The sequence below is a fragment of the Hesperophylax consimilis genome, chromosome 17 (genome assembly GCF_061612785.1).
Source record: "Hesperophylax consimilis isolate HC1 chromosome 17, BYU_Hcon_1.0, whole genome shotgun sequence".
Taxonomy (NCBI): domain Eukaryota; kingdom Metazoa; phylum Arthropoda; class Insecta; order Trichoptera; family Limnephilidae; genus Hesperophylax; species Hesperophylax consimilis.
In genome coordinates, this window is record NC_142852.1 from 1,035,026 (window position 1) to 1,157,046 (window position 122,021).

Genomic DNA, 122,021 nt, shown 5'->3' on the forward strand with positions numbered 1-122,021 from the left:
ATGGTTATGTTCAAGGTGTTGCCATTTTTTGACGATGCCTTGATTTGACATTTTTGCCGGTACTAACCGGCAAAAATATTATTTCTTAAATAATGTAATAGTTATTAAACTTAGAAAACATAAGATATAGAAATAAAAATAAAATTACTTATTAGATAAGTAATAACAGAAGGTAGGTACAGAGCTGGTTGTAAATTGTTCAAAGACAGAGATGGCAATATTGTATGAAATGGGTACTTAAATAAAATGCAACAACAATAAACGCATACTAATAAAATCAATAATTTACACTCCGGGACACAATATAAATATTTCGTAGCTCACAAAATAATTTTAGAGGTTATGTAAAAAATATTTTACATAGTTCTTTTTTAATATTATATTGTTACAACTTTACTTAAGGGAGTTTAATATTAACACTATGCATGTAAAAGAAAAGGAGGAACGAGAAAAAAAAGTTAAAAGTTGGGACATATCAGTATTGTGTTCATATTTTTCAAATTAATTATTAATTAATTGATTAATTCCCTTTAGGGTCAAAACACGATTCATTCAATCAAATTACAAAACTCAAGGCCATTGAAAAAAAAGTTGCTTGCAAAGACAATATAATTGCACTCAGACGTTCATTATTTAGCACAAAAAACTCTTTTCCAGAACTCATCTTCTCAAGAAGAAACTCTGACAAAGTGGAAACTTTTAATCGATACGAAGAAACCCAAAATTACTTTAAGTTTGAATTTCTTTATAAAAGGAACAAGAAATTTGAATAAATTAATGAAACAATTAAGCAGATTTGCAAACGTGATTGTGCTTATCTACGACAGTCGAATATTGACATTTTTCTGCTTATCTTGAATAGAAAATTGAAAAAAAACTCATGGAAACATGTTTAAATATTTTTAATTTCACCAAAACAATAAGATACAACAGGAAAATCATAAATCAATAACATGAATATGGTTAATATATAATGAGAATACATTTATACATTTTGGAGTTCATGGAATATAGAAAATAGTATTTTCTTTATTCATTGGTGGACGCAGACATATATGCCAAGAAAGCGTTCGCAGGAGCATTTTTTAACGAGCTATTTATCGTCATTTGCTTTGGTTGCGAAATAAATCACCAACTGACGCCTAATTTACGTCAAAATAAATAATATTATGGCAACTTTAAAAAATAACTTCAAACTTGAACATACGTAGGTCGAGTAGAATATATGTATGTATAGCCGGTACATTACATGGCATTATATTTTTATCAGGAAAAACTGTAAAAGCAATATTTGATACGAGATGATATTACATTACGTATTATTTTATTTTTATTCTTTATATTGGCTTTCACCCATTAAGAGTGATCTTGGCCATACATTACAACATTTTTCTTATTAATAAATACAACAAATTACAGGATAAAATTGATTACACAACATAACATAACGTAACATAAATAAACCAAACATAACATAACATAAACATAACATAACATACAACATAAACGGTACAGAGCTGGTAACAGTAGGTTATTACAAAATTATAAAAATAGGAACCTGTGTACAATATAAGTGGGCGCTTTTCGTTATTTAACCAAAGATTTTTCTAAAATTAGTAGCGTTTTTTTAAACAGAATTATGAAATTGGCAATCTTATAAACAAACACAGCATATGGGAGTAAACAAATTTGATTATAAAACATAAAGATAAACATAACACAAACATACCATGAACATAACATAAACGTATCACAACATAACATGTACATAACATGAACATAACATATCATAAACATAAACCTACCACAAACATAAGATGAGTGTAATATAAACATAACATAACAAAAACAATATAGAGCTGTATTGGTTTACGATCATATCATTTTAAAATCATAAATAAACCACCTTTGAACGAGTTATTACATTTCAGGGTTACCACTCTAAAATCTTCAGTTAAAGAAAGTCACTACGCAAGAACTTTTATTTATAAATAAAATAGGCTATAATATATTTTAAGATGCTTAAAAATAAATAGAAGATTACCACCGCTATCTTCATTAATACAAGACGTGCTGTAGGAAATGAACTGACAGAAAGAACTGTTACCGGACTTCTGGGACTGACTTTAGCAGGGTTTACTGTGAATTTTGCAACCGCCAGAGTTCACGCGACGGATGAAATTATTAATTTTATGTTTTTATTAAAAGTTGTAAAATTCAACCAGAGTCACATCCGAAATCGTGAACCTAAAAATCCCTGGATAGAGAATTAGTGAGGGGAAATTTTCTGGCAGCCATCTTGTAAGCCTAACTTTTGAACTGATTTGTACGAAAAGTGGTGCGTATTGAACTATTATTGTATTGTGTTTGTTAATGGAGTTATAGCGGCTTGTGGAGTATTTGATGAGACAAGGAATGGGATATGTCATTAACAAATGTAATTAATTTACATCTTCCTCGTCAAATAATACTTCCGTCCAGGGCTTATTAGGTCCATGTCCGAAATTACTAATAATTTATTCAAATAATTATGTAGGCAAATTTTATCTCGTAATGGTAACACCAGCGATGACAACCGTGCAGCAGTGATGGCATGTCTAGGGAGAAGTCCCCAGATCTGGGGGATTTTGCATTTAAAAGGAGAAAGGTGGTTTTTTGAAAATGTAAGAACTGGAGGATTTTCAGGATGAGGATTTTGTGTAATCGTGTGTTTTGTTTAGTGGCCATCTGTAAACGATAGGTTAAAGGCTGATAGAAAGAAACGTGGAATGTCTGGAATGGTTTGAGTTTATAAAATAAGCTTAGGAGATATACATATACCATCTTGGGCTTTTCTATAGGTCTTTTTAAAATATAAAATTTCTTGTTACATTATATTGATGTATCTCATTAGGTTTAGCCAGCGTTTGCAATATAAGCGCCCGAAAATATTTTGTTTACGACTTGATTACAAAAAATCAACTTTTCTCTACTTTGTATAAATATCACCCCATGTAGCCGGGCACCCCTGCTATGTCACGATGCGGTGCAAGACGGCGGGTCGAGAGAGACTAGCTGGAGAGGTCAAAGGGTCTCTCCAAACTGGCATTTCCCGATCTGGGCGCATCCGCTAACATTATTTTTAACAAATTATCTTCCCCCCACTCGTTGATAGCTGTTGCGTCGAATGTGGGGAGTTTTTATGAAATCTGGGGAGTTTTGGCGTAAAATCTGGGGAGATTTATTTTTTCGGCATAGCATCACTGCCGTGCCGTCATCTTGTTTGGGTATCTCGCCGAATCAAACTCGACTCAAGGATAAACCATTTAATTTGTAATCCAGTTAGCAAACTAAGTAACTTGTAACAAGCCACTAGCCAAGTTACAACGCGCAACGACATAATACTACATATCTTTACAGCAGACGGATTAAACAACATAACACGTTATTGTTTCAACTTAAGTTCGCGATATTGTCGGAAAAATATGTTTTCTTTATTGAATTGTTGTTATTTCCTCAAATGGAGTGGTATTCACTGAGCGGTGGGCATTGGTGACAGCCTAAGCACACGTAAGTAATTAGTCGCCTTATTAGTTGTTTATTTTGTCGTATTTGGCCATCGGTGGAGTTGAGACACTGTATTTATTTATGTCGTATTCGCCGGCTTATGTCAGATTCATTACAGTCCTGTCACCCTCTGCTTGCTTCATTTACGTTCAAACACACAATGCAAATAGACTAATGGAGTCTAGTTTTGATGGGTACGGCTCTCGGCTCTCGACTAACAAACCGAAGGTCTTTGGTTCAAATCCCGGCGTGCGTTATCAAATTTTATTTGTGTTATTTCACGATTTATTCATTTCAAAATAAAACACAGTACACGTTCCAGAAGATACTCTCAGTATCGCCCTGGTGTAAGACCACCGTTCAGAATTCACCTTCCTCTGGCTCCAGACGTTTGGGAATATTGAGAGGAAACTCAACGACAATATGCCGCACCAGCGCCTCTAGCGGCCAGCGTTGTTGACATTGAAAGGAATATGAAGGCCAATATGCCGCACCAGCGCCTCTAGCGGCCAGCGTTGTTGACATTGAGTGGAATGTCAAGGACAATATGCCGCACCAGCGCCTCTAGCGGCCAGCGTTGTTGACATTGAGTGGAATGTCAAGGACAATATGCCGCACCAGCGCCTCTAGCGGCCAGCGTTGTTGACATTGAAAGGAATATCAAGGTCAATATGCCGCACCAGCGCCTCTAGCGGCCAGCGTTGTTGACATTGAAAGGCATTTCAACGTCAACATGCCGCACCAGCGCCTCTGGTGGCCAGCGTTGTTGACATTGAAAGGCATTTCAACGTCAACATGCCGCACCAGCGCCTCTGGTGGCCAGCGTTGTTGACATTGAAAGGCATTTCAACGTCAACATGCCGCACCAGCGCCTCTGGTGGCCAGCGTTGTTGACATTGAAAGGCATTTCAACGTCAACATGCCGCACCAGCGCCTCTGGTGGCCAGCGTTGTTGACATTGAAAGGCATTTCAACGTCAATATGCCGCACCAGCGCCTCTAGCGGCCAGCGTTGTTGACTTGGCCACTTTTTCACTTGAGTTATGTCCATATTATTAATGTTAAGTTGCACTGAGAATCATCGGGAAACAATTGGAATATTGTATTATTTAAAATAATTAGCGTGTATTTACAAATGAATATTATCCCTCTGCCATATTCCCGCTAATCCAAATTAATGGAATATTTCTGAATGTAAACTAAAACTAAAGACACTTTTGTATTACACACATTACTGGCACCTCATTTGTTTGTGTTACTAATTACAAATCTTCTGTGGTTAATCTATCTTATATCTTTATATGTAAATATTCAGCATGCGTATGTTTGCACTCGCTAAACTCAAAAAGTAGTTGACTGATATTGCTGAAACTTTCAAAGTTTGTTCTTATTAATGCACGGAGTTTTTAGAGAGAAGGTGGAGTGTTAGAAGAAGTCCGGGATGCCCGGGGAATACTTAACGTAATACCTCTGCATCGGAAAGAGATACTGTGTGGAATTAAAGTCGATGTTATTTCATTATTTTTTTTTTTTATATGAACTCCACACAGGAGGCCCTGATGAAAGTAATTTCCCTCAGGGCCTATGTCATCTTTGGGGATGCTGTGTGGAGGGTCTTTTTGTGGAGAGGAAGGAGTGAACATGGGTCTTGAAGAGTCCCATGTTGTAGGAGGGAGGAAACACAGAGGCCGGCAGTTCGTTCCACAGCCGAGCTGTTGAACTTAAGAACGAATCGTAGAAGCGACCCGTTCTCATGTGACAAATGTCAACCGTGTACAAATGTTGGGCGCGTGTTTGGCGTGTATCCCGACTACGCACCGGTGCCGAAGGGATCAATGACGCTAGTTCCTCAGAGCATCTTCCATTGTAATACCGATAGAACAAGGACAGCATACCTACCTGACGCCTGTGCTCTAAAGATTGCAGTCCGTTTGTTAAGATTGGGGAATCTATCAAACGGACCGCCCATTTTTGCACAGAGTCAAGGGTTTTTTTCCAGGTATTTAGGGGCTCCGGACCAGAGATGGCTGCCAAATTCGACAGTAGGGCGCACTTGCGATTTGTACAGGGTCAGCAGTTGTGTACTATTAAAGTATCTGCGGGCCCTGTACAGTACGCCCAGCTTCTGAGAGGCCAACTTTACTCTGGCTTCAATGGAGCCCCCGTACCTGAGCTGGTCACTTATAGTTACATGAATGTAATTTTTGAACAGTAACATTGTGGTATACAGTAGTGAATGGTGAAAGAAGTCGGAGACGCCTGGGAAAGACATTAGTAATAGCGAAGCGTTGCGGGTCCACTAGTATTTGAATATAACGCATGGTGTTTTCTCTTTCTAACACGGTTTAGATCATATTCTCACCGTTACAGAAGGGGCGACCTTCTGTTAGTGGTAGCACGCGACCTTATGAATTCTGATTTAGTGCATTATCAACATGGACCCACAGAATGACAGAATGGCCATGGAAACAAATACATCAGTCTGACTTATGTGTTTATTATCTGACTTGTTAGTTACATTGTCAGTCTTTCCGTGTGTTGCAGTAATGAGCGACCCAGAGTCCTCTGGCCGGAGAGAGCGCCAGTCTGCCGCCGAGGACAGCGTCGCCAGCGCGGCAGCAGTCGTCGCCAGCGCGCCACCGCCGCAGTTGACACCGGCTACCGGTGGCGTCAAGAAACGCGAAAACTTCTCCTTCGTCCTTATGGACTCTGCCACACCCAAGTCCCAGCATCAGGTAAATTATTCTAGCGGTTCTGCGGTGCGTGGAGAACCGAGGACACCACCGACGTTAATCCTCAAATGATTTGTTTGTTCTTTTAAATTTTTTATTTCACCTCACCATATTTGTTTTTTAACCCCCACAGAAAGCCTTGAAGAAGATAACTTCCCCCAGATGATTTACTGCATTCGACATTTGGCTGTTGACACTCTTTATAACTAATTCTTTTACTGAGCCAGAGTTAATCCAGTTGTTTGGTTCCTCTAGCTTGATAGGAGAGTAGCATTGGGAAGAGCCAAATTGTGCATTTGAGTGCTGGGCCACAATTTCAGCTCAACAGTTGATCAATAGGATTGGGAACAACGGCCGTTAGTGCTAGATAACCCAACCCATCGGTGTACTTGGCTTGGCGTTCCAGTCTATGTATGCCAAGGATTACTGAATTTGATACTCGAACACCTGCCAATTATATGTTAGGTTTTTAAGGTCACTTTATTAAAGAAACACTGGTACAATTACATGTTGATTAAGCACTTTTAAATTTGTACCCGGTTTTAAAGGATGGCTACGTCCGCTGCTAGTTCTCTGACCAACTGCTTTGTTCCGCGCACTAAATACAAGAGGTCATTCTTAACCTTTGGAACACCAGACCCTTTTTGAGGGAAATCAAAAAAGAACTGTAAAGTGTTTCAAGTTCAAGCGATTTTGTAAAAAATTTTATGCACTCTAATGGCATACATTGAGTGATTTTGTGCTTTCAACGAGTAAACACAACGGTGGATTATAGAAGTTGTATTGTCAACATATTTTTGTTTATTTCGTGCTTTCAGGAAGTTGAAGATCAACGACGTTCGGCCAATTTCGATCGCGATTCGGCCGCCCAGTCCAAGGCGAACCTGCGGCACTCTGGCCGCGAGGGTCGCGAGAGTCGCGAGAGTCGCGAGAGCCGCCCTCGTTCCGTCTGCGACCCGCAGCGGGGCCTCGTCTTCCGCTTCGAGGAGTCGGACGGCTGGGGCGATGACATGGCAGCGTCGCAGCACAGGAACACCGATGAACCCCGTCCCAAGGTACGGAGCATGCCATGTTGTTTTGAATCATCTTCTTCAGGAAGGACCACAAATTTCTGTATGCCATTTTTTTTACACTCCAAGAAACAATTTCCTTCAGGGCCTCGTCATGTTTGGGGATGCTGTGAGGTGGTTTTTTTATCTTATTTTTATTTTTTTATATTAACTCCACACAGGAGGCCCCGAAGAAAATAATTTCCCTCAGGGCCTATGTCATCTTTGGGGATGCTGTATGAAGGGTCTTTTTGTGGAGAGGAAGGAGTGAACATGGGTCTTGAATAGTCCCATGTTGTAGGAGGGAGGAAACACAGAGGCCGGCAGTTCGTTCCACAGCCGAGCTGTTGAACTTAAGAACGAATCGTAGAAGCGACCCGTTCTCATGTGACAAATGTCAACCGTGTACAAATGTTGGGCGCGCGTTTGGCGTGTATCCCGACTACGCACCGGTGCCGAAGGGATCAATGACGCTAGTTCCTCAGAGCATCTTCCATTGTAATACCGATAGAACAAGGACAGCATACCTACCTGACGCCTGTGCTCTAAAGATTGCAGTCCGTTTGTTAAGATTGGGGAATCTATCAAACGGACCGCCCGTTTCTGCACAGAGTCAAGGGTTTTTTTCAGTATATTTAGGGTGACGGGTGGGTGGGAATCTAGCGTCAGTGCGTCCCTCCCACTGCGGTGCAAGAGGGTCGAAAGAGTCCTGCTGGCGAGGGTCTCCCTCTCCAGTTGATGGGCAGAAGCTTCCAGCGTCAAGACCTGGACACACCTCACCCTATCCAATGAATGGTTCCCGGGGCGGCGGTACCGGTGCCCTCACAAATGGAAGAACCTTGATGCCTTTTTAAGCTACATTACTTTTCCTTTGAACCGTCTCGGTGGTGCCGTTTAAAACCATTCATTCATTTTAGTATTAACAGTTTTGGTGTTTAATGTGGCAGGGACCTTCTCAGCGCATGTCCACGGGACTCCAAGTCACCCTGGCACAGCCGGCCACAGCCAGCGTCGCCACTTCCACGCCACTGGCCACCAACTATACCTCAGGTAACATCTGTCATTATACTAATTCTCCCTTATGTGTCTGTCTGTAACTTTCGTTCGATAAAATCTAGAACACGAATTTGTCTTTTTTCTTCATTAATTCGCTCTACATGCCTTAAACATCTAAGCTTCCCTTTCTTAATCTTGCTCATTATGCTTGCATCAGCTTTGTGAATCTCTGCATTTTTTCACACAATCATATATGGTTTTACCACACATACGCCTCAGGGATCTCATTTATTATTTTATGCTTCCGATTTTGTTGTCCGGGTTAAATCTTCCCCAAAGGAAAAACTTAACCCTTCCACTCACTTTTCCACAAATGATCAGCTAGTCAATCAACACTATGTAAGTGCATTATATAGTAAAATAAATACAAAACAATACAAGAACAACAACACGTCAAATCACCAGATATCAAATGGGAAAAAAAATTCACCGTCTCCAGATATTTTCATATCAGAGGGTTCGGCTCGGTAGAACTTCTAACAGGGCCTATAAATCCTACTGATCCCTCAACATAAATATTTAAAAAATCTTTTGTTATCCTACATGTATTCAAAATGACCGACTTTTGCATCTTTATATATAAATTTTTTGATAGATCTAATACGCCTAAATTTTTAATTAGAGAGCTAGGTATAATGCCAGTAGCCGAAATAACGAATGGTAATATTTTTATGGTCTGAGAATGCCAAATTCTTTTTATTTAATTTCCTAATATTATTATTATTATTATTATAATGTGCAGAGCAGGCAGCATTCTGCTGATGCGCTCATATCTGATTTCACAACAAGTTTGCCAGTAATTGAGTTGTTTTAAGTTTGAACTAAGTCCTTTCTTCTCTCCAAATGTGAATCCAATAGAGCTTTGAATTGATTTATATTTGTTGCATCGATGACATGTTGTGGGAGTTTGTTCCAAGCATCCACTACTCTATTTGCAAGGAAGTGTTTTCTACGATTAGATTTGTTGGATGCTAGGGCAACTGTAATGTCCAGATAAAGTCTCGATCAAGTCACCCCTTTCTCTTCTTTCTTGTAAGGTTGGTAATCTTAGTTCCTTGAGTCTATCTTCGTATCGTAGATCTTTCAGAGCTCTTGGTATTTTGTCTCTGTACTCTCTCTAACAGATTTATATCCTTTGCGAAGTAAGGACTCCATATTTGGAAAGCATATTCCAGGAGAGGTCGCACATATGTTTTATATATTTTTAACATCATGTCCGGCGTTAGGTTTTATTTAGGTTATTTGCACAGCATTCAGTCTACTTTCATCCTTTCTCTGCCAGTTCCGTACATCAGGGTAGGTATCAGCATTCCATTGTGGACTGCTAGCTTCGCTTCTTAAAATAGTCGGGGACACCTCAGGAAGGCAACACAAAACCATAGATTAAACCAAATACTTGTAAATGTAACAAAATCACTATATGCAATTAACTCTAGAACTCGAATTTGTCTTGAATTTAAATTGTGTTATTTTCAAAGTTGGAACTGATGTATGAAAAAGTCAGAGTAGATATCTACCTATGATGTAATATTGCACGCGTCTGCGCTAGTTTCTCAGTAAAGTAAGCAAGCAGGGGTAGGCGGAGAGGATAGACTGTTGTGTAGCCGAGCTGTGGAGGTCAAGAACGGCTTGCACAGTACGCCCAGCTATATACGCCCAGCTATATACGCCCAGCTATATACGCCCAGCTATATACGCCCGGGATTGCTTTCAAATCAGTATTGATTTACAACATGTAGGAGATTTATGTTCTGTGTCTTACGCAGGTGGAATATACAGGAAAAACAGGTGTTTTTAAGCCTTGGGTAAATAAAGACAGAACCTTGGTTTTGATAGCATGAGTGAATATACATAAATAACGCAATCATTTAGTTATACAGTAGAAGCCCGATGCGTATGTCAGTTCCATCACTTTGTTATTCTGCTCTACGTACATGTCCTTGTATAGTCTATTTAGCACAGATAGATCATTCCTCTGCCAAGCATCAGGGTTGGTATCAGCATTAAGTGTATGTTATTGTTGTTGCAGATGCCCACTGGACTATCCAGCTTGTATAGTCTATTTAGCACAGATAGATCATTCCTCTGCCAAGCATCAGGGTTGGTATCAGCATTAAGTGTATGTTATTGTTGTTGCAGATGCCCACTGGACTATCCAGCTTGTATAGTCTATTTAGCACAGATAGATCATTCCTCTGCCAAGCATCAGGGTTGGTATCAGCATTAAGTGTATGTTATTGTTGTTGCAGATGCCCACTGGACTATCCAGCTTGTATAGTCTATTTAGCACAGATAGATTATTCCTCTGCCAAGCATCAGGGTTGGTATCAGCATTAAGTGTATGTTATTGTTGTTGCAGATGCCCACTGGACTATCCAGCTTGTATAGTCTATTTAGCACAGATAGATCATTCCTCTGCCAAGCATCAGGGTTGGTATCAGCATTAAGTGTATGTTATTGTTGTTGCAGATGCCCACTGGACTATCCAGCTTGTATAGTCTATTTAGCACAGATAGATCATTCCTCTGCCAAGCATCAGGGTTGGTATCAGCATTAAGTGTATGTTATTGTTGTTGCAGATGCCCACTGGACTATCCAGCTTGTATAGTCTATTTAGCACAGATAGATCATTCCTCTGCCAAGCATCAGGGTTGGTATCAGCATTAAGTGTATGTTATTGTTGTTGCAGATGCCCACTGGACTATCCAGCTTGTATAGTCTATTTAGCACAGATAGATCATTCCTCTGCCAAGCATCAGGGTTGGTATCAGCATTAAGTGTATGTTATTGTTGTTGCAGATGCCCACTGGACTATCCAGCTTGTATAGTCTATTTAGCACAGATAGATTATTCCTCTGCCAAGCATCAGGGTTGGTATCAGCATTAAGTGTATGTTATTGTTGTTGCAGATGCCCACTGGACTATCCAGCTTGTATAGTCTATTTAGCACAGATAGATCATTCCTCTGCCAAGCATCAGGGTTGGTATCAGCATTAAGTGTATGTTATTGTTGTTGCAGATGCCCACTGGACTATCCAGCTTGTATAGTCTATTTCGCACAGATAGATCATTCCTCTGCCAAGCATCAGGGTTGGTATCAGCATTAAGTGTATGTTATTGTTGTTGCAGATGCCCACTGGACTATCCAGCTTGTATAGTCTATTTAGCACAGATAGATCATTCCTCTGCCAAGCATCAGGGTTGGTATCAGCATTAAGTGTATGTTATTGTTGTTGCAGATGCCCACTGGACTATCCAGCTTGTATAGTCTATTTAGCACAGATAGATCATTCCTCTGCCAAGCATCAGGGTTGGTATCAGCATTAAGTGTATGTTATTGTTGTTGCAGATGGCCACTGGACTATCCAGCTTGTATAGTCTATTTAGCACAGATAGATCATTCCTCTGCCAAGCATCAGGGTTGGTATCAGCATTAAGTGTATGTTATTGTTGTTGCAGATGCCCACTGGACTATCCAGCTTGTATAGTCTATTTAGCACAGATAGATCATTCCTCTGCCAAGCATCAGGGTTGGTATCAGCATTAAGTGTATGTTATTGTTGTTGCAGATGCCCACTGGACTATCCAGCTTGTATAGTCTATTTAGCACAGATAGATCATTCCTCTGCCAAGCATCAGGGTTGGTATCAGCATTAAGTGTATGTTATTGTTGTTGCAGATGCCCACTGGACTATCCAGCTTGTATAGTCTATTTAGCACAGATAGATCATTCCTCTGCCAAGCATCAGGGTTGGTATCAGCATTAAGTGTATGTTATTGTTGTTGCAGATGCCCACTGGACTATCCAGCTTGTATAGTCTATTTAGCACAGATAGATCATTCCTCTGCCAAGCATCAGGGTTGGTATCAGCATTAAGTGTATGTTATTGTTGTTGCAGATGCCCACTGGACTATCCAGCTTGTATAGTCTATTTAGCACAGATAGATCATTCCTCTGCCAAGCATCAGGGTTGGTATCAGCATTAAGTGTATGTTATTGTTGTTGCAGATGCCCACTGGACTATCCAGCTTGTATAGTCTATTTAGCACAGATAGATCATTCCTCTGCCAAGCATCAGGGTTGGTATCAGCATTAAGTGTATGTTATTGTTGTTGCAGATGCCCACTGGACTATCCAGCTTGTATAGTCTATTTAGCACAGATAGATCATTCCTCTGCCAAGCATCAGGGTTGGTATCAGCATTAAGTGTATGTTATTGTTGTTGCAGATGCCCACTGGACTATCCAGCTTGTATAGTCTATTTAGCACAGATAGATCATTCCTCTGCCAAGCATCAGGGTTGGTATCAGCATTAAGTGTATGTTATTGTTGTTGCAGATGCCCACTGGACTATCCAGCTTGTATAGTCTATTTAGCACAGATAGATCATTCCGCTGCCAAGCATCAGGGTTGGTATCAGCATTAAGTGTATGTTATTGTTGTTGCAGATGCCCACTGGACTATCCAGCTTGTATAGTCTATTTAGCACAGATAGATCATTCCGCTGCCAAGCATCAGGGTTGGTATCAGCATTAAGTGTATGTTATTGTTGTTGCAGATGCCCACTGGACTATCCAGCTTGTATAGTCTATTTAGCACAGATAGATCATTCCTCTGCCAAGCATCAGGGTTGGTATCAGCATTAAGTGTATGTTATTGTTGTTGCAGATGCCCACTGGACTATCCAGCTTGTATAGTCTATTTAGCACAGATAGATCATTCCTCTGCCAAGCATCAGGGTTGGTATCAGCATTAAGTGTATGTTATTGTTGTTGCAGATGCCCACTGGACTATCCAGCTTGTATAGTCTATTTAGCACAGATAGATCATTCCTCTGCCAAGCATCAGGGTTGGTATCAGCATTAAGTGTATGTTATTGTTGTTGCAGATGCCCACTGGACTATCCAGCTTGTATAGTCTATTTAGCACAGATAGATCATTCCTCTGCCAAGCATCAGGGTTGGTATCAGCATTAAGTGTATGTTATTGTTGTTGCAGATGCCCACTGGACTATCCAGCTTGTATAGTCTATTTAGCACAGATAGATCATTCCTCTGCCAAGCATCAGGGTTGGTATCAGCATTAAGTGTATGTTATTGTTGTTGCAGATGCCCACTGGACTATCCAGCTTGTATAGTCTATTTAGCACAGATAGATCATTCCTCTGCCAAGCATCAGGGTTGGTATCAGCATTAAGTGTATGTTATTGTTGTTGCAGATGCCCACTGGACTATCCAGCTTGTATAGTCTATTTAGCACAGATAGATCATTCCTCTGCCAAGCATCAGGGTTGGTATCAGCATTAACTGTATGTTATTGTTGTTGCAGATGCCCACTGGACTATCCAGCTTGTATAGTCTATTTAGCACAGATAGATCATTCCTCTGCCAAGCATCAGGGTTGGTATCAGCATTAAGTGTATGTTATTGTTGTTGCAGATGCCCACTGGACTATCCAGCTTGTATAGTCTATTTAGCACAGATAGATCATTCCTCTGCCAAGCATCAGGGTTGGTATCAGCATTAAGTGTATGTTATTGTTGTTGCAGATGCCCACTGGACTATCCAGCTTGTATAGTCTATTTAGCACAGATAGATCATTCCTCTGCCAAGCATCAGGGTTGGTATCAGCATTAAGTGTATGTTATTGTTGTTGCAGATGCCCACTGGACTATCCAGCTTGTATAGTCTATTTAGCACAGATAGATCATTCCTCTGCCAAGCATCAGGGTTGGTATCAGCATTAAGTGTATGTTATTGTTGTTGCAGATGCCCACTGGACTATCCAGCTTGTATAGTCTATTTAGCACAGATAGATCATTCCTCTGCCAAGCATCAGGGTTGGTATCAGCATTAAGTGTATGTTATTGTTGTTGCAGATGCCCACTGGACTATCCAGCTTGTATAGTCTATTTAGCACAGATAGATCATTCCTCTGCCAAGCATCAGGGTTGGTATCAGCATTAAGTGTATGTTATTGTTGTTGCAGATGCCCACTGGACTATCCAGCTTGTATAGTCTATTTAGCACAGATAGATCATTCCTCTGCCAAGCATCAGGGTTGGTATCAGCATTAAGTGTATGTTATTGTTGTTGCAGATGCCCACTGGACTATCCAGCTTGTATAGTCTATTTAGCACAGATAGATCATTCCTCTGCCAAGCATCAGGGTTGGTATCAGCATTAAGTGTATGTTATTGTTGTTGCAGATGCCCACTGGACTATCCAGCTTGTATAGTCTATTTAGCACAGATAGATCATTCCTCTGCCAAGCATCAGGGTTGGTATCAGCATTAAGTGTATGTTATTGTTGTTGCAGATGCCCACTGGACTATCCAGCTTGTATAGTCTATTTAGCACAGATAGATCATTCCTCTGCCAAGCATCAGGGTTGGTATCAGCATTAAGTGTATGTTATTGTTGTTGCAGATGCCCACTGGACTATCCAGCTTGTATAGTCTATTTAGCACAGATAGATCATTCCTCTGCCAAGCATCAGGGTTGGTATCAGCATTAAGTGTATGTTATTGTTGTTGCAGATGCCCACTGGACTATCCAGCTTGTATAGTCTATTTAGCACAGATAGATCATTCCTCTGCCAAGCATCAGGGTTGGTATCAGCATTAAGTGTATGTTATTGTTGTTGCAGATGCCCACTGGACTATCCAGCTTGTATAGTCTATTTAGCACAGATAGATCATTCCTCTGCCAAGCATCAGGGTTGGTATCAGCATTAAGTGTATGTTATTGTTGTTGCAGATGCCCACTGGACTATCCAGCTTGTATAGTCTATTTAGCACAGATAGATCATTCCTCTGCCAAGCATCAGGGTTGGTATCAGCATTAAGTGTATGTTATTGTTGTTGCAGATGCCCACTGGACTATCCAGCTTGTATAGTCTATTTAGCACAGATAGATCATTCCTCTGCCAAGCATCAGGGTTGGTATCAGCATTAAGTGTATGTTATTGTTGTTGCAGATGGCCACTGGACTATCCAGCTTGTATAGTCTATTTAGCACAGATAGATCATTCCTCTGCCAAGCATCAGGGTTGGTATCAGCATTAAGTGTATGTTATTGTTGTTGCAGATGCCCACTGGACTATCCAGCTTGTATAGTCTATTTAGCACAGATAGATCATTCCTCTGCCAAGCATCAGGGTTGGTATCAGCATTAAGTGTATGTTATTGTTGTTGCAGATGCCCACTGGACTATCCAGCTTGTATAGTCTATTTAGCACAGATAGATCATTCCTCTGCCAAGCATCAGGGTTGGTATCAGCATTAAGTGTATGTTATTGTTGTTGCAGATGCCCACTGGACTATCCAGCTTGTATAGTCTATTTAGCACAGATAGATCATTCCTCTGCCAAGCATCAGGGTTGGTATCAGCATTAAGTGTATGTTATTGTTGTTGCAGATGCCCACTGGACTATCCAGCTTGTATAGTCTATTTAGCACAGATAGATCATTCCTCTGCCAAGCATCAGGGTTGGTATCAGCATTAAGTGTATGTTATTGTTGTTGCAGATGGCCACTGGACTATCCAGCTTGTATAGTCTATTTAGCACAGATAGATCATTCCTCTGCCAAGCATCAGGGTTGGTATCAGCATTAAGTGTATGTTATTGTTGTTGCAGATGCCCACTGGACTATCCAGCTTGTATAGTCTATTTAGCACAGATAGATCATTCCTCTGCCAAGCATCAGGGTTGGTATCAGCATTAAGTGTATGTTATTGTTGTTGCAGATGCCCACTGGACTATCCAGCTTGTATAGTCTATTTAGCACAGATAGATCATTCCTCTGCCAAGCATCAGGGTTGGTATCAGCATTAAGTGTATGTTATTGTTGTTGCAGATGCCCACTGGACTATCCAGCTTGTATAGTCTATTTAGCACAGATAGATCATTCCTCTGCCAAGCATCAGGGTTGGTATCAGCATTAAGTGTATGTTATTGTTGTTGCAGATGGCCACTGGACTATCCAGCTTGTATAGTCTATTTAGCACAGATAGATCATTCCTCTGCCAAGCATCAGGGTTGGTATCAGCATTAAGTGTATGTTATTGTTGTTGCAGATGCCCACTGGACTATCCAGCTTGTATAGTCTATTTAGCACAGATAGATCATTCCTCTGCCAAGCATCAGGGTTGGTATCAGCATTAAGTGTATGTTATTGTTGTTGCAGATGCCCACTGGACTATCCAGCTTGTATAGTCTATTTAGCACAGATAGATCATTCCTCTGCCAAGCATCAGGGTTGGTATCAGCATTAAGTGTATGTTATTGTTGTTGCAGATGGCCACTGGACTATCCAGCTTGTATAGTCTATTTAGCACAGATAGATCATTCCTCTGCCAAGCATCAGGGTTGGTATCAGCATTAAGTGTATGTTATTGTTGTTGCAGATGCCCACTGGACTATCCAGCTTGTATAGTCTATTTAGCACAGATAGATCATTCCTCTGCCAAGCATCAGGGTTGGTATCAGCATTAAGTGTATGTTATTGTTGTTGCAGATGCCCACTGGACTATCCAGCTTGTATAGTCTATTTAGCACAGATAGATCATTCCTCTGCCAAGCATCAGGGTTGGTATCAGCATTAAGTGTATGTTATTGTTGTTGCAGATGCCCACTGGACTATCCAGCTTGTATAGTCTATTTAGCACAGATAGATCATTCCTCTGCCAAGCATCAGGGTTGGTATCAGCATTAAGTGTATGTTATTGTTGTTGCAGATGCCCACTGGACTATCCAGCTTGTATAGTCTATTTAGCACAGATAGATCATTCCTCTGCCAAGCATCAGGGTTGGTATCAGCATTAAGTGTATGTTATTGTTGTTGCAGATGCCCACTGGACTATCCAGCTTGTATAGTCTATTTAGCACAGATAGATCATTCCTCTGCCAAGCATCAGGGTTGGTATCAGCATTAAGTGTATGTTATTGTTGTTGCAGATGGCCACTGGACTATCCAGCTTGTATAGTCTATTTAGCACAGATAGATCATTCCTCTGCCAAGCATCAGGGTTGGTATCAGCATTAAGTGTATGTTATTGTTGTTGCAGATGCCCACTGGACTATCCAGCTTGTATAGTCTATTTAGCACAGATAGATCATTCCTCTGCCAAGCATCAGGGTTGGTATCAGCATTAAGTGTATGTTATTGTTGTTGCAGATGCCCACTGGACTATCCAGCTTGTATAGTCTATTTAGCACAGATAGATCATTCCTCTGCCAAGCATCAGGGTTGGTATCAGCATTAAGTGTATGTTATTGTTGTTGCAGATGCCCACTGGACTATCCAGCTTGTATAGTCTATTTAGCACAGATAGATCATTCCTCTGCCAAGCATCAGGGTTGGTATCAGCATTAAGTGTATGTTATTGTTGTTGCAGATGCCCACTGGACTATCCAGCTTGTATAGTCTATTTAGCACAGATAGATCATTCCTCTGCCAAGCATCAGGGTTGGTATCAGCATTAAGTGTATGTTATTGTTGTTGCAGATGCCCACTGGACTATCCAGCTTGTATAGTCTATTTAGCACAGATAGATCATTCCTCTGCCAAGCATCAGGGTTGGTATCAGCATTAAGTGTATGTTATTGTTGTTGCAGATGCCCACTGGACTATCCAGCTTGTATAGTCTATTTAGCACAGATAGATCATTCCTCTGCCAAGCATCAGGGTTGGTATCAGCATTAAGTGTATGTTATTGTTGTTGCAGATGCCCACTGGACTATCCAGCTTGTATAGTCTATTTAGCACAGATAGATCATTCCTCTGCCAAGCATCAGGGTTGGTATCAGCATTAAGTGTTTGTTATTGTTGTTGCAGATGCCCACTGGACTATCCAGCTTGTATAGTCTATTTAGCACAGATAGATCATTCCTCTGCCAAGCATCAGGGTTGGTATCAGCATTAAGTGTATGTTATTGTTGTTGCAGATGCCCACTGGACTATCCAGCTTGTATAGTCTATTTAGCACAGATAGATCATTCCTCTGCCAAGCATCAGGGTTGGTATCAGCATTAAGTGTTTGTTATTGTTGTTGCAGATGCCCACTGGACTATCCAGCTTGTATAGTCTATTTAGCACAGATAGATCATTCCTCTGCCAAGCATCAGGGTTGGTATCAGCATTAAGTGTATGTTATTGTTGTTGCAGATGCCCACTGGACTATCCAGCTTGTATAGTCTATTTAGCACAGATAGATCATTCCTCTGCCAAGCATCAGGGTTGGTATCAGCATTAAGTGTATGTTATTGTTGTTGCAGATGGCCACTGGACTATCCAGCTTGTATAGTCTATTTAGCACAGATAGATCATTCCTCTGCCAAGCATCAGGGTTGGTATCAGCATTAAGTGTATGTTATTGTTGTTGCAGATGCCCACTGGACTATCCAGCTTGTATAGTCTATTTAGCACAGATAGATCATTCCTCTGCCAAGCATCAGGGTTGGTATCAGCATTAAGTGTATGTTATTGTTGTTGCAGATGCCCACTGGACTATCCAGCTTGTATAGTCTATTTAGCACAGATAGATCATTCCTCTGCCAAGCATCAGGGTTGGTATCAGCATTAAGTGTATGTTATTGTTGTTGCAGATGCCCACTGGACTATCCAGCTTGTATAGTCTATTTAGCACAGATAGATCATTCCTCTGCCAAGCATCAGGGTTGGTATCAGCATTAAGTGTATGTTATTGTTGTTGCAGATGCCCACTGGACTATCCAGCTTGTATAGTCTATTTAGCACAGATAGATCATTCCTCTGCCAAGCATCAGGGTTGGTATCAGCATTAAGTGTATGTTATTGTTGTTGCAGATGCCCACTGGACTATCCAGCTTGTATAGTCTATTTAGCACAGATAGATCATTCCTCTGCCAAGCATCAGGGTTGGTATCAGCATTAAGTGTATGTTATTGTTGTTGCAGATGCCCACTGGACTATCCAGCTTGTATAGTCTATTTAGCACAGATAGATCATTCCTCTGCCAAGCATCAGGGTTGGTATCAGCATTAAGTGTATGTTATTGTTGTTGCAGATGCCCACTGGACTATCCAGCTTGTATAGTCTATTTAGCACAGATAGATCATTCCTCTGCCAAGCATCAGGGTTGGTATCAGCATTAAGTGTTTGTTATTGTTGTTGCAGATGCCCACTGGACTATCCAGCTTGTATAGTCTATTTAGCACAGATAGATCATTCCTCTGCCAAGCATCAGGGTTGGTATCAGCATTAAGTGTATGTTATTGTTGTTGCAGATGCCCACTGGACTATCCAGCTTGTATAGTCTATTTAGCACAGATAGATCATTCCTCTGCCAAGCATCAGGGTTGGTATCAGCATTAAGTGTATGTTATTGTTGTTGCAGATGCCCACTGGACTATCCAGCTTGTATAGTCTATTTAGCACAGATAGATCATTCCTCTGCCAAGCATCAGGGTTGGTATCAGCATTAAGTGTTTGTTATTGTTGTTGCAGATGCCCACTGGACTATCCAGCTTGTATAGTCTATTTAGCACAGATAGATCATTCCTCTGCCAAGCATCAGGGTTGGTATCAGCATTAAGTGTATGTTATTGTTGTTGCAGATGCCCACTGGACTATCCAGCTTGTATAGTCTATTTAGCACAGATAGATCATTCCTCTGCCAAGCATCAGGGTTGGTATCAGCATTAAGTGTATGTTATTGTTGTTGCAGATGCCCACTGGACTATCCAGCTTGTATAGTCTATTTAGCACAGATAGATCATTCCTCTGCCAAGCATCAGGGTTGGTATCAGCATTAAGTGTATGTTATTGTTGTTGCAGATGCCCACTGGACTATCCAGCTTGTATAGTCTATTTAGCACAGATAGATCATTCCTCTGCCAAGCATCAGGGTTGGTATCAGCATTAAGTGTATGTTATTGTTGTTGCAGATGCCCACTGGACTATCCAGCTTGTATAGTCTATTTAGCACAGATAGATCATTCCTCTGCCAAGCATCAGGGTTGGTATCAGCATTAAGTGTATGTTATTGTTGTTGCAGATGCCCACTGGACTATCCAGCTTGTATAGTCTATTTAGCACAGATAGATCATTCCTCTGCCAAGCATCAGGGTTGGTATCAGCATTAAGTGTTTGTTATTGTTGTTGCAGATGCCCACTGGACTATCCAGCTTGTATAGTCTATTTAGCACAGATAGATCATTCCTCTGCCAAGCATCAGGGTTGGTATCAGCATTAAGTGTATGTTATTGTTGTTGCAGATGCCCACTGGACTATCCAGCTTGTATAGTCTATTTAGCACAGATAGATCATTCCTCTGCCAAGCATCAGGGTTGGTATCAGCATTAAGTGTATGTTATTGTTGTTGCAGATGCCCACTGGACTATCCAGCTTGTATAGTCTATTTAGCACAGATAGATCATTCCTCTGCCAAGCATCAGGGTTGGTATCAGCATTAAGTGTATGTTATTGTTGTTGCAGATGCCCACTGGACTATCCAGCTTGTATAGTCTATTTAGCACAGACAGATCATTCCTCTGCCAAGCATCAGGGTTGGTATCAGCATTAAGTGTATGTTATTGTTGTTGCAGATGCCCACTGGACTATCCAGCTTGTATAGTCTATTTAGCACAGATAGATCATTCCTCTGCCAAGCATCAGGGTTGGTATCAGCATTAAGTGTATGTTATTGTTGTTGCAGATGCCCACTGGACTATCCAGCTTGTATAGTCTATTTAGCACAGATAGATCATTCCTCTGCCAAGCATCAGGGTTGGTATCAGCATTAAGTGTATGTTATTGTTGTTGCAGATGCCCACTGGACTATCCAGCTTGTATAGTCTATTTAGCACAGATAGATCATTCCTCTGCCAAGCATCAGGGTTGGTATCAGCATTAAGTGTATGTTATTGTTGTTGCAGATGCCCACTGGACTATCCAGCTTGTATAGTCTATTTAGCACAGATAGATCATTCCTCTGCCAAGCATCAGGGTTGGTATCAGCATTAAGTGTATGTTATTGTTGTTGCAGATGCCCACTGGACTATCCAGCTTGTATAGTCTATTTAGCACAGATAGATCATTCCTCTGCCAAGCATCAGGGTTGGTATCAGCATTAAGTGTATGTTATTGTTGTTGCAGATGCCCACTGGACTATCCAGCAGCCCAGCGCTCCGCACTCTCCCGGAGCTCTCAGCTGGCACGGAGAGGCGCCCACTTCTAGCGATAAGGTACATACTGCTCTTGTGTATGCTATCTGCTCTTGTGTAATATTGCTTCTCTATCGTAACATGCACTTAATCATTTGTAGTCTTCCGAGACGGGCACCGGCGCCATCGCCCCAGTGCGACTTTCGCGCAAGGAGTCGTACAAGGCGCAGAGGCAAAACTACCGGCGCGAAAAGAAAAAGGCCACCTCTGCTCTGCTGTCCACCCTGGAGGACCCCGCCGTGCTCATACTGGCCGACTGGCTCAAGGTTCGTTATACAGACTGCTATAATACTTATTATGTATATTATTATGGTGATGATCCAAAGCATGATGTGTGTCCGTCTGTTGTAGGTGCGCGGTTCCTTGAAATCCTGGACCAAGCTGTGGTGCGTACTCAAGCCCGGTTTACTGCTTCTGTACAAAAGTCCAAAAGCCAAGGTAAGCCAATTCTGATTTATCTATAGGCTCTTCTTGAGGAGAGAGACCCGTGTTGTGTGGAGGAGGGAGGAAACACAGAGGCCGGCAGATGGTAGAAGCCAAGGACAGTGTACCTACCTAACAAATCCCTGGGAAATGTATCATACGGAGAGTGGCAGCAGTTGGGACCTATAGTACGCCCAGCATCGCTCACCTGACTCTGTTTGGATGGAGCACAATGTTTTGTATATTTTCTTCCTATTTCAGAGTAACCACTGGGTGGGGACCGTGCTGCTCAGTGCCTGCCAGGTCATCGAACGTCCAAGTAAAAAGGACGGGTTCTGCTTCAAACTCTACAACCCGTTGGAGCAGACCATCTGGGCTCCCAGAGGGCCCCACAACGAGACCATAGGTAATACTACCTCCACCTCCGACTCCAGTGGAATACTGCCAATATCAACAACTCTCCTTTCAATGGCGGCAAATTGAATTTATTTAGTACTCGGTGGCGGTTTTTTGCACTCAATTTGTATTTTTATCAAAATTGATACAAATGTATCAACAAACAGGTTCTGCGAGTGCAGATTCCTGATGTAATAAAAACAGTGAAATTCTCTTAAGAAGTTTTCCAGGGAAACTTCTAAGTGGGATCCAAATTTGTAGTAGTATTGTATCTACACATATTATTTTGTGGTAGTATTGTATCTACACATAGTATTTTGTGGTAGTATTGTATCTACACATAGTATTTTGTGGTAGTATTGTATCTACACATAGTATTTTGTGGTAGTATTGTATCTACACATAGTATTTTGTGGTAGTATTGTATCTACACATAGTATTTTGTGGTAGTATTGTATCTACACATAGTATTTTGTGGTAGTATTGTATCTACACATAGTATTTTGTGGTAGTATTTTATCTACACATAGTATTTTGTGGTAGTATTGTATCTACACATAGTATTTTGTGGTAGTATTGTATCTACACATAGTATTTTGTGGTAGTATTGTATCTACACATAGCATTTTGTGGTAGTATTGTATCTACACATATGTAGTATTTTGTAGTAGGATTGTATCTACACATAGTATTTTTATTTCCTTTTGACATGTGCACCGATTCATTGTTACGCGGATGACAGTACAGTTCATGATAGCTTTTTGTTTGACAAGCCCCCAAAGGGCACCCAAACTCCAACGGCTCGGAGGGCTTTGAAGCAGAGAATGGACGGTTATCTCGAGAGTATTTCCTCCTGGGGTAAAAATAATCTCGTCGAATTTAAGGTTTCAAAGACCCAATCCTGTCTGATTACGTCTAAAAGGGATCCAAATGATAATCTAGTCTCCTTCAACGGAAGCAATCTTCCGAACAGGCCTTCCATTGATATGCTTGGTGTAACTATAAGTGACCAGCTCAGGTACGGGGGCTCCATCGAAGCCAGAGTAAAGTTGGCCTCTCAGAAGCTGGGCGTACTGTACAGGGCCCGCAGATACTTTAATAGTACACAACTGCTGACCCTGTACAAATCGCAAGTGCGCCCTACTGTCGAATTTGGCAGCCATCTCTGGTCCGGAGCCCCTAAATACCTGAAAAAAACCCTTGACTCTGTGCAGAAACGGGCGGTCCGTTTGATAGATTCCCCAATCTTAACAAACGGACTGCAATCTTTAGAGCACAGGCGTCAGGTAGGTATGCTGTCCTTGTTCTATCGGTATTACAATGGAAGATGCTCTGAGGAACTAGCGTCATTGATCCCTTCGGCACCGGTGCGTAGTCGGGATACACGCCAAACGCGCGCCCAACATTTGTACACGGTTGACATTTGTCACATGAGAACGGGTCGCTTCTACGATTCGTTCTTAAGTTCAACAGCTCGGCTGTGGAACGAACTGCCGGCCTCTGTGTTTCCTCCCTCCTACAACATGGGACTCTTCAAGACCCATGTTCACTCCTACCCTCCACACAGCATCCCCAAAGATGACATTGGCCCTGAGGGAAATTATTTTCTTCAGGGCCTCCTGTGTGGAGTTAATATATAAAAAAAATTTAAAAAAGATTGTATCTACACATAGTATTTTGTAGTAGTATTGTATCTACACATAGCATTTTGTCTATTTGTAAAAATCTCCATTGACAAAATACACTAGGTAGGCAGGTACACACGTGTCGCGCGATGTTTGGGATTGCCGAGTGTTATCCGGTGAGCATAACGTCACAGGTCGACACGCCATTCAAATCGTAATTTATTACGCAGTCCAAATTCATTGTTTATTGAATCTGTTTGATGTTAGTTTTCACACTTTTAATGGTATGTTTCTAATTACGGTTGGAAAAGGTCCAAACTGCTTAGTTTATTCCAAATTTATGTAAAGGTAATGGTTTACACTTGCTATACACCGTCTCTTTTCTACGCATTGGCTTTCTATATGAACTGAGGGAGAAAGAAAGACTTACTTTGGTTTATTTTAGCAAGTGGTTTTATAAGAACCTCGACTTTATCCGATCAACACTGCATGTAATTGTAAACATACACTTAGCGATAAAGGTCATTGCAGGTAGTAAAACAAATAAAATTAGGCACAAGTTACGAGAGCCTGTATTATGTACAACTGCCTTACTGACATCATTTACAGAGAGCCTTTATTACTGCTGTGTTATAAAGTTTAGAGATCGGGGCCTCATAATAGTGCGCCAGTTGCTATGTTACAAGTGCGCCAAGCTGGAAGCCAGTTGCTAGGTTATAAAAGGCCCCGTCATGGGTGACGGTTTGCTATGTTATAACACGGGAGGTCCTCAAGGGAAGGCACGTGCTTACTGGTATCGAACCAGGGGCACTTGTGTAGCTCAGTAATCGGAGGCGATGAGATCCTTTTGTCTGCAAGGAGTGGGGCACTTCTTTGTTCTCCTCGAGCTCTCCACGGTCAGCACAGATAAGGTTACATATATCACAAGCCAGGATGTGGTAATGTACATCCTAACCATAATAACAGTATCGATCTCTCTCTTTTCTCTCAACTTGTACCGAGATTTATTGGTGTGAAATTTCTGAAAGGTGTGTAAACAAATATCTCATGTGTTGCACAATATTAAATAAGGGAATCTGAAATTAAAGAATAGTGTGGATGCTAAGAACAAAATTTATTGAGGTTATTTATCAAAGTACTTTAACATCTATTAAATTACATTATTATCAAGTTAACCTGTCCGGTGGTATGACCGTACAGGTACGGTGAGAAAAAAAATCCTCGTAAGGAGTATGACCGTACCCGTACGGTTGCGCCTAAAATTAATTAACTATTGAATTTCTTCCGGAAAACCGATAGTTACTGCTATCTAGGGACAATTTGTCATAACTTGCAAAAGTTTTTATCGATTTAGGTACATTACCAACGGAGTTATTCACAATTAAAATATTCCGTGACGTCACCGTCTGGCAGTTGGTGGTTAACAACATTTTTATTGCGAGCGACGTCTTTTGTGAAGTGAAATTTGTGGTTTTTGTTTGTTTTTGCACTGAATAACCTAATCATCTTGCATTAAAAATTACCTCACGTGTTTGGATGTGAATATTTATTACATATAACAGTACCGACAGTGTTTGTTTTCAGTTTGAATACAGTTTTTGACAGTTTGAACAAAATTCAATAGTGAATCTTAGTGTTATGAACTATTTGAAATATTATTCGTTATACTGTATACACACTATGAGCGGGAATGGTATTTTTCCTCGCGGCCGACTGGTGCTTATCGGCGGGACGGGTAAAAATATCCTTTACGCCGGCTCCACTTCAAAGGCGAGGAAGGTAAAGTTACCCCATTATTTCCCGTGACTATTTAATCTAAACGCTTGAAGACATTACAAACTACACACACACGTAACAAAAAAAAGATAAGCCGTTGTTTCTTTTATGTACACACTTACTTTTGCGCAGCTCAATGAGAGATTGCGCGTAATAATTAGGCAATTTTATCGTGTTAAATTTCAAAGATTGTTTGTTAGTTGAACTGGGAATATGAGTACCTATTATATTTTTATGACGTCTTATAAATTCATTGGACCTTTACTCTTATGAGATAATCCCGAGGATGTTATGACAATAATCATTTCCTGAATGAGAGATAACACAAAAATTGTTTAGCAATTTTAGGTTCTTCATAATTTGGACAGTGTTTTACTGTGATTTGACTTTGTGATTCGTATTGATAACTAGTTCAATTTATATATTTTACTTTTATAAAAAAAATGTTTAACCCTTTGAATGAACAAGACATTGCTGACATTTTAATCGAAAGTGAAGATGAAGATGTTTACGAGGATCTTCATGATTTGCCAATACATTCAGATAGCTCATCCGACGAATCTGATGGGGATGAAACTTTCCCTAGTTGTTCAACATCCAAAAAGAGAAAAGTTGATCATCGTAAATGGGATCAGGGTAAGTTTACGCCCATTATTCATGAATTCGATTCAACTAACTCAGGTATAAGAGCAAATATTCCCGTTAGTGAAAATTCATTGGAAATAGACTTTTTTGAGTTATTCTTCACACTTGATATAGTAAAAATAATTGTCAGCGAAACAAATAAATACGCTGCAAAAATTTCTTTAGACATTTCTCTGAAGTCTAAAATGATGAAGTGGAAAGACACCACGGAGGCTGAAATATATACATTTTTAGTCACGATTATGCTTATGGGACTTGTGGGAAAAAACTCGCTGAAGAAATACTGGACAAATAATCCAATAATTGAAACACCTTTTTTCAAAGTATTATTTCCGCAAGATAGATTTTTTATTTTGCTCCGAGCTCTTCATTTTTCTGATAACGATACTGCGACAACCGATAAATTATATAAAATAAGAAATCTTCTGGAACCATTGAAGACCATTTTCAAATCAACTTTTTACCCATATCAAAATCTGTGCATAGATGAGAGTCTCTTGTTGTGGAAGGGAAGACTTTCATTCAAAATTTATATTCCCTCAAAACGACATAGATTTGGGATTAAATTGTTTGTACACTGTGATGCACTCACCGGATATGTTTTGGATGTAATTGTGTACACTGGCTCTGAATCAGACATACAAATGAATCCCGACATTGGTATATCAGGATCAGTCGTTACCACTATGCTTGCAGATTATTTGGAAAAAGGTCACAGAATGTTTGTAGATAATTGGTATACAAGTCCAGCCCTGTTCGATTTCTTGCATAAACATAAAACTAATGCATGTGGAACGGCTAGAGCAAACCGAAAAGATATGCCCAAATTTGGTAAGGAGAAAATGAAAAAAGGGGAAATGAAGTCTTTGAATTCGAACAATCTCATGGCGCTGAAATGGCACGATAAAAGGGATGTCCTTATGCTTAGTAACATACATACAGATGCAATGATTGTTACTGATAAAATTGACTTCTCCACGGGAGAAAATAAAATAAAACCAGAGGTAGTTTTAGATTATACCAAGAATATGGGAGCTGTTGACAAAGTGGACCGCATATTGGGCTTCGCAAGCAGTTCCAGGAAGTCTCTAAAATGGTATAAGAAAATTTTCTTCAGATTGATAGACATTGGAACACTAAATGCTTTCTTTTTGCATCGTTTGAAAACGCAAAAGGTTTTATAATTTAGCGAATTCCGGGAAAACTTAGTGTCTCAAATGATCGAAAAATATCACACGCCAAGGCCGGCATCATCTGGAGGAAGGAGAGTAGTGGATCAACCAACTCGCCTTTTAGGAAAACATTTTCTCCGTCCTGTACCAGAAACTGCAGCCCAAGGAAAGCGAACTCAACGACAATGCCATGTGTGTAGACATACAGCAGTTCGAGCTCAAAAAAGAAGTGACACGAAATATATGTGCACCGACTGCAATCTTGCATTTTGCGTATATCCATGTTTCGAAGACTACCATACGAAAAAGCAGTATTAGTTAGTGAAGACAATTTTATTCCTAAGATAGTGTACATAATAATTAGAATAGTGTTATTTTTATCGTAATTATTGACTGCATATACATTGTATACCTATGTTTAATTTTTATAATGAAAATACAATAGTATAAGTGTAAATAATAATACGTATATGTTAGTGTGTATAAAAAGTCGTTCTTCCCCCCTTGACTTCATTAAAATTGTGGTAAGTGAATCTGATTTTTATTAAGTAAAAACAAAAATCTGCTCCGATTTCGATGGTTGGCGATTTCTGCAAAATTGTTTTTATTTTTTCCTTCTAAATAGCTTAGTATTTGTTTTTTCGTGCTAGTTTCTAAGGATTTTATTTTTATTTTTTTATACTCTACGAGGTGGCATTTATTTTTTTCTATATTTTGATTGTTGAAAAAACTCCCTCCAGCGGGACCGTTTTCTTTCCAGAAACTCACCACCGGACAGGTTAAATAGCAAGAGACTCTACGTTCATTATTAAAATCAGGGCATGTTCAGATCGTTAAACTAAATCTGACTAGTGATGCGAATTTACAATTCTAATATGTTAATCTGCGGGTATTAAAAATTAAAAGGATAAAGTTTCACATCTCAAATATTAATCTTGCTTTGATTACATAGGGCGCCAGTTCTTCCCAATTATCTTGTGAAGAACAAATTTATAAATAAAGTAATAATGTTTAATGGCTCTCTTAATACCTCTTTGGAATCCGTTCCGTGACGCACGTCCTGACCGTTGTCCAATCTCCCTAGAACAGGCTCGTAATCTCTGATGTCTATGATTATGTACCCGGCCGTCGCTGTGTTCACAATTGCACGCTTCTTAAGTTAATCAGTTCTTGCAAGCGCTTGACACCGGGGCGAGTAGTTTCAAATCGTTACAAACTGGGTGAATGGTACTACTGAATTTACTAAGTGAACACAAAATAAGGGGGGTTTTAGGTTGAAGATAGCTTACGAGTACGTCAAGTCATGATGCAGGAAGTCGCACGGGCGTGGAGTTGAGTCGGTACACACGCGGATTCAATACTAGGTTGACTCCCAGGACCCGATTATAGCGGTCCTGGTCCATGGTCTAAGGATACCGCCAGTATTACCGTTTCCAAACAATAGATACGTTGTTTGTGATCTCGGCGCGAATGCTGCGTCCTTGCTAGCCCGGTGTCTGATTTCAACTGGCGAAGCGGCCGATTGCTTCCCAGTGTATAGGTGAGCGGGGGATTTGTGAAGCTCTTACTATTTAGGATGGCTTGAATTGTATATTGCGTAATAGGGTGGACCGTGTTTCGTAACATTACGTACGCCTTACTGACATCATTTACAGAGAGCCTGTATTATGTACAACTGCCTTACTGACATCATTTACAGAGAGCCTGTATTATGTACAACTGCCTTACTGACATCATTTACAGAGAGCCTGTATTATGTACAACTGCCTTACTGACATCATTTACAGTAAGTCTGTATTATGTACAACTGCCTTACTGACATCATTTACAGAAAGCCTGTATTATGTACAACTGCCTTACTGACATAATTTACAGTAAGCCTGTATTATGTACAACAGCCTTACTGACATCATTTACAGAGAGCCTGTATTATGTACAACTGCCTTACTGACATCATTTACAGAAAGCCTGTATTATGTACAACTGCCTTACTGACATCATTTACAGAGAGCCTGTATTATGTACAACTGCCTTACTGACATCATTTACAGAAAGCCTGTATTATGTACAACTGCCTTACTGACATCATTTACAGAAAGCCTGTATTATGTACAACTGCCTTACTGACATCATTTACAGAGAGCCTGTATTATGTACAACTGCCTTACTGACATCATTTACAGAAAGCCTGTATTATGTACAACTGCCTTACTGACATAATTTACAGTAAGCCTGTATTATGTACAACAGCCTTACTGACATCATTTACAGAGAGCCTGTATTATGTACAACTGCCTTACTGACATCATTTACAGAAAGCCTGTATTATGTACAACTGCCTTACTGACATCATTTACAGAGAGCCTGTATTATGTACAACTGCCTTACTGACATCATTTACAGAAAGCCTGTATTATGTACAACTGCCTTACTGACATCATTTACAGAAAGCCTGTATTATGTACAACTGCCTTACTGACATCATTTACAGAAAGCCTGTATTATGTACAACTGCCTTACTGACATCATTTACAGAGAGCCTGTATTATGTACAACTGCCTTACTGACATCATTTACAGAAAGCCTGTATTATGTACAACTGCCTTACTGACATCATTTACAGAGAGCCTGTATTATGTACAACTGCCTTACTGACATCATTTACAGAAAGCCTGTATTATGTACAACTGCCTTACTGACATCATTTACAGAAAGCCTGTATTATGTACAACTGCCTTACTGACATCATTTACAGAGAGCCTGTATTATGTACAACTGCCTTACTGACATCATTTACAGAAAGCCTGTATTATGTACAACTGCCTTACTGACATCATTTACAGAGAGCCTGTATTATGTACAACTGCCTTACTGACATCATTTACAGAGAGCCTGTATTATGTACAACTGCCTTACTGACATCATTTACAGTAAGTCTGTATTATGTACAACTGCCTTACTGACATCATTTACAGAAAGCCTGTATTATGTACAACTGCCTTACTGACATCATTTACAGAGAGCCTGTATTATGTACAACTGCCTTACTGACATCATTTACAGTAAGCCTGTATTATGTACAACAGCCTTACTGACATCATTTACAGAGAGCCTGTATTATGTACAACTGCCTTACTGACATCATTTACAGTAAGCCTGTATTATGTACAACAGCCTTACTGACATCATTTACAGAGAGCCTGTATTATGTACAACTGCCTTACTGACATAATTTACAGTAAGCCTGTATTATGTACAACAGCCTTACTGACATCATTTACAGAGAGCCTGTATTATGTACAACTGCCTTACTGACATCATTTACAGAAAGCCTGTATTATGTACAACTGCCTTACTGACATCATTTACAGAAAGCCTGTATTATGTACAACTGCCTTACTGACATCATTTACAGAGAGCCTGTATTATGTACAACTGCCTTACTGACATCATTTACAGTAAGTCTGTATTATGTACAACTGCCTTACTGACATCATTTACAGAAAGCCTGTATTATGTACAACTGCCTTACTGACATCATTTACAGAGAGCCTGTATTATGTACAACTGCCTTACTGACATCATTTACAGTAAGCCTGTATTATGTACAACAGCCTTACTGACATCATTTACAGAGAGCCTGTATTATGTACAACTGCCTTACTGACATAATTTACAGTAAGCCTGTATTATGTACAACAGCCTTACTGACATCATTTACAGAGAGCCTGTATTATGTACAACTGCCTTACTGACATCATTTACAGAAAGCCTGTATTATGTACAACTGCCTTACTGACATCATTTACAGAAAGCCTGTATTATGTACAACTGCCTTACTGACATCATTTACAGAGAGCCTGTATTATGTACAACTGCCTTACTGACATCATTTACAGTAAGTCTGTATTATGTACAACTGCCTTACTGACATCATTTACAGAAAGCCTGTATTATGTACAACTGCCTTACTGACATAATTTACAGTAAGCCTGTATTATGTACAACAGCCTTACTGACATCATTTACAGAGAGCCTGTATTATGTACAACTGCCTTACTGACATCATTTACAGAAAGCCTGTATTATGTACAACTGCCTTACTGACATCATTTACAGAGAGCCTGTATTATGTACAACTGCCTTACTGACATCATTTACAGAAAGCCTGTATTATGTACAACTGCCTTACTGACATCATTTACAGAGAGCCTGTATTATGTACAACTGCCTTACTGACATCATTTACAGAAAGCCTGTATTATGTACAACTGCCTTACTGACATCATTTACAGAAAGCCTGTATTATGTACAACTGCCTTACTGACATCATTTACAGAGAGCCTGTATTATGTACAACTGCCTTACTGACATCATTTACAGAGAGCCTGTATTATGTACAACAGCCTTACTGACATCATTAAATAAACTTTACTTATACATTATTTTTAAAACTAATTTTGGTGCAACATTTAAAGGCTCTAGGACTCTTGTGACTAGAATCCCAACAGACAACGTCATATACCATATACCTATATTATGTAGATGTCACCTGTGACCTGTGCCGTCTGTTGGACGTAAAAGCAAAACACGCTATTGTTTCTCAATCGGACAGACAGACAGACAGACTGAGCCGCAGCAACGCATGATGGGTTACAGCTAGATAGTAACTATTAAATCTTTATCTCGTGTATATTTGCAGGCGCGGTAGTGCAGCCTTTGCCGACCGCACATCTCATCTTCAGAGCGCCCTCGCAGGCAGCCGGGAAGTGCTGGCTAGACGGACTAGAGCTGGCTTTGCGGTGTTCCAACAACTTACTGAGGTCAGTTTGTCATATTTGTTTTTATTTTGGCACAAATCATAACAAAAAGCAAAACACCTTGTATAGTGTCCTTTTCAATAAAATATTCTTCCGCAGGGAAGTTGGGTTATACAGGGTGTCCGGAAACTCGTAGTACAAGCGGGAAACTGGTGAATCTACATCACATTTGGAGTCGATTTTGTAGTATATTTTTTTTTGATTTGAGCTTTCGTTATCGAGTAAATCGAGTTAGAAGTTGATTTTTTTTTTTTTAATCAAATTCTTATAAATTATTACTGAAGATCAAAGTACCCAACTAATTAAAACTATTTGAAAGTAAAACAAATGAAGAAACTCGGATTTGAAGCATTATTTTGAAATCACCCTTCATTTAATCCGGTGTAATCATAAAATATTTCTGCTCTGCAGGGTTAAAACATCTGTTGTTCAACCCTAAACACCAGAAAAAACTTTAACCCTAAAATAGCCGAAATGATATAAAATGCAATGCCTTTTCCGCCAATCAAGTAGGGCCGCCGTAAAAGGTACAACTACTCTTCCCATAGGAAGGTATAGTGTCCCTTCAAATGTCACTTTCAATTAACTAATGGTCCACTTGTATTGAGAGCCACCTTGTACAAGGTACACGGCACGCTGCGCGCCATGTACGATTATAATCGTCCATTATAAAATATACCCGGCTTGACCACGAGGGTCCGCCATTGCAATAATCTGTAAGGAGCTAACATCGATAATTTGCTAAGTTTGTAAGAATAAAAGAGATGAGATGTCCAAAATTACATTTATTCCAACAACTTATAGAACAAGAGAACTCTATTAAACATTACTAATTATATCTCAGGGCGTGTGCGTCAGATCGAAGATCTTGCGCACAGACAGAATTTAAATTACATTGAAGTGTGACAATGGTGTGATGACATAAAATTATCTGACCTGAATTATCGTGTGAAGGGCGCCAAACTACGCATATAGCGTTGTTAAATTTATAAAACTGTGCGATCCGATGACCAGAGTAAAAATTCTACAAGCTGATGGCGTCATCGCTGCACGTAAGATTTGTCGACTGGAGTGCTCGCTCGTATCTCCCCTGTAGTCACGACGTTCTCAGCTGGGTGCCCGTAAAGTACTGAAGTTGGAATTCCTGCAATTCTGTCTGGAGCTCTCTCTAGAAGTTGCCATACAGCATGAGACACATCAACAAGTGATAGGTCTTGACAATTGTTAGGAACTCGGTAGCGGGGGAAAATTGAACTGCTACAGTGTTTGACAGCCAGTCGTCGCCTTGTACTGCCATCTGTGTTTGAGAGCCGATCGTCGCCTTGTACTGCCATCTGTGTTTGAGAGCCGATCGTCGCCTTGTACTGCCATCTGTGTTTGAGATTTTGACTCCGCAGGGCTCTGGCATATTCTGTCAGAGTACTTCCGCTTTGCAATTAAATCCAAATAAATGGAATATTTCTGAACTGTCTTTCAAATTTTAATATTTTCAATAAAAAGATAAAAACATGGCTTACGTTTTTTCAACTAAAATTACTTAGATTTGGTAAAGTTGCATATTCTAATTTGTCTATTTAACTACTAGATATGAATATAAAGCATGGTGTTTTCTCTTTCTAACACCGTGTTGATCATATTTCTCCCCATGAAAGTGAGACCTATGTGAGTTGTTCCTAAAAGCGAATTAATTAGCCTTTGGGATTAAAAGGACTTTGGCTGTGAACATAGTTGGATATATTAAAAGTACTTTGGCTGTGAACGTAGTTGGATATATTTAAAGGACTTTGGCTGTGAACATAGTTGGATATATTTAAAGGACTTTGGCTGTGAACGTAGTTGGATACATTAAAAGTACTTTGGCTGTGAACGTAGTTGGATATATTAAAAGGACTTTGGCTGTGAACGTAGTTGGATATATTAAAAGGACTTTGGCTGTGAATGTAGTTGGATATATTAAAAGGACTTTGGCTGTGAACGTAGTTGGAATTTGAATGGATCTGCACCAAACAGCGTTATTTCGATAACGCCGCTTTTCCGCATTATGACATAATTAAATTATTTATTTGAATTATTTTTCTTCCAGAAGCAGTACAGGCGACTCGAAAGTTGTAGACACAACTGCAAATCACGAAACACAATGGTCTCCCGAAGATCTGGAGCGACATTTCAACGAACAAGGTAACTAACATACTCCCCCCCACTCCCATCACTCGTCCATTAATATAGAATACCGGTACAACAGACTGGACTGACAAAGTACGAAATAGGTCAAAATGTTGATATTCTTTCTTGAATATAATATCATCTTTTTCACTAGCCTATCTGGGGCCTAGGAGTCACTATATATATATATCTGTACCCGAGAAGCAAACAGATGCAACTCCAAAACCTGATATGTTCAGGAGATCCCAAAACTATGTTTGTTTTAGCAAATCAACAAATTTTGAGCTACAATTGAAAGAATTAATTTATATTTTTATTAACACATTTTGATCGGGCAGTTTTCGGCCGCGTACTAATGCTGGTAACGGGTGATTTATTGCGTAATTTCGCGCTAACGTAGACCTCTAGAAAAATTGCGATAACTTCAAAAATATTTGTTTGATTTCAATAATTCTTTTTGCAAATTATTTATTTTATTATATTTAGAAATGTATTCTTCATCGTTAAACTAGTGCAGAATTTCACATAAAGTAGGAAAGTTTTGAAAAAAATAATATTTTTTTTACATAACATCCTTTATTTTACAAATTATACACAAAAATTATTTATAATGTAAAATAAAAATTATTATTGCATGGCTACAACCCTACAGACGCTATATAGCGAAAACTCAAGTATATTGGAACCCGTATTTTAACGTGACCCGCGCTCCACTAACAATCTATCAAACACGTATAAATACGTGATCCGCTCTCTAGCATTAATTTGCTAAAAACGTATTAATACGTGATCCGCTCTCTAGCATTAATTTGCTAAAAACGTATTAATACGTGATCCACTCTCTAGCATTAATTTGCTAAAAACGTATTAATACGTGATCCGATTACAATGTGTTAATGTTTGTGTAATTTTAGAGAGATTCGCTAAAAAACATAGTTTTTCGGCTCCTGTACATTTTGTGTACACATTTGGACTAGGGAATTGGAATCCGTATGCTTCTTGAGTACAGATTTGTATCGTTGAAAAAATGTGTTCACCTGTGGTTGTCATTTCTTATAATATTATTAGGTACCGTAAAATAGGGTAACTTTATCAATTTCTAACTGTGAAACTAAATAATTTTTTTATAAATGATCTATGAATGCTAAACCATTTCTTCCGTTCATTTCTACAGCCAAAATAACTTTCAGAGTTGTATTTCCGTAGATATGACGAAGTTCTAACATCAAGATTTTAAAGCTTTCATTAATTTTACAATGTTCTAACGTCGCTGTGAACCTTTTTGCAATTGCCATTTTGTTTGCATCTGACAGTTGATCGATTTTACGAGGCCCTTTTAGTTGAATATGGTTCTAACTTCGCCTTACCGTGTCCTGTGGTGTCAAGTTTGCAAAGACGATATTTCTCTTGTAGCCTGTGATCTCGAAACAACAAATACTACGTCATTAAGCACACAGTTGAAACTACTTTGTGGTGCGTAAAGTCATTTAGTAAGCCTTTTAAAGTTGGTTTGCCGGTCGCACCTCTTGGACGTTTTTTTGGAGTCACGGAAATAATTAATTAATTTTTCGAGGTACATGAACGAGAATGGTTTCGTTGGAGCATTTGCAGGCAGCCAGATTTAAAGTTGGATAAAAATTGGTAAATTTTACATCATCGTCTACACCAGAGGTTCCCAAACTTTTTTGCCCCGTAGACCACTTGCCAATTTTTTTTGTCCGAAGACTATTAACGTCCCATGTGATAATCATTTATTTTTTTCGTAAAAAGATTCCCTTCCCTTGCCTGCCCTACAACCGGGTGGTGGTATAGTTCCTCTGTCTTTACATTGTGCAGACAGGGGCGCCCTTGTGAGGTATTACACCAAATGAAAATGAAGCAGGATAAGCAACGGGAATTTCTTTCTGTAGCTGACCCTACAGAACTGCCCCTTAAGTTCTTCTTGTCATAGGATATCCTATTCTTCAACATTCCATTTCCACAGTCAAAATGTCCTCAAACTTAGTTTTGAAGTCTGTGTGAAGTACATTTAAATGTTGAACGTCATTATTATCCTGGACGTTTTTCAAAAACAAGTTGGGGAACTAGGAAAATTCGCGGCTTCCAATGTGCAATTTTTTGCTTCAATATATTAATTCTGACGAGAAAAGGAACATAGACTCTATTTATATACCGCAATTAACAACTTATACCAATACAAATATCAAATACGTAATTTCTCAGTCTATTATATTTGTGTTAGGTCTATTGTGTCATTTACGGAACTCCTAAATGTTGACTTGAGGTAAATGGGGGTCAGCTCGTATGTACCCCCATTTGAATCTCGTGGACCCCAAATTTTTTTCTCGCTGACATAGACCCCCAGCAAGCCGATATCGACCCCTGGGGGTCCATATAGACCACTTTGGGAACCTCTGGTCTACACGAATGAAACCAACGAATAACTGTAGTCGAGTTATAATAAAAAATATCTCGAATGTTCCGATCGGACGGGCGAGCCTCTCGACGCGAGCCAACTTAAGAACCCGACCGCGGTGCCCCTCACCGCTGTCGCGTGTCTTCATAACATTGCGTAATAGCTTATAGTGGTTGTAAGCTCGAACGACCGCCACGTCACCTTAGTCAGAGCTGCGTTCGTTCGGTTAACGACGGAAACTGCCGAATCTGAAACAAATTGAAGAAAGTTTTACTGCATATCCCACATTGTCGGAGAAAAAAATATTTGATAGATAAAAATTTAAGAATGATAAATCCTGGCTGTTTGAGTTTAGTCACTAAATACAAAGTCTTTTGAAAATTAAATTTTGTGTGACAGATGTTTCGCCTTTTAAGAAATAATTTAATTTATTTAAAATTGCACTTTATTTAACGCAAATAACGATAATACACCTAATCCATTCCGTCCGAAAAATTAAAAAATTGTTTTTTATTGTAAATGTACCTACATATTATAATAATAACTGTTTTGTTAGATGGATATTTCAAAGCCCCATGGCTCATGATGTGGAAGTAGTTGAGTTAACTTCGTAATTCAATACACAAGTTGTGCTAATTTCATGATGCCAGTACTCCCCATTGGAATGTAACTGTCGAAGACATTTTAACAACAGTAATATTTTTCTTGTAAAATTGTGTTTCTCACAACAATGACTAGCTCCCTTTAAGATGAAATTATCACAAAACGTGCTACATAAAATTGACATTAACATTGTTTCTCGCAACAATCATTTCCATGCAACAGCATTGTTCCTCCCTTCACCACAATAACGATGTTTGTTGCAGCTACAATCGTTTCCATGCAACAGCATTGTTCCTCCCTTCACCACAATAACGATGTTTGTTGCAGCTACAATCGTTTCCATGCAACAGCATTGTTCCTCCCTTCACCACAATAACGATGTTTGTTGCAGCAACAATCATTTCCATGCAACAGTATTGTTCCTCCCTTCATCACAATAACGATGTTTGTTGCAGCAACAATCATTTCCATGCAACAGTATTGTTCCTCCCTTCACCACAATAACGATGTTTGTTGCAGCAACAATCGTTTCCATGCAACAGCATTGTTCCTCCCTTCATCACAATAACGATGTTTGTTGCAGCAATAATCATTTCCACTCAACAGCATTGTTCCTCCCTTCACCACAATAACGATGTTTGTTGTGGCTACAATCGTTTCCATGCAACAGCATTGTTCCTCCCTTCACCACAATAACGATGTTTGTTGCAGCAACAATCGTTTCCATGCAACAGCATTGTTCCTCCCTTCATCACAATAACGATGTTTGTTGCAGCAATAATCATTTCCATGCAACAGTATTGTTCCTCCCTTCACCACAATAACGATGTTTGTTGCAGCAACAATCGTTTCCATGCAACAGCATTGTTCCTCCCTTCATCACAATAACGATGTTTGTTGCAGCAATAATCATTTCCACTCAACAGCATTGTTCCTCCCTTCACCACAATAACGATGTTTGTTGTAGCTACAATCGTTTCCATGCAACAGCATTGTTCCTCCCTTCACCACAATAACGATGTTTGTTGCAGCAACAATCATTTCCATGCAACAGCATTGTTCCTCTCTTCACCACAATAACGATGTTTGTTGTAGCTACAATCGTTTCCATGCAACAGCATTGTTCCTCCCTTCACCACAATAACGATGTTTGTTGCAGCTACAATCGTTTCCATGCAACAGCATTGTTCCTCCCTTCACCACAATAACGATGTTTGTTGCAGCAATAATCATTTCCACTCAACAGCATTGTTCCTCCCTTCACCACAATAACGATGTTTGTTGCAGCTACAATCGTTTCAGCAACAATAACGTTGTTTATTACAGCAACAATCGTTTCCATGCAACAGCATTGTTCCTCCCTTCATCACAATAACGATGTTTGTTGCAGCGACAATGTTTAAAAAATGATGGAATGGTATAAAATGAATCCATAATTATATCAGAATCAAATTTTAGTTAAAAAATAATATAATATCTTTAATTTTTTTGTGTGGTTTTACTAATAATCTGTTTTGTTTTCCTTACTTTTCCCTTTTGTCCAAAATTTTCCCCTTACTGCTACGCTTTGTAAATATTTTCGTACTCAACTGTGCTGTGTGGATTTTTTCCCTATCATTTGGTTTGGAATCATCTCATTGTGTGGCTAATAAAATAATACAAATTCACCGCTTGATCATAAATTTTGATTGATTATTTGTGTTATTTAAAATATATCATTTGTTACACTACTTAGTGGTGAAGTTATTGACGGTTATTAAAGAACAATGTAACGATTTGAATCTAAGCGATAATGCTTCTACCATCGTTAATATGGGCGATATCTCTGCATCGGATTTCTGCGCAGATTCCACAGCGTCGGAGTTCAATCTGAATAATGCCATCGTGCGATGGAATCACATCATGTCGAAGTTTTGCGGAGATTCCGATTTGGAAAATGATCTCTTGGATCAGATCAGCGGCGATGATCTGTCATCGTCTGGAGAGATGGAGAATGTCTACAACAGTTTGGGAAGCGATGAAGTTACGTTCAATGATACGGCCACATCGCAGAGATATCGGAAAAGCGATGGAGAGATGTTCATCGGCAAGAATTCACCGCAATTAAGACAGAAAAGTGATGAGGTTACGTTCCACAATGCGGCACTTTCGCAAAGAGTTCGTAAAAGTGATGGGGCGATGTTCGTTGCTAAAAGTTCACTGCAAATGGAACAGAGAGGCGATGAAGTTACTTTCAATGATTCGACTCATTCGCAAAGAGTTCGTAAAAGCGATGGAGCGATGATCATCAACAAGAATTCACCGCAGATGACGAGGAATGTTGAAGCCGTATCCCATAAAAATTCACCTTGTAAAGCTGATGAATCAATGTTCCGCGATGAGAATTCATCGGGAACTGGCCGCGATGATGAAATCGAATATCGCAATAAAGCTGTATCGTACACAGACACGCAGCACGATGACGAGGCCGTATATCGCACTAAGAATATTGCATCGCTCTTTGATTCCGAAAATGATGAAATCGAGTACCGCATCAAGAAGCCTTCTATTCCGAAAATTGTGAAAACACCCGTGAGAAGTATCGCCAATCGTGAATCTGAATACGTCCTCGAAAAGAAACGCGATTCTCTTTTCGGCTTAGATTTTTTCAAGAAAAACACATTTGGCACAGGTTCCTTCAGAACTAAAATTTTCAAGGAGAAGAAGCCAAAAGTGATGCGCGAAAAGATTGCGCAATTCGCCGAGAAGAACGTCTCCGAACAAAAAGAAAAGATAAAGCGATCATTTTCCGATCCGCATGACAAACTCTTTGTTATTTTATCACCGGCCGAAACCGAAAAAAACACCGACAAACAAGTTGATATCCACCACAACTTCTTCGAAGAAAATCTTTTGAAGATAGTTTCTGCTTTCCCGAAAAGGCGATCTTCCACTCCGTCTGCGGTCTTCAAGATTGCGGCGAAAGACAACGAATCTAGCGCAAAAGGATACTCGTTGTTTTCGCGTAGCAAAAATGACGGTTTCGATCCTCGTTCGCTCAATGAAATTAGCATAACAACGGACGATTCGTCAAAGCGTAGAAAACCACATTTGCATTTGTCCGGCCGACGTAGCGCAGAGCCCAGAATGCTAACTGCGCCGCACATCAGTCAAAATGTAACGGACCACAATAACAGGGTTGTGCGGGAGCGCTTTGGAAACGCAAGCAATCCGTCTATAAGTCGAGATCCAACACCCGAACGCTTTTCGCTGATACGATACGATTGCTTGCCGTCCACCGGAATTGAACAAAGACTTGTGAGACAGACTTCCGAACGAGTTTCGCGACAAGGCATGTATTTCACGGGACAAATAGTGAAAGAAAAAGGTATTTATTACACTCTCTTAATGAAAGATTAATGCAAAGTGGAAGTACTCTCAATATCGTCCTTGTGACAGAACCACAGATCTGAATAGACACGTACTTCCCCTTATCCTTTCTCGACATCTCCTTCCTCTCCCCGATACCTTCAGCCTAACAACATACCTTTGGGGATGCTATAGCCCCACTGGTTCCCGACGCTCGTGAGCTCTTGGGCCCGATGTACAGAGTTCAGTTAGTGACTAATTCCCGAGGTGGCACTGCGCTTTATAACTTTCAAACGTAGATCACATTGTACAAACATTTGCACACGGTTGACTAACAGACCGTTTCTTCGACTTATTCTTGTGTTTAGCTCGGTTGTCAAATGATTTGTCGGCTTGGGTCTGTTCAAGACCGAAGTTCACTGCTTCTTTTATTCAAAGAAACCCTCCATACAGCGCCCCTAAATATGACATAGTAATGTTTCCGACAAGGCCTACTAAAGATAAAAGTGGACCTAAATGAGATCCTTGAGGTACACTTCAAGAAGCTGATTTTGGTGTTTCGGTACAATCCTCTGCTATCTAAATCGTCCCTTTTGTTATCTTATCTTATCCGGAAACAGAGAAATGTCCTAATGCGACAATAATGAATCCTGGTGACTTTATTTATACGTGTTTTAAATTCTTCACGGTTTTAGAAGCAACTTTGGCAATTGATGATAATTACTTAAAACAAATTATTTTGTACTATTTACAAATATAAAACATTAAACACACCAATGATCCAAACATGCATATAGAAAACCTTTAATTTAACCGTTAGAATGCTACGCGTCGCAAAAGCGCTGCGATCGTTTGTATCGAAAATTGCGGCGCAGCGAGTTTCAGTGTGTTTTTGGTGCTCCGCGGGGGTGGACGTACGCTAACCTCGCGCGTAATTTGTAACGAGAGTGCATTCTTATACATTCAAAAATAACTTTTTTCCATTTTTTTATATTATTTTTAAAAAAAACTATGTCACGTGCTATTATTTCGAACGTTGTTTGGATTCCTAGTGATTCTACGGGAGGTGAAACAACAGATACAAATAGTGACGATAGCAGTATTATAATATAAAAAGATTGAGTATTGAAAGTGAGCCTTCTATCTCCTCTTCATCTTCAGAAACACCAAATTTTGCCAAAATTCCTCCGACAAAAGTGTTTTCTAAAGCAACAAATGATCAATTTCAATTTCAAAAAGAAATAAAATTGATATTTTATGCTTATTTTTTCATATTCATATCAATAAACATTTTTTCTTTATAATGCAAAAAGAATTAATAAAATTGATTGATATTTGTCTAAATTAGAGTGTTTTATTTGACACCATTATTTTTTCCTCTAAATCAATCAATATGTGTATAGCAATTTTCATAAATTTTTGCGAAAATTGCTTAACACTAAAACGATTAAATTACAAACAACCGAAATCTATTTTTTTAAATGGTAAACTAATGTTTAGAAGACAAGGTTTTTATGCATAGCACAAAGGATAACAAATTAATATAAGCATTAATTACTCGCACTAAATATCCATACAAATTGAAAATATCTCCCGTGTAAAGATAAATGCCGCCGACGGGAATTATACCCGCACTTTCTGATGTCCGGTCTTTTGATTCCTAACCCGCCAAAGCACTATCCTGTTAACAGGATGTACATTTTCAATAACAATGTAAATATACACATTATTATTGTTACAAATTATAACTTCCGATTTTATGTCCGGGTTAAATCTTCCCCATAGGAAAAACTAAAACCTTCCACACACTTTTCCACAAATGATCATCTAGTCAATCCACATTATGCAAGTGCATTATATAAGCATAATAAATACAAAACAATACAAGAACAACACGTCAACTCACCAGAGATCAAATGGGAAAATAATTCACCGACTCCAGATATTTTCATATCAGAGGGTTCGGCTCGGTAGAACTTCTAACAGGGCCTATAAATCCTACTGATCCCTCAACATAAATATTTAAAAAATCTTTCGTAATCCTACATGTATTTAAAATGACTGATTTTTCCATTTTTACATATAAATTTTTTGACAGATCTAATACGCCTAAACTTTTAATGAGAGAGCTAGGTATAATGCCAGTAGCCAAAATTGATTTATTATTATTATTACTTGATACAGTAGTATTTATTGACACAGTAGATGGGGCAAGATTACGTTTATACTAAAAAAATTGCTTCTAAAATCACACAAAATTGTATTCTTAACTTCCTAGATATTATTATTTTAAACACAAATAAAAAAATAGCACATTTCCGATTAAAAAAATTATTATTCAGTTTGGTTTTTCTGGCCTCAAATTTAAGTTTTGTATGAAATGGTCTCGCAGCTGTTCCTCTAAAAGCTGTTTCACTAAAGAGACACACTGATGGAAAGTTTTGAACATGTCTGTGCGTAAGCCTAACTGTAGTACGAGCGGTGTTCCTCAAGGATCAGACGATTTTTTATCAATGACTTGATATTTTATCAACACTTGAGAGATAAACTTATGGAAGTATGTTGTGACCAGAGATGTGCAAAATGGGTACCCAAAACCATTTGAAATGCAAAATGGAAATGGGTCAAAACTTTTCCATTTGAAAATGCAAAATGCAAAATGGTTTTTAGAAAAGCATTTCAAATGCAAAATGCAAAATACCCATTTTCAAAATGCATTGAAAATGCAAAATGGTTTCTCAGGTCAAACAATTAAAATAATTATAGAATTTTTAAACAATTTTGTCATTTAATAATGGACATCAATGTAGAACAAACATATTACATGATGGTAAATCCAAAAACACCACGACTACAGATTATGAAACCATGTTGACTAATATTGCCAACGTAAAAAACATAGAAACTGCTATCTAACATTTAATATTACAGCGTCATGGCCCCATGTTCAGTATTTGAATCAGCATTTTTTGTAATGGTATCACTCAATTGCCAGGGCTCCTACCAGGGAGCAACTTGACAAATGTAAATTATCTCTCATAGCGAGGTTGAGGACCGACTGATATTTGGGGCTTATGAAAAACAGATGAGTGGAGATAGTAATAGGAGAAAAGCATTTAAAGTGCAAAATGCAAAATGGTTTTTAGAAAAGCATTTAAAATGCAAAATGGAAAATACCCATTTTGCATTTTGTATTTCCATTTGAAATGGATTTATTTGAAATAAAGCACATCTCTGGTTGTGACATCGGATGAAATTGATAATTGATGATAATACAAATTCTTGAACAGATAAAATTCTATTTCTTTGGCTTGTAAGAGTGGGAGGGTCTTGTGACATCAGGTTTCATTAAAATCTTTTTAGATCCTTGAGTAAAAAGTATTTAAACTCGTCTTGGAAGGAGTTTATAAATAAATGGTTCTTTTAGATTAATCAGGGATTTAATTAATAATCCACGTATTATAATGGTGACTCGGTAGTCGATCTAATTAGAAGCTGGCTAATTGGAATCTGAAACAGTAAGTTTCTCTGGGAGCATTCCCACTGGCCCTGGCGACTACTGGCCACTGGCTCCATCTTGTGGACTTCCACGTAAGCTCTATGCACTGCCATCTGTGCGTGCATCGATGAAGCTCTTACTTCCCAACAGTATTTGAGCGAAAACTGACAATGAGAATTTATTTCTGTTTGAAGATTAAATTTTTTTTTTCCATTAACTATCGTTTTCCTATTGAATTATACTATTAATAATTATATTTATTTATATTATGGAAAACTCATATGGTCTCGTTGTTGGAAAGAGAAAACACCAAGCTTTATATTCAAATCCAGAAGTTAACCGGAGAAGAATTAAAATGTATACTTCTATTAAATTGGAAGTTCCAATTTGAGAAAATTTTATTAATTATTTTTATACGAAACAACAAAAAATTGAGGTGACAGCAACGTTTGTTAAAATACGTGTTTTTTTTCGTTATCAGTCATTTTAATTCAATGTAGATGAAAACACTTAAAGTGAGCCATTTTTAAATCTTTTTACGTTTGATTTGAAAATTTTAATATTTCAAAAATTATATTTGAAAGCGTTTTTCATCTCCTTTTCAAAACCAGTTTTCATCACTTTTTCAAAACCAGTTTTCATCACTTTTTCAAAACCAGTTTTCATCACTTTTTCAAAAAACAGTTTTCATCACCGTTTCAAAAACAGTTTTCATCACTTTTTCAAAAACAGTTTTCATCACCTTTTCAAAAACAGTTTTCATCACCGTTTCAAAAACAGTTTTCATCACCTTTTCAAAATCAGTTTTCAGATACGTTCAGAAATATTCCATTTATTTGGATTTTATTGCGTAATGGAAATACACGCAAATTCTCTGACTTGCTGACAGCGTCTTTAAGAAATATAACGTGTCAACTGAGGGATTAGTAATATTATAAAAAAAGATACATAATATTTCGCATATAAAATGTGTTTAACGCTGGGCAGGAATTTTTCCACATTTTCAACAATTTTTAATCTTTCTTGATAAGTTTGTTTCGTGGCACGAAATAGCGTACCAGTCAGTGGTGGCTCGTGACTTTTGGGTGTACTAGAATGCTAATATTACAAAAAATGTCGTTTTTGATGTTATGATATATCCGTGCAGTGCACGGCTAAACTGAAATTTCCTGAAAATCAATAGAGCATTCAATAGAGCCATCGTTCGATTGAGCCATCATTCAATTGAGCCATCATTCAATTGAGCCATCATTCAATTGAGCCATCATTCAGTTATCCATCGTTCAATCGAGCCATCATTCAATGGAGCCATCGTTCAAAAGAGCCATCGCTCAATTGAGTCGATTATTTGAGTCATGGGAAAATATTGAGCTGGTACCGTGACTCCCGCTAGTACAATGAGTCAAGACCTATCGCTAGTTTGAATGTCTAACGTCAGCTAATGTCAGAAGCGGCCGCCGGCAGCGATCGATCGATTAAAATAACTGCGTGCTTCAAAAGATGAATAGAGGAATTACCAATGTGATCTATTTTTTCGAGTTTTGCGTGAAATTAATTTGAGATTGGAAGAAATAAACAACAACTGCGGTAAAACAATTGTTATAGGAACGATCGATCGAGATTTCACTGCATATGTAGTGTAAACACTGAAGTGTATTGTGGTGTTCCTCAAGGATCTCATTTGGGACCATTTCTATTTGTTTATAATTTTTTAACGCTGTGTCTCTGTATCCAACACCGTAGAGACAAACCATAGAGAAGTGTGTTTTGGGTGTGTCTGTGCTTGAAGTAAGCTCAATTTTTCCTTACTTTTGGTGATATTGATCAAAAATTTTCTAATATCAATAAAATCAATTTAATTGGTCTGCCCCAAACCAAACCAAGGAAGTAAAAGGTCTTATGTAAATTTGCGACATCGGTTTTTGGATTACTAGAATAACATGATTATTCGAGAAACTATTGATGGAGATTTCACTGTTGTGGCTTTTTGTGTTTAGTGACCGTATATGTGCAGCCAGGTTTTCCTGTAAAATTTCTTATATGCTAGGCACGCAAATTTTATTTATTAGTATTATGTAAATTTCTGCGGCTGGAAGTCTGGTTACATTTTTCCGACACTCGCAATTTTTCGAATAGAAAAGTTTTGAAAAGTCTATTGCCAGAAAATGACTTATAATTTTTATTTAAATGTTTTTAAGAACATTGCTACTAATATACATGGTGTAACAGCTCAACCTGAAGGATTTACACCAGCGATTCCTGAGGATATTTGGACTAAAATGTCATTTTGCTGTCTGTCTTTTTCGTTAAATAAAATCAATAACATAAACACCACTATTTAATCAAAAAAGATCGCCATATTTCAAAACCAAAGGTTTTTCATCAGGATAAACGTACAATGAAAATTAACAAAAAATAGACAAATAGGTACATATAAACAATTAGATATTTGGTAAGAAGACGAATGAAAGCAGTCGTGATTCTCAGCATTTATTGAGTTGGGGCAGTAGCGAGAGATGACTCCGGAGCGATGCTCACGCAGTTGGCGGATATAGTCGACACCAGATGTAAGCGGAGAAGGCAACAGAGTTGGTGGAGACTGGACTTGTAGATGGTGTTCAGCACTGCGAAAGACGTTGAGTCTTCCTCGTACTCCAGCTTGAAGTGTGAGAGCCGAAGGTAATGTTGACCTGGTCGGCAGATGGTGCGAGCGCGGATGAGCTCGCTGCGCGGGAGATGCAGGCCGGTGAAGACGTCGCAGTGGTAAGGGTGGAACGCTAAGCGGGGGCCGGCCGGTTCAGTTGGCGGCAGACGCTCTCAGTGGATACTCACTTGTAACTGCTAATTATTGACTGATTGACTGACTAAGCACCTTGACGTGGCCGCTTTATACAGGGTGTATCGGCACGTACCCGACAAACTTTAACCAGCTATTCCTTAGCACATTTGGAGTAAAAAATGTTATGGGCACTTTGCTGTCCGGTAGCATTTTTTTTTCAATTAAAAACAAAAAAATTAAAAATTTCCACACTACATCACTGTCATTGGCATTGCTTTTCGGGTTCAACAGCTGTTACAAGCAAGTATGTCGAAAAGCATCTTCGCTCTTTCGCTCACACTAAATAATAATAGTTAAAAATGAGACGAATGGTGCCGTGCCATTTCGTTGTGATTGTAAAAGTGCGCCAATATAGGTACACACGTGCATTATTCAACGGAATTCGAATAAAATATTGCCAGATGGGTTTTCAAACTTTGACAAAGGATAAAACAGTGGTGACATGTGGTGAAAATATGAATAATAAATTTTTTATTAAAAAAAAACGTTACCGGACAGCAAAGTGCATGTAAGATTTTTTACTCCAAATGTGCTAAGGAATAGCTGGTTCAAGTTTGTCGGGTACGTGCTGATACACCCTGTATAGGTGCAACGAGAACAAATCGGCAAACCGCGAGCAGGTAGATGCGCCGTACCTTTGATGTTTTGCTGGTAGGTTCTAAGGCGATGGAAGTTTTGTTATCTACATAAATGCAATAATTACGTATATACCATACAAGACTTCTGCAGACCTTTTTAAGATATACAATTCCGTAGTACATTATTTTGATGTATCTCATAAGGTTTAGCCAGCATTACCAATGGAAGCACCTGAAAATATATTTTTTACGTCTTGATTACAAAACGTGGACTTTTCTCTATTTTCTATAAAAATAATATGCATGTTTTATATATATATATATAAACCTTCCAAAAAAAATTCTCTAAACGATAGTGAATACCCTATCAAAATCTGTTGCTTAGTTTAGAAGAACTAAGCGACAGACAGACAGACGCCGATAGCGACATTATTTTAATGTAATAGAGATTTATCTATTTTTAAATTTGTTAATTTTCATTATACGTTTATTCTGACAAAGAAACCTTTGGTTTTGAATCATCACCATCCTTTTTGATTAAACAGTGAGGTATACAAAGTTATTTATTTAATTTAAATTAAAATGATGCCACAAAGTGATTTTGCAATTATTCAAGAAGTGATTATATATTTTTTTCAATTGAAAACCAGATGCATAGTTTTCAATGCCTAGCGGATCACGTGATACGCACTCTGTCTCATAACATTTTTTACTCCAAACTTGCTCAGAAATCGCCGGTTAAAATCCTTCAGAGACATGCTGGTAAACGCTGAATATATTTTAATTAATTTCAATACAATATGACAGAGCAGTTAGCTCTTTGTCTCTGGACCCCAGAGAATGTAGGTTCATATTTGCATACCTAAAATAGGTATAAGATACTCTCAGTATCGCCCTGGTGAAAGACCGGCATTCAGAATCGATGTGTTGCAAGTGATGGCTTTAGCTATGTTTAGTGACAAATATCTGCATAGCCAACTGCCCTTCTATGTTGCCCTAAAGCCTCAAAATATTTTCCTTATTGAAAAAACTTTGAACTTTTTGATTGAGGAAATTGCAATTGCGACAAAAGTGTTACCAGAATCCCGGTTATTTAAATATATAAGATGCACTGACAAATTAATGTGTTTCGTATTTATATATGATATATATATGTGTGAAGCTATATCTCCTTCTAGCAAGAAAGCATTTGCCAAATACGGTTCAAAGAGTAGCGGGGATTGGTTAGGTGATACGCGTGTAATTAATATATAGGACAAGTGCATTTTTGAATGGTACAGACATGTTACTAATGTTGGTGTTCAAATGGGTTCATTACTAATGATGGAAATGTATCGCTTGTGGTGGTGAACGTGGGATAAGTTTATTATAGTGAGAGATATGTCTGTTACTAATTTTTTTTTTTTTTTTTTTTTTTTTTTTATTAAGGAGAAAAAACAGATACAGATATCAATTGAATAATAATAATGATGGAAGATGCATGTCTCGTGGAGACAAATTTAAGATATGTCTGTTACTAATGATGGAAGATGCATGTCTCGTGGAGACAAATGTGAGATATGTCTGTTACTAATGATGGAAGATGCATGTCTTGTGGAGACAAATGTGGGATATCTGTTACTAATGATGGAAGATGCATGTCTTGTGGAGACAAATGTGAGATATGTCTGTTACTAATGATGGAAGATGCATGTCTTGTGGAGACAAATGTGAGATATGTCTGTTACTAATGATGGAAGATGCATGTCTTGTGGGGACACATGGGATATTTCTGTTACTAATGATGTAAGATGTATGTCTTGTGGAGACAAATGTAAGATATGTCTGTTACTAATGATGGAAGATGCATGTCTTGTGGAGACAAATGTGAGATATGTGTGTTACTAATGATGGAAGATGCATGTCTTGTGGAGACAAATGTAAGATATGTCTGTTACTAATGATGGAAGATGTACGTGTTAATTATTAAAGTGAAGGAAGGTATTATGGTAGTAAATGTGGGTTAAGTGCTAACGATGGAAACTCGTATCTGGGTGGTGAATGTGGTATAATGTGGCTACAGAGCCGTGGGACATGTAGGATAGTGTACTGTACCGTGTCCCCCCTTGCCCCACTGTGTGTGTCGCTGTAGCCCCCTGCTTCCCCTAGAGCTGGAGGGCGCGGGCAGCGAGTCAGACAGCGAGGGCCCCCCCGCCCAGCAGCCCGGAGAGCCGCCGGGAGGCGAGGAGGGCGGAGTCCTTGCCGTGCTGAAGAATGTATACGCCTACGAGCCCAACGACCACGTTCCACAGGTACTTATATTCTAACTAATAATAACAGGAATATAACTGAGATTTATTATTATAACTAGTGATTTACATCTAATGCTTATAGCTAGTGACTTACGACTTAATGACATACAACTGTGGCTTAATGTTATAGTCAATCGATTGTTTTACACGACAGAGTGGGTCGCGACACCTGGGTGCTGATAGCCTATGGGCGTTCGCCTCGCCACACAGTGGGCTGAAAATCGCCTTTCATAGACATAGAGACTTGAATTTTCTTTTAGGCTTGCAGTGTAAATAAAATATTGTAAGCTAGACAAAGCATACTCATATGTAAAGCATTTAAGCATTAAAATAAATCATCAACATTAAAAGGGGTTTTTTTCAACTTTGAGGATTTAAAAAAAAAAAATCGCACCTTGCGCCACAATATGAAGTATGTCAAAAAAATACAAATAAATAGTAGTATTATCTGTGTGTAAGGATAGAACGGCCAACCTTATGATTCCAGAGATAGCCTCATTTTTAATGTCAGCGCCATACAAATTTTTCTTAAAAAAATTATAACTCCTTCATTTGTACACGCAATTGCTTCGTACGACATTTTATAGCATATTAATGATCAGCAGAATCCATTTCTAGACAAAAAAATACCCTTGAAAATTCAAGTCTCTATGTCTATGAAAGGCGATTTTCAGCCCACTGTGCGACACCTGGGTCGCGAGAGCGGGTCACGAAACCAAGGTTCTGACAATCTACGTACGCTCATCTCGGGTATTCTGGATTAATAGAAAAGTAAAGAATATACTCAATTAAACTATAATATCAATATCGTTTCCCACACATTCTGATGGCAACCTGCTACACTAGTGCCTCCTAGCGGCATGAGTTGTGCGCACAAGGTTTTCTCATACATTCTAATGATATAAATCCAACACACGACCATACTGCTTTTTTGTCATAAAAAAGGTAATAAAATACTATATGAGAAAGTTTACAAAAATATATATTTTAATATAACTTTAATATATTGGATAATTCAAAACACATCCAAAATTCAGTTTTTCTTCCTTCGTATAATCCGGGCCTCTTCAAGACCAGCATTAATAAATCATTTCCTACAGCCTCTACCTTCACCCGCCTCACGAGGCTGCCCAACTGAGTGGCGACATAGCTCCCCTGTCTTTACACTGTACAGACAGGGGGGCTCTTGCGAGGTGTCGTAAAAAAATACAAAAATGTGATTTGAACATCAAGATGATGATTCATAACATCAACTTGAACACAGAATGCTACGTGGAACTAACCAGGCTTTGCTGAATTAACCTTAAAAATTTTATAATTATATATTTGTAGTTTAATCCACTTTTTACATAATCAAGAAAATTTAACAAAATCATTTCACCAACCACATAATCTGTCAACGTTTTTTGGATTCTGAAAAACAGCTTGGGGTATTTTTGCAGTTTGTTCGTAAACTGAACCACGAGACCCACTTTTATCAAAATACAAATTAGAAATCGCAAAACACCGCCACCAAATACTAAATTATTTCAATTTGCCGCCATTGAAAGGTATGTCAAAGTCAACATGCTGCACTTGCTCTAGCGGCTAGAGTTGTTGATATTGCCGCTATTTCACGGGAGTTGTATGTATTATTAACACATTGTAGTCGGGCGCTTCAAACAATAGACTCTTGCCCATAGCGGGTGTTTTTCGCGATTAGCGCATAAATATATCGCTTTCCTAAAATTGACACAATTTCTAAACCAAATAACATTTTCAATTGAAATTTTCAAAGAAATCATATATGACATTTGATCATCAAAAATAAATTATAATTGCTTTGATTACATCATAATTTCACCACATTTCAAAGCTGAATATAAAAACCTGAAATTAATTCAGTAAATAGCATTCAATATTTGAAAATTCCAAGTAAAAGATAACATGTTTATTCATATCATATATGCCATGCCCGCAATTTTACAATCGCTGGATGTGTGAAATCTGATCGCGTAAAATTGAACAGTGTCGCCTAAGGTCGAAGGCGCACACTCAATAACTCATATGTTTAATTGATTCTTGTCAAAAAAGAGTCTTTTGCGGTTGTCTCGTCTAATTGGAGAGCCCATTACACTTATGAATCATAGTATTTCACGCTGATAACAAACCCGTATAATGCCGTTTCCCGCCAAAAACCGACAGTCCGCGAAAAACGGCAAATGCCGTGTCCCGACGACAATGTGTTAATATTATAGGGTATTTAAGCGAATGAAATGAATTGATGAAATTTATCGTCAATATTTACTGCATTAAGATGATTCATCGCTCAACATTAAACAGATTGTGATATTGTAAATCAATAGCACTTTCTAACTAAGTATCATGCCGTTAGAATTCAAGAAGGAATCCTAGATATGGCTCGTAACATGAGAACAACGCATGTCATGTATTTGGTTTGTATCCCGACTTTTCACCAGTGCCAATGGTGCTAGTTCCTCGGAGCATCTTCCATTGAAATAAAGGAAGAACAAGGATAGAATCCTGATGCCAATTCTCTTTAGATTGCAAAAAAATCTATCAAACGCACTGCCCTTTCTGCACTTATGTACAGTTCTGAGAGGCTAAGTTGACTCTGGCTTGGATGGAGCCCCCGTGCCTGAGCTGGTCACTTAAAGTTAAACCCAGCATATCAATGTAAGAAGACTAGATTGTCATTTTGATCCCTTTTAGACGTAATCAGACATGGTTGTGTCTGTGAAGCACTTTGCCAGTGACCATAGGAAAGATTACTTGGTGATGGATGATATTGTGTTAATGTGGGTGTTTTGTTTCCAGTCGGGAGAGGTTGTGGAAGAACTGGGTGAAGAGAACAAGAGTCTGTTGTGGTTCCTCATCAAACAGGTGCGGCCCGGCATGGACTTGTCCAAGGTGGTGCTGCCCACCTTCATCCTGGAGCCGCGCTCCTTCCTCGACAAGCTGTCCGACTCCTTCTACCACTCTGACATCCTGGCCAGGTAGGCAAGCATTCAAAACCAATACATTGCAGTGCTCTTCAGGGATCTCATTTGGAACCAGTGTTATTTTTTCTTTTTTTTCAATGGACACAAGTATAGAACCTTTTTTTTATCAATTCATAGCTTCTAATGGTGTATCTCAAGGATCTCATTTGGGACCACTTTTATTTACACCTTTCATTAATGACATCATTGTGTCTATAATTACTTTCTTAATTTCCTGAACTAGTGTGTTTCATCTCCTCCATCTCCTGAACTTGTCTGTTTCACATCCTCCATCCCCTTAATTGTCTGCTTCACATCCTCCATCTCCCGGACATATCTGTTTCACATCCACCATCTCCTGAACTCTTGTTTTACATCCTCCATCTCATGAACTTGTCTGTTTCACCTCCTACATCTCCTGAACCAGTTTGTGTGTGTAGGGCGTGCCGCCAGCCAGACGCCTACGAGCGCATGAAGGCCGTGCTGACCTGGTACCTGTCGGGCCTGTACCGCAAGCCGAGGGGGCTCAAGAAGCCCTACAACCCCGTGCTGGGCGAGACGTTCCGTTGCTCCTGGATCCACCCTCAGTCTGGCACCAGGACCTACTACGTGTCAGAGCAGGTATCACATCACCCGCCCGTGTCCGCCTTCTACGTGTCCAACCGCAAGGAGGGGTTTGCCGTTGAGGCCACCATACATGCCAAGTCCAAGTTCTACGGTGAGTCACAACCTTCTTCTTCCCATCTTCTTCACCCGCCCATTTTCATCAACCTCACAATATTCACTACATGTTTCTTGAGTAGATACTCCTTTTTTTTTTAAAGAGGAACGGTCAATTCATAATTTCCGTGAGCACTCAGGCCATAGGCCCATGGTGCTATCTCCCGCTTTACCTCATTCCTTTAGCAGTAACCCGGTCCCTTTAATGAAGTTCACCAGGGTTGTCACTGGATATGTGGCTATGTCTTCTGGTTCTACAATGTGTCTTCCCAGATATCTGAGTCTAGTTCCCACCAGGGCAGGACATTGTCACCACCGGTAAATTTGAGTCTCTTCATCCTCTTCACATTTCCTGCATCTGTTGGTGTTTTCCACTCTCAACAACTGCATGTGCCTCCTGAGATGGCAGTGCCCCGTTAGTAGTCCTACCAGTTCCCTAAATGCTCTCAATACCCCCCCGGTAAAAGATCACCCCATTTAGCTATCCCGATTTAGATAGATAGGATATCCACAATTTAATGAAACCATAGTCTTACTGGCTAATCGCATAGAAGAAAGTTGTTACATAATTACATGCGCTAGATATATGACAAAACCTTTAGGTACCTTTACATGCGACGCTTTGGGCACCACCCCCTTTTGTATGAAAGCTAGTACTAGATCTTCTAGACGTTAGGAGAAAACTTGCAAGGATGTTGGTAGTGTACAAGCTATTTGTTCAATGGTGCACATTTTCATTTCAAATGTTCTGTAACGTACTGCGCTTTATGTCTTCCATAACTTCCATCAGCGCTTGGCAGTACAGGCATTTTATTTTTCCAAGAGGCAGGACCAACCTACCAATGATCATACCTTTGGGGAGATTGACTTCATTCTGAAATCACATTTCTTCCAAGGTAGACATTTTTCAGTTAAACTTCAACAGATTGAAATAAATATTTTTTTCAATACAAGGCTGTTCTCAAGTGATGCATGTATGTTTTACGATAAATAATTTTAAAAAGCATAAATTTAAACGAATTTGTAACACCCATACCATAGTGGCTCAAATTGGTTCGTAATTTGAATTGAAAAATTTGGAACACTCGCTACTGGACAAGCTGACGCTATACGATCCGAGGGCAAAGTATGTGTGGATTTAATGTATATATCAACTGTCCAATCTCCAGGTAACTCTACGTCTGCGATCCTAGAGGGTCTGGCGCGTGTTGCGCTGCTGCCGTTGGCTGAGACGTACCTCTGCACCTCACCGTACGCGCACTGCAAAGGTCTACTGCTGGGCACGCTGACCATGGAACTGGGCGGGCGCGTCACCATCCATTGTCCCTCCACCGATTACACGGCCGACATCGACTTTAAGCTCAAGGTACGATTCATGTGCATGTTGATTATTGCTGACATCCCTCAGAGAGTCTTAGTCATATCATTACTATATTGTGAAATATATTGCCGGTATATTGGTGGAATTTTGTAGGTTTCTTTGTTTTTACGGGATATTGCTGTCTTGTACTTATGATCGGCGATATAACCCTTTGATATTCTTGGTTGCCTTGAACGCCTTCATTCCTGCTGTCTACCTCCAGTTCCTTATCCTTAAGGCCGTGGTGTTCTGCCCTCGCACCGTCTAGCCACCAAGGTTTTCCAACACTCCATTTAATTCCACTGAGTTCTCCAGAACTATCTTTCGAAGCTCAAAACTCTGGCCTCTAGCTTTAAAATTAAGTTTCTAGCGGTGTTCCTTAAGAATCTCATTTGGGTCCACTTTTATTTACTCTTTTCATCTGTGACATTGGGTCCATTTAAGGTTTTTGTGGTTAGTTTATTGAACTCGATAATAAACAAACTTATATCATTGATGTCCCTATTCCAAATTCCTGTAATATTCAAAAATCTGTTTCTGAAAAAATAAGAAAATACACAGATTTAGGAAATGAGATTAAAAGAGTTTGGCATTCTCAGACTATTAAAATATTACCATTTGTTATTTTGGCTACTGGCATTATACCTAGCTCTCTCATTCAAAATTTAGGCATATTAGATCTGTCAAAGAATTTATATATAAAAATGCAAAAATCAGCCATTTTAAATACATGTAGGATTGTAAAGATTTTTTAAATATTTATGTTGAGGGATCAGTAGGATTTATAGGCCCTGTTAGGAGTTCTACCGAGCCGAACCCTCTGATATGAAAATATCTGGAGTCGGTGAATTATTTTCCCATTTGATCTCTGGTGAGTTGACGTGTTGTTCTTGTATTGTTTTGTATTTATTTTTCTTATATAATGTGGATTGACTAGATGATCATTTGTGGAAAAGTGTGTGGAAGGGTTTAGTTTTTCCTGTGGGGAAGATTTAACCCGGACATAAAGTTGAAATATAGTTGGATAACTTGTATAGCGCCATTTTTGTGAAAAATCACCTAAAGGACACTATGATAACATGGAGTTCTACAAAATAACCTCAAAAACTTTAAAAATTGTATGCGTAAATTTACTTTATAGCATTAAAAATGTCTAAATCATCAAAAATTACTTATGTTGTACTTTGAAGACTATTCTACATAAAACCACTCAAAAGCAACATTCTCAAAAATGAAGGGTTTTTACCAAAACGCAGTCGATATTACTTTTTATGAATAAATTTTACAAGAAGCTTCAAACTCTGACCTTTAGCTTTAGAATAAAATTTCTAGCAGTGTTCCTCAAGGGTCTTGTTTAGGACTACTGTAACATTGTTGCTAATGGATGGGTGATGAAGAGATTAATTGTATAAATTAATGATGGATCTATCGATTGTGACATTAATTGGTAAATTACCGAATACAATAATCTAGTCATCTACGCACACGCACTAACGCAATGTAGGTAGGTAGTGATGAGAACTGATAAGGAAGATTAAATAATAGAATGTTTTAATATCAACAGACGCTAATTTATTAAAAACAATTATTAAAATAATTAATCAAATAAAATAAACTAAACATGAGACTCTATCAAACAACTTATCTCCGGGCGTGTCAAGAATAAACGTGTGTTTAACGCCATCTTGATAAAATTTTGACTAACGAACATGTAACATTAATAAATTTAAAACATTTAAATCTTGTAAGGAATGTCTGAGCGGGCGCCAGCGAGTTATAAAATAACTACGCAAGAAGTTAAAATAAGTAATCCCTATTTGAATTATAAGTACATTGTTAAAAAGTTATAAGTGAAAAAGACCTTTCGTGATTTGCAAGGTAGACCCTCATTGTTCAGCGTCGCACGAACACACCGTAGACTCCCGAGTCCAGCAAGCAACTGAGGTCGATGAAGTGCGCTCCGCACTAATAGCTCGAAACAGTAGTGCCAAATGTAGAATGTTGACCAATGTTTATTCTAATCGGGTAGGAACTGCTGTCCAGAAGTACGCACTGCTACACTACTTTTATTTTATTTTTTTCACCAGTTACATTATTGGGTCTATTTATGGTTAGTTTGTTGAACTCCATATTATTTTGTTTGTAAAGAAAATTTTAAATGATGTTTCATTCTAGCTTTAGAATAAAGTGGCATTTGGCGCTAACAAAAAATTATCCAAAGAAGCGAAGTTAGCAGTCCACAATGGAGTGCTGGTACCTACCCTGATAATAATAATAATTGGATGACTTGTATAGCGCCGTTTTTGTGCAAAATCACCTCAAGGGCGCTGTACAAACTTATAATACATTTCTACAGTGATCTATGTTATTACTTAACTATTTATGGAGATAATATACAGTACAATACTTATCTGGTAGATCACTTGAGATTAACACTTAATTAACATTATCTAATTGTTTATTAGCGAAATTTAGATACAGGATTTAGGACATAATTGGAAAATGGAATATAACTGGACTTTCTCTTAGGAATGGTATATTTAATTTAAGGGTACGACAGGTTAAAAGGGTAAGTTTTTAGTTTAGACGATAGTTGATGTATGGAAGTGAGGCATGGAACTGGCGAAGAAAGGATGAAAGTAGATTGAATGCTGTTGAAATGAGATCCCTGAGGCGTATGTGTGGTAAAACCATGTATGATCGTCTGAGGAATGTGGGGATCCGCAAAGAGTGCAAGGCTGATGTAAGCGTAATGAGTAAGATTAAGAAAGGGACGCTTAGATGGTTTGGGCATGTAGAGCGAATGAGCGAAGAAAGGAGTGTAAGGAGGATATATGATGCAAATGCGAATGGTAGCAGAAGTCGGGGACGCCCGAGGAAGACATGGCACGATCAAGTGAATCAGATACTCGAGTCGGGCCATGTCAAGAGTCAGAATAATAGAAGAGTATGTATGAGACGATGAATGAATGTGAATGAGGCAAGTAGTTTGTGGTTTGACCGAGTTGTTTGGTGGTCCGTCCTCTCTGCCTACCGCTGCGGGGGAACGGCGTGATTGTTAGTTTGTTAGTTAGACAAAAGATAATACAGTCGGTTTATTTTATTAAATGTATTGTTTTTCATTTCCTAGCTCGTGTCAATTTTGCAGCCCGTATTATATTGATTAATTTGTATTTGTCATTTATAGCCATTTATCGGCGGTTCAGACTCCATCAACATGGTCTCCGGCCGCATCCGCCACCACAAAGAGACCGTGGCAACCATTGAGGGACATTGGGATGGTCGCATTGACCTAAGAGACAAAAAGACTCAGGTAATGCGCACACACACACAGGCATACATCATTTCAATATCTCATTGGGTTTTAACATAGTACAGGGGTATTAAGTGGTACCTTGATGATGCAGTGAGAAGATCTACAGTCTCTCGTGTCTAGGATGAACCAAGTATGTATGAAGAATGAGTTAATGATGAATGTAAGTAAGTCTAAAGTCACGGTGTTTGAAAGAGAGAGTACGGAAACAGTGTGCAATATAGTTGTTGCTGAGGAATACTTGGAGCAGGTGGATGAGTTTGTGTATTTAGGAAGTATGTTCTAGAGAGATGGGAAGGCTGACAGAGATATTGAAACAAGGGGAAATGCAGGGAACTCCATTCATGGAGGACTGAACGCAGTTGGCGCTAACTAAACATTGTACAAAGAAGCGAGAAGCTAGCAGTTCACAATGGAGTGCTGGCACCTACCCTGATGGATGGAACTGGCAGAGAAAGGATGAAAGTAAACTGAATGCTGTTGAAATGAGATCGCTGACGCGTATGTGTCGTAAAACCATGTATGATTGTGTGAGAAATGTGGCGATCCGCAAAGAGTGCAAGGCTGATGTAAACGTAATAAGCAAGATTAAGAAAGGAATGCTTAGATGGTTTGGGCATGTGGAGCGAATGAATGAAGAATGTGGCCTGTTGAGTAACTTGTAAGTCGTTTACCTTTCAGGAAGAGAGTCCGCTGATCGATGCCTCGGAGTTGAAGACGCGCCGGCTGAAGAGGCAAATAGTGGTGGCGGAGAAACTGCTGGACTTTGAGAGCCAGCGCCTCTGGGGAAAGGTGTCGGAGGCCATCGCCAATGAGGACCAGGTATTGTACAGCCAAAGAGACATTTCTTCATCTTCTCATGTCCACTTTCAGCTGCAGTATTTTGCCGCTCGATTACCCGATAACTGCTGTTGTAACGGGATTATTAAATCAATGCACAATTTTAACGGTGAACGCAATTGGTCTTTATTTTATCAGTTCGACGCCTATTTATATCAGTTCAACAATAGTAAGATATAGTGTTTACTGAATTTTAGGCACTACTGGATGGCTTTACTGAGGAACGGGTTACAACTGTCATTCCTCCCAATGGAACGTAATATTAAATTTTTGATGATTGTTTTCTGGAATCAATGAATTGTGCAGTACTTACGTGCGTTGATAGTTTTTTTTTTCAAATTGTTTGAAGCATTCATTTGTATCATTACAATTAAAGATTTCGTGCCATTTCTCTTTATCTAGATTATGTACTAGGGCATTTATGTCGAGCGTTTTGCGTCGGCCGTTGTCATTCTCCGCAGTTTGGTATTGGTAAACATTTGTTTTCGTAATTGTACGTAAAAATGCACCCGAAATGATCAGTGATTGTCGTTTGTCTGGCTGCAGATACTACCTTTTTTATATTATGACATGTTGGGGTATTAAATGTCCTGTTTAAATTATTGGCCGTGCTGTTGAGACGACCCTCTCAGGTTAAAGTGGGTTAAGGCAAAGATTGTGCTGTTATTGCGAAAAGGTTCTATCTTTTGTTCTGAAATAAAGAGAGTTTGCTAGGATCAATCTTATAATATATATATTATGTATTAGTAGAGATGGCAAAATTTAGCATTATTTTTCAGATTTTTTAGCATTAACAATTGGAAATTTAGCGTTTTATAGCATTTTGAGTCATAATTTAGCGTTTTGTAGCAAAATAGAAAAAAATGTATTTCCTGAATGTTTTTAGCGCATATTTTAAGTATTTTTGGTAAAATATATGTTTAACCTTCATTTGCAAGTATTTCCATGTGAAAGATTATAAATAATTAATTTTAATATTAAATTAATAAGGAAGGAAACTCTAAGTACGGGTCGAACACAAACACAACAAATGCAGATTGCGATTAACATCAATAGGCGTCATTTATTTCGCACAAATTGTGTAATGTCAAAAAGCAATTTTAGCCTACAGTACAAAAATATTAAATATTTACACATAAAACAAAAAAACAAAAATAAAATTATAAAAAATCGTAATGTAAATACCGATTTTTTGAAATTCTCACATATTATTTTAATACCCGGTATTTTCGCGAAATTCGCGCCTATTTCGCTAAATAGAATAATTTAGCTGAAATACGGCCAAAATCACGTTTTTCGCGTTAATTCGCGAAATAGAAATAACTGGAAACACTTTCAAATGCCTTGAAACGCAAAGAAAACTTATAAATGCCCTATTTTCGAACCATAAATATTTTTTCGCATTTTTAGTTAAAACGAAATTTTGCCATCTCTATGTATTAGTAATCAGCATTTGCAAAAAATAATTATCAAACAATCATCACACCTGTGGAATCGACGTAAAACTGAGCTATTCTAAAAAAAACTACGTGGAACAACTCGGATGGTCAGAAGTCAGAAGCAAGATCTCTTGTACGTCACGACCCTGGATGATCCATCTACAGAATCCCGCGGAGCTGATTCATTCAAAGGCGAGCTCGCTCCTTAAAGCGAGGGTAGCCGCCAACGTGCCGGTAGATGGCACACATCGAGGCCTTTTCCACCGAGGGGACTCACAAATAAGGCAATTGCGTGAACGACTCTTTTTCGTGATTATTAAATACGTACTCCGTCATCTCCAGCGGCAGATGGCTTTCGATTAGCAAGGAAAAAGCCAAAACTCCCGGCGTCTCTCAGCACCCTTTAAATTAAAAACGAAAAGAGAGGACTCATTTTAAAAACTCAAAATATCACAATAGCACGCGGCACAATCATCCTTAACCCATTGGCCTCAAACGACGCCGTCCCGGCGTATGTACGGCGATGTGTCTTAAAATCAAATGACTGAGGGTCTGATGTCTGTCGGCTTAAAAACGAAAAAGGGATACATTAGTAACATCTGTGTTTAAAATTTTAAATGCCAATCACTCTGGAGATAATTAAGCATTCATTTCGTACTAATTGGCAGGACTGCGTTGGTACAGTTTTTTCCTGATATTTACGATTGAAATTTTGTTATATTTCAGCGTATTGAATTTTTTTCAAAATGGCTTGTGGTTCGGGAATTGACAAGTTTTTTCGTAAAACGCGTGGTGGGCGGCTAACATCAGCCCAAATTGAAAAAATATATATTATGTTAATAAGTATGATTAATGTACAACTTTTCTTAATCCAATTATAAAAAAATGAAGAAAAAAAATAGATTTTTGTAAAAAAATATTTTTATATCCTCATTTAATAATATTATTATTATTTTCTTTTAACATTGCATATATTTTTTATATACCTTGATTCAATGCACAAGTAAATTAAAAGAAATTGTTTCGTTTTCATGTTTAGTTTAAAAGTTATGTAAGATTTAGTACACCACTGCAGATTTAAAATTTGGTACAAAATTAATTCGGATGTGAAGGACAATTTTTTAGCTAAACATTTCGGAGGCCAATGGGTTAACAACAAGGATTGCCTGAAAGTTGAAAAGCTAGTCAATAACTTTGATTATGTAACATAATCGAATCGTCGTCGAGAATTCAAGAAATGCCTCACTGGCGGAAACGTTCCCAAAATTCACGAAAAAATGTTGCCAGTCAAATTCAAGCTTGCGAATTTATTCCTTCACTGGCCAGGTAAAGTCAGGAAAAATAATTATTTTCGACAATAGGAATTATTTTCGTGACTATATCTTGAATATTTGTGATAACATGATCTATGCACGAAGGTCGTTGACCTGGGATAATTCTCATAAATGAATTAATACACAATATACAGGGTGTATCGGCACGTACCCGACAAACTTTAACCAGCTATTCCTTAGCACATTTGGAGTAAAAAATGTTATGGGCACTTTGCTGTCCGGTAACATTTTTTTTTAATAAAAAATTTATTATTCATATTTTCACCACATGTCACCAATGTTTTATCCTTTGTCAAAGTTTGAAAACCCATCTGGCAATATTTTGTTTGAGTTTCGTTGAATAATGTACGTACGTACCTACGTTGGCGCGCTTTTACAATCATTACGAAATGGCACGACACCATTCGTCTCATTTTTAACTATTATTATTTAGTGTGTACGAAAGAGCGAGGACACTTTTTGACACACTTGCTAATAACAGCTGTTGAACACGAGAAACAATGCAAATGACAGTGACGGAGTGTGGATTTTTTATTTATTTTTTTGTTTTTTTAATGGAAAAAAAATGTTACCGGACAGCAAAGTGCCCATAACATTTTTTACTCCAAATGTGCTAAGGAATAGCTGGTTAAAGTTTGTCGGGTACTTGCCGATACACCCTGTATAATTTAATTCTGCCATCAAATTCAGATAATTATCTTTGTCATAGAATGAGTAATCATTTGCTATATTGAGGTTAACCTCTCAGAAAAAGACTTTTATTTACTTTGTGTTCCTTTGCGAACTGTCAAAACGCGAAAATTTTTGTGTTATTCACGAGTTTTGTTAAAAGCTTCATAACTCACGTTTTGGGAAACGTAGCCTCATTCTAAAAAATGTTTTGGAAAGATTATGAAATTCACTATCGTATTGTTTTGTTATACGTAAATATTTGCGTTTCTAAATATACATTTTCTGAAAACGTCAAAAATATGTAAAAATCGCTGACCATTATTTCAAAGCTGTGAAAAATGTACCTTTTTCTGAGTATCATAAAGAAATAACACTTTATATATTGAAGAAATATAATTAAAAACTATTACATTAACAATTTACACTAACATTGTACCTCCAAATCTTCAAATATTCTTACATAATCATTCTCTCGCACAACACGATACTAATCACTGCCAACAAAAATGTTCACTTCTGAAAATAGCGGATAAAATTACATATCTTGGAATAATCATAGATAAAAACCTAAAATGGAAAGATCACATCGACCATACAATAAAAAGAGTTAGGAAGTTAATTCATATATTCTTACGGATACGAAACTTTTTATCAACGAAAAACCTATACTCAATATACTACGCATTAGTACAGTCTATTCTTCAGTATGCCATTATCAGTTGGGGAGCAGCTTACAAAACTAATCTGACCCCCATAGAAATTGTTCAAAAACTAATAATAAAAATTATACTAAAAAAACCTCCAGACTTCCCAACTGACAGCATATTCGAAGAATTCAAAGTTCCAACATTTAAAAACTTATTTATAAAAAATTCAATTATACAAATTATAAAAGAAAAAGATAAATACGCATTCATAACTGAAAATCGTACTAGACTTAAACATGTATTTGTGTGCCCCAAATTAAACACTTCTTTTGCACAACACCATTATACTCACCAAGGAAAATTCTTTTTCAATAACCTACCAATAGAAATCAGAAGCATTAGGAACAAAATTCAATTGTTGAACTCCATCAAAAAGTATTTTAGAGAATGTCACACTAAAAATCTTACTTGTTTTTCTTCTTACTGAATACATATATGTTTACATATTTTAGTTAACGGGTCTGATTGCCATGTGTCTATATTACCTACACATATATATATATTGAAATACATGATTATAGTAAATAGTAATTGTAATTATATGAAATGTATTAACTGTATTAACTGCATTGTATTAACTGTACACGTGACTTTATTTGTACATAATATGTGAAATGTTAACTCTTCTTCCATCCACAAGCTAAGGCTTTTAATGGAAGACCAGTAAAATTATAATATATTATGTTGTTTATTGCATTAATAAAAAAAAAAAAAAAAAAAAAAAAAAAAAAAAAAAAAAAAAAAAAAAAATAAAAAAATTAGTCACCTCAAAATATTAACCGTCCAAACTAAAATATTTTTAATAAATTATTTAGAAACGCAATAAATTATGAACGAACAAGATGACAGATCCAATCGACTTAGATAATGCACCTCTACATTCCATAGATATTCTTGAATACAGACGCGTAGCGTTATTCATTATCGATACTCTGTTTTTTAAATCATGGCAATCCGTATACTAGTGATGGAAATAAATCGATTTTTGTAAAATCTCGCGCGTTTACGTGAAAAGACGTTCTAATGTCTTGACCGCTATTATCATATTTACGTCTTTTGACGTTCTAATGTTCCGAGTGGTTAATGTCTCCGACAATGATGGTTTTCTTATTTCTGTTCGCAAGAAGAATGCGTTTTAGTTCATCTACATAGGTTGGTAATATTGAGGCATGGGTTCTATATATAACGAATATGCTAAAGGTGTACTTGTTGGCTGATTTTGATACTTAAAATGTTCACATTGTGCATGTGGAATTTCTCTGTCAAAAGTCACAACATATTTATTTGAAATAAATATTGCGATTCCGCTGTTTTTATTAATTTAGGTATTTGTTGCATAGTATGCATAACCCGGAATATTATAATTTATATCGCTCGATGAATGCGTCTCTATTAATATTATGCAGTCTAGCCTTAGTAATGTAAAGGTTCAATATACTTTGGATAAATTGAAGGTTTTTCTATTGTTTCGTTTGAGTAGAATACAAATGTAAACTACTTAAAAAAAACATTTTTTCAATAGAAACGTATGAACGCGTAAAGGAAACAACTTTCAAAAAATATAGTATTATAGCTAAGATTATCTGTGACAGTTTTATTTGATTAACTTTTTTGCTTTCTTATAAAATTATTTACAAAATAAATAAAAACCAGTTTTGTGCTTGAAATCGAACGTTTCTAGACACCATTTTAATGCCTATTACCTACAATATAAGTTATACCAAGAATATACACATTTTTGGCTTGTAGCTTCCTCTTAACATGTTTTTTTAAATTCAAGTACCTACTAGTTACGTGTATAAATATTTGTAAGAATAATACTTTTGATTTTTTATTTGATTGTGGATGTACTTCTGAGCCTATATAAATAATGCGTCGGTGCTTTCGTCAGTTTTACAACTTATGTCATTAATTTCGGAATAAACTTTGTAGAACAAATCTTGAAGGTCACTAACCAAAACACAAAGGTTTTCACTGTGGAGATGAATTCTCCCATTGTCTTGTGGTAGTTGCCCATTCCCAATTTTTCAAATCAATTCAGACCAATAACTCAAAATGCAAAATGCCTGTTTTCGAATTAAAAAACCATTTTGTTTGAAAAAAAATTTTTGTGGATATTTTTTTGGGGAAAATTTCGAATTACCCGTTTTTTCGAATTAACGGGATTCTACTGTAGTAAAAAACAAAGGGGAGGGAATTTCCTATCCCGTTAGAGACGGATTCATATTTGTATGGCACTGCCTGTGTAAGATTTTCGTGCTTGTTATAACAGGGTTTGACTGTATTCACTTTGAACCAAGACAACGCATGTAATTTAGTCCCCTCGTGCTTGTTATAACAGGGTTTGACTGTATTCACTTTGAACCAAGACAACACATGTAATTTTTACAAAATGTAGTTTTTATAATCCTATTTTAATTAATTTTGCTAAAGTATAAGAACAACTTCAAACACACATAAATACCACACTATACGTGCGCGCCCCGGATATATCTGTTCTGCGACCCATTACAGAGTAACATGGCGATCAGGGGGCAACGTCGCGCCAGCGCTCAAACTGTAAATGTAAAAGGTATGTGTCTGCTGCTAATAAAGCGCTGACACAATATCCTCACATAGATAACAGTGAGACTCTGCAGCAAGAATCCTAGGTGGTAAAGAAACTGGACCAGCTGCTGCAGCAAGAGAGTCCGCCGTGTCCACCAACAGTGCCAGCACGAGGTTCGTCATCCGTCCAGGTATGTGTCTGCTGCTAATAAAGCGCTGACACAATATCCTCACATAGATAACAGTGAGACTCTGCAGCAAGAATCCTAGGTGGTAAAGAAACTGGACCAGCTGCTGCAGCAAGAGAGTCCACCGTGTCCACCAACAGTGCCAGCACGAGGTTCGTCATCCGTCCAGGTATGTGTCTGCCGCTAATAAAGCGCTGACACAATATCCTCACATAGATAACAGTGAGACTCTGCAGCAAGAATCCTAGGTGGTAAAGAAACTGGACCAGCTGCTGCAGCAAGAGAGTCCACCGTATCCACCAACAGTGCCAGCACGAGGTTCGTCATCCGTCCAGGTATGTGTCTGCCGCTAATAAAGCGCTGACACAATATCCTCACATAGATACCGGACCTTGGCAGCACCGCTGTGACGTTCGACGAACATAGAAGATGGAGAACATGAACAAATTAAAAGTAAATAATCTGCCATTATTTGGACTAATTGTGTAATCTAGCAATTGACTGTAACGTGGTAAGGCGAAGTTAGAACCCAATCCAACTAAAGTGACGAACAATCAAAAAAAGGCTCAAAGTGATGTTAGAACCTTGTAAAATAAATGGAAGCCTTAAAAACTTGATGTTGGAACTTCGTAGTATCTATGGAAATACAATACAGATGGCTCTGAAAGTTATTTTGGTTATAGAAATGAACACAAAAAATGGTTTTGCGTTTAAAGGTTTTTCGCCAGTTAGAATCTTGTCCAAATGAGATAACCTCCATGAATGTAGCTTAACCTTTGTAATAATTTGACGTGAACTATCGCAGCATTCTGTACCTGCCGTATTGACCGATATTTGCGTGTTGCAGGTGGCAGCCACGGAGCAGAAGACTGTCATAGAAGAAATGCAGAGGGAGAGAGCGCGAGAGTTGGGCGGGCGGGAGCACCAGCCGCGCTTCTTCAGCAAGGCGCTCTACACTGACGGTTTGTTACCCCTGACTTTAATTCAAGCGCCTGTTGATTATTGCTAACATTTTATTTTAATGTTTTTTACACAGGAGGTACACAGGAAAATAATTTCTCTCAGTGCCCATATAAACAGTATCGTCCCGGTTTGCTTGGTGACCAGATCTGAATGGTCAGGTAAACCCCCACCTTCCTCTTCCCCATCTCCTTCCCCTTCCCACTACCTCCAGCCTCACGACATACCGCAATTATTGGGATTAATCTCGGAGTGACGGTTGTACAAATCGATGTGTCGAGAGCATCCTGCTGAAGAAGTCAAACGGCCTCCCTCAATCGCCCTCTCCCGATCGGGCCTTCCACGAAGCTGACCTGGACAAACCTAAGTCACCAAGTCTTGTGATGTGGTGACTCCTTGGTCTTGTTGTAACCTCACTAATTATTGGTTAGTTGATGAAACAAAAGATAAGCCCGGGATGGGGAAATTAATCACGTTGCGATCTCATCGAAACTGATGTAAGTTATTTTGTTGTAGGTCAAAGCATTCCCCAGGCCCACGGAGCGGAAGCCAGTCACCCCAGCTACCAGTACAACTATCATAACTTCACGTGAGTATTGATCTTGCGCCACTTGATGACGAGTACCCGGCATTTAGTTAAGTTTTGAGGTTGTGAACTCCACTTTACCTGTACCTGGGGGCATTTTTAATGTGGCAATAACATTATTGTAAGTATTTGTTTCATTTGAAAGTGCCACGTCTTCCTCGGGTATCCTCGACTTCTCATGCCATTCCTTACACCCCTTTGTTCATACAAACGCCACATTTCACCACATATAAATATTTTATTATAAATACTATTCCATGTTATATATTCTCCCATGTCATTGTTTCTTAGATACATAACTTACTTCTCATTTTACCACAAATAATTATTTGATTCATGTCTTCTTTGGGCGTCCCCGACTCTTTTTACCGTTCACTACTGTGTACCATACTGTTTCTGTTAAAAAGCTACATCGTATCAAATTTAATTTGACTCCATAACTCATTCCAGTGCAGAGATAATGTGTTAAGTCTTCCACGGGAGTCCCTGATTTCTTCTACAGGGTTTTCCTATAAGAGGTGTTATTTTGATATTCAATCGTAAAAGATCAATGGTTTCGTTGCTTGTGTGGCACGTAGCGCTGTCTTGTTGAAAGTAAACGTTGTCCAGATCAATACCATCCAATTCCGGCCATAAAAAATCATTAATCATCTCTCGATAGCGCAATCAATCACCGTAACTGTTGCTCCAGCCTCATTTATGAAAAAATAAGGTCCAATGACTCCGCCGGACCATAAACCGCACCAAACAGTCACACGTTGAGGATAGAGAGGCTTTTCAACAATAACTCTTGGGTTTTCCGAGCCCCAAGACAATTTTGCTTGTTGACGAAGCCACCGAGGTGAAAATGGGCCTCATCACTCAAGATGATTTGCATTTGATTCACTCAAGTGAATTTTAATAATTTCAATGCGTTGTTGAAGCGTGTATCGTTCCATTTTTATTAATGGCGTAGTTTCTACTTGTCAAATGTCAAAAAGTGACAGCTTCAAAAGTAACATCTACCGAAATAGCGGGCTATTCAAAATAACACCTCTTATTGGAAAACCCTGTACCATTAAAACCACTCTCTAAACACTACGGACACTAATAAGAACAAACTCGTTAAAACAGTAGATTCTGAGTCTATAGGGAACAAACAAACAAACAAAAATTATGTTATACAGAGATTAATGCCCTTTTTAGGGGCTTTTATAGGAATAATAAAAATTATACAGTATCATATATAACTGAACTGCCAGGTTCGATTCCTAGATGCGTCTGATTATTTCCCTCCATTAGTAAGGGTGAGGTCCCGGGTTCAATTCCTAGATGCGACTGGTTATTTCCCTCCATTAGTAAGGCTGAGGTCCCGGGTTCAATTGCTAGATGCGTCTGATTATTTCCCTCCATTAGTAAGGCTGAGGTCCCGGGTTCAATTGCTAGATGCGACGGGTTATTTCCCTCCATTAGTAAGGCTGAGGTCCCGCGTTCAATTCCTAGATGCGTCTGATTATTTCCCTCCATTAGTAAGGCTGAGGTCCCGGGTTCAATTGCTAGATGCGACGGGTTATTTCCCTCCATTAGTAAGGCTGAGGTCCCGCGTTCAATTCCTAGATGCGTCTGATTATTTCCCTCCATTAGTAAGGCTGAGGTCCCGGGTTCAATTGCTAGATGCGACGGGTTATTTCCCTCCATTAGTAAGGCTGAGGTCCCGGGTTCAATTCCTAGATGCGTCTGATTATTTCCCTCCATTAGTAAGGCTGAGGTCCCGGGTTCAATTGCTAGATGCGACGGGTTATTTCCCTCCATTAGTAAGGCTGAGGTCGCGGGTTCAATTGCTAGATGCGTCGGGTTATTTCCCTCCATTAGTAAGGCTGAGGTCCCGGGTTCAATTGCTAGATGCGACGGGTTATTTCCCTCCATTAGTAAGGCTGAGGTCCCGCGTTCAATTCCTAGATGCGTCTGATTATTTCCCTCCATTAGTAAGGCTGAGGTCCCGGGTTCAATTGCTAGATGCGACGGGTTATTTTCCTCCATTAGTAAGGCTGAGGTCCCGGGTTCAATTGCTAGATGCGACGGGTTATTTCCCTCCATTAGTAAGGCTGAGGTCCCGCGTTCAATTCCTAGATGCGTCTGATTATTTCCCTCCATTAGTAAGGCTGAGGTCCCGGGTTCAATTGCTAGATGCGACGGGTTATTTCCCTCCATTAGTAAGGCTGAGGTCCCGCGTTCAATTCCTAGATGCGTCTGATTATTTCCCTCCATTAGTAAGGCTGAGGTCCCGGGTTCAATTGCTAGATGCGACGGGTTATTTCCCTCCATTAGTAAGGCTGAGGTCCCGGGTTCAATTCCTAGATGCGTCTGATTATTTCCCTCCATTAGTAAGGCTGAGGTCCCGGGTTCAATTGCTAGATGCGACGGGTTATTTCCCTCCATTAGTAAGGCTGAGGTCCCGGGTTCAATTCCTAGATGCGTCTGATTATTTCCCTCCATTAGTAAGGCTGAGGTCCCGGGTTCAATTGCTAGATGCGACGGGTTATTTCCCTCCATTAGTAAGGCTGAGGTCGCGGGTTCAATTGCTAGATGCGTCGGGTTATTTCCCTCCATTAGTAAGGCTGAGGTCCCGGGTTCAATTGCTAGATGCGACGGGTTATTTCCCTCCATTAGTAAGGCTGAGGTCCCGCGTTCAATTCCTAGATGCGTCTGATTATTTCCCTCCATTAGTAAGGCTGAGGTCCCGGGTTCAATTGCTAGATGCGACGGGTTATTTCCCTCCATTAGTAAGGCTGAGGTCCCGGGTTCAATTCCTAGATGCGTCTGATTATTTCCCTCCATTAGTAAGGCTGAGGTCCCGGGTTCAATTGCTAGATGCGACGGGTTATTTCCCTCCATTAGTAAGGCTGAGGTCCCGGGTTCAATTCCTAGATGCGTCTGATTATTTCCCTCCATTAGTAAGGCTGAGGTCCCGGGTTCAATTGCTAGATGCGACGGGTTATTTCCCTCCATTAGTAAGGCTGAGGTCGCGGGTTCAATTGCTAGATGCGTCGGGTTATTTCCCTCCATTAGTAAGGCTGAGGTCCCGGGTTCAATTGCTAGATGCGACGGGTTATTTCCCTCCATTAGTAAGGCTGAGGTCCCGGGTTCAATTCCTAGATGCGTCTGATTATTTCCCTCCATTAGTAAGGCTGAGGTCCCGGGTTCAATTGCTAGATGCGACGGGTTATTTCCCTCCATTAGTAAGGCTGAGGTCCCGGGTTCAATTGCTAGATGCGACTGGTTATTTCCCTCCATTAGTAAGGCTGAGGTCCCGGGTTCAATTGCTAGATGCGACGGGTTATTTCCCTCCATTAGTAAGGCTGAGGTCCCGGGTTCAATTGCTAGATGCGACTGGTTATTTCCCTCCATTAGTAAGGCTGAGGTCCCGGGTTCAATTGCTAGATGCGACGGGTTATTTCCCTCCATTAGTAAGGCTGAGGTCGCGGGTTCAATTGCTAGATGCGTCGGGTTATTTCCCTCCATTAGTAAGGCTGAGGTCCCGGGTTCAATTGCTAGATGCGACGGGTTATTTCCCTCCATTAGTAAGGCTGAGGTCCCGCGTTCAATTCCTAGATGCGTCTGATTATTTCCCTCCATTAGTAAGGCTGAGGTCCCGGGTTCAATTGCTAGATGCGACGGGTTATTTCCCTCCATTAGTAAGGCTGAGGTCCCGCGTTCAATTCCTAGATGCGTCTGATTATTTCCCTCCATTAGTAAGGCTGAGGTCCCGGGTTCAATTGCTAGATGCGACGGGTTATTTCCCTCCATTAGTAAGGCTGAGGTCCCGGGTTCAATTCCTAGATGCGTCTGATTATTTCCCTCCATTAGTAAGGCTGAGGTCCCGGGTTCAATTGCTAGATGCGACGGGTTATTTCCCTCCATTAGTAAGGCTGAGGTCGCGGGTTCAATTGCTAGATGCGTCGGGTTATTTCCCTCCATTAGTAAGGCTGAGGTCCCGGGTTCAATTGCTAGATGCGACGGGTTATTTCCCTCCATTAGTAAGGCTGAGGTCCCGCGTTCAATTCCTAGATGCGTCTGATTATTTCCCTCCATTAGTAAGGCTGAGGTCCCGGGTTCAATTGCTAGATGCGACGGGTTATTTTCCTCCATTAGTAAGGCTGAGGTCCCGGGTTCAATTGCTAGATGCGACGGGTTATTTCCCTCCATTAGTAAGGCTGAGGTCCCGCGTTCAATTCCTAGATGCGTCTGATTATTTCCCTCCATTAGTAAGGCTGAGGTCCCGGGTTCAATTGCTAGATGCGACGGGTTATTTCCCTCCATTAGTAAGGCTGAGGTCCCGCGTTCAATTCCTAGATGCGTCTGATTATTTCCCTCCATTAGTAAGGCTGAGGTCCCGGGTTCAATTGCTAGATGCGACGGGTTATTTCCCTCCATTAGTAAGGCTGAGGTCCCGGGTTCAATTCCTAGATGCGTCTGATTATTTCCCTCCATTAGTAAGGCTGAGGTCCCGGGTTCAATTGCTAGATGCGACGGGTTATTTCCCTCCATTAGTAAGGCTGAGGTCCCGGGTTCAATTCCTAGATGCGTCTGATTATTTCCCTCCATTAGTAAGGCTGAGGTCCCGGGTTCAATTGCTAGATGCGACGGGTTATTTCCCTCCATTAGTAAGGCTGAGGTCGCGGGTTCAATTGCTAGATGCGTCGGGTTATTTCCCTCCATTAGTAAGGCTGAGGTCCCGGGTTCAATTGCTAGATGCGACGGGTTATTTCCCTCCATTAGTAAGGCTGAGGTCCCGCGTTCAATTCCTAGATGCGTCTGATTATTTCCCTCCATTAGTAAGGCTGAGGTCCCGGGTTCAATTGCTAGATGCGACGGGTTATTTCCCTCCATTAGTAAGGCTGAGGTCCCGGGTTCAATTCCTAGATGCGTCTGATTATTTCCCTCCATTAGTAAGGCTGAGGTCCCGGGTTCAATTGCTAGATGCGACGGGTTATTTCCCTCCATTAGTAAGGCTGAGGTCCCGGGTTCAATTCCTAGATGCGTCTGATTATTTCCCTCCATTAGTAAGGCTGAGGTCCCGGGTTCAATTGCTAGATGCGACGGGTTATTTCCCTCCATTAGTAAGGCTGAGGTCGCGGGTTCAATTGCTAGATGCGTCGGGTTATTTCCCTCCATTAGTAAGGCTGAGGTCCCGGGTTCAATTGCTAGATGCGACGGGTTATTTCCCTCCATTAGTAAGGCTGAGGTCCCGGGTTCAATTCCTAGATGCGTCTGATTATTTCCCTCCATTAGTAAGGCTGAGGTCCCGGGTTCAATTGCTAGATGCGACGGGTTATTTCCCTCCATTAGTAAGGCTGAGGTCCCGGGTTCAATTGCTAGATGCGACTGGTTATTTCCCTCCATTAGTAAGGCTGAGGTCCCGGGTTCAATTGCTAGATGCGACGGGTTATTTCCCTCCATTAGTAAGGCTGAGGTCCCGGGTTCAATTGCTAGATGCGACGGGTTATTTCCCTCCATTAGTAAGGCTGAGGTCCCGGGTTCAATTGCTAGATGCGACGGGTTATTTCCCTCCATTAGTAAGGCTGAGGTCCCGGGTTCAATTGCTAGATGCGACTGGTTATTTCCCTCCATTAGTAAGGCTGAGGTCCCGGGTTCAATTGCTAGATGCGACGGGTTATTTCCCTCCATTAGTAAGGCTGAGGTCCCGGGTTCAATTGCTAGATGCGACTGGTTATTTCCCTCCATTAGTAAGGGTGAGGTCCCGGGTTCAATTCCTAGATGCGACTGGTTATTTCCCTCCATTAGTAAGGGTGAGGTCCCGGGTTCAATTCCTAGATGCGACTGGTTATTTCCCTCCATTAGTAAGGGTGAGGTCCCGGGTTTAATTCCTACATGCAACTGGTTATTTTTTTTATTTTTTCATTGTATTCTTATTTTGTATTTTCTGTTATTCAGACCGTGGGACGATTCCGTGGACGTTTTGGAGTACGAGGAAGATTACATCATCAAGACGCTGCGCAGAACTGCGCACGATCTGCTGCCCACGAGGGCGGGTCTGCAAGTGCACCAACCCGAGGTAAGACAACGTCCCCACGTCGTCTGACGTTACATAATGAATGTTAGGTTATCTGTATCCTTCATGTCTTCAATTTGGAAGGCGGGTTTGGGACGTTTATTGGATAACCAACACCTCTGCTGTAGGTTCGCTACATTGGGTACTATTACCTTTTTCCTTCCAAAACATCTTCTCCTTCCTTTCTTTAAATAGACCTTCTTCTGTGTGGGGTTTTTATTTTATTTTTATGTTGACGAATAAATTTTCTACAACGATTAAAATGTGCAATTTTCGATTTGCCACCAAAACGACATGTTCGTTATTACTCCAAGCAACGTTTGTGACAGCCGTCTTATCAGGCATTGATGTTATCTGTATCATAAGGACGTTGTGGCCAGTTGGAACTGTTTAGGAATGAGCTGTTTTTCAAATAAGAATGAAAATATTCAAATTACACATTTTTAGTACAACGATCAAAATCAAAATTAAAAATAAATAAATCTTCCACATATTTTTAACCCTTCACTAACATTAGTTGGCTTTTGATAACAACTCGTATTGTCTCGTAGAAATCCTTGTATCTCCCTCACTGTCAGGGTGACAGATACGATCTAAACAATGTTAGAAAGAGAAATCACCATGCTTTATCTCAAAATCTAGAAGTTAACCACAGAAGAATTAAAATCTGCATATTCGTGAAACCAAAGGTTCCGGCTGCAATTTGACAAAAAATCTTTACAAAATCAGTTTTTAATTTTGCGACTAATTTAGAAATATTCCATTCATTTGGATTTTATAGCAAAGCGGAAATACTCGGACCTTCTGACAGAATGCTCGGTCATTCTGACGGAATACTCGGACATTCTGACAGATACTCGGTCATTCTGACGGAATACTCGGACCTTCTGGCAGAATACTCGGACATTCTGACGGAATACTCGGACATTCTGACAGAACACCCTGACATTCTGACAGATACTCGGTCATTCTGGCGGAATACTCGGACCTTCTGACAGAATGCTCGGTCATTCTGACAGATACTCGGATATTCTGACAGATACTCGGACATTCTGACAGATACTCGGACATTCTGACAGATACTCGGACATTCTGACAGAATACCCTGACATTCTGACAGATACTCGGTCATTCTGACGGAATACTCGGACATTCTGACAGAATACTCTGACATTCTGACAGATACTCGGTCATTTTTTTATTTTATTTATTTATTGTTCTTCAAAGTACAATCCCATTAAACCGCAGCAGTTTGTCAACAGAATGTTCATGTTCAATTACAATGTAACATATTTTCATAATATTATTACTTATCACAATACAACTTATACATTATATTTATCACCAACCACTGCCATAATCAAAAGTATTACTAATACAGAGTATCTCTGCTTAGTAGCCATGTTTTCAGCATATATCTGAATCTCTGAGGTAATTCGCATTTTTTATATTGCTTGGTAACATGTTGAATATTTTTGGCACGTTGTATTCCAGGGTTCGTTGTCCGTATTTATTGTTATGTTTTGGTACAAGCGTTCCTTCATTTTCAAGCTGGAGGAATTCTGACGGAATACTCGGACCATCTGACATAATACGTTGTTTTGCTATTTTCAGACGGAACATTCCGCCTCGGAGACGGATTCCACTAATTCGCACCACATCCCCAGAGCGCCTACTCAAAGGTTTGTATTTGTATATTGTTTGTTGCTTCTCGCAGAAAATTATTAGCGTAATTTAGACTCGGGGAACTGAGATTGCCAACTTTAAAGAAAGAAGAGAAAGGGGTGGACATTATAGTTGCCATGGCTTATTGAGAAGAAGATCAAATCTATACGAAACAGAACAAGACACAGAAAATAAAAAGGTAACAGTCTCAATTGGGAATCGAACCCAGGAATTCTGTCTTATAGGGACAACGTCTTTATCCACTCGACCATTGGGACCTAATTAAAAGTCTCAACTGCTCCTAACCGTCTGGAGCCAGTGAGACTATGGCATCCCTATGCGGGGTATGTTGTGAGGCTGAAGGTAGTGCGGAGGGAAAGGAGATGAAGGAGAGCAAGGTGTGGAAGTTTTTTTAAATTTTTTATTATTAACTCCACACAGGAGGCCCTGAAGAAAATAATTTCCCTCAGGGCCTATGTCATCTTTGGGGATGCCGTGTGGAGGGTCTTTTTGTGGAGAGGAAGGAGTGAACATGGGTCTTGAAGAGTCCCATGTTGTAGGAGGGAGGAAACACAGAGGCCGGCAGTTCGTTCCACAGCCGAGCTGTTGAACTTAAGAACGAATCGTAGAAGCGACCCGTTCTCATGTGACAAATGTCAACCGTGTACAAATGTGGGCGCGCGTTTGGCGTGTATCCCGACTACGCACCGGTGCCGAAGGGATCAATGACGCTAGTTCCTCAGAGCATCTTCCATTGTAATACCGATAGAACAAGGACAGCATACCTACCTGACGCCTGTGCTCTAAAGATTGCAGTCCGTTTGTTAAGATTGGGGAATCTATCAAACGGACCATATCAACCAACATCTCAGTTCTGAATGTTGGTCTTACACCACGGCGATACTGAGAGTTTCTTCCACTCTGGAACGTGGCGCAAGTATACTAGATATTAATTTAATTGAATAATTTGTTAAATTACACAAATTAACGCATCGCACGCCAGGATTTGAACCCGCGACCTCCAGCTTGCTAGTCGAGAACCTTACCTCTCGACAAATAAATTAAAACAACTCAATGATGTGTTAAACTTGGGAAATCAGGTTTGAGCGTACAGCAGAATTCTGTCTACTCATTATACATATAATTATAATTTTTCACTTAATAATCAACTCTAATAGCCATTGTTGAGGTTAAAAATAAATAATTAATTATCATATAACATTTCCAGTTTGCAATCGGTGGCGGCCGCCCTGCTCCGCATCGAGGCCGCGTTGCGTGAGCAGCGCGACACACTGGTGTGCGTCAGCGCCGCCGTCAGACGCCCCGAAGTGCTGCCCGCCAACCGGCGCGCGGCCTGCCCCTCCAACGCCGTGCTGGCGCTAATCCTCGCCATACTCGTGCAGGGGATAGCGCTGTATTATTACACACACTAGACAGGTGAGAAGACGGACGCATTCCCACCTGACTTATAGACGGAGGTCTTTGTTTGAACACAAATTCCCGTGGTCGAAAGTACCAATCTTATATACCTTAAGGCGATGCACTACGTCGTGTAATATTTTAAATTGAGCCGCTATCAATAACAGCCCTTACGTAGATGGCGATAAGGTTTAAATTCCCGCTTAACACCATCCGCCTGTTTTGATTTATGCAAGAAAAAAACATGTCGAAAAAGTGACTTTTATTTTATTTTGTGGATGTTCAGGCATAAATATTTAATTTTTTTCCGATCATTTTAGAAATAACTTAATTTGCCACATTATACAATAAAATCATGACTGAAAATGGGTTCGTAAGTAGGAAATTTTGAACTTTAAAGCAGTTTTCATAGGACTTATACATTATTTTTTTCTGGGCTTATAAAAAGACTTATCTAAAAAATAGTCGATTATTTCAAAGGCCAAGATGTATTCTACTCGCAGTATTTAATTAAAGCATCTGAAACATTTGTAGGCGACCAAATTTTCAAACCAAAAACACGTGATTTTGCATTACTGCGCATACGCAGATGCCATAATCTCCTTATGTTGGAAGTTTGAAGAAAGTTGTTTAGTATTTGTTTGACAGCCATCAACAGTGAACATTGGTCGTCGTTATGTACTAATGTCATTCTCAGGCATCTTTGACTTTTTCCACCATTCGCCACTGTATATCTAAGATATGTATATGTAAGATACGTTTCTATTCCCATATCACATTAATAAAAATATATTAACACGCAAAAATGACATTCGTGACCTTGGGGTGATCTTCGAAGCAAATCTGTCTTTCAAATCCCACATATCTGACATTGTCTCCCGCGGCAACAAAATGCTTGGATTTGTTCTTCGTAATGCGAGATCATTTACTAATGGAATTGCAATACGGAGAACATATGAAGCACTTGTCCGCAGCATCCTGGAATACAGCTCCATTATTTGGGCCCCTTCTGAACAAAACCATATCTTAGAAATAGAAAAAGTACAAAAAAGGTTTATGCGTTACCTGTATATGAGGGAATGTACATACTATCCATTCCTGTATCCATCCTTGTTCTTAACAGGAATGCTCGATTTCAATACATTAAAAACCTGCAGAAAAATATTTTTAGGCAAACACTTTTTTAAGTTAATCTCTGGTACAATACACAATCCGCCTATGTTGAAAGAGGTTAACTTAACAATTATACTCGAGGGAGATCCCATGCACTCTTATATGCTCCGAAAGCGAGGACTTCTGCCTGTCAGAACGCGCCAATAAACAGAGCGACTCAACTGCTTAACGATTCTGCATTAGCCATCGACATTTTCAATGTCACCTACAGACAATTCAGTAACTATCTTATAACACATGTGACAAAATAGTAAAACTGCCTCTGTAAACTTTTTAATTTGTAATCTTCTCCATGATATATTGGTGTATAACCGTTTTATGGAGAACATGAAAAAATAAATAAATAGATATCACAATGTTACTGTTAAAAAACTACATTACATTGAATTTAATTCCACTCTGTAATCATTCCGGTGCGGAGACATTCTATTAAGTATCCCTCGAGCGTCCCCGACTTCTTATACCATTCAAATCACAATCTAAACACTCCTGCCACTAATAAGAACAAACTTTGAAATTTTCATTGAATTCGATTGACTACTTTTCGAGTTGTGCGAGTACAAACATACGCTGGCTGAATTTTCATATAAAAATAAGATTTTACAGCCAATCTGTGTTGGTATATCCATAGATACTTGTGTGGCAAAGTTCTAACATCGAGTTTTTAAAGCTTTATCATTTATTTTACAAGGTTCTAACCAGAGATGTGCTTTATTTCAAATAAATCCACTTCAAATGGAAATGCAAAATGCAAAATGGGCATTTTCCATTTTGCATTTTAAATGCTTTTCTAAAAACCATTTTGCATTTTAAATGCTTTTCTCAATGCATTTTCCATTCTAAATGCTTTTTTGCAAAATTCTTCCTACTATCTCCACTCATCTGTTTTTCATAAGCCCCAAATATCAGTCGGTCCTCAACCTCGCTATGAGAGATAATTTCCATTTGTCAAGTTGCTCCCTGGTAGGAGCCCTGGCAATTGAGTGATACCATTACAAAAAATACTGAACATGGGGCCATGACGCTGTTATATTAAATGTTAGATAGCAGTTTCTATGTTTTTTACGTTGGCAACATTAGTCCTGCGCAAATTTTTTGTGTTTTTTTTTGTTGTTTGTTTTTGGGGTGTTATGCCGTGTTGCGCTAACTCCTTCTTTAGCTGACGTTTCGGACAGCGTTGCAGTGTCCATCATCAGGGCAGATCTGGTAGATCCGAAGATGTGGTAGATCCCTGATGATGGACACTGCAACGCTGTCCGAAACGTCGGCTAAAGAAGGAGTTAGCGCAACACGGCATAACACCCCAAAAACAAACAACAAAAATGCTTTTGGCCGTGAAAATCTAAAAACTTACCAAATTTTTTGTGGTTTATAATTTGTAGTCGTGGTGTTTTTGGATTTACCATCATGTAATATGTTTGTTCTACATTGATGTCCATTATTGAATGACAAAATTGTTTAAAAATTCTATAATTATTTTAATTGTTTGACCTGAGAAACCATTTTGCATTTTCAATGCATTTTGAAAATAGATATTTTGCATTTTGCATTTGAAATGCTTTTCTAAAAACCATTTTGCATTTTCAAATGGAAAAGTTTTGACCCATTTCCATTTTGCATTTCAAATGGTTTTGGGTACCCATTTTGCACATCTCTGGTTCTAACATCATTTTGAACCTTTTTTAATTGCCATTTTGTTAGTTCGTCACTTTAGTTGGACAGGGTTCTACCATGTTCTGAAATGTAAAAGTTTGCAAAGACGATCTATCTTGGTCTATTTAACATTTTCTGATTTTGAGGTTCAATCTTGTGTTATGTATTTTAGTTTAGCGTAGTTAGAACCTTATGCAATGAATTATTATGCCCTAGTTGGTTGTATCATGTTTCTATTTAGGTAAGTATACTTGCTATTGAAATATTTTCCTTCATTCAACCCCATCATGTTATGAAAATTAACTTTATAATTTGTGTTTCAGGCACAGCACGTAATGACGTCACACTCCTGGACGTGCGTTCAAAGGAGATCACGTCGCACCACCCGGCCATGAACGCCCCTTTTAATCTATCTAAAAAACACGCCGATTCACTCCGGGGCAGGCAGAGAGGACGGCGCACCGCAAATCTCTCCGTTCACTCTGGGGCAGGCAGAGAGGATGGCGCACCGCAAATCTCTCCTTAAACTCTTCACATTCGTACTTCTACTTATTCCAACACTTGGCACGACCCGTCTCGAGTATTTGTTTTACTTGATCGTGCCGTGTACGCCCGGGATGCCGTCCCCGAATCGTTCCGTCTAAAATTGACTGAATTTGGCTGTACACGACGACGGCCATTTTGTTTTACATTTTCCTTTGAGAGAGAAACACAGATGGCGCTGGCAGTTATGAAAACTCCATTTTTCCATTTTATTCTTAGTATAATTGCAATGAAATCCAATAATCTTATGATATATTGCACTAATTTTACGGTCACTGTTTCCAATCTTTCACTTAGCGGGCAGCTAAGTGTCATGTGACATTTGTCTATACCCAACATTCCTTCTCCACGGATTAACTTAGCCGAAATCTCAAGAATATTTTTGCTGAGTGAAGTGGGGAATGGAAGAAGCCTTGTTGAGCATTAGGGCGTGGCTTAAGCCAAATTTTAGCTGAGCCGTCGCTGAGTCTGATTGGAGACAAGTGTTATATCAAGCTCATTTTGCACATGTCAGCATATCGTTAAGAATCACTTACAGGTTTCGCCAGGAATGTTGATTCAAACACAATACCTACAGATGCATTGCTTGCATGCAGCAAAGGGAAAGAAATTCCAATGAATACGGAAAAATGTTGAAAAATAACAAACATTTAAAAAAAATATTCAGAATTTTGTAGATGTTATCCAATCAATGGTTCCCGGGGCGACGGTACACACACCCGCCTAGCAAATTGAATTACACATGAATTTGTCAGCAATATGCTGATATGAGCAATATGAACTTTGTAAAACATTCTTGCTTGAGTTTAAACGTATCGTAATTTATAATCTACTCGTTCATAGATGGCGTTAATTAAATGATTTAATGAAAATTCATTTTTTGCAAGTTATACATGAATTATTGGTTTGCGCCCGTACATTATCTAACTTGCAAAAAGTGTATTTTCATAAAATCATTTAATTAACGCCATCTATGAACGCGTAGATTATAACGTACGTTACGTTTTCTCTTAAATATTAAACTTTCACTTATATTTAAACGCAATATGAACGCATTGGTCGAAATTCCATTTGATTTATTTTTAAATTTAAAATAATCAATTCGAGTAGCGAATAACTTGAAAATATTAAAATATCTTCAAATACAATCGTCAAAAAATTTTGCTTGTGCGATGATGGACGACTCAGATAGCGGGGGATTTAACCCCGACAGATTGACAATTCAAAAAGTGTTAAATGTCATTAAAAGCGATGAACAAAACTAAACTATTTAACATAGTTTTTGTTTTATCACTTTTCATGACATTACATATATCACTTCTAAAGTGTGTTGAGTCAATTATTACAAAATTAAGGTAAAATATCGCTTACTTCTGGGCAGACGGTTACGCCCACAATACACTTCTATCAGTGGTTTTGCCTAATGTGTTCATATTCTGTATTTAGAATTATTACCAATGGCATTAAAAATATATAGACACGTTATTGTTAAAAATTGACACAAAATGTGTCAAGTAACAAATAAACATTCTTACGTTTCAAGTAAATTCTTAATCCAAATGTTTATTCATGTATACAAAGAATGTGTGTATGAATAAAATAGATATAGGGCAGCGTTTATGCATCTAAAAGTTGCGTCGAATACTACATTCTACATCATGAGATGACACTATGCAAACTCGCTTACACTAAGACGAATACGTAACGCTGTAGCTTGTTCTTATACTTATGTGTTGCCAAGTTCGCGATCTCACCTTCTCTAATGCCACTAGAGAAACAATCAAAAATAATTTAAATAATCAGTAAAATTCGCTTAACAAGTTTTCCAAGTGAATGGACAAAAAAATACTTCTTAACCACTCAGAACATTAGAACGTCAAAAGACGTAAATATGATAATAGCGGTCAAGACATTAGAACGTCTTTTCACGTAAACGCGCTAGATTTTACAAAAATCGATTTATTTCCATCACTAGTATACGGATTGCCATGATTTAAAAAACAGAGTATCGATAATGAATAACGCTACGCGTCTGTATTCAAGAATATCTATGGAACGTAGAAGTGCATTATCTAAGCCGATTGAATCTGTCATCTTGTTCGTTCATAATTTATTGCGTTTCTAAATAATTTATTAAAAATATTTTAGTTTGGACGGTTAATATTTTGAGGTGACTAATAGTTTTTAATTATAGTTTTTCAATATATAAAGTGTTATTTCTTTATGATACTCAGAAAAAAGTACATTTTTCACGGCTTTGAAATAATGGTTAGCGATTTTTACATATTTTTGACGTTTTCATAAAATGTATATTTATAAACGCAAATATTTACGTATAACAACACAATATGATAGTGAATTTCATAATCTTTCCAAAACATTTTTTAGAATGAGGCTACGTTTCCCAAAACGTGAGTTATGAAGCTTTTAGCAAAACTCGTAAATAACACAAAAATTATCACGTTTTGACAGTTCTCAAAGGAACACACAGTAAATAAATGTCTTTGTCTGAGAGGTTAAGTGAGAAATTTGGCAATTTCCTAAACAAAGATTTTTTCTAGTATTGTACACATTTCGTAGATAAAATGAATCAAGATATATTTCATCGTTTCTGGCTGTATCCACATGAATACTTTTGTATTTTTACAATCGAGTGCATTTGACACTTACGGCCGTTGTTTCCAATCCTACTGATCAACTGTTGAGTCGAAATATTGCAACTCTCCTATCAAGCTAGAGGAACCAAACAACTGGATTAACCTCTGGCTCAGTTAACGGATTAGTTATAAAAAGTGTCAACAGAGTGAAGCTTGCTTAGTTTCATGTTAACACACGCAGGAGAAACATCAATCGTCAAACTCGTATTAATGTATTTTCGCAGCATTAGTAAAAGTCAAGCTAATGGTTTATTTTTAGTATATTTATATGCGTTTGTTAAAAAATATAAAAAGTCGGTTTATGTATTACGGTACTTAAAACAAAATTTCTGTATTCTATGAAAGTGGGCGGGGACCGCTTAAGATAATCATCGATAAAGATGTTTGGAAACAGGCGAATCGAGCTTTACTCAAGACATGGCTTGGCTGATTAGAACCTCAGATTGATCGATCTAAAAGTTGGGAATAGCGGCCGTTATTTACACAAGATGGCACATGGCCTTACACAATATGTGACAATTTAGTAACAAATGGAAAGGACGTCAATTGTTGTATCTTTGCTTGCCAATTTTAGACCTCTATAACGTGTCTATAAATTTTGAAATGTCATTGCTTATTACCCTTTGAAGCACATTTCCAAAATCTTCAGCACTCAAAGAAATCTTCAAAATTTTTACAAATTTTTAAAAGTTCTTCAAATATAAAAAATTCTCTGTGACAGTAGAATCCCTGTTAATCAGAATGGATTATTATTATTTATTAATTCTCTATGACAGTAGACTCCCTGTTAATCAGAATGGATTATTATTATTTATTAATGATCCCGGATAGATTGCTTTTTTTTCATATATAAAAGGTACAAAGAAAGTGCAAATTAATTAAATTAATTTCTTATTTTTAGAGTAATTATAATTAAAATTAATCCTAATTTTCTTCTAGCTATCTGAAATGTATATTTTAATAAAAATCTCCTCACAAGAAGCATGTCACCTTCGGGTGCTGCGTAGGGGATCATTTTAAGGAAAGAGTCCCATTTTGTAGGAGGGAGGAAACACAGAAGCCGACAAATCAAAATCATTCCATAACCGATTTGATATACTCGTTCGACCCGTTCTCTTGTGTGAAAATGGCGACCATGTACAAATGTTTGAAACGAAAGGATAATTGATGCTATTTTGCAGAGCACCTTTCATTTAAATGTCGGTAAAACAAACAGCACTACCCCTGCCATTAGTTTGAAACATTGCAATCCGTCAATTTAGTCTGATGTTATGCCTGTTTTTGCTCAATGTCAAGTTTCCAGGGGCTCCAGACAAGAGGTGGCTGTCAAACTCAACGGTAGGCGGTATAAAAACGTTTGGAGAAATAGGCCATTAATGGAATTGAAACATTATTCACATTGCCTTCTGTTCTTCAACCTTTTACATTACGGTGATAATTATTACGGATGATTGCTGCCATTCCATTTAACAGGGAGCTTGCTGTTTTAAATAACATACATGAATGCATGAGTTTGTAGCGTAGTTCATTTCCAAAGCAACGGCGCTTTGAAAATATGTGATCTTACATTTGTGTGTGTATTCACTGAACATATAAACTGTGGAAGTGACAGAAAATCGATGTCGCCAAATCGTTCGACTTCTAGGCCCCAGACAGACCAATTTAAATTTAAAGTATTGATATTTTAAAAAAAATTATCAATTTTACCAAAAGTAAGGAAAAATTAAGCTTTCTTCGAGCAAACAGTCACACCCAAAATACACTTCTCTATCAGTTTTTAGCTTCAGTGTTGGATATAGAGACACAGTGTCAAAATGTATAAATTAATAGAAATGGTCTTAAATGAGATCCTTGGGGAACACCACAGTACACTTCAGTGTTTACACTAAATGCAGTGAAATCTCGGTCGATTGTTCTTGATGTCTTAAAGTCCCTAATTAATTTCATACAAAACTCCTCGATTTTTCCTCGATTCATTGTTTTATCGCATTCATCATTTAAAGTACGCAATTTTTGTACTAATTCATTCGATCAATCGCTGCCGGCGGCCAACCTTTTTTACTATAGTACATCTATTTTAAGATGTCTTAGAACCTTCCTTCCCAGGAACTGGACCGACTGATGTAATGTCATCGGATTTCAGAGAAATGTGTATGTCCGTGCGTGTGTATATGATTGCCACCAAAATTTGATAGAATGCATTGCCATCGACAATGAGTCTATTTGCCGAGTTTCAGCTCGATCGGATGTTGGAAAGTGGGTTAATTTTCACATTTGCTTTTATTCATTCCTGAAAACAAAAGTTATATTCCAATACATGTATTTAAAAATTAACCGTCTGGTAAAAAAAGTGCATACACTTCAAGAAAGATTAAAAATTCTGTCACATATAAATTTTAAATACAAACACAAAAAACGTCTTTCTTACGCTGTTTTATATTTAAATTTATATTTCTCTATATTTACATAGCTGGTTAAGATTTTTTTTAATAACTATCAATATCTTACAAAAAAATTGTCAAAGTTGCCTCTAAAATCGTCAAAGTTGTCTTTAAAATTGTCAAAGTTGCCTCTAAAATCGTCAAATTTGTCTTTATCGTCAAAGTTGCCTCTAAAATCGTGAAAGTTGTCTGTAAATCTTCAAAGTTGTCTGTAAATCGTCAAAGTTGCCTGTAAAATCGTGAAAGTCGTCTGTAAATCTTCAAAGTTGCCTGTAAATCTTCAAAGTTGTCTGTAAATCGTCAAAGTTGCCTCTAAAATCGTGAAAGTTGTCTGTAAATCTTCAAAGTTGTCTGTAAATCTTCAAATTTGTCTTTATCGTCAAAGTTGCCTCTAAAATCGTGAAAGTTGTCTGTAAATCTTCAAAGTTGTCTGTAAATCGTCAAAGTTGCCTGTAAAATCGTGAAAGTCGTCTGTAAATCTTCAAAGTTGCCTGTAAATCTTCAAATTTGTCTTTATCGTCAAAGTTGCCTCTAAAATCGTGAAAGTTGTCTGTAAATCTTCAAAGTTGTCTGTAAATCGTCAAAGTTGCCTGTAAAATCGTGAAAGTCGTCTGTAAATCTTCAAAGTTGCCTGTAAATCTTCAAAGTTGTCTGTAAATCGTCAAAGTTGCCTGTAAAATCGTCAAAGTTGCCTGTAAAATCGTGAAAGTCGTCTGTAAATCTTCAAAGTTGTCTGTAAATCGTCAAAGTTACCTGTAAAACCGTGAAAGTTGTCTGTAAATCTTCAAAGTTGTCTGTAAAATCGTCAAGTTGCCTGTAAATCTTCAAAGTTGCCTGTAAATCTTCAAAGTTGTCTGTAAATCTTCAAAGTTGTCTGTAAATCGTCAAAGTTACATGTAAAACCGTGAAAGTTGTCTGTAAATCTTCAAAGTTGTCTGTAAAATCGTCAAGTTGCCTGTAAATCTTCAAAGTTGCCTGTAAATCTTCAAAGTTGTCTGTAAATCGTCAAAGTTACCTGTAAAACCGTGAAAGTTGTCTGTAAATCTTCAAAGTTGTCTGTAAATCGTCAAAGTTGCCTGTAAAATCGATCCTCTTAAACGCATTAATTAAAATGTGAAATATGTACATCCTTTAAAAAAATATTAAACACAATTTATTTTAATCGGACACTCCAAAAACGAAAGATAGAGATTTCACTGTATACATATTGTTAACCTCTCAGGCCTCTGGCATATTTTGTCAGAAGGTCGGAATATTTCCACTTTGCAATAAAATAAATGGAAGATTTCTGAATGTATCCAAAATTAAAATCTGTTTTTGAAAGTTGACTCAAATTTTATCATTAGTAATGAACTTATTCTTTTTAAATATTGTACGTTTTTTCGTATGAACACTGAGCTAAAATTACTATAATTTATAATTTGCTCAAATTGCGGTCAGTACCTTTGCTTTATAGAGGTGTACATTTTAATTCTACGGTTAACTTCTAGATTTGAATATAAAGCATGGTGTTTTCTCTGTGTGTGAGTTGTTCTCAATAGCCAGCTGATTTGCCTGAGAGGTTAATAAAAGAAATATATACGCTACAAACTATTGCATCAATATTATGTCAATCCAATAAATTTTCTCTTCAAATAATTATGTATTTTCATTTTAAAATAATGAATATTATTTTTCTTATTAATTTATAATCGAATATAAATGACGTGGTTTAGTTTATCAATTTATTTTTTTATGTATTTTTATTTTTAATGTTAAAATTATTCCATATATTATTAATAATGAGTGTAGCTTAGTTAGTAGGTAGAATTTGCAAATTAGGAATAGATTTAAAATTTGTTATGGAGAAAATGGATGTAACGTTATTGACTTGTTGTTATAAAGCCTTATTATAAACCATTATTTTCAAAATATTGTGTTTTATTTATTCATGCTGTCCATATAACGGCTATGCACCAATATATTACAGGTAAGATGATGATTTTGATGATACAGTGGTACCTCGACATACGAGTTTAATTCATTCCGCAAACTTGCTCGTATCTTGAATTACTCGTATATCGATGCAGATTTCCCCATACAAAACCATTAGACTACCATTAATCTGTTCCAACTCCCAAAATGTCACCCCAGTTATTTTTGTTACGTGGTTTTGAATAATAAAAACGTGTTTTTAAATGACAAATATTTATTGTACAAAAACAAAAAAGAGAATGTAAATAAATAAATTAGATATCCTTACTGGTCTTTGCCTTTTTCGCTACATTTTTCTCGCTTTCACCTGTAGGCCGTTTAGAAAAAAACATGTCCAAGGAGGTTTGTTTCTTCCTCCCTCTCAGAATGTTCCGGAAATGAGTTAGGCAAGTGTCATTAAAAAGATCAGATGCAACTTTTTCTGGGTGTTTCTTTTCCACGAACTGTGAAACTCTCTCCCACATTCCTAAGATCTCCTTTATCTCACTTGTAGAAATAACCTGCTGCTCCTCTGACTCCTCGAAACCAATTTCTTGCATAACATCCGTATGCTGCTGTGACTGTAACTCTTATATCTCCTCAGTCGTCAGTTCCTGGGTATGCTCCTCAAAGCAAAAAATCACTCGCTCGCTGGCTCGTATCTCGAAAAACTCGTATGTTGGGGCACTCGTATGTCGATTTACCACTGTATATGTAAGTATAAAAGATCATGGGGGCATTTCATCTCGACGTTGGTCACCGGTAGCTTCGTTCAGCTTCCCAGCCAACCACAGAAGCAGGATGTAATTTGATCCGAGTTCCATTGTACTACCACGCCAGAGGCGGCTCTAGGGGTACGTATACATTTGCAAACCGTACCACGAATTACCGGAAAGAAACGAATCAGTTATAAGATTTTCGTTTCTTTCCAATAAGTTAATGCTCAGTTCGGCTGGCAGATGTATACGTACCTTTAGGATCCAGGCGTGGTAAGTCATTTGAAAAAAATGTGTGACTAATCTTTATTTGATATTGTGAAAAAATCCCATACAATCTATATCAATTTGTTATAGCGACTCTAAATACATAATATACTATAATATTTAATCAGGAAAACCTTCCTTGATCTAACACCGGACATGATGTTAAAAATATGTATATAAAATATATGTGCGACCTCTCCTGGAATATGCTTTCCAAATATGGAGTCCTTCGTAAAGGATATAAATCTGTTAGAGAGAGTACAGAGACAAAATACCAAGAGCTCTGAAAGATCTACGATACGAAGATAGACTCAAGGAACTAAGATTACCAACCTTACAAGAAAGAAGAGAAAGGGGTGACTTGATCGAGACTTTCAAAATTTTATCTGGACATTACAGTTGCCCTAGCATCCAAGAAATCTTCACTACTAATAAAAATATAAATCTCCGTGGACACTATTACCAAAACGCCTTTTGCATCTAATCCTAGAAAACACTTCCTTGCAAATAGAGTAGTGGATGCTTGGAACAAACTCCCACAACATGTCATCGATGCAACAAATATAAATCAATTCAAAGCTCTATTGGATTCACATTTGGAGAGAAGAAAGGACTTAGTTCAAACTTAAAACAACTCAATTACTGTCAAACTTGTTGTGAAACCGGATATGAGCGCATCAGCAGAATGCTGCCTGCTCTGCACATAATAATAATAATAATAATACCTGGAGAGTGTAATCTTGGATTTTTTTTTTTAAATTTCCGAATTTATGTCTTGGTTAAATCTTCCCCACAGGAAAAACTAAACCCTTCCACACACTTTTCCACAAATTATCATCTAGTCAATCAACATTATGCAAGTGCATTATAAAAGCATAATAAATACAAGAACAACACGTCAACTCACCAGAGATCAAATGGGAAAATAATTCACCGACTCCAGATATTTTCATATCAGAGGGTTCGGCTCGGTAGAACTTCTAACAGGACCTATAAATCCTACTGATCCCTCAATATAAATATTTAAAAAATCTTTTGTTATCCTACATGTATTCAAAATGACCGACTTTTGCATCTTTATATATAAATTTTTTGATAGATCTAATACGCCTAAATTTTTAATTAGAGAGCTAGGTATAATGCCAGTAGCCGAAATAACGAATGGTAATATTTTTATAGTCTGAGAATGCCAAATTCTTTTTATTTCATTTCCTAAATCTGTGTATTTTCTTATTTTTTCACTAACAGATTTTTGAATATTACAGGAATTTGGAATAGCAACATCAATGATATAAGTTATTTTTTTAATTTTGTCATGTAAAACTATATCGGGTCTATTATGACTAATCGCTCGGTCTGTTAGTATAGTTTTATCATAATATATTTTATAAAATTCGTTTTCTAAAAATGAATTTGGTTCGTATTCATAATATGGTACTACATTACGGCAGTCAATCAAGTTATGTTTAATTACCAAATTTTTGTGAATTATTTTTAAAACTTGATTGTGCCTAAATGTATACTCGGACGGTGCTAATATAGAACATCCCGATATAATATGTTCTATAGTTTCCGGAAAAGCCAAACATTTTCTACACAAATCATCAATTTGATTTGTATCTTTGATTATATGCTTTCTATAATTTTTAGTATTAATGACTCTATCCTGAATTGCAAGCATAAATCCTTCTATTTCTGCGCTCAACTCTCCAATACTCAACCATTTGTTTGACTTAATTTTGTCAACATACGTTTGGTTGAGATAATTGAAGTGTTTTGCGTGTAAAATTTTATTTGACCAGGAATCTAATAATTCCTGGTTGGGATTTATAAAAATGTTGGCATTCTCATCGTATAAATTTAAAGGTGTAATATTTCTATCTGCCTTGCAAATTATTTTGTGCATTTCTGAGCTATGAGCTTTCCTATGGAAAAAAAGTTCTTAGCATTTCTACCTGATTATGTTTCAAAGAAGTTATTTTGACTATACCTCTACCTCCTAAATTTCTAGGTAAATTAACTCGTTCTATAGCTGAATTTGGATGATGGCAATTAAACTTTGTTAGCGTAGTTCTAATTAATCTTTCTAAGTTATCTAAATCTGTATTAGACCATTTAATTATGCCAAATGAGTACGTTAATAGAGGTATTGCCCAAGTATTTATTGCTTTTACTAAATTTTTAGCAGATAGATTGCATTTTAAAATTTTCCTTATCCTAGTTTGAAATTTAATCCTAATATCAATTTTAATACTACTATGGTCTAATCTATTTGATTGTGGGTATCCTAAATACTTATAAACCTCATCCCTTTTCATACTAGTAATTTGGAAATTTCTAAATATACTCTCGTCCCTATCTACAATTTTGCCTTTCTCTATATGGATCGTTCTACATTTATCTAAACCAAATGTCATTTTGATATCATCTGAAAAGTTTTTAACTACCTCGATCATTTTCTCTAAATTTTGTTCAGAATTCGAAAATAATTTTATATCATCCATAAATAATAAATGCGAAATTGTACTACTCTCCCTTGTATTACCCTTAACTTTTATTCCAAACTTGCTTTTAAAGTTTTTTATTTTTTTTTTGCTTTAACTTAATTTTTTATTAGTTAAATTATTATTTCTTTACAATCTACTACACGGCAAAGCATACCTATTAAACACTTATTTTTAGATCGCTTCCCAGTTTTAGCTTGCGACTAGTCGAGAATGTTGTCAACAATAAAAGTTTATTGATATATTATAAATAACGTGCAAAGTTTTCTCAGAGCAGTGAATATTTTATCTCGATAGCCTCCGTGATAGCTGGTTAACCTCTCGGAGACTGTGCTTTTTCGAACAAAACTGTGTCCCAGGAGTAAACATTTTTGAAGTGCACAAATAAAATAAAAAATTTAATGCAAAACCATAGCTTTCTCAAAATCTAGCAATGTAAAAATATATTATTATTTATTCAATCATAATAATCAAGGACGTTATAGTACGGCCATACTCCTTGAGGAGTATTTTCTTCTGGCAGTAATAGTACGGCCATACTCACTGGGGAGTATTTTATTATGGCAGTAATAGTACGGCCATACTCCTTGGGGAGTATTTTGTTCTTGCTGTAATAGTACGGCCATACTCACTGGGGAGTATTTTATTATGGCAGTAATAGTACGGCCATACTCCTTGGGGAGTATTTTCTTCTGGCAGTAATAGTACGGCCATACTCACTGGGGAGTATTTTATTATGGCAGTAATAGTACGGCCATACTCCTTGGGGAGTATTTTGTTCTTGCTGTAATAGTACGGCCATACTCACTGGGGAGTATTTTATTATGGCAGTAATAGTACGGCCATACTCCTTGGGGAGTATTTTGTTCTTGCTGTAATAGTACGGCCATACTCCTCGGGTAGTATTTTGTTCTTGCAGTAATAGTACAGCCATACTTACCGAGAGGTTAAGGCTTTTGACTAGCAATCCCTTAATTAAACCCTTGACTCTGTGCAAAAACGGGCGGTCCGTTTGATAGATTCCCCAATCTTAACAAACGGACTGCAATCTTTAGAGCACAGGCGTCAGGTAGGTATGCTGTCCTTGTTCTATCGGTATTACAATGGAAGATGCTCTGAGGAACTAGCGTCATTGATCCCTTCGGCACCGGTGCGTAGTCGGGATACACGCCAAACGCGCGCCCAACATTTGTACACGGTTGACATTTGTCACATGAGAACGGGTCGCTTCTACGATTCGTTCTTAAGTTCAACAGCTCGGCTGTGGAACGAACTGCCGGCCTCTGTGTTTCCTCCCTCCTACAACATGGGACTCTTCAAGACCCATGTTCACTCCTTCCTCTCCACAAAAAGACCCTCCACACAGCATCCCCAAAGATGACATAGGCCCCGAGGGAAATTATTTTCTTCAGGGCCTCCTGTGTGGAGTTAATATAAAAAATAAAAAAAAATCCGAAATTGCAAGTAAATTTAATTTGATTAATGTGTGCCCCCATCACAATCACTTACTACCTTTAGCCTCAAAACATACTCCAATAAGGGTTGCCATAGTCGCACTAGCTTCAGACGGTTGGGAGCAGTTGGGACTCTTGTATTGGGGATATCCTTCAACTGTGGACCCTGTACAAATCGCAAGTGCGCCCCACAGTTGAATTTGGTAGCCACCTCTAGTTCTCGAATTCCTAAAATACTCTTGACTATGCAGAAACAGGTGGTCCATTTGATAGCCTCCCCAATTTTAACAACGGATTGCAATTATTGCAACGCTTTCCATGTTCCACCGGTATTTCAATGGAAAATTCTCCGAGAAATTAGCATCTGCGATCCCTTCTGCAACTGGACGTTTCTACGACTTGTTCTTGAGTTCAACATTTGTTGCTAAACTATTTATATCGGCTTCTGTGTTTCCTCCCTTCTACAATATACATGAATCTCTTCAAGACCCATGCTGACTCCTTCTTCTACTCCGAAAAATCCTCAAAACAGCATCCCCAGAGAGGACACAGGCCCTGAGGGAAAATTATTTTGTGGAGACTTAATGTAAAACAAATATAATTTAAAAACTTTTAATGTCATTACCTCACAAGAATCCCAATTGCTCCCAACCTTCCGTAGCCAGTAAGACTATGGATCCCCAATTGGAGTATGTTGTGAGGCTGAAGAAAGTGGGGAGGGGAAGAGGAAAGTGGGGGAGCATTCGCACGATCATTCATAGCTGGTACCGTAGGTAAAAAATGGGTCATGACTCATCGCTATCAAAAACTAATGGTAGTAACAATTTGGCGAAAGGTTTGATTGAGAATTAATTTGGCGAAAGGTTTGATTGAGAATTAATTTGGTGATAGATTTGATTGAGAATTAATTTGGCAAAAGGTTTGATTGAGAATTAATTTGGCGAAAGGTTTGATTGAGAATTAATTTGGTGATAGGTTTGATTGGGAATTAATTTGGCGAAAGGTTTGATTGGGAATAAATTTGGCGAAAGGTTTGATTGAGAATGATTTTTAAATGATTAAAATCAAATATATCATGAATTTCAAAACACGTGATATATTTGTATATTTGGCGATCTGCAGATACCGAACCTGACGTGTGCTGTCAGAGAGGGGATGAAAGTAAACCGAAAATAGAAATAAGATCATGGAATGTTTTTTTTTTATGTGACACGGGAATGTGCAGGGGAACTATGTCTCCACCCGGTTGGGCAGTGTTGTGAGGCGGGTTAAGGTAGGGGCTGTAGGAAGGATTTAATACTCCGGGTCTTGTAGAAGCCCAGATTATATGAAGGAGGAAAAACAGATGCCGGTAGCTCATTCCTCATAAGAGCCGTCTTACACAAAAACGAGTGGAAGATACGGCCCGTTCTCATGAAGTCAACAACAACTGTAAACGGGTATCCCGCTCGTGTACGTCGAGTTTCACCGGGGATCAACGCTGCTAGCTCCTTAGAGCAGTCTCCATTGAAGTACCTGTATAACAGACTCAGCATGCCCACTTTGCATCTATGCATTAGAGATGTCAATCAATCTGTTAACAAAGGATTATCAATCAGATAGACTGCCCTCCTTTGCACAGAATCAAGTAGGTTTACCAAGTATTGTGGGGCTCCAGCCCAGAGGTGGCTCCCAAATTCAATTTTTGGGCGTACTTGAGATTTACATAGGGTTAGCAACTGGTCACTATTGAATCTGCTATACGTCACTGAAGCACATGGTGACTTGCAAGGACTTGGGAATTGTGTACGACATTCGCTTAACATTTCACGCTCATATTGAAAAGATCTGTAAATCAGCCACTAAGATGTTGGGTTTTGTCATACACAATTCGAAAGACTTGACCAACCTTGCAGTAATAAGGCTGCTTTACTTTAGCTTAGTGCGTAGCATTCTCGAGAATGGATCTCAGGTATGGGGGCCAGAGGACACTGTCTATGTACTAATGGTCGAGAAGATACAAAAAAAGTTTTTACGATACCTCTACATGAGAGAGTTTGGTTATTACCCATGGCTGTTTCCAACAGCATTTATCTCGGGAATGCTGGGTATATGCAGCCTTAGTTCCAGAAGGGATGTTGCATTACTCCTGATGGCGTATAAGCTACTAAACGGTTTAGTATCAATACCAGACATTCTGGCTAAAATAGGATTTTATGTCCCGGATAATTTCGCGCGAGGCCGCCAACACAGGCTTTTGATTCTTCCTAGGTGCAGAACTAACTTACCAATGGTGATGCCCTTGGGAAGAATCACTAGGTTAATTAACTGCCTCGCAGGAAATGTGGATATTTTCCACATGTCCTACAACGTATTTAAACGTGAAATATTATTATTCAATACTTAAAATTGTAAATCTAAATTTGAAACTTTTTTCTTTGTCCCACTTGTAAATGTACCTATTTGTTATTCACTTTTTTGTAAATGTTAATTATCGATATTGCAATGTTCTGGTTCATACTGTTTTTGCAAATAAACAATAAATAAATAAATAAATAAATAAATAAATATACAAGACTGTGGATGTGTAGAATGATTAACAAATTTCTTGAAAAATTCACAACATCAGTTGTATTCTGGTTGTCTTCCCTTGGAAAATTTAAGAAAACTTTCGATAAAAAAACGAGTTTACTAAATTATAAAACAATATTTTTTTATTTTTTAAAATAATTTAATGATTAAAACCTCAAATTTTAATATTTAAATATTAAAGACAATATTAGCGATTCCTAAACGAAAATCTGAAACAGAAATATACGGTCACATCAATGACTCGAATCCTTGACTAGGACCCTTGCCTTGCCAGGGCACTGCTCTACCGACTGAGCTAATAGTACCCTATCTCTTTCGGTCATATTTAACTTTGAATAAGAACTACCAACAATGTCTTCATTTTTCTCACTGCACATTTTTATATCTGATATCTTTATGTGTGATTGCAAGATTCAACCCGAACTAAATGCAATCTAGACAATGTCAGACTCATTAAGTTATTCCAAAAAATAAAATATTCATCTTTAACTTGCAGAAAAAGTCAACAGATGTCGCACATCAAAATAAAAATAAGATAAGTTTATCTAAAGACACTGTCTAGATTACAGACAAGGGTCCTGGGTTTGAGTCCTAGATGTGACCGTATTTTTTTCTGATTTTTCTGTTTGAGATTTTCGTTTAGGAATCGCTAATATTGTCTTCAAAATTAAAAAAAAAAAAAATTTATACCACACGGGTAGGATTCTCTATCTCAGTAATGTAAGACGCTTAAAAAACTCTAAGTAATTCAGAATAGAGCAGTGAGACAAATGCAATAAAAATAATCTCTGTTACAGATGTCTTTGAAACAATTATATTAAAAAGATATTTTAACAAATTATTATAAGCAATAATTATTCACCTGAAATACCCATACAAATTTAAAAAATCTTCCGAGAAAGAATAAATGCCGCCGATGGGAATTGAACCATCAGCCTTCTGATTTCCGGTCAGCTGCTCTAACCACTACGCTACATCGGCTTATTACGTTATCATGCTGCTGGGTCCTCTGGTCACGTACCGGAACAACAGCAGCCATATGATAATAACCGGTCGTAAAGGGTTTCCTTGGGCTAACCTATAGCAGAGGTGTTGGTCATACAATACGGTTCCCAGGGTGACGGTAATCGTACCCGCCTACCAGATAAAGAAGGTTGGCAGTCTCATTGTCAAAAGACACTGACAGGTTAGGATAGCTTTGCCGCCTGCAAATCGTGTTCTTCTGTCCGCTGTTGGTGGTCTCTGGTTCCGATAGATTTCGAATGCTCGAACTGAGTCTGATTTTTCTTGATTTGTTTCCATACATTGAGATAACACTAGCGCCTCTGGCGGCACGAGTTAAGCGAGACTGATTGAATGTGTTCCACTGTGAGTCATCATGTGTCTCGTCAATTGTCCCTTTCGAGAACATGAATAGCTGCAATAGGAACATGAAAAGGGTTTTTCTCCAGAGTGAGTCATCTTGTGTCTCGTCAAATCTCGCTTTTGATAACATGAATAATTGCATTCGGAACATGAAAAACGTTTCTCTCCACCGTGCGTAAGCATGTGATTTTTCAAATTTCCCCTTTGATAACACGAATAGTTACAGACGGAACATGAAAAATGTTTTTCTCCACTGTGAGTTAGCATGTGTCTCGTCAAATGTTCCTTTCGAGAGCATAAATAGTTACAGACGGAACATGAAAAAGGTTTTTCTCCACTGTGAGTCCGCATGTGTATCTTCAAATCTCCCTGTCGATAGCATGAATAGTTACAGTCAGAACATGAAAAAAGTTTTTCTCCACTGTGAATCCGCATGTGTATCTTCAAATGTCCCTTTCGAGAGCATAAATAGTCGCAGTCGGAACATGAAAAAGGTTTTTCTCCAGTATGGGTGCGCAAGTGTAATTCTAACTTTGACTTGTGATGGCAGGAGTAGTTACAATGAGGACAAGATAATCGTTTTTCCACAGGATGCGTCTTTAGATCTGTCAACAAGTCTGAAAATTATTACGAATAAAGCTTAACATTTCAGCACAATTAATTCTTTAAAAAAAACGTAAAAATTAGGATAGCACGAAACGTTAAATTTAACAAACAAAAACGGTTTTACCTGCTGACTGGGTACTTCTTTCTAAGCATTCCCTTTTAACATCTGGCAGATCTATTTCAATTTCTACATATGGAATTCCTCCTGCATCTACTTCTCTGGGTCTTGGTTCCGTCTTGATGGTAGTAGTCTCCACATATGTTGGGTTAGCTGGAAGAAATAGGATGTAACCTATAAGTTATACCCTTTGTACTCTTTTTGTGCAATAAATATTTTTTTGAATTTGAATTAAAACTACCTGGAAAAAATGCGTACACTGATTATTTACGGTCGTCCCTCTCTGACACTACTACAACAAAACGTACGGAGTTTGGTTTTCTGGCATCATATATGTATTTTTATTGTATAACAGGTGTAACTTACATACATACGACCTGACTCAACTAAGCTAATAACGTTCCGAGTACCAAATCGTAACACGAGACTTTCCGAGTTGTTCTTTGTTCAATCATCTAAAACTAACTATTTTATTAATTCATCAGTCCAAATTTTATTTTCATTTATTCCGCACTAAAAATGAAATTTCTATCATATTGTTTCACTAATCTGTAAATAGTATAAAATAAAGTCGCTGTTCGTGTCTGACTGTTTGTGCGCTTAGTTCTTCTAAAATACGCAACGGATTTTGATAGGGTTTTCACTATCATTTAGAGAATTTCTTCAGGAATGTTTATATATATAATAAATGCATATTATATTTATAGAAAGTAAAGAAAAGTCGATGTTTTGTAATAAAAAAATTTAAAAAAATATTGGGCGCTTACATTGCTAACGCTGGCTAAACCTTATAAGATACATCAAATTAATCTGCTACGGAATTTTTTATCTTTAAAATTCCTACAAAAAAGTAATCGATCTCTATCTCCTAGTGATAACCCCCATCAACATTATATATTATATATTCATCAAATTGAATCCGTTGGTTCTTAAAAAGGATTGCTAGGAGGCTTGTATTAGAAAACTATAAACCTTTAGAAGACTGTCGGAAAAATTGATCTAATTTGTTTATTCAATATTATTAAGTGTATTATCGATTCGCCTGCATTACTATAAGCCTCCCATAGACATATGAATATTAGTAGACCTGCCCTAAGTGATCAAAAGCGTATTATTCCCCACTCCCCATACCGGTTCCATTGGAGCCGGCTGTGCTCGCGTATGGCCTCAAGTGAATTTAGAAAACGTGACGTCATCATTCTTGTATGAACTAGCGTCGAGCTATGGTAGAGGCATCATCGGTTCATTTTACGAAATAACACGGCAAAATGGTGGCTTGTGCTATGAAAACTTGTAAAAATAGAAGTGAAAAAGAGAATAAACCCAATTGTCGTATTACATTCCATATATAAGCATTATTTTACTTTATTTTAAGCATATTCATATCGTATAATATGGATCAGATGTAGAAACATATATTATCACATCGAGATACGTCTGGACGCGAAACACAAAGCTGGTTGGTTGCTGGGAAGTTAATTATGAACATTTATAAAAGTGTCTTAACTAAATACGTAAACGAAATATTCGACTCTGAAAATAGAAGAAATTTATTTTGCCGAATTTGGACTTAACGTGGCGAGTAATTTGCGCTCCCATGTAAAAATGTCTATTCATTCAAAAGCAGATTTTACTTTTAAGAACTAAATGGTGATATTATAATGCGAGATGCCTATTTACTGTCAGATTGATTTATTGACGAATCACAGTCAGCTTTCCTCTCTGCGTCCCGCAACTCTTGTTTTAACCCCTCGTCCTTAACTTCTCGTCTATTAATATTCATATGTCTGTGAAGCCTCCCGTGAACTCAGAAATAATGAACTGCTCTGCCTCAACAAATTATAGTATTAATTACTCGCCTGAAACATCCATACAAATTGAAAATATCTCCCGAGTAAAAATAAATGACACCGTCGGGTATTTTTACTCGGGAGATATTTTCAATTTGTAAGGATATTTCATGCGAGTAATTAACGCTTATAATAATTTGTTATCATTTGTGTTATGCATAAAAACCTTGTCTAATAAACAGACCTGGTTGTGTTAGACAGATAGAATATAACATTCTTCTGTAATACATACTCGACCAACTATCAGACACACTCACTGACCAATAGGATGCATGATCTGGGCAACAAGTATGGGGGTGCTATTGATTTATTTATTGACTCCATATATAGAATTAAGCATAATCTACACCAACACTTTGTAGAATCCTACAAATTAGAGTGGCGTTGGTAAATTAGTTTCAATGATTTGTCTAATATGTAGTGTTGTTGTAATTTCCTTTTCACTTTATGTTAGTTTTACGTTTTATTAATATTGCTTAATATTTAGTTTTTTTTAAATATTTTCTCATTATACTTGTGATCACAATTTTACAATTGTGTATTTTGTACCTTCTTTAAAATGGATTACATCTATTTACTGCCAGTATCTCCTGTATAATACAGATATTCTCATATGTACACTGCATCATGTATCACTTCTATATAAAAGCCTTTTTTAGGCGTATATATATATAAATAATAAATAAATTAGTTTATCATTAAAAATTATCAACCAATTATGGTTATAATTCACCTTTGACCACAAACGGCTTTGTTAATATTTCCGTAACTTCTAAAGGTTTCCCGTAATTACTTTTAGAATCTAAATTCGATCAATAATAGTACCTATCAGTCTAAAATAATACCTATATAATAATATGATGTGTCTAACAGTCTCAGATCTCAGAGCGTATTGCGCAGAACAGGACTTGGAACTTGGAACGATACAATACAGCGGCAACATATCTCAGAGCATATTGTGCAGAACAGGAGTTGGAACTTGGAACTATATAATACAGCGCCAACAATCGATATCAAATATTATAACCGATACCAGCGATACTAAATATTTCGCAATGTCAGATATTACACGAATACCCTATATATCATATCTATGAATGTCAGATATTGCATGAATACCCTGAATGCTATCAATATCAGATATTACATGAATACCCTGAATGCTATCAATATTCCAGTAATTTCAATATCAGAACATAATTCAATAAGCAACAAAGCATACTTGTCCCTTTCGGCCCCGTTGGACATAGGCTTCGTGGCAATGAAGCATCGGTTCTCAATAAATATTTAACTTATATCATGTACCAAATTAGACGAGTTAAAAAATTGGGAATACATTTCAACGTAAATTCTAAAGTAACTCATGTACGGCAAGAGAGAACAACTTACTGGCTTTCTGAATACTCTCCGCATACTGTAAACGTTCCTTCTTTACTTCTGGAAGGTCGAATTCTACATTCGTATACGGCATTTCACATTCCTCTACTTCCTGGGTCCCTGGTTCCGTCTTGATGGAAACAGCATCTGGATTTAAAACATCCATGTCACTGCTTTGGTAATCGGTTTAATCCCAAGGAAATATACCTGAAACAAAACAATGTTACAACGAAACTCTATTTTTTATAAGCTTTGGTTCGTTTATAATATTCTGTAAAAACAATAAAAACGCATAGCAGATGTTTTACCTTGTAATTGTGACCTTGGAGTTAAGACATTTGAAGATGATGGAGAGAATAGTCGGAAGACTCTATATATCTATATAAAACAAGTATTAGTGTATATTGGGTCCACTACTCCGCTTTCAAAACATTGGTAATCCAAATGTATGTAATAGGTAACTATTGTTATCAATACCTTCGAAATTCTAACCTAAAAATAGATAGACGTCAAATTGACAGTTTGAACGTTCTCAAACAAAATTTCGAATGGTTTCCTTAATTTGGGTGTACCGATTGTCGTAAGTTAGCGCTGTTGTGCATTCTCTAGTCCAAATTAAAGAACAGTGGTCGCTCAGTTTGATTTGGAATGAATACCTAATACTTGGGTAGAAAATGTCAGCATTAGAACAATTATAACCAACATGGGACGATAAATATAATTGCAAGTTAAACAAGCAAGTTTAAGAGTAGAATTAGACTTTGGAAACAGGGTGAAACGATTGGCAGTGAAGAAAGCAATACTATTATATATTTCTTGACGTGAGCTAATATTTTGACATTTCAAACATTTTTATTTTTAAAATACTTTACTGTCTATATATTGGCATATCTATGGTTAAATAAGGGGCCAATTTGTTTCATGCAAATAGCCCGAAGATATTGATGTAGTGAGTAGTTTATTTATGCTATAATTATAATTCTAGGTATACACCTGCGAGCCGAACTGCCGAACTGAACTTCAACATTTGGGAAAGAAACGAAGCAACCGCAAATAGCGCGAAACGCCCCTTGCAGTTGATTCGTTCCTTTCCCGTAATTTGTGGCTCGGTTCGCGTTTCAGTTCGCAAATGTATAAGTACAATTAAAACAAATTAAACAAAATCCTAATTTTCAACATTTGGAACGTAAATAATTTCTATCACTTAAGTAATCTTACAATTGAGCCAATTTAATTTAATATCCCTTTTTGGTAAAAAATTTTTTAAAACTCTATCTCTCCCGAGCTACGCTTTGGTATGTTGGACAAAATGAATTAAACCGACGATACGGTAGATCGGGTGTTCTTGCACAGTGATACGAGAGGAATGGTGCTATTGAACGAAATTTCTAAAACTGTAGATAGTAATGTTTTATTTTATTCTTTTTATTTATTTATTTAACGCCCAGAGGGCTTTTACATGTAGGTGGAACAATTTTTATGACAGACAATTTTGAAACATGAGAAAGAAATAATAAAAATAAAATTACATTAAAAAATAATATATGCAAGAAAAAATTAAAAAGAACAAGAACAGAAATTAAAAAATACAGCGATTTAACTGGTTTACAAAAATACAACTTTCATTTAGGAATAGTGTTGAAATAAGTCTTTTACGTAATACACAAAATTCTCAAAGTCAATATTAAATATATCGACATCACCTAAGTATTGGTTTCCCATAGTGTAAAACCGTTGTACTGGGGAGTTTTGGGGAGCTTATGTGTGTTGCAGTGGAATAGTGTATTTTGTCGTGCTGCTATTGTAGGTATTCGTAAGTTTATGAGTTGCAGAAGTTCGCAACAGTAGAATTTAGAATTTTGAATAAAAAAGTTAAGTCGTTTATTTTATGCCTGTCTTCCAATGTGTGTATTTTTATTGAGAGTATTTAATAAGAAATGATATTGTAAGTCTTCTAGTGGGATATTTAATTTAAAATTTATAAAACGTAGATTTTTTTTTGTATTCGCTCAATGTTATTAATGTGAATTTTGTAAGAGGGAGACCAAAGTACTGAGTTGTATTCAATTATTCTTCTAACTAGAGATATGTATAACAGTTTAATGGCTTGTATAGAGTTTTTAGAGTTTTTAGTTTTTAGTTGTTCTTAATACGAAGCCTAGTGTTTTCAATTTGGTGGATATGATTGGCGAAACTTAGTTTTTCATCCTAAATAATCCCGAGATCTCTCATTTCCGTGACTCTTTCTAAAGTTGTATTGTTAATGGAATATTCAAATAAAACAGGATTTTTATTTCTGCAGAAAGTCAGGGTTTTGCATTTGTCTACATTTAACAATTTTGTACGCACCAATCATTAAACTTATTAATATTTGACTGTAGTATTTGGCAATGATTTACATCAGTTATTTTATTATAATATATTCAATTAAAATCTTTAAATAAACCTTTATCTTCCCAAATATTATTAATATAAAAATAACATTGTAGTGAAAATGGAAATGAAAACAATAATGAAAATGCTGCCAATTCGAGACCAAAATACACGACAAAACTTTTATTTATTTATTTTGAAAAGATACATTACATTACATGGAAGGAAGCTTTTGACTGTCCAACAAGGAAGGTTTCCCGTTTTAGGACAGTCAAATTAAAAGGTTTCACATTATCATACATGTACACAATTACATACTACATAATAGTAACACAATTACATATTAGTAACACTATCTTGTTAAATAATAATAACTAATCGCAAATATAAGAAAAATGAAAAATTGGGTAAATTTTAAAATTTTAGAGAAAATAAGTATGTAAAAGCGAAGATACTACCAGGCGTTGGTAATAAGTAACAGATTCAGATCAGATTACATTTTTTAGTAATATTTCGCAATCAGTCCTGCCTAGATCTAACAACCATTTTGTTATTTTTAGACCGAAGGATGACAATTCACGCAGTTTAAACTGAATAATTATGCCGCGTACCCCACTCCCGCACCAGCCCACAGGTACGTACCCGGCGTCGCCCTAGCTTTAAGGTCACCATGCTTGCATCATCTGCCAACCAGGTCCACAGCACCTTCGGCTCTCTTCACGGGAGCACCTGGAAGACCCATGGTCCTCACCACCAGTGATGTGCATCAATTTCAAGTCCAGTCTCCGCCCGCATGGTGTAGAGTCACCGACTACATCGCCGTAACCACACTCCACCACCGTTTATTTCCGCTTCTACGAGATGACCATCGGCCTGGATTGTCAATATTGTACGTGTTGACATCGGGCTGGAGGTTTCGCCGTCGACTACATCCACCATCACGTCCATCAACTGCGTCGAGCACCAGTCTGGAGTCACCGCTTCGATCACAATGACTTCAATAAACACTGCGATAGTTAACCCTCTTTATTCGCGTCTCACTTTACCATCTCCGCAAATGAATAGTTGCAGTTATAAAATGAGAAAAAGTGTTTCTCCGCTGTGAATCAGTACGTGACTCTGACACTACGAGTCAATAAGTGTCTTGTGATATCTTTTTTTCCGATAACATCTATAGTTGCAGTCGGAGCTATACAAAGGATTATTTCCACTATGAGTCAGTATGTGTCTTGTCATATCTCTCTTCCGATAACATGAAAAGTTACAGTCGAATCAAGAAAAAGGTTTGTCTCTACTATGATTCTGTATGTGTCTAGTAAAATCTGCCTTCCGAAAACACGAATATTTACAGTTGGAACATAAAAAAGATTTATCTGCACTGTGAGCCAACATGTGATTCTTCAAAGATCTCTTTTGAGAACACGAATATTCACAGTGAGAACATGAGAACTGTTTTTCTCCAGTGTGAATCCACATGTGACTCTTCAAATGTTCTCTTTGAGTACATGAATAGTAACAGTCAGAACATGAAAAAGGTTTTTCTCCACTATGAGTCAACATGTGTCTTGTCAAAGTTCCTTTCCAAAAACTTGAATAGTTGCAGTCGGAACACGAAAAAGATTTTTTTCCACTGTGAATCAGCATGTGTCTTATCAAAATTCCCTTCTGAGAACATGAATATTTGCAGTAGGAACACGAAAAAGGTTTATCGCCAGTTTGGTTGCGCAAGCGCTTTTCCACAGGATGCGTGTTCAGATCAGTCAATAAGTCTGAAAGAATAACGAAAGAAGAAAACTTAATAAGTGGAGGTAAGCATAGTTGATTCACAAATTTATAAATCAAACAAATAAAATATAGTTAACCTGCTCTTCCCTGGGTAATTTTTTCAAAGCGTTCTAAGCATTCTTTCTTAACATCCTGCAGGTTTATGTCAATTTCCAGATAAGGAACGCCACCTTCATCTTCTTCTCGAGGTTCTGATTCCGTCTTGATGGTAACAGTCTCTACATTAATGCTAACTGGAAAAACAAAACCACAATACGCACATTGATTATCTGCCAAGATCATATTTTGATTAAAACACTCTTGAACATCTTCAGTACGGTATTTTGTTTTTTTATAGAGAAAGAAGTAATGTTTTCATACGCTTGTGTAGCTATTATGTAGCTTATCATGTCCCAAATAAGCTGATATTTTGTGAGCTCAGTTAGTTAACGAGTAACAAAGTAATTTGAGGACTTTGTGAACAAGTATATCTCCTGTGTGCACAGCATTTCAAAACGGACATGGATTTCGCAGAATTTGAATAAAACATTCCACAATATTACATAAGCCATGCAACTTACTGGTTTTCAGAGTACTGTCCGCATACTGCAAACATTCTTTCTTTACATCTGGGAACTCGAAATCTATATCACTATGCGGCACTTCATCTCCGCCTATTTCCTGGGGTCCTGGTTCCGTTTTGACGGAAACAGTATCTGGATTTAGTAGGTCCATTGCACTGCTGTAGTAGCGTTTGGTAATCGGTTGAAGCCCAAATAAATATACCTGAAAAGCACTCTAATTAGTACAAGATTAGAATATTTTATTTAGGTTGTTATATGCTGTCAAAACAATTAGTTTATTTATTAATAATAATGTTTATTTCAGCTGGACATAGCGGTGGGTGCAATGCTCTGCCTGCCATAAAAGTTTACATTTAAGTTAATACATAAAAAGAAAATGAATAAAGAAATAAATAAAAATAAAATTAATAAATAAAAAATTAATACATCGATGAGCACATTAGGACTTTATGGTGGCTTGAGTGAAATTCTCATCCCTGGTGTAGAGGCGCTCCCTGCCACTGGGCGACGGCCTGGACAAGAGTGTTGTCCGATCTCTGGTAGCGCTGACTCGTCCCGGCTATTCTGTGGCGCATTAAAGCAGCGAACCCATGCACCCTTCCTTCGGTGAACATCTGTGAGGTGCTGCATCGACAGGGGAGGCCAAATAGGGATCTGTATGCGTGGTTGTACTGTACTCGGAGTGTGTTCATGACGCCTTGTGTGTATGTCGTCCATAGCTCGCTAGTGTAGAAGCTCATACAATATGCTTGGAAAAGTTGCTTCTTCACCGGAGGACTGCATTTGTTTAATCTTCTGGCAAGCATGTTAGCTCGCACACTCAGTACTCTTCTTTGACGTTCTATGTATTTTTTTTATCATTTAGGTCATCGGTGATGACATGCCCCAAATATTTGAGTTCGCTGCAAATTGTCAGGTTGGCCTCGCCGAGACGTATGGGTGGAATGACAGTGGAACGAGTATTTGCTTTAAATATCAGCAGGGATGACTTTTTAGCATTGTACATCAGCCCGTGACTATCAACGTAAGCTTCGCATATTGCCAGAAGTTTCCTCATCGCTCTTACCGATGGAGCTAGTATGACCATGTCGTCTGCATAGCTAATATTGTTCATACATACCCCTGCAATATGGCATCCGATTCTTGTTGTATTTAGTGTTTTGCTAAATTCATCCATATACACGTTTAAAAGCACTGGGGACATTGAGCCTCCTTGTCTAACGCCGCACTTTAATTTGGCTGCTTCTGAAAGGCTTTCATTCCATCTGACAAAGTTTTCCTGTTGGCTGTACCATGTTCTCAATATATTAACAATTTGTGGTGGAACTTGTCGTTCGGTCAGTTTTTTCCATAACGCATTATGACAAACCCTCTCAAAGGCTTTGCTTAAGTCTAGGAAGCATGCGTACACTGTTGTTTTTCTGGCTTTATAGTACGACATAAGCAAGCTCTTTACAAATTAACTACTCAACAACCAAATAATAAAAATTTACTAAATCATTTTAAAGCATATACAAACAAACTTTCATATATTATAAAAAACACAAAACAAAAGTATTATAAACAAAAGTTGAATCAGGCTGAAAATGATAGTAAAAGAGTGTGGACAGTTATAAATGAAATAATTGACAAGAAAAAAAACAAGAATAACGACATCGCTACTATATTTCATGACAACATGAAAACATGTTGTAAAGAAAATCCCTCAAAAGCTGCAAACATATTTAACACCTTCTTTGCGAATGTAGGGGAAAATCTTGCCAATCTCATTCATACTGACCCAAATATAACATTTCCAGACTGTAGTATTGATACTGACAATAATATAGCAACATTCCAAGTCACCACAGAGAACGAAATAATATCAATTATAAACGGTATGCAAGGAGGTTCTGCCCCGGGTCTTGATGGAATAACAGTTAATATTTTAAAAAATATTAAAAATCAAATTTCTAAACCGTTAAAACACATAATAAATGTAAGTTTCCAAAGCGGAGTGTTTCCATCAATCTACAAACAAACTACCATTACTCCAATATTTAAATCTGGTAACCCAGAAGAAGTTAGCAATTACCGACCCATATCAGTAATCTCGAACACAGCAAAAATTTTTGAAAAGATAGTTAAAAAAAGGATAAACCAATTTGTAAAATGTAATAAATTAATTAATGAAAATCAGTTCGGTTTTATGGAAGGTAGAAGCACTCAGGATGCAATTGCAAAATTAACTAGTCTTGTTCATAATTCATTAGATAAATCATTAAAATGCATTGGAATTTTCATAGATCTTAAAAAAGCTTTTGATAGCATATCACACGACAAACTTATAAGTAAATTAAGAAACATTGGATTAAGTGGTACAGCTATAGAATGGATAAAAAGCTACCTTTTCAAACGCCCTCAAGTCGTAAAAATCAACGATGTTCTTAGTCAACAAAAAACAAGTCACTTCGGCATACCTCAAGGTACAGTCCTGGGACCGTTACTGTTTATCATTTATGTAAATGACATATTCAATCAAAGATTAAATGGAAAAATAATATCTTATGCTGATGACACTGTCATAATAATTGAAGGTACAGATTGGAATAATGTTAATAACTTAGCAAATACTGATATTAATATACTGAAAAATTGGTTCGATAAAAACCTCCTCTCATTAAATACTGAAAAAACAAAATGTATCCCATTCTCTATCAACAAATTTAAATCAATACCAGAATTAAAAATTATAATACATCAACTTAAATGTAACAGAACTAATTGCAATCAAGAATGTTCTATACTTAGCCTAACTTCTGAAATTAAATATCTTGGTATATATATAGATCAACATTTTAAATGGAAAAAACAAATTTGTGAACTTGTCAAAAGAATTAGAAAATGTATTTATATATTTATAAGACTTAGAAATATTCTTAGACTAGAAAACCTAAAAAGAGTGTACTATGCAATTGTACAATCTATATTACAATATGGTATTATTGGCTGGGGAGGAACTTATAACAATATATTAAATCCACTTAAAATAGTTCAAAGATTGATAATCAAAGTAATATTGAAAAAACCATCCAAATTTTCTACTGAGATTCTCTTTTCAATATTCAATGTACCCACAATAGACAATATATATAAAAAATATTCAATTCTACAAATTTATAAAGAAATACAGTTAAATAACTTACAATTCAATTCATCAGTAAGATATCAAAAAACTATCAAAATCCCAAAACTTAATACAAAGCACACACAAAATACCTATCTCTATCTGGGTATAACATATTTTAACATCCTTCCATTATATCTAAAAAATATTGAAGATATTCAGGAATTTAAAATAAAATTAAAAAATTACCTAAAACTACTATAAAAGTCCATATCTTACTCTTATTATTATTTCCTTCAAATCTTGAAACTGTATTATTGATAAATCTTGCCTATTTCTTACTTATCCCTTTGGTTTTGCAAATATATTATTTACTTACTTACATGATTCCATATAATTGAGCTAGGATTCACTCACCAAACACAAGAGCCTTGTCTCTTTATGGTGAGGAAAAGCTATTATTATTTACCTTGATAACACTGTATAATATATATAATTGTATATTTATTGTAAAAAACATACAAATATTAAATAAAAATAAAAAAAAAAAAATAAAAAAAAAAAATAGTATTCGATTGTTTGTTTCATGCTATTTATGGCCATATCAGTAGAGCATCCAGCTTTAAAGCCCATTTGAGAGTCTTCTGTATTGAGCTTGAGCTTATTGTTTTCAAACGTTTACAGAGTGTAAAAAGAGCGTAAATTTTAATAATCAAATTAAAAATGGTTACAGAATGCACAGTTTACGATTTGCTTTTTGCTATGTAGAGATGCTAACAAAAATTAGGAAAACAACAAATACAAAAAAATTAATGATATATGAGTAAAACAAATCAAAGAGATTGATATATTATTTACATTCTCATTAAATCTCCATGACATGCCCTGTTAGCAGATTAAAAATTGACTTGTTGAAATATGCGAGACTATTGAAATATATACATATAGTCACATTCAATTATATTATACGAACGACATCATTGAGTAATACGAGACGGAATATTAATTTATTGAGTCATAATTGACTCATTAAATTGCGTTTGTAAATTAGGAACTTTAATGTGATACTTCCTTCAAGCCATAATTTTGCTTTATTGTTTTCTTACATTAGCTCCACGCAGGAGGCTTCGGAGGACCTATGTTATATTTGGTGTTGCTGTGTGGAGGGTCTTTTTGAGGATATGGAGGAGTTAACATGGATTTTGAAGAGACCAATGTTGTACGAGGGAGGAAATTTAGAGGCCAGCAAATCGTTCCACAACCAAGCTTTTGAAATCGAGAACGAATCGTATGAGAAAAATTTAAACCGTGCATAAATATGTTGGGCGCGTGTTTGGAATGTTTCCCGGCCCAGTACAGGACGCACACCTTCTTAGAGGCTGTGATGTATGGTAATTAGGTTGAGTAGTTAATCGATAGATGGCGGTAGACATAAAGCCTACGACAGGGCCCGCCAGATGACGCTAGTGTATAGGAGGTACTTGCGAGAGATATTATCGGATAGAGCAAGTATCTCGGGAGGCAGAGATTTACCTACCCTCGGGTAACGAACAGTGTAGCTAGCCAGACCAGTGGCGGATCCAGGGGGGGGGTCACGGTGGTCATGACCCCCCCTGGGCCCCAGCCCAGGGGGGGTCATGACTACCTAGGTCCTGGGCCCATCCAGGACCTAGGTGGACCACTAATTAAAATTGTTAAACATAATGTTTTTTATATATTTTTTGTCACAATATAAATTTTATTTAAGTACTTTCAATATTTAATTAATTTAATAAAATACTTTGTTTGACGGCAAACGCATTATTCGGGAACGAACGCAATGAAAATTCGAATGTTACCGCGTCACCGCGCACCGCCACCGGTGCGCGCTTCGGCCGCCACCTTTCATATTATTATGACACATTTCGTGTAACCACGTGTGACGCTTGCGCGCGCTTTGTTTCGACTAACGTCTAGCGTCTAGCAAAACCTAACCTCAATCGGAACGACTAAACTTTATTAATAAAGTGTTTACTTTTATTTGTTTAGTAAGTTAAAAAAAAATAAATTCCAATATAAGTAATAGTGTTCTTAAAAATTGTTGCTGCAAATTCAATTCATTACAAGAAATGGTAAGCAATCTAATCAGTTTCTTCATTATGCCAGTGTATGTGTGTTTAAACTCAAATGTTATTTGTTAATGTTCTAAGGCTGGGGTTAGACTCGTAAGTTTTTTTCCTGTAAATCGCTCTTGAAGGCGAGTTTGGCCAAATTCCCAATGTAAACGACACCAAAAGTCACTTAACGTAATGTTAGTAAGTTACAGAACTTATTCTTTCGGAAGTTTTTTGACAGGTCTGGACAGGTCTAACGCGCCCGCGCGAATTACCAGCCTTCCTATACTTCCTAAAGCAATTCTTAAGGCGAGATTAGGCTGAGGGGGACTAGGTTTTGAATAATTTTTCAGCGACTTCTATGGTTCGACTTCATGTTTTGGGTAAGGTTTTCCAGAAACTTCTACGACGATGTTTTTAATAGGCTAGTGAGTTCTTTTTCCGGTAGTTCCTTAAGCCAAGATTTAATGTCCTTAATGTAGTGATTTTTGGTTTTAATTTGTTTGATACTAAGTGGGAGTTTGTTATATACCTTTATTGCTAAAAAATTAGAACTTTTTTGTCCAAAGGTAGAGTTACACTTTGGTATATTTTGTATCTCTGTTTCTTTGGCTCTGGTTTTATAAGTATGTGAGGTGTTTACTTCTGAATTATTTTGAGGTGGTGTACCTGAATGTTTTTGGCATAGATTTTCTGTATACTTGGAACGTCAAAATGCTTAAAAATTTCTGTTGTTGACGTCCTTATGGGGACCTTTAGTATGGTGTATGTAAATTTGATAAAAATACATATACCTAGTTTTTTAAAAGTATGTATTAGTTACATTTTGTTAATATATATATATATTTATTTATCCCCTCTCGTACTATGTTGATCTCGCGCGACGGTACGCCAGGTATATGTTGATCCGTTTGCATTTGTTGATCCACTACCCAAGCTGGCATACATATGTAAATCCCTACAGATCAACTTGTGTCATCGAGATTTTGCTGTAAGCCACGCCCATTTTTCGGTCGCATATACATTTTACACGATTTATTTTGTTGATCTATATATTTCTGACAAACTTGACCGCTTGCATGTGTTGTAACTTGTAACCGCCAATTTCGCGCGCGTTGTGGTACTTTTTAGATTCCGTTAGAACATCCATATTCTATGAAAATGACTCTGTACTTAAAGAGGATAGACTGCCTCACGCGTATTTATATTGAAATGGAACTTTCAAAAACGTCAAATCCATGCTTAAAAAATCTTTTGAACTTGATTAAACAAAAATGTAATTTTAATGCATCATTTTCTACGTTTCGTGACTTAGCAGGGGTGCCCGGGTTCATGGGGTGAGATTTGTCTAAGTCATTTTATAAGAGAAATTTTGAACATTGATTGAATAAAATTTTATTTTAATGTATCTTTTACCATCTCTCCCGACGTAAGTTTCTTGTAATTATTAAGTTGAAACAAAGCGTAATATCCATAATATGTGCCTATTAAAATTGCGGTGATTAGATTGGTGAGAACTTAATTTTTCAAATTTTAAATTGAAATTGCTGAAAAATTTATTCCAATTTGTTTTTTACTAAACATGGCTAAAGTCATTTCAAGCACCGATTCCAACCAACGATGTTTTAGTATATGTTCGTCAATCAACAGGAGCCATAATGTCTGTACATCAGAGCCCTCGAGAATTATTACAATTATGTGTACCGCCGCCCCGGGAGCCATTTATTAGATAACCAATACACCTACCATTAGTCACCGCCAACGATTTAGCGAGATAGTTGTTTATTTTTTGTATTTTTTTACATCGTCTCCACACAGGAGGCCCTAAGGAAAATCGTAACTCTCAAGGCCTATGTCATCTTTGTGAATGCTGTGTTGGGGGTATTTTGAAAGAAAGGAAGGTCAGTGAGTTCTGGGAAGGAAATAGGAATGGATGGGTGGGTAGTATTCTGGGGGTCAGTGTGTTCGAGTGATAAACATAAGATTCCAACTCTCCTACTGCGTTGCAAGGCGATGCGTTGAAAGAGGATTAATCGATCCGGCCCACCACGCATTTGGTAGGCAAGCGCATCCGCCGCCAAGAACCGAACAAACCTCACCCCATAAACCCGGGCACTCCTGCTAAGTCACCAAACATATCAAACTACTTGAGGTGGCTCTCGACTAGCAATCCGTAGGTCGCGGGTTCAAATAAATTTTATTAAAATTAATTTGCACTATTTTACAATTAGTGTTTGGTTATATCTGAATAGCCAGGTACTCTCCCACCTTCCTCCTCGTCATCTCCTTTGAGGATGCCATAGTCTCACTGGCTCCAGACGGAAGTTTTTGTAAGTCTCCATATTCAAATTCGGCGGTATGATTTTTTTATGTGACACCTCTCACTAGAGCGCCCCTGTCTTTACACGTTAAATACATAGAAACTATGTCGCCAACCGGTTGGGCAGCGTTATGAGGCGGGTTAAGGTAGGGGCTGTAGGAATGAATTTATTAATGCGGGTCTTAAAGAGGCCCGGATTATATTGATAGCTCGTTCCACATGCGAGCCGACTTACGATAAAACGAGTCGGAGAAACGACCCGTTCATATATGTATAGATTACATCAACTTAACTATGAACGTGTATTCCGCTCGGTCCGTCGAGTATCAAGCACGTGCACGGTGCACCGGGGATCAATGCTGCTAGCTCCTTTTAACAGGCTCTAATAAAATATCTGTAGAATAGACACAGCATACGCACATTTTGTCATACATGATTTTACCGTACATATGCCTCAGGGATCTCATTTCTACAGTATTCAGTCTACTTTCAGCCTTCTTCTGCCAGTTCCATTCCTCACTTCCGTATATTAGGGTAGGTACCAGCACTCCATTGTGGACTGCTAGCTTCGCTTCTTTGGACAGTTTTTAGTTAGCTCCAACCGCGTCCAATCATCCATTAATTACCCATTATAACCAAGAACCCGGCCTCCCCTACTAAGTCACGAAGCGTAATCAGGAGAGATGGTAAAAGATACAAGTTCAAAATTTTCTACATAACATTATTCATTTTGCCGCCATTTTGGATTTTTATGGTCGAAAGGTATCCCTCAACCAGTTTCTTTCGATCCGGCCCGCCACGCAGTAGATGGGCAAACGCATCCGCCGCCAGGACTTAGACAAACCTCACCCTATGAACCCGTGTACCCCTGCTAAGTTATGATTTTTTTATGGATTTGTTTTTGCGAAATTTTCGTTTCAATCTAAATACGCATACATTTCTTATAAACAATTCAAGAAACACACGTCATTTTGATTTGAAACGGTACCATCTCACAGTCATTTCATGCGATATTCGACTCTAGAGACTAATACTTTGAGTTCAATATCACAAAAGATTACGGAATCACATAAAACCTTGTGATGAACAGTCCACCGATTGCCCCCTTGATTGGTTCATTTAGTAAAACCATATATGCGGACACAGATCAACTTTGTCTAATAACTTCTTACCTGGATCAACATACTACGGGAATAGATCAATATATATGAGATCAACAAAATCTTTTGAACTTAATTAAACAAAAATGTAACTTTAATGCATCATTTACTACGTTTCGTGACTTAGCAGGGGTGCCCGGGTTCATGGGGTGAGATTTGTCTTAGTCATTTTATAAGAGAAATTTTGAACATTGATTGAATAAAATTTTATTTTAATGTATCTTTTACCATCTCTCCCGACGTAAGTTTCTTGTAATGATTAAGTTGAAACAAAGCGTAATATCCATAATATGTGCCTATTAAAATTGCGGTGATTAGATTGGTGAGAATTTAATTTTTCAAATTTTAAATTGGAATTGCTGAAAAAATTTTTCCAATTTGTTTTTTACTAAACATGGCTAAAGTCATTTCAAGCACCGATTCTAACCAATGATGTTTTAGTATATGTTCGTCAATCAACAGGAGCCATAATGTCTGTACATCAGAGCCCTCGAGAATTATTACAATTATGTGTACCGCCGCCCCGGGAGCCAATATATTAGATAACCAATACACCTACCATTAGTCACCGCCAACGTTTTAGCGAGATAGTTGTTTATTTTTTGTATTTTTTTACATCGTCTCCACACAGGAGGCCCTAAGGAAAATCGTAACCCTCAAGGCCTATGTCATCTTTGTGAATGCTGTGTTGGGGGTATTTTGAAAGAAAGGAAGGTCAGTGAGTTCTGGGAAGGAAATAGGAATGGATGGGTGGGTAGTATTCTGGGGGTCAGTGTGTTCGAGTGATAAACATAAGATTCCAACTCTCCTACTGCGTTGCAAGGCGATGCGTTGAAAGAGGATTAATCGATCCGGCCCACCACGCATTTGGTAGGCAAGCGCATCCGCCGCCAAGAACCGAACAAACCTCACCCCATAAACCCGGGCACTCCTGCTAAGTCACCAAACATATCAAACTACTTGAGGTGGCTCTCGACTAGCAATCCGTAGGTCGCGGGTTCAAATAAATTTTATTAAAATTAATTTGCACTATTTTACAATTAGTGTTTGGTTATATCTGAATAGCCAGGTACTCTCCCACCTTCCTCCTCGTCATCTCCTTTGAGGATGCCATAGTCTCACTGGCTCCAGACGGAAGTTTTTGTAAGTCTCCATATTCAAATTCGGCGGTATGATTTTTTTATGTGACACCTCTCACTAGAGCGCCCCTGTCTTTACACGTTAAATACATAGAAACTATGTCGCCAACCGGTTGGGCAGCGTTATGAGGCGGGTTAAGGTAGGGGCTGTAGGAATGAATTTATTAATGCGGGTCTTAAAGAGGCCCGGATTATATTGATAGCTCGTTCCACATGCGAGCCGACTTACGATAAAACGAGTCGGAGAAACGACCCGTTCATATATGTATAGATTACATCAACTTAACTATGAACGTGTATTCCGCTCGGTCCGTCGAGTATCAAGCACGTGCACGGTGCACCGGGGATCAATGCTGCTAGCTCCTTTTAACAGGCTCTAATAAAATATCTGTAGAATAGACACAGCATACGCACATTTTGTCATACATGATTTTACCGTACATATGCCTCAGGGATCTCATTTCTACAGTATTCAGTCTACTTTCAGCCTTCTTCTGCCAGTTCCATTCCTCACTTCCGTATATTAGGGTAGGTACCAGCACTCCATTGTGGACTGCTAGCTTCGCTTCTTTGGACAGTTTTTAGTTAGCTCCAACCGCGTCCAATCATCCATTAATTACCCATTATAACCAAGAACCCGGCCTCCCCTACTAAGTCACGAAGCGTAATCAGGAGAGATGGTAAAAGATACAAGTTTAAAATTTTCTACATAACATTATTCATTTTGCCGCCATTTTGGATTTTTATGGTCGAAAGGTATCCCTCAACCAGTTTCTTTCGATCCGGCCCGCCACGCAGTAGATGGGCAAACGCATCCGCCGCCAGGACTTAGACAAACCTCACCCTATGAACCCGTGTACCCCTGCTAAGTTATGATTTTTTTATGGATTTGTTTTTGCGAAATTTTCGTTTCAATCTAAATACGCATACATTTCTTATAAACAATTCAAGAAACACACGTCATTTTGATTTGAAACGGTACCATCTCACAGTCATTTCATGCGATATTCGACTCTAGAGACTAATACTTTGAGTTCAATATCACAAAAGATTACGGAATCACATAAAACCTTGTGATGAACAGTCCACCGATTGCCCCCTTGATTGGTTCATTTAGTAAAACCATATATGCGGACACAGATCAACTTTGTCTAATAACTTCTTACCTGGATCAACATACTACGGGAATAGATCAATATATATGAGATCAACAAAATCTTTTGAACTTAATTAAACAAAAATGTAACTTTAATGCATCATTTACTACGTTTCGTGACTTAGCAGGGGTGCCCGGGTTCATGGGGTGAGATTTGTCTTAGTCATTTTATAAGAGAAATTTTGAACATTGATTGAATAAAATTTTATTTTAATGTATCTTTTACCATCTCTCCCGACGTAAGTTTCTTGTAATGATTAAGTTGAAACAAAGCGTAATATCCATAATATGTGCCTATTAAAATTGCGGTGATTAGATTGGTGAGAATTTAATTTTTCAAATTTTAAATTGGAATTGCTGAAAAAATTTTTCCAATTTGTTTTTTACTAAACATGGCTAAAGTCATTTCAAGCACCGATTCTAACCAATGATGTTTTAGTATATGTTCGTCAATCAACAGGAGCCATAATGTCTGTACATCAGAGCCCTCGAGAATTATTACAATTATGTGTACCGCCGCCCCGGGAGCCAATATATTAGATAACCAATACACCTACCATTAGTCACCGCCAACGTTTTAGCGAGATAGTTGTTTATTTTTTGTATTTTTTTACATCGTCTCCACACAGGAGGCCCTAAGGAAAATCGTAACCCTCAAGGCCTATGTCATCTTTGTGAATGCTGTGTTGGGGGTATTTTGAAAGAAAGGAAGGTCAGTGAGTTCTGGGAAGGAAATAGGAATGGATGGGTGGGTAGTATTCTGGGGGTCAGTGTGTTCGAGTGATAAACATAAGATTCCAACTCTCCTACTGCGTTGCAAGGCGATGCGTTGAAAGAGGATTAATCGATCCGGCCCACCACGCATTTGGTAGGCAAGCGCATCCGCCGCCAAGAACCGAACAAACCTCACCCCATAAACCCGGGCACTCCTGCTAAGTCACCAAACATATCAAACTACTTGAGGTGGCTCTCGACTAGCAATCCCTAGGTCGCGGGTTCAAATAAATTTTATTAAAATTAATTTGCACTATTTTACAATTAGTGTTTGGTTATATCTGAATAGCCAGGTACTCTACCACCTTCCTCCTCGTCATCTCCTTTGAGGTCTCCTTTGAGGATGCCATAGTCTCACTGGCTCCAGACGGAAGTTTTTGTAAGTCTCCATATTCAAATTCGGCGGTATGATTTTTTTTATGTGACACCTCTCACTAGAGCGCCCCTGTCTTTACACGTTAAATACATAGAAACTATGTCGCCAACCGGTTGGGCAGCGTTATGAGGCGGGTTAAGGAAGGGGCTGTAGGAATGAATTTATTAATGCGGGTCTTAAAAGGCCCGGATTATATTGATAGCTCGTTCCACATGCGAGCCGACTTACGATAAAACGAGTCGGAGAAACGACCCGTTCATATATGTATAGATAACATCAACTTAACTGTGAACGTGTATTCCGCTCGGTCCGTCGAGTATCAAGCACGTGCACGGTGCACCGGGGATCAATGCTGCTAGCTCCTTTTAACAGGCTCTAATAAAATATCTGTAGAATAAACACAGCATACGCACATTTCGTCATACATGATTTTATCGCACATATGCCTCAGGGATCTCATTTCTACAGTATTCTGTCTACTTTCAGCCTTCTTCTGCCAATTCCATGCCTCATTTCCATATATTAGGGTAGGTACCAGCACTCCATTGTGGACTGCTAGCTTCGCTTCTTTGGACAGTTTTTAGTTAGCTCCAACCGCGTCCAATCATCCATTAATTACCCATTATAACCAAGAACCCGGCCTCCCCTACTAAGTCACGAAGCGTAATCAGGAGAGATGGTAAAAGATACAAGTTCAAAATTTTCTACATAACATTATTCATTTTGCCGCCATTTTGGATTTTTGTGGTCGAAAGGTATCCCTCAACCAGTTTCTTTCGATCCGGCCCGCCACGCAGTAGATGGGCAAACGCATCCGCCGCCAGGACTTAGACAAACCTCACCCTATGAACCCGTGTACCCCTGCTAAGTTATGATTTTTTTATGGATTGGTTTTTGCGAAATTTTCGTTTCAATCTAAATACGCATACATTTCTTATAAACAATTCAAGCAACACACGTCATTTTGATTTGAAACGGTACCATTTCACAGTCATTTCATGCGATATTCGACTCTAGAGACTAACACTTTGAGTTCAATATCACAAAAGATTACGGAATCACATAAAACCTTGTGATGAACAGTCCACCGATTGCCCCTTGATTGGTTCATTTAGTAAAACCATATATAGGGACACAGATCAACTTTGTCTAATAACTTCTTACCTGGATCAACATACTACGGGAATAGATCAATATATATGAGATCAACATACATAAGTATGCCAATTTGGGTAGATCAACATACTACGGGAATAGATCAATATATATGAGATCAACATAAGTATGCCAATTTGGGTAGATCAACATAAATTATGCATCCGATTTCCATACAAATTTTGAAAATTTTACTAACAGTATATCAAATGTTTTTTCTGGCAAACTGGCAACATTGATAAGTATTGTACCACTGTTGTCAATTCATTCAGATGTATTCCATAATAGCCAAGTTATATGGTGTTTAAGGTGGATCAACTTAGTCTAACAACTTCTTACTGGATCAACATAATACGGGAAGAGGACAATACTTATACACAATATATATACATATTATATTTCACTTAATCAAGTTTCTTTTTATTAATATATGTAGCTGGGAGCAGTTCCTTGATAATGTCTAATACTGATATTTGTTTGCCGGGTTTGAAGCCGCGATCTCCGGATCGCTAGCTGGCAGCCTTTCCCCTCTACCATGGAGGCCGTCGAAATTTTACTTTTTGTTTTAAAATAATATATATTGTATTCGTTTTAATTATGCTCTTTTTGGAATAAATTCAGCATAGGTAGATGCAAGTTATTTGTTTTCACCGTTTTTTTTTAAGTCTATGTATCCATAAATTGATGTATCTAATGTAGAATATTTTCATTTGAGAAATTTTAGGTTGACGAATATAATGCTTAAATTCAGTATTGGTAGATCAGAGTTAATATTTTATAAGAATAATTTTTAAATATATGTAGCTGTGAGCTGTTCCTTGAAAATGTCTAATACTGAGATTTGTTTGCCGGGGTTCGAACCCGCGATATCTATTGTATTTGTTTTAATTATGCTCTTTTAGGATAAATTCAGAATAGCTAGATGCAAGTTATTTATTTTAACCTTTTTTTAAAGTGTATGTATCCATAAATTGATGCATCTATTGTAGAATATATTTAAACCTAGCTGTGAGTTGTTCCATCATCATTTCTAATATTGAGATTGGTTTGTTGATTTGTTTCCAAAAAAATTATTTGTAAATAAATTTTACAAAAATTTTAGATGTGGAAATTTGATAAAGTGTATGTAAATTTGATAAAAGTACATATACCTAGTTTTGTAAAAGAACGTATTAGTTACATTTTGTTAATATATATACATATTATATTTAACTTAATCAAGTTTCTTTTTATTAATATTTATATGTACCTATTAATAATTCACTTTCAGAATATTTTTGTTTGGATTGTAAATAAATAAAATCAATTCAAATTTTATAAATATTTACTTTTATTAGCGTTCCCCATAGTTTGAGGATTGTCGATAATATTGACTACGCTGCCGGCTCGGCCGCTGCTGGCAAAATAGAATGGACGGTATTCATCCACCAGGTAACAAGGTATTAACAAGCGTATGGAAGCATCGGCGAACGGAGATCTCGCTGGGCGCTTCTTACGTATTGCAAGCACCGCGTCATGGCAACAATATTTATTTCAAATTACTTGCCTCGTGCAAATCAGGCCAAAATATGACGGTGCAAGGCGCTCGGTTTTAAAATTTATAAAGCACAAGAATCGAAATATTTCCAGCGTTTGTATTCCTCTTAAATATGGAAGTACAGTACTTACATTTATTAATAACATTTGCTGCACACGATTGGTCCTAAAGGAGTTCAAATTTTTAATTCATTCGGCCTCACTATTGAGAAGAGCACGCTGGAAGGCATTATTCTACTCTTCGATAGACTGGATAGACACTTCATACCTACAGTGAATATTACAGTGGAACGATTCAAATTCTTTACCAGGAAGCAAAGAAATAACGGTCAACAAGCTGTTATTATTTGTCTATTTTTTCGTGACAAGCAAAGTGTTACAATAATAATGTCAAGTCAAATTCTGCAAATGCAGAATGCTACGGATATGGTTGGCGAGTGGAAACGTTTTAAGCAATCATTTCTTTTATATATGATGGCGAATAACTACAACGAGGAAAAGGAAATTCAAAAAGTTGCAAGATTCCTACACACAATACTATGTTGAAGACACACCTGACACCATGTTATATTCTGGTGAAATAAGAACACGATTAATAATTGTAATTTGTACTGTATTGGTTGACAATTGACATTACACGAGCCTACGCCGCCCGGGCTTGCGGAGCAAAAGACAATCTTAATGATATACCTAGTGTTACCATATCCAACAATACCTACTTTTTACTTGTATATATTATTATCAAAATTAAATTACAACTTCTTGTAACTGTAACTGACCGGACCTAAGTCCTCCATCACAACACAAGCAAGCATTTTCGGCTTTCTGTGGTGGTGGTAGGAGTTATTGTTGAGTTATGTTGGGTTATTCGTAACCCGGGAATGTTTGTCTTTCTTTAAAAAAAAAAAAAAAAAAACTTGACCACGACTACGTGACCCCCCCCTGGCGCCAAAGCTGGATCCGCCCTTGAGCCAGACAGGTTATTGTAACATAAATAAACAGTTTTATATTAAGACACTTTACTAATTTAAAGAGTTCCCAACACCCGAAGTCTGCATAAGTAAAGGCAGATATAACAGAGGCTAACTTGACTCGATGGAGCCCCCGTGACTGAGCTGGTCACTTAGAGTTACACCAACATATCGATGGAAGGCTTGTTGGTAGGGATGGGCAAATGGGGAAAAAATATCGATATATATCGTATCGATATTTTAAAAATATATCGATAAATATTGACTAAAAAATATCGATATGTTGATATATCGATATTTTCTGCGCAATAAGCAATTATCCATAAAAATTGTCAAAATATTCGAAATTTTAAAGCAAATACACATCTGGCTGTTTTGACATCAGTTTTATTATTAAAAAAATAAGTACATAAAGCCAAGAAAAAAATCAACATCATAAACACAACAAAAATTACATTATTCAAACCAGTATTTGTCTGATATTGACATCAAGAGCACTCTTTGTTTGATGTGCTCCCCTGTTAATCTGCTCCTATCATTTGGCACAGCCAAATTCACCATTGAAGCTACTCTTTCAGATGACACTGAAGAAGCTTGGCAAATCAAATATTTTAGAGTGTAATTTTTGTTTGCGTTTGAATTAAATTTAAGAAATCAGATTGGTCAAAGACATGATGTGACGCATGAGAAGACAGCAGAGCTTTAAAAAATATATCGATTTTGATACCTAAAAATAAATATCGAAAGTTGATATATCGCGGAAAAAAATATCGCTGATTTATATCGATATTTTCCTGAAAAAATATCGATATTTTGATACATCGATATTTTTTGCCCAACCCTACTTGTTGGGAAGATTTCTTCTGTTGAAGGAAACTAGATTGTCATTTCGATTCTTTTTAGACGTAATCAGACATGACAATCGAACGTTCCATCAAAAAGTCGGCAAAATACGTACATGAGGGAAGTCCGTAAGAAGGCAGTTTGTTGATAAGTCCTCGGAGTAACGTTCCAGTCACCGCCTCCAAACATGTGTCACATAAACGAGCGGTTCCGCAGGAATCCGTATTGACGCTAATTAATAATTTTGTTCTTCACGAATATGTATAGTAATGCCAAGAATATGTGTGTAAGTGTGAAAAAGCTGTATTATTATAAACACCCGACGTTTCTCTATCATACAACTCGACCCCAGCTGCGAGATTAAGCGGCCCACTGATGAGCCAGCGTGTAGCAAAATGCCTTTTGATTAATTGTATTTATTGAAACAATAAGTGATTTTCGAGGACATGCGAATGGA

The 122,021-nt window shown here is 37.8% G+C and overlaps 2 protein-coding genes and 1 long non-coding RNA gene across 3 annotated transcripts; 1 reads left to right on the forward strand and 2 right to left on the reverse strand.

Annotated features, from left to right (window-relative positions):
• The first annotated feature begins 3,263 nt into the window (after positions 1–3,263).
• Positions 3,264–84,948, forward strand: Orp8 (Oxysterol-binding protein-related protein 8). The gene is made up of 23 exons (XM_089641469.1): positions 3,264–3,549; positions 6,090–6,280; positions 7,096–7,332; positions 8,274–8,376; positions 21,522–21,610; positions 21,691–21,855; positions 21,941–22,027; positions 22,274–22,418; positions 32,329–32,449; positions 34,530–34,624; positions 39,364–40,995; positions 50,041–50,183; positions 53,001–53,179; positions 53,605–53,882; positions 55,054–55,250; positions 58,432–58,557; positions 59,239–59,379; positions 67,132–67,246; positions 67,761–67,833; positions 73,765–73,885; positions 75,497–75,564; positions 76,776–76,984; positions 80,116–84,948. The coding sequence occupies exons 2-22, from the start codon at positions 6,092–6,094 to the stop codon at positions 76,978–76,980; spliced, it is 4,509 nt and encodes a 1,502-aa protein (XP_089497595.1). The 5' UTR covers positions 3,264–3,549; positions 6,090–6,091; the 3' UTR covers positions 76,981–76,984; positions 80,116–84,948.
• An 11,237-nt stretch (positions 84,949–96,185) lies between these two features.
• Positions 96,186–100,416, reverse strand: LOC149415725 (uncharacterized). The gene is made up of 3 exons (XR_016303564.1): positions 100,227–100,416; positions 96,994–97,140; positions 96,186–96,880 (listed from the first exon to the last, which is right to left on the reverse strand). It is a non-coding gene; the product is annotated as an uncharacterized LOC149415725 (long non-coding RNA).
• Positions 100,417–103,266: 2,850 nt separating this feature from the next.
• LOC149415726 (uncharacterized) lies at positions 103,267–105,132 on the reverse strand. The gene is made up of 4 exons (XM_089641656.1): positions 104,933–105,132; positions 104,450–104,605; positions 104,135–104,356; positions 103,267–103,316 (listed from the first exon to the last, which is right to left on the reverse strand). Exons 1-4 carry the CDS (start codon positions 105,084–105,086, stop codon positions 103,267–103,269), a joined length of 582 nt encoding a protein of 193 aa, XP_089497782.1. The 5' UTR covers positions 105,087–105,132.
• Positions 105,133–122,021: the final 16,889 nt, after the last annotated feature.

What these genes read in the sequence shown, in the direction of transcription:
- LOC149415726 (XM_089641656.1), bottom strand. Translation starts at nt 105,086, where the DNA reads ATGGACCTACTAAATCCAGATACTGTTTCCGTCAAAACGGAACCAGGA. An exon ending in GGACAGTACTCTGAAAACCA is followed by an intron (nt 104,606 to 104,932) that starts GTAAGTTGCATG and finishes TTGTTTTTCCAG; the next exon opens with TTAGCATTAATGTAGAGACT. An exon ending in AATTACCCAGGGAAGAGCAG is followed by an intron (nt 104,357 to 104,449) that starts GTTAACTATATT and finishes TTATTCTTTCAG; the next exon opens with ACTTATTGACTGATCTGAAC.
- Orp8 (XM_089641469.1), top strand. Translation starts at nt 6,092, where the DNA reads ATGAGCGACCCAGAGTCCTCTGGCCGGAGAGAGCGCCAGTCTGCCGCC. An exon ending in ACAAATAGTGAAAGAAAAAG is followed by an intron (nt 40,996 to 50,040) that starts GTATTTATTACA and finishes TGCTTCCCCTAG; the next exon opens with AGCTGGAGGGCGCGGGCAGC. An exon ending in TGCCAAGTCCAAGTTCTACG is followed by an intron (nt 53,883 to 55,053) that starts GTGAGTCACAAC and finishes TCCAATCTCCAG; the next exon opens with GTAACTCTACGTCTGCGATC.